The 141,500-nt window shown below is 35.7% G+C and overlaps 9 protein-coding genes, 1 long non-coding RNA gene and 1 pseudogene across 14 annotated transcripts in view; 7 read left to right on the top strand and 4 right to left on the bottom strand.

The window, feature by feature from the left end:
• The first annotated feature begins 9,677 nt into the window (after positions 1-9,677).
• LOC135843742 (uncharacterized) lies at positions 9,678-13,451 on the top strand. Of its 2 annotated transcripts, none has more exons than XM_065361722.1 (3): positions 9,678-9,958; positions 10,327-11,269; positions 11,363-13,451. In XM_065361722.1, the coding sequence occupies exons 2-3, from the start codon at positions 10,357-10,359 to the stop codon at positions 13,291-13,293; spliced, it is 2,844 nt and encodes a 947-aa protein (XP_065217794.1). In that variant the 5' UTR covers positions 9,678-9,958; positions 10,327-10,356; the 3' UTR covers positions 13,294-13,451. The 2 variants fall into 2 exon arrangements, with proteins under 2 accessions (XP_065217794.1, XP_065217793.1); XM_065361721.1 differs by having other exon boundaries at positions 10,324-11,269.
• A 5,403-nt stretch (positions 13,452-18,854) lies between these two features.
• LOC135843502 (immunoglobulin A1 protease autotransporter-like) lies at positions 18,855-21,264 on the top strand. The gene is made up of 4 exons (XM_065361419.1): positions 18,855-18,928; positions 19,922-20,057; positions 20,219-21,191; positions 21,233-21,264. The coding sequence occupies exons 1-4, from the start codon at positions 18,855-18,857 to the stop codon at positions 21,262-21,264; spliced, it is 1,215 nt and encodes a 404-aa protein (XP_065217491.1).
• Positions 21,210-30,226, top strand: LOC135843180 (uncharacterized). Its single transcript, XM_065360959.1, has 3 exons — positions 21,210-22,085; positions 22,427-24,106; positions 28,036-30,226. Exons 1-3 carry the CDS (start codon positions 21,287-21,289, stop codon positions 28,392-28,394), a joined length of 2,838 nt encoding a protein of 945 aa, XP_065217031.1. The 5' UTR covers positions 21,210-21,286; the 3' UTR covers positions 28,395-30,226.
• An 8,406-nt stretch (positions 30,227-38,632) lies between these two features.
• LOC135842478 (cystathionine gamma-lyase-like) lies at positions 38,633-44,623 on the top strand (annotated as a pseudogene).
• An 823-nt stretch (positions 44,624-45,446) lies between these two features.
• Positions 45,447-55,500, top strand: LOC135842477 (uncharacterized). 2 transcript variants are annotated; one of them, XM_065359958.1, is made up of 4 exons: positions 45,447-45,596; positions 45,783-45,845; positions 48,920-51,089; positions 55,094-55,500. In XM_065359958.1, the coding sequence occupies exons 2-4, from the start codon at positions 45,832-45,834 to the stop codon at positions 55,136-55,138; spliced, it is 2,229 nt and encodes a 742-aa protein (XP_065216030.1). In that variant the 5' UTR covers positions 45,447-45,596; positions 45,783-45,831; the 3' UTR covers positions 55,139-55,500. The 2 variants fall into 2 exon arrangements, with proteins under 2 accessions (XP_065216030.1, XP_065216031.1); XM_065359959.1 differs by lacking the exons at positions 45,447-45,596; positions 45,783-45,845 and having other exon boundaries at positions 49,487-49,607; positions 49,717-51,089.
• Positions 55,501-55,553: 53 nt separating this feature from the next.
• LOC135842479 (cystathionine gamma-lyase-like) lies at positions 55,554-58,218 on the top strand. Of its 2 annotated transcripts, XM_065359960.1 has the most exons (8): positions 55,554-56,258; positions 56,504-56,662; positions 56,727-56,877; positions 56,971-57,105; positions 57,196-57,331; positions 57,471-57,623; positions 57,742-57,916; positions 58,007-58,218. In XM_065359960.1, the coding sequence occupies exons 2-8, from the start codon at positions 56,565-56,567 to the stop codon at positions 58,164-58,166; spliced, it is 1,008 nt and encodes a 335-aa protein (XP_065216032.1). In that variant the 5' UTR covers positions 55,554-56,258; positions 56,504-56,564; the 3' UTR covers positions 58,167-58,218. The 2 variants fall into 2 exon arrangements, with proteins under 2 accessions (XP_065216032.1, XP_065216033.1); XM_065359961.1 differs by lacking the exon at positions 55,554-56,258 and having other exon boundaries at positions 56,296-56,662.
• Positions 58,219-58,403: 185 nt separating this feature from the next.
• LOC135842481 (uncharacterized) lies at positions 58,404-65,425 on the top strand. Its single transcript, XR_010558128.1, has 2 exons — positions 58,404-58,619; positions 63,389-65,425. It is a non-coding gene; the product is annotated as an uncharacterized LOC135842481 (long non-coding RNA).
• Positions 65,426-72,482: 7,057 nt separating this feature from the next.
• LOC135843668 (protein yellow-like) lies at positions 72,483-81,538 on the bottom strand. The gene is made up of 2 exons (XM_065361624.1): positions 80,935-81,538; positions 72,483-73,805 (listed from the first exon to the last, which is right to left on the bottom strand). Exons 1-2 carry the CDS (start codon positions 81,248-81,250, stop codon positions 72,841-72,843), a joined length of 1,281 nt encoding a protein of 426 aa, XP_065217696.1. The 5' UTR covers positions 81,251-81,538; the 3' UTR covers positions 72,483-72,840.
• Positions 81,539-90,008: 8,470 nt separating this feature from the next.
• LOC135843303 (protein yellow-like) lies at positions 90,009-97,828 on the bottom strand. Of its 2 annotated transcripts, XR_010558300.1 has the most exons (3): positions 97,239-97,828; positions 90,590-91,654; positions 90,009-90,319 (listed from the first exon to the last, which is right to left on the bottom strand). XR_010558300.1 is itself a non-coding variant. In XM_065361134.1 (2 exons), the coding sequence occupies exons 1-2, from the start codon at positions 97,552-97,554 to the stop codon at positions 90,690-90,692; spliced, it is 1,281 nt and encodes a 426-aa protein (XP_065217206.1). In that variant the 5' UTR covers positions 97,555-97,828; the 3' UTR covers positions 90,341-90,689. The 2 variants fall into 2 exon arrangements, 1 of the variants encoding a protein (XP_065217206.1); XM_065361134.1 differs by lacking the exon at positions 90,009-90,319 and having other exon boundaries at positions 90,341-91,654.
• Positions 97,829-106,918: 9,090 nt separating this feature from the next.
• Positions 106,919-125,821, bottom strand: LOC135845949 (protein yellow-like). The gene is made up of 5 exons (XM_065364845.1): positions 125,564-125,821; positions 116,994-117,322; positions 110,564-111,007; positions 109,964-110,477; positions 106,919-107,483 (listed from the first exon to the last, which is right to left on the bottom strand). The coding sequence occupies exons 2-5, from the start codon at positions 117,268-117,270 to the stop codon at positions 107,411-107,413; spliced, it is 1,308 nt and encodes a 435-aa protein (XP_065220917.1). The 5' UTR covers positions 117,271-117,322; positions 125,564-125,821; the 3' UTR covers positions 106,919-107,410.
• A 12,705-nt stretch (positions 125,822-138,526) lies between these two features.
• VhaSFD (V-type proton ATPase subunit VhaSFD) overlaps positions 138,527-141,500 on the bottom strand; it is a 3,800-nt gene continuing 826 nt past the window's right edge. The window contains exons 3-9 of the mRNA XM_065360596.1: positions 141,306-141,495; positions 141,010-141,228; positions 140,720-140,925; positions 140,565-140,649; positions 140,308-140,486; positions 140,013-140,240; positions 138,527-139,635 (exon numbers count right to left, since the gene is read on the bottom strand). Of these exons, the coding sequence (XP_065216668.1) occupies positions 139,446-139,635; positions 140,013-140,240; positions 140,308-140,486; positions 140,565-140,649; positions 140,720-140,925; positions 141,010-141,228; positions 141,306-141,495 (1,297 nt within the window). The 3' untranslated portion in view covers positions 138,527-139,445. The remainder of the gene's footprint in view (positions 139,636-140,012; positions 140,241-140,307; positions 140,487-140,564; positions 140,650-140,719; positions 140,926-141,009; positions 141,229-141,305; positions 141,496-141,500) is intronic.

The following is a 141,500-nucleotide window of genomic DNA, read 5'->3' as shown; positions in this document are numbered from 1 at the left end:
CGTGTATCTTGCTAAAATTTTCAAAGCCTCGCAAAATTGCTAAAAATTATCGTTTTTTTTTATTTTGCAAAATATTTTAAGAAATTAATTTTCACCCAAAAATTTTTCAGAAGTCTCGCTTTATTGTAAAAAATTGCCAGAAGCTCTTCCTTTTCAAAAAGTTTTGCTTTTTACTAACGTTTTTGAGGTCTTGCAATTTCTGATTTTCAAAAAAATTGCTAAAAAATTTACGTTTCTTTGCAAAAAAATTCCAAAAAGTTACTTTTTATGAAAAAATAGTTCAGATCAGAAGTAGTCTCGTTTTTTTTGTCAGAAATTGCCAAAAAGCTCTGCCTCTTGCAAAAATTATTAAAGGTCCCACTTTCTGCGAATAATCGTCAAAAATTTCCCTTTTTGTCAAGCTGTGTCGTTTCTAGTCAGAAATTGTCACTTTTTCGCGAAAAATCGTCTAATTGTTAGTTTATTTTTTTTTCAAGTTACCGAAAAATTTTTCTTTTTATCCAGAAATTAATTACTTATCAATAAATCTCGCTTTTTTACCAAAATGCCACAAAAGAGTCGTATTTTTTCGACAAAAATTATGGAAAACAGATACTTTTTTCTTTAAAATTGACTAAAATTCTCATTTTTTTCGCTAAAAACTTACTAAAACATTTTACATTTTCAACAACGTTTCTATAAAAATTGCCAAAAAAATTTCTAAAACTAATATTTAAGTTTTTTTTTGCGAAATTCAAGAAGTCTCACTTTTTGACAAAAATTGCAACAATAGTTCGACTTTCATTGTTGAATATTATTTGGAATATTTTGATTTTTTCCCACATTGACACGTTATGCTCACGTTTTGTAAGTTTTTTGGTTACTTTTTGACTGACTTTTTGGGTAACTTTTTCGAACTTTTTTGGTTACTTGAGCTAAGTTTGTTCAGCAGAAGGAACCAACGCAGTCGATTGTAGAGTCTTCCATAATGTATCTCGTATCAATTGCTCCGAACAATCGTTTAGATCTGCAGAAGGGTCCATTTCAAAGTGATTGCGATTGCGATTAATAGCTAGAGCGACTTGTGGTATCAGATGATATCGATTTTTCACATCGTGCATAACCCATTTCGAACATATGTCTACAACTTTGTGTGGATTATCACAGCTATGTGTCGATGACAGAAGTAAATCCTCCAGAACATCGAAAGAAACCAAATAGATCGGCAACGTGTTACCCATTTCAGGTTCGATTAACACCTTCGAATATATTTCTCCGATATTATCTCGAATCCTCGACGCGGAAATACATTCATCGATGATGAAAACTTGCGGACAGACTTCTTCAACATTCTCCTTCATCCACTGTACACATCTACCGAACAATTTTTCCATTCTTAAAATTTTGGAAGCTCTCCATATACGAGCTATAGTTTCACGCGTTAATTGCAATTCATCGAAGTAGACATATTTGAGGATCGTGTCGAATGTCGTTTGATCAATATCACGAAGCAAATACTCATTTTTATTCGATTGCTGGGTTGTTGCTTGAAAGTCGGACTGCTCAGTAGAAAAAATATCGGCGAAATATTCGGACTCTGGACAGAACAAGAATCGATGAAGATGGTACGATTTTTCTCCAACACGTACAACCATATCGTGGAAAAAATTATTTTCTAAAAGCTTTCTTCGTTTATTGTTTTCTCCAGAACTGCTTGAAATTCGTTTTTTCCCATCTTTCAACAATTTCCCGTGACCTGAAAACCGAATTCTTCGTTTGTTTTCTTCAGAACTGCACAAAACTTCTTTTTTTTCATCTTTCAGCAATTTCTCGTTAACTGAAAAAAGATACAAATTCGCAAACATTCATCAACCCTATCATGAGAAATACTAAACCACATATAGTCCGGCATATGGCAATAGGAGTAATTGCAACCCCCCCCTCGCCGATCCTCTCCGGGACAACTTTTTTCTTAAAGGGGACATCCTAAGGAACATTTTAAAGCAAACTTGCCAAAAAAAAAGTTGGCCTTACTTACAAAATGGCGGCCATTTTGATTGACAGGTCAGCCGAAATCGCAGATTTCGCGTTTTAACATAGGACTTGCACGATCTTTTTCAAACTTTACAAAGGTAGATCGAAAGATCATGCAATAATTCATCACCTGTCAAAATTTCAAGTGCTAAAGTGCGTTTTTCGATTTTTGGTGAATTCTTTAAAATCGAATTTAGGTCAAAAATTAGGGAAAAAATCAAAATTTCACCAAATTGACCAAGAAAGCTGAAATTTGGGATATATCCTATTTTCGACATGCCAAATCGATTGGAAACGGTTTCAACCCGTTTTGAGCAGTTCTGGAGCCTCCAGCAGATTTTTGAAACTCGAAATTCCCACAAAATTCCATAAAAATTGAGTTGTAAAGCTAAAATTTGTTCTAAAAATTAATTTTAATACGCTACGAAGTACTGCAGGTAAATTTCAAGTCGTTTTGGATCCTCCAGCGACTTTTTGAAAATTCCTGAAGCCTCCAGCAGATTTTTGAAACTTCAAATTTTCACAAAATTTCATCAAATGGAGATGGAAAGCTGAAATTTACTCTACACTCCAATTTTAACACCCTCTGAAACCGACTTCTGGTACATTTTAAGTCATTTTAGAGCCTCCAACGACTTTTTTTGAAAATTACTGGAGCCTCCAGTAGATTTTTGAAATGTTAAATTTCCCCAAAATTTTATCAAACCAAGATGGAGAGTCGAAATTCATTCTGCAAACTAATTTCAATACGCTACGAAGTTGACTGCTGGTGAATTTCAAGTCGTTTTGGAGCCTCCAGCAACTTTTTTAAAGGTTGTATGACGTTTTTTTGGAAAATTGAAATTTCCTAAAAGTGGCTGGAAGCTTCAAAACCATTTTATACCGCCATGTAGTCTGCGAAGTAAATTTCAACTTGCCAACTCCATTTGATAAATTAATGTTGGGAAAATTTCAGCTTTCAAAAATCTACTGGAGACTCCAGCAATTTTCAAAAAAGTCGCTGGAGGCCCTAAAATGACTTGAACCCACCTGAAGTCGTCTTCAGAGAGTGTTAAAATTTGAGTGTAGAGTAAATTTCAGCTTTCCATCTCCATTTGATGAAATTTTGTGAAAATTTTAAAGTTTCAAAAATCTGCTGGAGGCTTCAGGAATTTTCAAAAAGTCGCTGGAGGATCCAAAACGACTTGAAATTTACCTGCAGTACTTCGTAGCGTATTGAAATTAGTTTTTAGAATAAATTTTAGCTTTACAACTCCAATTTGATGGAATTTTGTGGGAATTTCGAGTTTCAAAAATCTGCTGGAGGCTCCAGAACTGCTCAAAACGGGTTGAAACCGTTTCCAATCGATTTGGCATGTCGAAAATAGGATATATCCCAAATTTCAGCTTTCTTGGTCAATTTGGTGAAATTTTGATTTTTTCCCTAATTTTTGACCTAAATTCGATTTTAAGAAATTCACCAAAAATCTAAAAACGTACTGTAGCACTTGAAATTTTGACCGGTGATAAATTTTTGCATGATCTTTCGATCAACCTTTGTAAAGTTTGAAAAAGATCGTGCAAGTCCTATGTTAAAACGCGAAATCTGCGATTTCGGCTGACCTGTCAATCAAAATGGCCGCCATTTTGTAAGTAAGGCCAACTTTTTTTTTGGCAAGTTTGCTTTAAAATGTTCCTTAGGATGTCCCCTTTAAGAAAAAAGTTGTCCCGGAGTGGATCGGCGAGGGGGGGGGGGGTTGCAATTACTCCTATTGCCATATGCCGGACTATATGTGGTTTAGTATTTCTCATGATAGGGTTGATGAATGTTTGCGAATTTGTATCTTTTTTCAGTTAACGAGAAATTGCTGAAAGATGAAAAAAAAGAAGTTTTGTGCAGTTCTGAAGAAAACAAACGAAGAATTCGGTTTTCAGGTCACGGGAAATTGTTGAAAGATGGGAAAAAACGAATTTCAAGCAGTTCTGGAGAAAACAATAAACGAAGAAAGCTTTTAGAAAATAATTTTTTCCACGATATGGTTGTACGTGTTGGAGAAAAATCGTACCATCTTCATCGATTCTTGTTCTGTCCAGAGTACGAATATTTCGCCGATATTTTTTCTACTGAGCAGTCCGACTTTCAAGCAACAACCCAGCAATCGAATAAAAATGAGTATTTGCTTCGTGATATTGATCAAACGACATTCGACACGATCCTCAAATATGTCTACTTCGATGAATTGCAATTAACGCGTGAAACTATAGCTCGTATATGGAGAGCTTCCAAAATTTTAAGAATGGAAAAATTGTTCGGTAGATGTGTACAGTGGATGAAGGAGAATGTTGAAGAAGTCTGTCCGCAAGTTTTCATCATCGATGAATGTATTTCTGCGTCGAGGATTCGAGATAATATCGGAGAAATATATTCGAAGGTGTTAATCGAACCTGAAATGGGTAACACGTTGCCGATCTGTTTGGTTTCTTTCAATGTTCTGGAGGATTTACTTCTGTCATCGACACATAGCTGTGATAATCCATACAAAATTGTAGACATATGTTCGAAATGGGTTATGCACGATGTGAAAAATCGATATCATCTGATACCACAAATCGCTCTAGCTATTAATCGCAATCGCAATCACTTTGAAATGGACCCTTCTGCAGATCTAAACGATTGTTCGGAGCAATTGATACGAGATACATTATGGAAGACTCTACAATCGACTGCGTTGGTTCCTTCTGCTGAAAAAATATCAGAGAGCGGTGAGAAAAATGTTGATGAGACGCCTGTGTTCGTCGCAATGACTGCAGCTGAAACATCGACAGTTCATGTTTTGAACGGTAACTTGGAACAAATCGCATCATTGAGTTATTCAAATTCAAACCTTATGAAAGATTTCCGCGGGCCTCGCTACTATTGCCTGGCGGCGACTTTGATAGATGACAACTTATTTATCATGTTTTCTTTGGATCCTGATTGCGAGTTGCTTGTGTTTTACGTATATAATTTACGTTTAAAACAATTCATCTCTTTGAATAACCGCCTAGATGAGAAAAATGCGAATTGGTTCGGTTTGAACAATCATTACTCGTTGTTGAATTGTCTTGGTCAAGTTTACTGTTGCTTTAGAAGCGGTTATGTATTCAGATATTCGATCGAATTGAACCGTTGGATGATATTTTCGAAGCAACCGGCACGTTCTGATGAAGGAAATTATACTCGAGGCGTGTGGTTCACAAGTGATGGAGATAGGTTGTACAGATTGTACGCTAATGGAATTACTCGTGTACCGATCAGATTGTACGCTAATAGAATTAGGTATTAATCGTGTACGGATTTCGCAGAATTTAGTGCATTACGTTATAGACGAATTCGATTTTCAACAAAATGCCTGGTTGTCTTTGTCGGATTTGTCATTCACCAGAAAGAACCATTGCGTTGAAAATCTAACCATCATTGATGATAAATTTACTGTGGTATTGGCGACAGGTTCACGTTGCATGTCATTTGACCAAAAGTTAACTACGTGGCGTGAGTTTTCGCTGACAAAACATCGTGATATTTTCAGAAGTAGTTTCGTCTTGGTGCAATGTGAAGACAGACTTCTGCACGTGTTTGGCTATAAACTGTACGAACAGTCTCGAAGATATCCATTTTGGAAGTTGATAAAAGAACTTCCAGCCGAACACTTGTCTCCTTGGGTAAATCGTGGTCCTTATGAGTGTATTAGTGCCATTCATAAGTCCGTAGTTCGTACTGATTAATTGTAATGCATTTTTTTTATCTTTGTTATTATATAAATAGTTAAACTCCTACCTAGGTATTCCTTTTTTGTCGTTTTAATACTAATGTAAGTAAGTAAGTTACATAATTATTTTGTTATCGTGAATAATCATTTATTAGATTTTGAAAATAAAAGTCTGTTTTGACCAATCTCAGTGAAGATCTTCATTTCGAGTTGAAAGTTGCCCTGAAAAAATTTTAGTTTTGGGTGGCCTCAAAGAAAGAGTCTGATTTTTCAATAAAATGGAAAATCGCAAAAAGGTTGATAATTTTTTCGCCAATAATTGCCAATAACGGAAGTTTTAGTCTCTTGGAGTCCTGCGAGTCCTGCAATCTCTGCTATCTCTGCTAAAATCTGTATTGTCAAAGTCATGATTTTTCAGCAGAAGTTGCCAAAAATCACCAAGAGTCTACTAGTCTAGTTTTCTTACCAATTGCAGAAAAATAGTCTTCTTACGAAAATTGTGCTATTCCCAGTTCCTAGAAAAATTGCTGAAGATCCCCCCCCCCAAAAAAAATTACGCGAAAGCCAAATATTGCTCACAAGGGAACCTCTTGAGATGTCCGCCTCCGATTTGAACGCGACCGCGATTTTTGGAAAGAGCATGTTCTAAAACTCCTAAATCCAAATTTTCAGCTGCCCAAGTTCATTTTTCGAATTTTTGCGAATTTTTGAAAATTCAAAATTGACTGTTTTTGGCGATGTATCCTTTTTGTTTTAAAAAAGTACATGCATGACCAATAAAAATGGTCAAAATAAGTCCCAAAACTAATATTAATTACCCAGATCCAAATTTCACCATTTCCAGCCATTTTGTAGGCCCCAGCGCGATTTTTCAATTTCTCCAGAATTTTGAATTTGCTTCAGAAGGCGTGAATATGAAGTTGAGCAGCTAAAAATCGAGCTGTATGTTACACTCGACCTGTTTAACGAGTTTTTCCACATTTGAGTTGCCCAGTTGCATATTCACGCCTTCTGGAGCAAATTAAAAATTCTGGAGAAATTTTAAAATCGCGCTGGAGGCTCCAGATCGGTGGGAAATGGCGGAATTCGGTCTCGGGAGGTTAGTTGTGGACGAAATACAGCGATTCGCCCACATTTCAAAAATTTCCACGCAAATGGAAAACTTTTGATTTTTTTGGATATTCTATTTGAAAAAAGCTGGTCAAAAAACCACTCTTGAGGTGTCCGCTCCAAATACCGACTCAAATGTGGATAAACTCGTTAAACAGATCGAGCATAACACACAACTCGATTTTTAGCTGCCCAATTGCATATTCACGCCTTCTGGAGCAAATTCAAAATTCTGGAGAAATTGAAAAATAGCGCTGGAGGCTCCAGAATGGCTGGAAATAGTGAAACTTGGATTTGGGAAATTAATATTAGTTTTGGGACTTATTTTGACCATTTAAGTACGTATTTTAAAAAAAAAAAGCATAAATCGCCAAAAACAGTCAATTTTGAATTTTCAAAAATTCGCCAAAATTCGAAAAAAGAACTTGGGCAGCTGAAAATTTGGATTTGGGGGTTTTAGAACATGCTCTTTTCAAAAATCGCGGTCCTGTTCAAATTGGAGGCGGACACCTCAAGAGGTTCCCTTGTCAGAAGTATCTATCACTTTTTTGGGGAATTTTTTTTAAAATCCTGCTTTTTGGTAAAATTTTCAATGTTTGCAAAATTGTTAAAAATTATCGTTTTTTTTTTTTTGCAAAAAATGCCAAGAAATTATTTTTATTTTTATAATTTTTCAGAAGTCAAGTTTTTTATCAAGAAATTGCCAAGAAGTCCTTTATTTTCTAAAAGTTCTGCATTTTGCTAAAAAAAAATTTTGAGTTGCTTAAAATCCAATTTTTTAGCCAGAAATGACCAAAAATTATTAAAAAGTCTCCCTTTTTTACCATAAAGTTGTAAAGGAGTCTTATTTTTTCAACAAAAGGTGCGATAAGGAAGCATTGTTCCCCTAACAAGATTTCACCAGTTTTCACTTTTTTTCCAAAATGTTCCGAAAGTGTCTTACTTTTTTGAAAAAATTGCGGCTTTGCCATTTTGCTAAAATTATCGAATCTTATTATCGTTTCTTGACAAAAATTGCTAAAAGTAGGTAGTCGTTTTTTCACGCAAAAAAATACAAGAAGCTCACTCATTTTTTCTCATTTCCAAACAGCCCATTATTTTCAAAATCTTGTGCTTTTTGCTCAAATTTTTCAGTGTTGCGATTTCTGCTTTTCAATGAATGAAAAATTTTGAAGCAAAAATATTCCCAAATAACGAATATGAGATTCATTCTGATTGCGTACAGATAAATCCCACCATCAACGCGAAATATGCAAAATGTGTTCAATATTATAGTTGGATACAGTTTGGGGGGCAAAACGCCATCATGCGGGGGTGGAAATGAAAAATGCCTGCGATTTTAGAGTTCAGCGCGAAATTTTATACCATTTTGATAGGTCGCATCGATATTATCGGATATATAATGCATTGTTGAATTCTGGTGGTGGGGGGTAGCTGACAAACCCATTAGTGCGCATAAAATCGCGTTGTGCAAGTATTTTTTCACCGTTTTTGCGTAGTTGGGCTTCAAATATCCTCATTTAACACACGTCCAAGAATCCGTTGGTTCCAGGCCATACTCTGGTCATAAGAGCCGTTCTATCGTTGAAATTGGCCAGAAATGCATAAAAACCGCATTCAAAGTGCCATAATATGCAGTTGTGCAGGGTGTCACGGAAAAAATCACATATTTGGTATCGAGAGAAGTCCCCCAACACAACCCCGTCGAGTTTTTGTGATTCCGACCATGTCCCCAAAATCACTTTTTTGAGGGTCCACCCCCCATTTGTGCAAGGGAAAAATTTCAAAATTGCACTTTTCTGAATGGGGCACATAGTACCTTCATTTTGGCAGCGCGTTTTTTTGGTTCCCGAAAAAAAAATACAAAATCAACTTCTAGAGCACTTTTTCGTGTATGGATTGTGGTCTATAAAAAAAAGAGCTCATTTGTCGACTTTTTTAGATATTGTATTACACATTTTTAAGAGCTTTCGCCCTCATTTCGCTTGGATTATTTGCTCTTCTTTTTCTGCATAGAAAACTTATTGTTCAAATTGAAGAAATGTTCAAGTTTGAATCAGAAAAATTAACGTTTTCCTCCATACAAGAAACTGTTTTTTTAAATTCTCAAAACATGAATTTTTGAAAGCGTTTGACCTTCCTTCACTCGGGCTTGTTTGCGTTTCTTTTTCCAGTTTGAAATTTTTTTTTTTAATAATCAAAATCATCATTCAAATTTTAAAATATTGAAGCAAAAATAATTAATTAACATTCCGCTAGAGCCAGTTTATTTCTCTTTTCCATAATTGAAAAATTCCAGACTTGAAAGAGAAATTAAAATTTTCGTACGTCGTATGAATATTAAGCAAAGGCAAAATTATACCTTTCAACTGACATAATTGTTATTCATCTCTTACTTTAGTTTACCTACTTTTAAAAATCGCCGTTTTATTTCGAAAAATTGAATGTTTTTTCCAAACTCACAAGTAGTTCAAATTTTTTATTAATTATTTATTTTAAATTTGTCATTTTGAAACAAGTTTTTTATTCGCCCAATTTCATCACATCAGCAAGATTCTGAAAGGGGAAAATAAGATTAAAAATTCAAAATTGAAATGATAAAATTGTATTTTCGACAATATATGCTTGCTCGACAAAAACCTTGGGATGTTTGAAGACGTTGGAGAAGTGAAAAATTTGAATGTAAAATTTCGATTCCCCCCTCACCCACCTTCACCTCTTCATAAACGTCCCAAGTGTTTAAAAAAATGTCCTGCAAAAAGTTCTGCTGAAGTCCTGCTTTTTTATTTTGATATTTTGTTAGACATCCGGTATGCATAAATGATGAAGTACATACCTTTACCTACTTAATACGAAACGCATTACACATCTACCTACTTGATGCATTCGAATTGCGTGCGATGCCATAATCCTCAGATAACACTTTTTGTGATCGTTTTTGATTGCTAGTAGATAAAAATAAAACGTGAACGCAATCTTTTCAGAATCGTGCGTGTATAGTGTGAAGTAAATGAGAACTTAGAAGTGATGATAGCCGGTTTGTACGTCTCATTCGTTAAGTTTATAGACATCATACAAAATTTAATTTGAAATTTTCATCGAAATAGGTAAGTGTTTCATATTTAATTTACCTACTGATGTCGATAATTTCATATGTATGACTAATTGAAGCATACGTTTCCAAAACGCACCAAGTCCATTTTCAAAAATTCTGAGTTTGCAAGGCCATCTAGCATAAAGTTGCGGCCTAAAATGGCTGATTTTTTGATATGTTGTGCTCAAGGGTCTTGACTACAACATATCAATTCCAAAATGTACTAAGTACCTACCTACCATGAATTTCTTATCAATATTTTTTTGGACTTCGTGCGTTTTGGAAACGTATAGGTATGCTTCAATTATTATAACTATGTACATAGAACTATCGAGTTCTAGCGAAATTGTCAACCTACTGAAACCTTGTATTTTTCAGCAGAATGCGGAAAGATTCCTGAAAAAAGGCAACATGAATTCCGAAGACAATCCAGAATTAACAGTCGCTCATCAAAAAGCAAAGAATTTGGTGAGAAGTGAGTATTACGATGTGAAGGTAAAAGTAGACGAAGATGTTTACCATTTAGATAAGTTACAACTCGCCTTGAAATCGGACTACTTTGAGAAATTATTCGTCGATTATTCTGACCAAGAAGAATGCAGTTTGATAGAGCTACCGGTAATGGATACGGATACATTCTCCACCATAGTTGACATAATGTATGAACAGGATCTGATGTCTGTCTTAAACCACGACAATTACGTTACTTTGTTAATGGCTATGGATTACCTACAAATGGAGATCGATCTGAAAACTTACGCTGATTTCATCGATGCGAAATCGGACCTAGATATGAAAATATTCGGACTGTACAACTTCGTTCGAGAGAATCCGAATTTGCAGTGTTTGTTACCGTCAGTATTAAAATATTTATCTGATCTTTTGGCGGATATGCAAAATATCGATGATTTATTATATTTGCCGTTGGACCACATCGTTCAGATAGTTTCGACCGAAAAAAGCGACCTATTCAGGAATGATGAGCGCAGAATGATATTCGCGAGCGAAGAAGATAGGAAGCTACTCAGAAAGGTGAAGGGTAGAAGAATTGCTTGGAGCGAAAAAAACGACTCATCCGGCAAAGATATGCGTAAAATTAGTTACATTTGCTCAAAATGGATTTGCTACGATTCGAAGAGCAGACTTCCTCATGCTGCGAAGCTAGTTAATGCAGCTAAACGAAGATTTCACTATCTGAATGAAATAAAGGATGAAGATTTCATTTTCAACTCGATGTTACCTGATATTCCCGTCCAAATTAATGCAGAAATGATGACGAAACTTTTCTACAAACATTTGTTGTGCGATGGAGCAGTAAATCCAGGTACCTACCTATTTGAAGATTATAATTTATAGTTTAGTACCTACCTATTTCTCATGTGTTACTAAACGTTTGAAAATTTGTTTCTTTTTTCAGTTCGCGAGAAATTACCGAATGATGAAAAAAAAGAAGTTACATGCGGTTCTGGAAAAAACAAACGAAGAATTCCTTCTTCAGGTCAAGAGAACTTGCTGAAAGATGAAAAACAACAAATTTCAAGCAGGTGTGGAGAAAACAAACGAAGAAAACTTTTAGAAAATGATTATTTCCACGATATCGTTGTACGTGTTGGAGAAAAAACTTACAATCTTCATCGATTCATGTTGAATTCAGAGTCCGGATATTTCGCTGAAATTTGTCCTACGGAGCAGTCCAAGTCCAACGTACAAACGCCAACACAGCAACCGAATAAAAACGAGTATTTACTCGGTGATATTGATCAAACGACATTCGACACGATCGTCAAATATATCTACTTCGATGAATTGCAATTAACTTGTGAAACTATAACTCGTGTATTGAAAGCTGCCAATATTTTAAAAATGGAAAAATTATTCGGTAGATGTGTACAGTGGATGAAGGCGAATATTCAAGAAGTCTGTGCGCAAGTTTTCATGATCGATGAATGTATTTCTGCGTCGTGGATTCGAGATGATATCGAAGAATTCTGTTCGAAAGTTTTAATCGAACCTGAAACGAGTGATACGTTGCCGATCTGTTTGGTTTCGTTCGATGTGTTGGAGGATTTACTTCTGTCGTCGTCGCATAGCTGTGATAATCCACACAAAATTGTAGACATATGTTCGAAATGGGTTATGCACGATGTGAAAAATCGATATCATCTGATTCCACAAATCGCCCTAGCTATTAATCGCAATCGCAATCACTATGAAATGGACGCTTCTGCAGATTTAAACGATTATTCGGAGCAATCGATTCGAGACGAAATATGGAAGATTCTACGTTCTACTGCTTTGGTTCCTTCTGCTGAGAAAATGCCCGAAAACGGTGAGAACAATGTTGACGAGATGCCTGTGTTCGTCGCAATGACTCTTGAAACATTGACAATTCATGTTTTGAACGCTAACTTGGAACAAATCGCGTCATTGTGTTTTTCAAATTTAAACGCTCCGTCAAATTCCACCGATGCCATTGGCTTTTGCCTAGCGGCAACTTTGGTAGATGATAATTTATTTATTATGTTATCTTTGTGGCATCTTGATTTGCCCTTTGGTCATCCTGATAAGATTTGCTTTGTGTTTTATGTATATAATTTATGTTTGAAAAAATTCATCTGTTTGAATAACTGTGTAGAAGGGGAAAATTTGAGTTGGTTCCACTTGTACCAAAATTATTCGTTGTTGAATTGTCGCGGTCAAGTTTACTGTTGCTTTAGAAGCGGTGATGTATTCAGATATTCGATCGAATTGAACCGTTGGATGATGTTTTCGAAGGAACCGGTACGTTCTGGTGAAGGACATTTTACTCGAAGCGTGTGGTTTACAAGCGATGGTGATCAGTTGTATAGGTTGTATGCTGAGGGGGTTTCTCGCGCACCGAACTCGTCGCATTTAACACAATTCGTCGTGGAAGAATTCAATTTTCAACAAAATGAGTGGTTGTCTTTGCCGGATTTATCATTCACAGCAGATAATCGCTGCTTAGAAAATCTAATTTTCATTGGTGATAGACTTACGGTGATATTTACGTCAGATTATTCAAGCTTCATGTCGTTTGACCTAGATTTTAGAACGTGGCGTAGGTTTTCGCTGCCAGACAATAGACTTATTGATACTATATCATCTTATAGATGTTTCGTCTTGGTGCAATGTGAAGACAGACTTCTACACGTGTTTGGCTACAAACTGTACGAACAGTCTCAAGGAAATCAAACTTGGGAGTTGATAAAAGAACTTCCATTAAGAATGGAACCCCCTTTGGAAATAGATTCATTCGCTCCTAGAAGAAATCCTGGTCCTTATGAGTGTATTAGTGCTATTCATAGGCCCATTGTTCGCACCCATTAATTGTTATGCATTTATATTTCTAATTAAGCTCCTAATACCTATTTGTTTTTTTGTTGTGAATTATTGTTGAAAGACTGATGTACCTAATTATTAATCATTTTGTATCGTGGGTAATTTCGTTTATCAGATTTTGGAAATAAAAGAAGATTGTGAATTGATTCCGTGAAGATCTTCATTTCGAGTTGAAAGTTGCTCTGAAAAAATGTTTATAGTTCTGGGAGTGCTATTGGAGAGAAGATGTGTCCTCAAAGAGGTGTTATTTTCAAAAAAATCTATGGTTTTTCGCTCAAGTCCCATACTCAACCTGTTTAGGAAAAAATAGTCCATATTTTAAACAAATAGTGTTTCAGATTCTGAGGAATCGAAAAATGTTGATAGGTGACTGATAATGTGAATAATTTACGAAAGTGAAGGTTTCAAAGCCCTGCCTTTTATGTCAAAATTGTCAAATTCTCGTTTTCTTCCAAAGATTGGAAAAAATAGTCTCGTTTCGTCTCTTTTTTATCAAAAATTCCAAAATCGAAAAAAATTGTCAAAAAATGATGGAAAGTCTCAATTTTAAGAAAAGGTGCGAAAAAATAGGTAGGTATCATTATTTTGACAATAGTCAACAGAAAGTCTTGCTCTTTAGCTAAAATTATATGTCCTGTTTTTTACCAAAAATTAACGAAAATTACCTAACGGTGTTTAAATGTCATAAAATCTCATTTCATGGCACAAAATTGTCGTTTTTTTGCAACTTTACTTGTTTTTAGAATTGACAAAAAAAATCTCGTGTAGGTACCTATTGTTAAAAAATTACGAAAAAATTTCACTTTCTCGAAGAAAAAAATCGCCAAATCAAAAGACTTATTTTGTGCTCATTAATTTACAGACCTCCATATTGCCATACCATGTAGGTAAGTTAAATTTTTTTTTACAAAAAATTTTAAATCTCAATTTTTGGTAGAAATTGCTAAAAAGTCCGGCTTTTTTTGCCGAAAAATTTCTAAAAAGCGATGCCCTTATAAAAGTATGAACAAAAACTTTCGTTTTCGTCAAAGTTGTCAAAAATTTCTTAAAATTTTCAACTAAAAATTTCACATTTTGTGCAATGGGCCAAAAATAATTGGGGTTTTCATGTTTTTTTTACAGAAATAGCTAGAATGCCTTATTATTTGAAAAAATTGTAAATGCTTTGCCTTTTGCCAAAAAAAAGATGAAAATTGCTAAAAATATTCATTTTTTAACCAAAAATTATTATAAAGCTCTGTATTTTGCTGAAATTATCAAAGACTTCATTTCAAATAATATTCTCTATACCTAGGTTTTGCTAAAAATTGCTTAAAATTTACGCTTATTTTGACAAAAAATTTCCAAAAAGTCCAACTTTTTCCTTGGAAGTTTTTCAGAAACTAAATATTTTTATCATTTTGCCCAAAAAATTTCTAAAATTTCGCGAAATAGCCTCTTTTTTTTGGCAAAAATTCCAATAAATTTCGCGTTTTCTTACCAAAAATTTATAAAAAAATCTTTAGCTAAAATTCTCTACGTCTCCCTTGCTACCTGTGCCAAAAATCAATAAGTCTTTCATTCTTCCAATATGTTGCCAAAGTCTTGCTTTTCTATCAAAAAGTCGCGAAATAATCAAACTTTTCATCTTTTTTTACGAATAATTTCCACAAAAAGTTCATCTTTTTGCTAAAATTAGCGGTCTCGATCATGTTTTTTTGCGATTTTTTCTGAATATTTGCTCATTGTAATTATAGGGGGTGTTCAGAAAGTCGTGACTTTTTTTTTCAAATCAAAAACAATATTAATTGGAGTGTTGTATTGGGTATTTTTTTTTAGATAGGTAAACTTAATCGAAATGCACTGTTATTTAGTGATTTTTTTTTTACATGTTACATAGTCCGGCGTATGACAATAGGAGTAATTGCACCCCCCCCCCCGCCGATCCACCGGGACAACTTTTTTCTTAAAGGGGACATCCTAAGGAACATTTTAAAGCAAACTTGCCCAAAAAAAACTTGGCCTTACTTACAAAATGGCGGCCATTTTGATTGACAGGTCAGTCGAAATCGCAGATTTTGCGTTTTAACATAGGACTTGCACGAACTTTTTCAAACTTTACAAAGGTAGATCGAAAGATCATGCAAAAATTTATCACCTGTCAAAATTTGAAGTGCTAAAGTGCGTTTTTCGATTTTTGGTGAATTTTTTGAAAATCCAATTTAGGCCATAAATGAGGGAAAAAATCAAAATTTTACCAAATTGACCAAAAAAGCTGAAACTTGGTATATACCTTATTTTTGACATGCCAAATCGATTGGAAACGGTTTCAAGCCGTTTTGAGCAGTTCTGGAGCCTCCAGCAGATTTTTGAAACTCGAAATTCCCACAAAATTCCATCAAATTGGAGTTGTAAAGCTAAAATTTACTCTACACTCCAATTTTAACACCCTCTGAAAACGACATCCGGCGGGTTCAAGTCATTTTAAAGCCTCCAGCGACTTTTTTGAAAATTACTGGAGCCTCCAGTAGATTTTTGAAACTTGAAATTTCCCCAACATTCATTTATCAAATGGAATTGGCAAGCTGAAATTTACTTCGCAGATTAGATGGTGGTTTCAAATGGTTTTGATGCTTCCAGCTACTTTTAGGAAATTTCAATTTTCTAAAAAAACGTCATACTACCTACAACCTTTCAAAAAGTCGCTGAAGGCTCCAAAACGACTTGAAATCCACCAGTAGTCAACTTCGTAGCGTATTGAAATTAGTTTGCAGAATGAATTTCGACTCTCCACCTCAGTTTGATGACATTTTGTGGGAATTTCGTGTTTAAAAAATCTGCTGGAAGCTCCAGTAATTTTCAAAAAGTCGCTGGAGGCTCCAAAACGACTTGAAATTCACTTGCAGTACTTCGTAGCGTATTAAAATTAGTTTTTAGACTAAATTTTAGCTTTACAACTCCAATTTGATGGAATTTTGTGGGAATTTCGAGTTTCAAAAATCTGCTGGAGGCTCCAGAACTGCTCAAAACGGGTTGAAACCGTTTCCAATCGATTTGACATGTGGGAAATAGGGTATATCCCAAGTTTCAGCTTTCTTGGTCAATTTGGTAAAATTTTGATTTTTTCCCTCATTTTTGGCCTAAATTCGATTTTCAAAAATTCACCAAAAATCGAAAAACGCACTTCAGCGCTTGAAATTTTGACAGGTGATGAATTTTTGCATGATCTTCCGATATACCTTTGTAAAGTTTGAAAAATTTCGTGCAAGTCCTATGTTGAAACGCAAAATCTGCGATTTCGGCTGATCTGTCAATCAAAATGACCGCCATTTTGTAAGTAAGGTAAACTTTTTTTTGGGCAAGTTTGCTTTAAAATGTTCCTTAGGATGTCCCCTTTAAGAAAAAAGTTGTCTCGTAGGATCGGAGGGGGGGGGTGCAATTACTCCGGCAAAAATTGCAAACCAAAAATTGTCAAAAAGATGTAGGGTCATGTATGGTCTCGCTTTTTCATTTGAATGATTCTGAAAAACAGTTCAACTTTTTAAATGTTAAAACCAGAACTTCCATTTTCGATGTTTTTTTTTGGATTGAAGGGAGGGGGGGGGGCTTCGGTCAATAATTTTGAGATGAGCGCGAGTGACACTCAATATGTACTTCAATCTATCGTCATTTGTTAAAATCTATCTATAGATATTCACAAATGACGATAGATGAAACACATTTGGTACATGTTATTATGTAATTATTCATTTATTATTTGACGCATTCGAATTGCGCGCGATGCCATGATCCTAAAGTAACTTTTGTAAACGTGTTTGATGATTGGTTAGTGGTTACCCAACTGATAAAACTGTTAGCAGAGAAAAAGCAAATAACGTTTTTACATCTTTATTGGTCAACTGACTTTATAGAACTAAACCATCATCTCGTCACATTCGCTTCTCTAACCTCTAACCTATACCTATTACCTACCTAGACAATATTCTTAGAAACTAAAATGGCAACCAACTGCCGGATGTTATACTGATACGATAATACATCTATCAGCTATGATTGCTGACTCAACAACACCTCCCCAATCATAGCATACTAGCCTAATTAAAAATAAAATAAAACTTGAGTATTAAAATACCCATAGAAAACTTTATACCTATCGTTTACAAAAACGGATAGGTACCTACATTAAATTTATATTTATTCTAAACCTAATCCATTACAATGCATTTTGAAAAATACACTACACAAGGGTTTCGTAAAAATATCTGCTATCTGTTTCTTAGTATCAATATGTTCAATACATACAGTTCCATCTAAAATAAACTGTTTAACGAAATGATATTTTACATCAATATGCTTACATCGTTTACTACTAGCATTTTTACTCATGTAGATAGCACCCATGTTATCTTCAAACAAAACGATCTTTTTATCCATCTCTATTCCCATCTCTGTCAGCAAATTTTTCAGATAGATTAAATCACTCATAGCCATTGCCATAGCCACATACTCCGCTTCTGTCGTTGATAACGTGACTAACGCCTGTTTCCTAGTAGCCCATAAAACAGTGTTATTAAAAACTCTCATACAGTAACCTGAAGTTGATTTACGATCTGATACATCGCGAGCAAAATCGGCATCTACATAGCCAGATAAAATTCTTTCTGTCTCGTCACTTCTTTTATATACCAACGACACATCTTTAGTGCCCTTCAAATACCTTAAAACACTCGTCAAATATTTCCAATGATTATCAGTAGGCATTTCCTGCACTCTGCTTAATAAATTTAGAGCTACACTCAAATCGGGCCTAGAAAACAACATAGCATACATAAGAGCACCTAACAACTCGCAAAAAGGATGTTTTGTTCTCAAACTCTCATCAAAATTTGGCACAATAATCGCACCCTTATCCATAGGCACCTCCTTAGGTGTAGCCTGAGTCATTCCAAAACGTTTCAAAACTCTATCAATATAAGCTGTCTGATTGATTTTAAGTACACCTTTTTCCCTATCATAATCAATGCTCATACCTAAAAACTGACCTAAAGAGCTACAATTCGACATCTCAAATTTTTCTCTCAACAAGGAAGTAACCTCTTTTAAAGCACTCACCTTATTAGAAACGACAATAATATCATCTACGTATATCAAAACGTAAATAATCACACCTCCGCACCTCTTCACATACACGCACCTATCACTCTCCAACCTAGTAAATCCAAGCTTTTTCATCTCCTCATGAAACCTTTCATTCCAGCATTTTGAAGACTCTTTTAACCCATAAATCGATTTTATCAACTTACACACCCTATTAGTGTTAGCCGCCAGGCTGCGCTCCTCAACACAGAGATACTCCGCCCGTGTAGCTACGAGCTACGTACGCTCGTGTAACTATTCGCACTTGCTGTTTTGTTATACTACGTGTTAGATGTGTTCTCCGTGTATCCGAGTATTTTGTTGTTTGATGAAGTATTGTTTTGTTTGATTAATATATTAATTTGTCAATTAATATTCACCGTGTCGACTCGTTATTTTCGTAATTATCAATTACTCAAGTTCTCGCCGATATCATGGTATGCAGAGCTGATGGTAACGAGAGCAGCCAGCACATGTTCGCCATGTTGCTGGATGCCTCGAAATCTCAGTATTTATTTCTATTTATTAGTAATTATGCTTATTATGCTTTTAAAAGTGGCTTAATTATGCGTTCAGAGTATCAAAGTACTCGAAATGGCGATTTTCAAACACACAGAGATTTTGGCTACAGAGATGGAAAGATGACGCAACACATGTGAAACCGGCGTCAGAGTATTAAAAAGAGTTCCAGTGGTGAATTTTTCCGAGAATTTAATAAGATGGGACGTGTATAATACGTATAAAAGAGTTCCGGAGATGATGTGAATTATGATTTATGAAAATTTTACGTAAAAAGAGATCTGTGAGTCCAAGATCCACACACGTGTTCGCGGGTAGTTATACGCCGTTATTAGAGATGAAATTCGAGCCAAATTAGTTCAGAGATTCAAAACAAAGTTTAAATTGTGTGTGTTGAAATAGCCATAGCGTGTACAGAGATGCTGAGTAGTTTTTGGATGCCTAAACAGAGAGATTTTTCCAAAATTCGTTACGACGTGCACACCTCTAGTATGATAGAAAACGGACGATTCTAAATGTATTTGGACCATTTTGAGTAACGGGCAGCATCACAGAGAAGTGTAGTTTATTTTTGTGTATTTGTACGTACGTTTACGTTAATTCGGTGATCGTAACGGTTAGAGCGCCCTAAGGTCACGCCCGATTTTTATTTGATCAGAGAAAACTTAGAGAATTTTTCAAAATTTTGGAAATTTGGAAAATTTTGGGCTTCAGAATCGTACGTTGTTGTTAGCTAGTAAGTTTAGGCTGAACGCTAACCTATCATACAGAGATATCAGGCGACACAGAGAAGTGAAATTCAGACGAGAAGTGTGATCCGGCTGGACAGAACGACTCTGTGTTGAATTGGAATTAATTAGGAGTGTGACTAATTAATTCAAAATTTGCTTCGCTGATGCTGTTTTTACGTGCTATTTTTCTTACGTCACGAAGTACCTGAGCCCTTCCTAGTATCGCTAATTTGAGTCAATTGTTCGTGCAGGCTGATAGACATCGTAGAGATGATGATGACCGTAGGAGTAGACGAGATGAAGACAGGTATCACCGGTCTAAAGCCCAGAAGCGGTCCAGGTCAGACTCCCGAAGCCGCCACCGACGTCATCGTTCCAGTGAGGAACGTGAGATAGATATAGAAGCTGAAACGCGACGAATGAACGAGATTCAAGCCAATATTGAACGTCAGCGCCAGAGAGACAGAGTAAGCACACGAACTAAGTTCAGAGTAATTTTGCATATTTAATTAGAGTAATTAGTATTGATATAAACAATGGGTAACTAGGAGAGGGAAGAAAACAACCGAAGAAAAGCCCATAAGTCTGAGTCGTCGAGATCAAATCGAGATGTAAGTACACAGAGTAATGTAGATTCGAGTAGACAGACGACTAAGTACAATGAAGGTGATATTGTCACCCAGTACAAAATTATTAGAAACAATAGCAATCAGGCTCCGAAGACAACCAGCACTGAGACACGCACAGAGAACGTAGTGAGTAATGAGAATACGATGAAAGATGGAGAAAAGAGAAAGAAAAAGAAAAAGAAGAAGTCTAAGTCACCGGAGAAACAGAGTGAACCGTTATCATTTAACCGAGATGTTGTGCCCGTAGCAATCCCGCTACCACCTAAGAATGATTGTCGTACGGTTGCAACGTTATCACAGCCTTCAACGTCATCTCAGAGTTCCGTACAGCATCCGAGCACGAATCAGGACCAGTTTACGAGCTCGCATGTACAGAGTGAAGGTGAAATTCAATTGTCGTTTTTGAATTGGGAACCAGGTGCGAAGCGTAGAGCAGCGATGGACCAAGCGATGAGTAAATTGCTTGCACTGAGAGCCGAAGATGAGATGGTTGAGAAAGCGTTGAAGAAGGAACGCAAACGTTCGAAGAGAGAGACAGAGACTGAGAAACCGATCTTAGTGAGAAGAGTGCCGGATGCTGTGCCAGCCACCGAGAACACCGTTCAAACCGAGAATGTACTGCGACCCGCGCCTGAACAGCAACGTCCAGTTGAACGACCTCGCGCCCCGACGCCGAAACCGACGGTATCTGACGCGTCGGAAAATGAAGCGAGCTCGTCGGACTCCGAATCGGACTCGGAAGAGTCGGATGATGATTCGTCTGATTCCAGCTCCGAAGAGGAAGAGGAGGAGAACGGAGATGATCATGGAACGGGAGGAGGCGCTACATCGAACAGTACCCAGAATCCACCGCCTCCCCCTCCACCAACGGGTGGTACTAGGGGTACACAGAGTGAGCCAGCGACTGAGACGAAACCAAAGAAATCGTCTAAGAAGTCGAAAGAGAAGAACACGCGTTCGAGTAAGAAAAATCGACTGACAGAGAATATGATGCGAAGTAATCATGAAACGCGTAAGGTATTGACGAAGGAGGTGAGAATCGAGACGTGGCATCAGATGCTACAGTTGGATGCTGAGATCTACAATATTAACCTCACGAAGCGGACCAAGAGGAAAGCTGAGGAGAAGCAGCTTCGTAATCTCGTTCTACACAGACTAGACGAATATTATTTTGCGAGAGTAGGGCACATTACGCCTGTACAGAAGATGATCGATGCCATTTTCGATTTACGGAGAGTAGAGAGGAACGTGAGTAGAGGTACGATCAAGTCCGAGTTCAACAAGCTGATGTTAGGGAGAGGGGAAACCCTCGACGCCTTCTTTGGGCGAATGGACGAACTCACCTACGATTTTAAGATGCAAACGAAAGGAGAAGAGATTCCCGAGCCAGAGATCTTCGATAGGATAGTAGAGGCGACAGAGTCTATCTATACAGAGCTTAGGGTTATTCTTAAGTCTAAGGGCGAATATCCTAAGACGAGTCTCGCTGACCTTAAGTTGTTGTTGTTACAGCTGGAATCCGAACGGAGAGGCGGGCCACAGCAGGCCAACTACGTCAGCCACCGGCCAGTAATTAGACGGAGCGACGGAAAACCTCAACCGAGACCGCCTCAGAACGCCGCTTCCTTACCGAGACCGCCCGATCACAATTGTTACAATTGTTCTGACCCAGATCATTACGACTACGAATGTTTGAAGTGGGAAGACGGACCGAGATGTTTTCGCTGTGCAGAGTGGGGTCACTTCGGAACTACGTGCAACAATCCCCGCGTCTTCTACAAACACGGTAAATGCAAACACAGAAATAATAACCGTAAACCGAGGTTCAATTACCATAAAAATCGAAATTCTTATCGCAGCCGTTCCAACTGGGGGAATAATTCGCGCCGCCCCAGGGGCCAGAATTACACTCCCAAGAGGAACAGGCAACCGTACCGAGGGAAACCTCGTTATCAGAGTAATTGGAAGAACAATCGGAAACCGTATACGCCTCGTTCGAATCGCGATCGTCAAAAGACTCCGCCCAAGAAGAAAATCGTTACTAACAAACCCCCACCCAAACCAGAGCCGAAGAAGTAGTTTCTGTGTAATGTTGAGACACTAACCAGAGTTGTATTTATTTTACAGAATTCGCAAAGTACCGAGATTGTTCCCGAGATAACCGAATCAGAGATACCATCAACGGAGCAGCCCAGTTAATCAGAGGTGAACGGCAGCCGGAAGATTTTATGGGTATACCGAGATTCGAACGTGATGCACGAAACGACATCGAAGAAAATCGTCGGAGACATCAATCGTCGAGCTGTTACCGATCCCCGAACCGCGACGAACAACATCGCAGCCGCTCATCCCCACCGAGGGAAACCGATAAGAGTAGCCGGAGCGCTTCAAACAGAGATGAATCACCGACAGAGAATCACCGACAGAGCCCATCGACGCGTTCGTCAGCCAGCGGTCCATCACCGCCCGGACGCGGTCGCTCTAGATCTCGACCGGAGGGAGCGCAACGCCTACGTAATTTCCCTGCGATGCTTGTTGATCCGCACGTAGAAGAGGAGTCGCCGTATACATCGTTTCTACTGATGGAATTACCAGACATCGACGTTAATTCACTTAACGGAACGCAGGCCGGTTTAATCTACAACCACATCGCAAAGTGGGAACAGATGTTAGCCTGGTTCCGACCGCGAGTAGAACTGAGAATCCACGTGATCAACGTCGAAGCGAGAAAACCAACAGAGATCGAGCCCGTATTTGATATAGGTGGCGTCGAGTACTCGTCGTTCTTGGACACTGTCGAACCTGCCATCATTGGCCAACCGATGGTACAACCGCCGCCTGGTTTTCCGCCGATACCACCAGTCCCGAAGCCGCTTTACCTGGAACATACGAAAGAACAGACGATGTTGCCGTTTTCCAACACACCGCAGCCAGGAACAAGCGCTTCGACGTCGAAAACAGAGAAACAGATCGAAATGAACCCAATCGGGTGTATTAAGGCGCCGGAAAATAAAACAGAGAAAGGATCAAGCCCGAACAAACCGCAAACGAAAGCCGCGAAGAAAGAAGGCACTTCAACGGACGAAATTTTCAAAAAGGTCCGTGAACAGAATCCGAACGCCGGTAAATCGCCTTTGAATCTTGGAAAGGTGTATAATCCACGCAGGGACGTGAGGACACCGAGAAAGACGGATACAAACAGAGAAGGCCCGGAACATCGAAAACCGACAAAACCGATCAAACTCGATCGTACAATTGCGGCACCGAAACCCCCAACCCCGCCACCGATGCCGGAAAAACCGCTGTGGGAAGTTAAGTCGACGAAAACGGTTGCCGAAGCCGAAATGGATACGACGGCCCAATCCGAGGCGAAAACCGACGACGAATGGAACAAGCCAGGCCCGAGTTCAGCACAGGGCAATGCAATAGAGAAGCCGCATTTAAACTCGTTAGGCCAAGATATGAATGCGCCGCGGCCACGCACGCCCGAAATAATCCGGCAAAACCTAATGATTCGGCCGGATATTCCAACCGAAGAAGTATGGGAAACCGACGACGGAGAAGTGATTGATCGACGGAGAGCGAATTATCGTTCCGTTAATTTCATGTACGTGAAACAAATCATGGAATTGAACTTCACGAAGGTCAACGAGAGGCTCACCGAGATTGAAACGCGCCTTCACCGAGAGCAGGTCCCTGACGAAGCAGACGAGGGAAGGCCGATGCCGGAAGCCGAGACGGCCCTGTTAACCAGGCAACAGGAGGAGTTAAACGACGCAGCGATGGCGATTACGCGCGTATTGGAAGGTAAGCATGTCACTTTCTTAGGTGATACGGGAGCCACATCCCATTTTATAAACAACCCAGAGTATTTGACCCAGTCCACAGAGTATGTACACCCTATTCAAGGTGCGAACGGAGATCCGAGTGCTTTACTGAGTTCGAATAAGAGAGGTATGATTTTAGGAATGAGTGAAGTGTGTAATTCGCAAGTTCATTTGACAGACGTTTTAGCTGTACCGAGGTTGACAGAGAATTTACTTTCGCTAAGGAAGTTTGTAGATCTTGGGTATGAGATTTTACTCACCAATAAACACGCGTCCATCATCGATCCAGTTTCGACGAAGGTTATCTTAGCCGGAGAATACAAGAGACCATATTGGGAATTCCGTATTCGAACCAGAGATCGTGAAATCGCGATGAATACGACGACAGAGAAGAAACCCAAAAAGAGACCTCATTCGCCGACGAGACCAAGTTGTAGCAGCGCCAATACGTCGAAAAGTATAAAGAGGAGAAAGGTTCAAACAGAGAATTTACCATCAACGTCGACGAATAATCACGAGACAGCCGAAACAGAGAATACACAAGAGATGGATGAACCAAAAGAAGTGAAACAGAGAACGAAATCAAAGAGGAAGGTGAAAAAGAAGTCGAAGGAGACAGGAGGAGACTCAGAAGTTCGGAGGGAGAGCTCTCCAGGTAGGAGGGAGCGATCTCAAGAACGGAGGGAGCAAAATCGTGAGATTATTTCACCTGTTTACCTATGCCCGGAATCGATTGATGACATCAAATTGAACAGAGAGATCTCAGACGAAGAACTGGGACAACCAATCAACATAGAGAGATTATCGACAGTGAAGAAGCCAATGAATTACGTCGATTTTAAAAACAGTCCAGCCATGAGATGGCATTACAGATTGGGACACTTGAGCTACGACTGTATGATGAAGTTAAAGAAAACGAGTCCAGCTTTAGCGAAGGTGAAAATAAGTCGTGAACAGATTCGTTCGTGTGAAGTTTGTATTTTAGCGAACATGAAGTTAAAACCATTCAAGGAAGTTCGCGATAAATCAAAGTTTATATTTGATCGAATCCATTCAGACGTTATGGGACCCTTGAAAACACCGACGCTTTATAAACGACACAGATGGATCGTAACCTTCATTGATGACGCGAGTAGATTCGCTATTGCATACACGATGCAGTATAAGTCAGATGTTCTCGAGTGTTTTCCAATGTTTCTTAACCTAGTTGAGAAATATACCAGAGGCAGATCGAGAGTATCAACACTGAGATGTGACAACGGAGGAGAATATACTGGAGCCGCATTCAAACAGTTATGTGATCACAGAGGAATCACGATTGAATACTCCGAGCCAAAAGCACCACAACATAATGGAACAGCCGAACGATTCAATCAGACGATTATGTCAAAGGTCAGAGTAATGCTTTTGGACTCCGGAGTTCCTCAATATCATTGGGATACAGCTTTAGCAACGGCAGTCCAAATCTACAACCGAGCACCTCATTCCAGTATTGGTTACAGAATTCCAATAAAACAGATTTTTCCGGATGTGACTTTACGAACAGAGTATATGAGAAGGTACGGATGTATTGCGTATGTACACCGAAATGATCCAACGTTACAGAAAGTTGACCAACGCGCTGTTCTTGGAGTTCTTGTTGGTTTTACCGCTACAGGTTATAAAGTCCTACTACCGCAGTCCAATAAGATCATCCGAGCCACGCACGTGAAATGTGTTGAATTTAAGAACTACAGAGACATAAACGGATTAACAGAGAAATACGTTCCTGAGATACCTGAAAGAGAATGGTTGAAAGAATTTGAGGAAATCTACCGGAAACCTGAAACCGAACCTCGAAGAGGACCGTTACCAACGATAATTGATAAATGGCTACGTACAGCCTCCAGAGAAGTTCAAACTGATCCGATAGATCTTGGAGCGAAACCGGAGATGAAATCGATCGAAACTCAAACAAATATAAAGTTATCGATCTTGTGTGATCCAGATGATAAGACAGAGAGTGATTCAGACACAGAATGGATTGAAGAGGAAGTTGATCTAGGAGCTCTTACCGTGAAGGAGATTGAGACAGATTTTTCGATAAAGGAACATTTTGACGCTGAAATTGAGAAATTGAAAAAGTACCATAAATTAACTGAAGATACGAAGGATTTAAATGCTTTCGCGCTTATTACGAATATTATTTCCGACCCAACGACGTATAAGCAAGCGATGAAATCAACAGAGAGACATTATTGGCAGGAAGCAGTTGATGCTGAGTTGAAATCGATGGAGGATAACGGAGTATGGAAAGTTGTACCGAGACCCAGAGACACCAGAGATAAGAGACACACGATTGTTGACTCTACAATGGTATTCAAGAGGAAGATCGATACCAAAGGAAACGTGAGATATAAAGCCAGATTAGTAGCCAGAGGCTTCAAAGATAAACAGAGTATGGCGATTTCAAAGATATACGCGCCAGTATCCAGATTGACCACCATCAGAGTAGTATTTTCCGTGATAAACAGATTGAAATTACATGCTAGACAGCTCGACGTAACGACAGCCTTTCTTAACGGAGATTTGGAAGAGGAAACGTACATGGAAATTCCTGACTGTGTTGACATGTCAGATGAAGAGAAAAAGGAGTTCATATTCAAGCTGGAAAAATCGCTATACGGTCTGAAACAGAGCCCCAAATGTTGGAATAGGAAATTCGCTGAAAAACTGAGAGAATTAGGATTCGAAGCCGATGTCAATGACCCGTGCCTATTTTGGATTCGGAAAGGCAAATTTCAAGGGATTCTAATTATCTACGTAGACGATATGATTTTCGCTGGAAACGACGCAAAGGTTTTAGAGAAGTACGTGGAAAAGTTGAAAAGTATTTTCAAAATGACAGACATGGGAGAACCAAAGAAATTCCTTGGACTACGTATACAGAGAGACAAAGTACAGAATATATTAACGTTAGATCAAGCTGAGTATTGCGACGAAATCTTGAAGAGGTTTAATATGGAGAATGCGTATTCGACAGAGATTCCAATGCAGCCGAAAAGCCAAAAGAATAAGACAGAGAAACTGAAAAAGAATAAACCGAATAAGCGAGAGAGACGACGTCAACAAAATCCGAAACCGAAAGCGAAGTTTGACGGAGCACCTTTTCCTTACAGAGAAGCGATTGGTAGCTTATTGTACCTGAGCAACGCTACGAGACCAGATATTGCTTTTGCAGTAAATTGGCTAAGTAGAAAGCAAGGAAATCCAACACAACAGGATTGGCAGGAAGTTAAGCAAGTTTTTCGATACCTACGAGGTACCCGCAACCTAGGGTTAGTATACACTGGAACCGGAAAAGGTATCGATGCCTATTGTGATGCAAGTTTCGGAGATTGCGACGATACGAAGAAATCTTCTGCCGGAATAGTAATTCGACTTAACGGAGATCTTGTCAAATGGTCCAGTAAACGGCAGGGCTTAGTAGCCAATTCGACGTGCGAAGCCGAATATATCGCGATTAATTCGTGTTTAGTTGACTGCGTAGGTGTAAACGCATCACTGACCAGAGCAACCGGAGAAGATTATCGACCATACGTCATCCACGGAGACAACATTCCAGCCATTACGTGTACAAACAAACCTGGAGCACCAACGTTGAAACACGTTACAGAGATTAAGATGCATTATATTTTGAATGCTGTAATCCAGAATCAAGTTGTTTTAGAATGGGTTAGATCAGCAGACCAAGACGCTGATATTTTGACGAAAGCTTTACCGAAAGAGACGTTTATAGAGCAGAGAGACAGATTACTGAGTGAAATTAAGTAGAGTTTTCATCCCCGAGCCCGTCCCGCCATGAATTCAGAGTAAACAGAGTAGTACAGACTAATACAGATATGCGTATGTGTTTATTAATTGTTTTAGACCCTGGTTCCATTGAAGACGCTATTGAAGGTCTGCATCAATTAATTGAGATGTCGCGTATTTACCATTTTGCGCTAGATGAACACCCGCAACGCGTATTGATGATGCTGCGAACAGAGAACCTGACTATTGACGAACGGAGACGCCAGAGAAATCGCGAACGGAGACACCGGAATCGAGCGCATCGCCGAAACGCCGATAACGTAGACGACGGCATTGACGTCGATTATATTTCCGATTCTGAAGATCGTGGTCCAGGCGATGCTGCGCCGAATTTTCAATTACTAGGCGAACGTTTACTTGACGAAGCTTATCAACGGAGAAATCAACACGATAACGACGACCAACCAATGGGATAAACAGAGAGAAAACAGAGAGAAACTTTTATTTGTAATGTGTTGTTGAATTGTTCCGAATATTCATGTGTTGAATCTGTGTTCCTGTTTATTTGAATTTTGTGATTTATTTGTTCCTGTTAATTATAAGCTGTAAATATGTTTTTGCGAAAGATGAGTCGCGCAGGGAGGGAGTGTTAGCCGCCAGGCTGCGCTCCTCAACACAGAGATACTCCGCCCGTGTAACGCGGCCCTGCCGCGCTACGAGCTACGTACGCTCGTGTAACTATTCGCACTTGCTGTTTTGTTATACTACGTGTTAGATGTGTTCTCCGTGTATCCGAGTATTTTGTTGTTTGATGAAGTATTGTTTTGTTTGATTAATATATTAATTTGTCAATTAATATTCACCGTGTCGACTCGTTATTTTCGTAATTATCAATTACTCAAGTTCTCGCCGATATCAATTAGTACCATCACTCATCCCCTCTGGTTGCTCCATATAAATAGGCTTTTCCAAATAACCATGCAAGAAAGCACTTTTCACATCCATCTGTACAGCATGATATTTCTTATGATTTGCAACACTCAACATAGTTCTAATCGTTGATCCTCTCGCCACTGGAGAAAATGTCTCAGTAAAATCCACCTCACCTTGAGCACAACCTTTTGCCACCAAACGAGCTTTATACCTTTTAACATTTCCTTTTACATCAAGTTTCTTGTCAAATACCCACTTATTTGGAATCACTTTTACATCCTTAGGCCTATCTACAAGTTCCCATGTTCCATTCTTTTCTAAACTTTTCAATTCTTCATTCATGGCCTCTTTCCATTTTTCACAATCATCGTCTGTTTCAACTTCCTTCACATTACTAGGTATCTCATCAGCACAAGTCAATGCCGCATACACTTGATAATCTTTAAAACGAGCAGGCATGGTGGTATTTCTCTTAGGTTTCGTTTCAGCTAGAGTCGGCTCTCTTTCTTCTTCAACATGCTCATTTTCATTATCGATTACATCATCAATTTCTAGCTCTTCATCACTACTATCGTTTTCCAATACATAAGGTATATTTTTAGTTTCGTTTTTATCAGCTGCTACATCCTTGATATTTTCTGACTCATTAAACGTCACATGCCTACCTAATATAACCTTCTTGTCACGAATGCTCCATAACCTATAGGCATTTTCCGAGTAGCCTATAAAAATACACTTTTTACTGGTATCATCGAATTTTTCTCTCTCATGCTTATTAATAAAATTATAAGCCACACAACCAAACATCTTAATTCTTTCAAAATCTGGTTTGTATCCAAACATCAACTCTATAGGCGTTTTTCCATGTATTGTTGGGCTCCTGTTCATAATATACACACCACTCCTCACAGCTTCTCCCCAAAACGATTTTGACAATTTTGATTCACACAGCAAAGCCCTACCTCTCTCAATTATCAACCTATTATAACGTTCTGCCTTTCCATTTTGCTGAGGACAAAAACCTGCAGTAAATTGCTGCCTAATACCATTCTCGAAACAATACTGTTTAAATTTATTTGACATAAACTCGCCTCCCCTATCTGATCTCAAAATTGCTATTTTTACACCACTAAACAGAGCTGTCATTCGTTTATGGAATCCAATAAAAATATCACACGCTTCACTCTTCTCTTTTAACAAATAAACCTCAGTATAATTAGTATAATCATCAATTAAAGTCATAAAATAATTGTACCCATCATAGGTAGCTGGTGTTATTTTACCACACAAATCAGTATGAATAATTTGAAGGGGGCGAGTGGCCTTCGGAGATGTACCTACAAAAGGGTTTTTCGTTTGCTTACTCAAAACACAATTTTCACAAAAATCTTTACGAAAAATCTCCGATTTTATTTTTCCAGTATTCTTTAACATACCTTTTTCAAATAATTCCTTCAAGGAATCAAAATTCAAATGAGCAAATTTCTTATGAATATCAATAGCAACAGCATCAGTAACATTAGCCTGAATAATATCTGGTAAATAAGTTTCAAAAATAAGTTCATACATACGACCCTTCCTTTCAGCAGTACAATAAATTTTATCAAATTTTTTAATAAGAGCTCTTTTGTTTGCAAACACAATAGTAAACCCATTATCCTCCAATCTTGACACAGATAATAAATTAATACGTAAACCAGGCACATATAAAACCTCATTAATATTACATGGTATATCATTATGCAATTTTATTCTAACTGTACCATACTTTGAAGCTGATAGCTGTTGTTTATCTTTTGCAACGTTGATATTAATTGGACTTTGAAGAACTGCCATTGATGAAAAATACTTGTCATCATTCACCATGTGCTCGGAACATCCAGAATCAAGATAGAATTTTATTTTGTTGCTTGATGACGAACTTGTTAAAGCCATAGGTTCCTCCACCTCCGTATTTGAATAAAACAAGACTTCCTCTCTTTTATTTTGGCTTTGATTTTGACTGGAACCACCTGCATTTGAATTTCTATCCAGGAAATAACACTCTGATTTCAGGTGACCGAATTTTTTACAATTGAAACACTGCTTATCTGATTTGCATTCAGCCTTGAAATGGACAAATTTCCCACACTTATGGCACTGGACACTTTGATTCTGACCTCTTCCACGAAAATTTGATCTTCCTCTTGAATTGAAATTATTCTGATTTCTGGGAAAATTATTTGAATTTTCAGCACCATTGGGAAAATTTGAATTTTCTGCACCATTGGAAAAATTACGATTTTGAAAATTATTTGATCCACGAACACCATGAAAAGAACGACCTCGACCTCGATTCTGACCTCGACTTTGATTGGACTGAGAATTGGTTAGAAAAACTGCACTATTTTCTCCGTTTTCTTCCTTTCCAGCATTTTTCTTCTCATTGAAATTTTTCAATTTACGAACGACATAATCATAAGTCATTTTACCAGTTTCACTTGCTCCTTCCAAGGACTCAATGTAGTTTTCATATTTATCAGGCAACGACATAAATAGGTAACAAATTTTATCATCTTCTTTAATTTCTTCTGAACCGGTTTGCATTGTTCGAATTAAATTTTCAAATTTCACCAAATGATTTTTCAAATTTTCATCTGGTTTCATTTTCATATTCAGCACTTGTTTCTTCAAGTAATATTTTCCAAACATACCCTTTTCTAGATACATTCCATCCAATTTTTCTATGATTTCTTTTGACGTTTTGGTACCTTGTATGATGCTCAACTGGTCATTACTCAACAACTGGATTATTATTGCTCTGGCTGTCTTTTCACACTTATCCCATGCTTTTTTCTTTTCGGCATCAGTTGGACATTCTTCTGTTAAAACATGTTCTACACTTTTGGCCTCCAAAATCGAATTCAATCTGAATTTCCAGGCATGGTAGTCCTTTCCTCTGAACACAACTTCATTATTTAAATTGAAAAAATTATCTTCTTTCGACATTTTTCAAAAAAATTTCTTTTCAAAAAATAACGAACTGAAACACGAATTTTAATACTCAATTTTTTTACAAATTACAAAATCTTTTACTTTACTTCGCGACACGTCTGCCTGGGCCCATAACCCTGTTAGCAGAGAAAAAGCAAATAACGTTTTTACATCTTTATTGGTCAACTGACTTTATATAACTAAACCATCATCTCGTCACATTCGCTTCTCTAACCTCTAACCTATACCTATTACCTACCTAGACAATATTCTTAGAAACTAAAATGGCAACCAACTGCCGGATGTTATACTGATACGATAATACATCTATCAGCTATGATTGCTGACTCAACAAAAACACACTCGCCAATTTTTTCAGAAACGTGCGTGTAAAAGTGTGGAACGTATGGGAACTGAGAAAAGTGATGATAAGGCGGTTTGTTGTTTGTACATCTCATACGAAAATTTAAACTAAATGGTTAATATCTAACTTACATCTGCGTCGTACGAAATTTAATTTGAAATTATCATCGAAATAGGTACGATAAGTGTTTCATTTTTACTTTTTTAGTTAAATGATGTCCATAATTTTACATATAAGTACATAAAGCTACATATGAACTAGAGTTCTAGTGAAATTGTCAACTGAAACCTTATACAATGTATTTTTCAGCAGAAAGAATCCTGAAAAAAAGCAACATGAATTCCGAAGACAATCCAGAATCAACTGCCGTTCAACAGCAACAAAAAGCAAAAAATTTGATGAGAAGTCGGTATCACAATGTCATGGTAAAAGTGGATGGAGATGTTTACCATTTGGATAAGTTACAACTCGCCTTGAAATCGGATTACTTTGAGAAATTATTCGTCGAGTATTCTGACCAAAAAGAATGCAGTTTGGTAGAGCTTTCGGTAATGGATACAGATACATTCTCCACCATAGTTGATATAATGTATGGAGATGGACATGGACAGACGTTGACGTCTGTCTTAAACCACGACAATTACGTTGCCTTGTTAATGGCTATGGATTACCTGCAAATGGAGATTGATCTGAAAACTTACGCCAATTTTATCTACGAAAAATCGGACCTAGATATAAAAATATTCGGACTGTACAACTTCGTTCGAGAGAATCCAAATTTGCATTGCTTGTTACCCTCAGTTTTGAAATATTTATCTGATCATCTGGCGGGTATGCAAGATATCGAAGATTTCTTATACTTACCGTTGGACCACATCGTTCAGATAGTTTTGGGCGAAAAAAGCGGCTTATTTAGGAAAAATAAGTTTGGAAAAATTGTTGTGAGCGAACAAAGCGATTCATCCGGCAAAGATATGCTTAAAATTAGTCACGTTTGCTCAAAATGGATTTGCTACGATCTGAAAAGCAGACTTCCTCACGCAGCGAAGCTGGTTAATGCGGCTAAACGAAGATTTCGCTATCTAAACGAAATAAAGGATGAAGATTTTAACTCGATGTTACCCGATATTCCCGTCCAAATTAATGTAGAAACGATGACGAAACTTTTCTACAAATTCTTGTTGGGCGATGGAGCAGTAAATCCAGGTATCTACACGTGAAAGATAGAATTTATACCTACAGTTCGGTATTTCTTATGATTGTGATGATAAACGTTTGAAAATTTGTATCTTTTTTCAGTTCATGAGAAATTGCTGGAAGATGAAAAAAAAGAAGTTTCATGCAGTTCTGGACAAAACAAACGAAGAATTTTTTTTTCCGGTCATGAGAAATTGCCGAAGGATGGAAAAGAGGGAGAAAACAAACGAAGAAAACTGTTGGAAAATAATTATTTCCACGATATCGTGGTACGTGTTGAAGAAAAAACTTACAATCTTCATCGATTCGTGCTGTGTCCAGAGTCCGGATATTTCGCTGACATTTTTTCTGCCCGGCAGTCCAGCGTTCGAGCATCAACTCAACAAACCCCGAATAAAAATGAGTATTCACTTCATGATATTGATCAAACGACCTTCGACACAATCGTCAAATATATTTACTTCGATGAATTGCAATTAACGTGTGAAACTATAACTCGTGTATTGAAAGCTGTCAAAATTTTAAGAATGGAAAAATTATTCGGTAGATGTGTACAGTGGATGAAGCAGAATATTCAAGAAGTCTGTGCGCAAGTTTTTATGATCGATGAATGTAGTTATTTCTGCGTCGTGGATTCGAGATAATATCGAAGAAATTTGTTCGAAAGTTTTAATCGAACGTGAAACGAGTAATACATTGCCGATCTGTTTGGTTTCTTTCGATGTATTGGAGGATTCACTTCTGTCATCGTCACATTCCTGCTTCGATCCGAATAAAATTGTAGACATATGTTCAAAATGGATTATGCACGATGTGAAGAATCGATATCATCTGATACCACAAATCGCTCTCGCTATTAATCGCAATCGCAATCACAATCACCTTGAAATGGACGCTTCTGCAGATTTAAACGATTGTTCGGAGAAAGTGATTCGAGATGCATTATGGAAGACTCTACAATCGACTGCGTTGGTTCCTTCTGCTGAGAAAATATCAAAGAGCGGCGAAAAGAATGTTGACGAGACGCCTGTGTTCGTTGCGATGACTGTTGAAACATTAACAATTCATATTTTGAACGCTGACTTGGAACAAATCGCGTCATTGTGTCTTTCAAATTTAAATCCCCGGACAGATCCCACCAGTGGCACTGCTTTCTTTTGCCTAGCGGCAACTTTGATAGATGATAATTTATTTATCATGTTATCTTTGGGTCGTGATCGGAGTTGCATTGTATTTTATGTATATAATTTACGTTTGAAAAAATTCATCTCCTTGAATAACCGTGTAGAAGGGACGGATGTGAGTTGGTTCCGATTGGGCCATCATTACTCGTTGTTGAATTGTCGCGGTCAAGTTTACTGTTGCTTTATGGGGGGCAATGTATTGAGATATTCGATCGAATTGAACCGTTGGATGATATTTTCGAAGGAACCGGTACGTTCTGATGCAGAAGGACATTTTACTCGAGGCGTGTGGTTTACAAGCGATGGAGATAAGTTGTATAGGTTGTATGCTGACGGTTTTTCTCACGCACCGCACTCATCGAATTTAATACAATTCGTCGTGGACGAATTTAATTTTCAACAAAATGCGTGGTTGTCTTTGCCGCATTTGTCATTCATAGGAGAGAATCGCTGCGTACAAGGGCTAACTATCATTGGTGATAAACTTACGGTGATATTGACGCCAGGTTCTCACTTCATGTCATTTGACCGAAATTTAACAACGTGGCGTGAGTTTTCGCTGACAAACAATAGACTTTTCGATATTTATAAAAGATGTTTCGTCTTGGTGCAATGTGAAGACAGACTTCTACATGTGTTTGGCTATAAATTGTACGAACAGTCTCGAGGTAATCGAACTTGGCAGTTGATAAAAGAACTTCCACTGAGAATGGAACCTCCTTTGGAAACAGTGACAATTCTTCCTAGAGAAAATCCTGGTCCTTATGAGTGTATTAGTGCTATTCATAAGCCCATTGTTCGCACCGATTAATGTAATGCATTTATCTTTATGATTAAGCTTCTACCTATTTCTTTTTTTGTTGTTAATTATTGTGGGAAGACTGACGTAATTATTGATTATTTTGTATTGTAGGTAATTTCAGTTATCAGATTTTGAAAATAAAAGATGTTGACGAAATTCAGTGAAGATTTTTATTTCGAGTTGAAAGTTGATCAGAAAAAATTTTAGTTCTGGGAGTGCTCCTGGAGAAAAGAAATCTATGAGTTTTTTCGTTCAAGCCCCAACTCAACCTGTTTGAGAGAAAATAACCCAATTCCAAAAAACAGTATTTGAGATTTTGAAGACTCGAAAAATGTTGATAGGTGATATGTGAATAATTTACAAAAATGAAGGCCCTGCCTTATGTCGAAATTGTCAAAGTCTCGCTTTCTTCCAAAAATTGGAAAAAATAGTCTCGTTTCGCCACTTTTTCATTAAAAATTCCAAAATCGAAAAAAAAATTTCAAAATATGCTTGAAAGTCTTAATTTTAATAAAAGTTTGAAAAAACTAAGTATGATTATTTTGGCAATAGTCTACAGAAAGTCTTGCTCTTTGCTAAAATTATCAGTCTTGTTTTTTACCAAAAATTGACGAAAATTATCCGCTTTTAAAAGTCATAAAATCTCATTTCATGCGGATGCCAAAAATTGCCTAAAATTGTCGTTTTTTCGCAACTTTACTTGTTTATCAAAAATTGAAAGTTTTTCTTTTTTCAAAAAATCTCGTGTTTTGCCAAAAAATTACGAAAAAATCTCACTTCATCGAAAAAAATTGCGAACCAATTGCCAAACAAACAGGCTTGCTTTGTGTTTATAAATTTGTACACCTGCTTATTGCCTTGAATTAAATTTTTTTAACAAAAAATTTCCCAACTTTACTTATTTGCTAAAAACTGCTAAAAAGTTTCGCTTTTTTTGCCTAAAATTTCTAAAAAGCGACGCTCTTACGAAAATACGAGCAAAAGCTATCGTTTTTCGTCAAAGTTGTCAACAATTTCTTGAACATTTTCACTAATTTTCTAAAAATCTCACATTTTGTGAAATTGATCAAAAACGTTGTGGTTTTTCATCGTTTTTTCACAGAAATTGTTGAAATTCCTCACCATTTGAAAAAATGTGAATATTTTGCTATTTGCAAAGAAAAAAAAAGGCTACTGTAAGGTACTTTTCAGCAATCAATAATTGCTTAAAATGTTCACTACTTCAAGCAAGATTCATCTTTTTGGTAAAAATTGCTGAAAAGATGAATTTTTCACCAAAAAAGCTCTGCATTTTGCTAAAAATTGCTAAAAATTTCTGGTTTTTAGCTAAAAATATCCAAAAAGTTCAACTTTTTTCTCGGAAATTCGCCAAAAGTCCTTACCTTCTGCTGAGGTAGTCATCTTGCTTTTTGTCAAAAATTGCCAAATATTTTCATTACTTTACCAAAAAGTCTTATTTTTTCGAGATTTTTGCGAAATAGCCTCAATTTTTCAATAAAAATTCTGACGAATTTCACTTTTTGTTACCAAAAATTTATAAAAGAAAAATCTGGCTGAAATTGTTGGTCTCGAACTCTCGATCGCGTTTTTTTGCAATTTTTTCTGAAATGTTTTGTAACTGTTTTAATTGGTTTTTGGTCAACTTCCTTTTTAATTACTTTTTCGATTACCAAAGGTACTTTTTTAATGCTTTTGCTAAATTCTGTATTGAATCGATTTTTGTAATAATGTATTATAGTGAGTGTTCAGAGAGTCATGAATTTTTTTATTATTTTTTTTTTTCAAATCAAAAACTGGTTTGTAAAAAAAGTTTGAAAAGTTCCCATTTCTGGTAAGTATGTTTTCTCTCTAAATGGCCTTTTTTTTTTTTTTTTTTTTTTTTTAAGAAAACCCCTCCTTGGGGTATTATTAGTTGCCCCCCCCCCCAGAAGATTCAGACTCATTGCTTGAGGGAACCAAGAGAAGTTTTTTCTCTTTCGTTTTGAGAGGTTTTTAGCAGAAATGAAATTTTTTGTTGAAAGGCAGCTCAAAGAAATGTTTGCACCAAAGTTGCGGGGGGGGGGGGACGCGTAACTTGCAAATTGAATGGCCTACAAACAGCTGCTTTCATTTTTTGATGCATAAACCATCTTTATTTTCAATAGTTGGAAATTATGTAATATCAACTTCAATTTTTCTGAAATTTTATTTGCCTTTCGGTTTCCAAGATAGGCAACACCTTCATCTTGTACGAGAATGATATTATCCCATTGACGTTATAACGTCAATGTATTATCCTAATGGTCGAGATGAATCGAAAAAGCTTGAAAAATACATCATTGGCTAAAATTTCAGATTGTGAAATGAATTTTTTGATTTTTGGTTAATTCATTTTTTTGAAAAGCAAGGGGCAAAAATTTGGGAAAAATCAAAATTTCGTCAAATTGATCTAGAAAGCTGAAATTTTGTATGTATGTAACCTGACCTATTTACGACTTCCCAGATTGATTGGAAACATGTTCCAAATGTTTTGAGCAGTTCTAGAGCCTCCAGCCATATTTTAAAAATTTCAAATTTTTGAAAAATTGGTGTTCAATCAGTCGTTGAGTGGAGGTTCACTAACATGTACTGAACACGTTTATATGTGCTGCTAAAGTTCATTTCGACAGATTTTATGGAATTTTTCAGGGGAACTGGAATTTCCTAAAAATTGCTAGATGTTCCACAACAGCCTAAAAATCATCTATAGTCGACTTGAAATCTCAAAAATTGAGCATAAACCTCGGTTAAACGGATCAATAACACGCATTAATCGTGTTTATTCGTGCTGAAGTTGATTTGGACAATTTTTTACGACATTTTTTGAAAATCTGGAATTTCCTAAATTCAGCTAGAGGCTCCTGAATACCGAAACCACCTCCAGTTGAGGCTAGCATGTTGGAAATTAGGGTGTGTGGTACTGTGTGCATTTCAGCTTAAAAGTCTGCTGGAGACTCTAGAACTGCTCAAAACGGTTCGAAATCATGTCTAGTCGTTCGAAATGCCAAAATTAAGGTACCTACCAAATTTCAGTTGGCTGGTGGTGTTTTATTTACACGAATGATGATTCATCTAAATGCTGGGGTTTGACATACAGTTCACGTACCAGACATTCAGTCCAATAACATGCGTACTTCATTCGATTGTTATTTACTATAGGTACCTACCTATCTAGTTATCTTCAAAATAAGGACGTGATTTGGTAGCTAGAAAATGATTATTGCCTCGTGATAGAATTTTGAAATTATCATCGCTTTCGTGATATTGATTATTTTTTGAATATATATACTCGTATAATGTGATTACCAGTTTTTCGCACGAGTTCATTTCTTCAAGTGAAGACTAACGTTCTACTAACTTTTTATGATATTGGATCCTTCAACATAGCCATATGCCTGTAAGTATATTTTTTCTTCTGAATACAAGTTTTGAATTTTTCTCAATTAATCTCTTCTGGTTTCCTCCATGGACAAATAAAAATAAAAATAAACTCATCCTATTCCACTTTTAGACCACTTCATCGACCAGCGGTTTCTTACCCGAAGACAGCAAGTTCTCCACCAAAGCTCTTCATGCCGGATATTCGCCAGACAAATGTTCCTCAAAGGCTGTCGTCACACCCATCACCCTCAGCAGTACCTTTATACAACCGGAACCCGATGAATATGGAGTAAATGCGACTTTTTCAGACAAATCTTGATTCAACATTGGCATCTTACCCCTCTCCCCCTTTTTTTAACAGGAGTATGTGTACGGTAGTATGGGAAACCCAACCAGAGACGTTTTGGAAGCACGTTTAGCTTCTTTGGACGGTGGCAAATATGGAGTAACTTTTTCCTCCGGAATCGGTGCCCTGAATTCGATCGTACAATTATTAAAATCCGGCGATCATATAATTTTATTTGTATGGAAGTCGTTTACGGAGGAAGTAGTCTTTATTTCGATGAAATAGCGAGTAGATTTCAAATCAGCGTATCATTCGTCGATTTATGCGACGTTAAGAATTTACAAAAAAGGATGAAACCTAATACCAAAGTAAGCGGAGGATATAAGAGTTGGATTAATTCGAGAGCTGTAAGTGTCTCAATTAAGTGTGGAAAATTTTTTCACAGTTGATCTGGATTGAGAGTCCGACTAATCCTACGATGAACGTTGTCGATATTAGCACCATCTCAACGTATGCCAAATCTCAAAATCCTGACGTCATTGTTGTCGTCGATAATACGTTTTTATCTTCGTATTTTCAAGTGGGTTATAAGATGATTTTGCTTGATTTTTTTCACTCTGTTTTTATGGTGAAGTTATTTTTCACATTTTTTTTTTTTTTCATTTTCTTTAGAAACCTTTGAGTTTAGGTGCAGATGTATCGATGTACTCGTTGACTAAGTACATGAATGGACATGGAGATGTTCTTATGGGTGCAGCTGTCACCAATAACAAAACTATATATTCTGGTTTAAAATTCATTCAATACGGTAATATCGACTGTGAAGTTGTTTAGTTAATTCGTCGAGGGAAAATGTAATCGAAATAAGCCTTTGATTTCGTTAATTATTCAATTACGTTTTATCATAAAATTATGATTGGGGCTGTCGTCTAAAATTTGGAAAATTGAGAAAGAGACCAGTTTGTTTTTATGGTATTTATTTTGAGACGCCAACTGTTCCTAAATTACGACTTTGAATAGTTTTCGAAGTGCCCTTAGATTGTGCATTCTCTGGAAAACCAGGAAAAGTTGGGAAATTTTGCACCTCTGGAACAAAAACTGCTGAAAAAATTCTCAGTTTTTGTATAAACTTTTTTTTTGCTAAAATTTCAAAAAATAAGATCAACGTTTTGCCAAAGTTGTCCAAAAAGTCCTAATTTTGTCAAAAGAAGTCGATTTTTTTCAAAATTGTGAAGTACGTTTTTCTTTTGCCTGAAATAAGTTCTTTTTTTAAAAACATTTTTAAGAAGCCCTGTTTTCTGCCAAAATTTCCAAAAAGTCAATTTTTTCCAAAATTATCAAAACGTCCTCATTTTTGAAAAAATTGTCAAAATTGCTGTTTTTTTTGTCGTCAAAAAAATTTAATAAAAGTCTTGTTTTTGTACCTTACATATAAAATATCAGAAAAAGTCTCGTTTTTCGGAGAAGTTCCGTTTCTTGCAAACACTTTTAAAAAGTCTTGTATTGGCCCATTACAAACTTGTTTTAAAAAAGTTCTAATTTTGTCCAAAATTGTAAAATAAGTCAAAATAAAGTATTTTGTCATTTATGCCAAAAAAATCTGTTCTTCTTTTTCAAAATTGCCAAAAGTCCGGTTTTCTGCCAAAATTGTCAAAAAGTCGCTTCATTTTTTGTAAGTAAACATTTCAATGTCCTGGTTTCTGTCAAAATTACCTACGTATCAAAAATTGCGTGTTTGGTCAAAATTTGTAAAAAAAAGTCACAATTTTTTCCAAAATTGTCACAAAAAGACCTCTTAAATTGTCAAAAATCCTTTATTTTACTCTTGTCAAAAATTCAAAAAAGTCCTGTTTTTTACCTAAATTTTCCCAAATTTTTGTAAAAGTTCCATTTTTTGCAAATATTTTCAAAAAATCTTGAATTGTGCCAAAATTGTAAAAAAAAAAAGGTGGATATTAATTCTGTCTAAAATTGTCATAAAAGTTTCAAAATGGTCGTTTTTGTTGATAAAAGTCTGTTTTTTTTTCAAAAGTGCCTAAAAGTAGAATTTTTGGCCAAGATTGTAAAAAAAAAAACGCTCTACTTACTTAATTCTTGTCAAAATTGTCTAAAATTTCAAAAAAGGAGCAATGTTCAGTTGAAAGTTTCAAAAAGCGTGTTTTTTTAAATTTTAACCAATATTGCCAAAAAATCTCAATTTATTAAAAAGTTGTTAGAAAGTCCTATTTCTTGTAAAAAATTTCACCCAAGTCGTGTTTCTCTCAAAAAAGTCCATTTTTGGTGAAAAAATTCAAAAATTATTCCTAATCTTTTAATTCAATTTATAACCTTTATTCGTAGTTACCGCATTTTTGTCCACAAAAGTCATGTTTTGCCAAAGTTGCCGAATAAAAATTCTGTTTTTGCTAAATTTGCCCGAAAAAATCCTGTTTTTTGACGTTTTGACCAAAATTTACAAAAAAATTCGTTTTTTTTTTGTAATTGCCAAAAATTATTTTTTTTTGCCCAAACTGCCATAAAAAGTTCTATTGTCTCTCTATGTGCCAATAAAGTGCTGTTTTTTGCCAAAATTGTCAGTTTTGCTTGTTTTTTTTTTACTTCCTCAATCAATCATTGTATAAGTATTTTTCATTTTTTTTCATTTTTTTCGTTTTTTTTTTTTTTTTTTTTGAAAATGGAAACATTTTGTTAGCAAAAATTCCGGTTTGATCGAATTCAAAGTCTCTCTCCATCAAATTGACTCGAGTGTAGTTGATATTTGAAGGATTATAAGGTTTGAAAAATTGGAAAAATCTGGATAAATCAAGAAAAATCATTTTTTAATAGAGTGCTCTCTGGTCCTGCAAAATTCAAACATGATCTAGTGCAGAAAAAATTACATGATTATTTCAAGACTTTTTCAATCCAAAGTGGAATTATTTTCATTTTTAAAATTCCATTTTCAGGTTCCGGCGCTGTTCCTTCTTCTTTCGACTGCTACTTGGTTGACAGGGGTTTGAAAACATTAAGCGTCAGGATGAAGCAACACATGGAAAATGGTCTTCGAGTAGCTAGATTCCTCGAAAATCATCCTATGGTTGTTAAAGTCCTGCATCCTGGTGAGTGCTGACTTCAAATGTCTTGTTTGATTTCTCTACACGATAAAAATGCCTAATGTATAATTATTTTATTTTACCTACTTTATGATGTGACACTATACCTTCTTCTTAGGTTTGGAATCTCATCCTGGTCATGAGATGGCAAAAAAACAATGGTCTGGATGTTCGGGAATGTTGTCGTTCTATATAAAAGGTGGCCTTGAAGAGGCGAAATCGTTTATTAAAAAATTGAAGTATTTCATTAACGCTGGAAGTTTAGGAGGATGCGAAAGTCTGATCGTTATTCCGTAAGTAGAGAAGTACCTTATTTGATGCGTTTTTTTTTTTTTTTTTAGTTTTGTCATTTTTTTAAAAAAGTTTTATTTTATTAATGTTATGTGTCTTCGTTGCAGGTCCTTTTCGTCACATCCGTCTGTTCCACCTTCGATTCGTGAAAAACTAGGCATATCTGATAACCTACTTCGTGTGTCAGTTGGTTTAGAATCAGTGGATGACCTTATTGAAGATCTCGATCAAGCTTTTCTTGCTGTTCAAATGGCTGAAAATAAAATATAAATCATTGTATTATTGCTTCATTGATATTTTTTCGTGTACCTATGGTTTTTAATGAAGTGATTTTCAAACAATACCTATACTCGTTACTCGGTTACTTTCAGTAATTTTTAAATCTCTGTTTCATTTCTCAATCCAATTTTTAGGTTTTCTTTTTCAATATTCTTAAATTTTTTGTACTATTTAAACGATTTTCAATGCATTTTAATCGATTCTTGAGAGAATGGACCCATTTTTCGCTACCTATACTAATTTTCATTCATGATTCAATGTTTTTCGATTTCCAGCAGTAATTTAAACTTGACTATTTTTTAATGGAAATTTTAAACATTGGTATACTTTGGAGTTCGGACATCCTTTAGTTTTTAAACCAACCACTAAATTCCTTGGACTTACTTTTGATAAAAAACTTACTTGGACGCCTCATTTTCTCAACATAAAAGCTCAACTTAACAAACGTCTAAATTTACTAAAAATTGTTAAAAATCCAAAGTATAACCCATCACGCCAACTATTACTTCACTTGTACAAAGCTCTGATACGTAGTAAAATTGAATATGGAAGTCCATGCTTTACAAACCTGTCAAATAAAACTACTAACATTCTCAAAACTGTTCAAAATTCCTCCTTGCGCATCTGCATAGGTGCTCTCTATTCGTCTCCAATTGATAGTATTTATTGTGAAGCTGCAGAGCTTCCTCCTGATTTTAGGAAAATTCTCACGACAAACAAATTCTTAACAACTGTTGCAAATAATCCATCTCACCCTCTTCAAAGGTCACTCAATGTCTACAGCTCTCAGCATTTCCTCCATACTTCAGGTCCAATCCCAGAATTTATCAAAAATATGAACAACCTACAAATTGACCTAAAAAACCTAATACATCAACCAATATCTTATCCCCCTTGGTCTCTCAAACCTATACAGATGGAATTCTACTTAAGAAACTACCCAAAACATGATCACTCCCCATTATTAATCAAGAGTCATTATTTAGAACTGTTATCAAACTATACTAAATATAACTTATGCTTCACAGATGGTTCAAAAATTACTAATATTCATACTGGTTATGCTTACTCAATTAATGACAAAGTTCTCAGTTTCAAAATTCACAACTGCGCCTCAATTTTTACTGCTGAACTCACTGCCATAAAACATTGCCTAATAGATATAATTTCCATTCAATCAGAAAATAAAAAATTCTTAATCCAAAGCGACTCACTAAGTTCACTGCTATCCATTCAAAACATTTTTTCTGACCACCCCATAGTCCAAGACATACATAAGTCCCTTTTTAACCTCCAATATTATGATTACTCAATTAGCTTCATATATGTTCCCAGCCACATAGGTATCACTGGAAACGAAACTGTTGATAGATTAGCAAAAACAGCCGCTACCCCCTCCCCTCTTACCACTCTCACTCCTGATGACATTAAATCTCTAATCACTCACAACACATTTACTAACTGGCAGAACTTTTGGTCACAACAAACTTCAAACAAACTCTTCCAACATAAAAAAACTACTCTCCCCTGGAAAAATCTAGGCCACCTGAACAGAAAAGAAGAAATCCTGATTACCAGACTAAGAATAGGCCACACAAAAATTACTCATAACCACTTATACCAAAAAGAACCAAAACCCTCATGCCAATTTTGCAGAAACGAACCCATATCCATCCAACACATACTTTTCAACTGTCCCCAACTAAAACAAAACAGACTTACACTACAGATAAAAGAAAACCCACCTACTATCCCTGACGATCCCTCAGAAATACAAAAATTCATCTCCCTAGTAGAAAACATCGGCCTCACAAACCAAATCTAGCCCCCCCCCCTTACGGGTGTAATAATCTTGTAATTATAAACACCCCAAAAAAAAAAAAAAAAAAAAAAAAAAAAATTATTCTTTTAGAAAAATCTTCAAAATCCAGAAATGTATGGTTAGGCAGTTCTACCCTTGAATTATATTTTCTAGGTCATATTTCAACTACTAACGCGTTTAGGTAGCCAAATTCCAACATGTGTTTTTGGAAGAAGTGCCATAAAAATGTCGAATTGTGTGGTTAACCTGCTAGAAATCTAGGAACTGCGGCAGGGGAGGAGGATCTTTGGGATCATCAATTTTTCGTTTGAGTTGCTGAAATTTTTCAAAGAACTGCTCTATAGATTCCCATGTGTTAATAAATCAATAGAAAATAGTTGTTATTTTATTGTGAAACAAGATTCGTTCGAGTTTCTAATGAATTCATTTTGTTTTTTGTTACAGGTGAGTCAAAAATTTATCCGGTTCGATAGAAAAATTCGAGTATTTAGGTGAGTGATTTTTGTGAAATTAAATTTTTTTTTTGGCTCATAAGTCATAATTTGCGGTTAAATTCCAACTGAAATTTGAGGCATAAGGCAATAAAAAATCAGAAATTCAATTTGCAAAAATATTGGAAATCTCTGCATGAAGTAAAATAAATACTTCATCATTCCTCTCCATTTTCCCGTTTTATGGTAGATAGGTAAGGTACCTATTCATTTTAATGATATGATAAATATTGCTAGCTAATTGAAAATTCGTATTGAACATTTTCATTAATTTTTTTCCTTCGATGTGCTGAAATATTAGAATCAATTTCATGATGAGTTTCTTCAGTTTATTAATCGTACTTTAATATCAACAGAGATGATTTGAAGAGATTATACCTCTACCTATCTAATCTTCAATGTATAATTTCAAGGATTTTTTTTTCACGTGTGCAATCAATTTCAGCTGTTTCGACTTTTTCAGTGATTCTGTTTTTTAATTTGAAACACTGTACCTACTCAGTCGTTTCAAATAAGTGGTAATGTACGTTCGTACCATGTTGGACTTTACTGTTTGAGTAAACAAGTAAGTAGATTTCTCATATCTACATACCTACCTAATGTTTCATTTCCAAAATTTAAATAGGTACTCGGATGAGAAAATGTTATATTCAAACTTCAGTTTTACTCATTTTTTTTTTCATTAAAAAAAACTTTGTTCATCAATTTCTGTTTTACTGTTTTTAAAAAGTTTGTTTTTGATCTATTTCAGTTGGTTCTGTTGGAAGGTTTCTAGCTTTTCTCCTTCGATCTGTTTCGTCATGATTGCTATTGAGTAAGTTGTATTTTTTTCTTGAAAACTCAGTGCTTTCAATTTTCATTCTCTCTCCTTCTCCCTGAAATTTTTTTTTTCATGTTTCTAAGTAGATCCTTAGTGAATTCACATTTAAATTTAAGGTAGTTTATCAACGACCCCATGAAATAATTTTTCTAATTGATGACGAATACAAAACAAATTGAGGCAGTTTTCAAATGAATCATTCGTGAACGAATTGATTCGGGTTTAGATAATCTTTTACGAAAGAATTGACTCACTTTTTGTGAAATTTTTGTCGCAAAAAATTGATAAAATCGTTCTTGAATGATTCACTAAAAATTTATCAATTCGTTCGTGAATGATTCATAATTCGTTCGCGAACAAGTCACTTATAATATGTAGATCAGTTCGTTCGCGAATGATTTACTAAAATTTGATCAATTCGTTCGTGAATGATTCACTAAAAATTGATCAATTCGTTCGTGAATGATTCATAATTCGTTCGCGAACGAGTAACTTATAATATTGTAGATCAGTTCGTTCGCGAATGATTTACTGAAATTTGATCAATTCGTTTCGTTTGCGAATGATTCGCCAAAAATTAATCAATTCAATTCGTTCGTGAATGATTCACTAAAAATCAATCAAGTGAATCAAATCATTCGCGAATGATTCACCAAAAATTAATTAATTTGTTCGCAAATGATTCACCAAAAAATTATTCAATTCGTTCTGGATGATTCACTAAAAATTGATCAATTCGTTCGTGAACGGTTCATTAAAAATTAATCAATTCGTTCGCGAATGATTTACTAAAACTTGATAAATTCGTTTCGTTCTGTCGTTTGCAAATAATGCATCAAAAATTAATGAATTCAATTCATTCGTGAATGAATCACCAAAAATCAATGAATTCGTTCGAGAATGATCCACCAAAAATTAATCAATTCGTTCGCAAATGATTCTCACCATAAATTAATCAATTCGTTCATGAATAATTCACCAAAAAATTATCCAATTCGTTCGTGGATGATTCACTAAAAGTAAAAATTAATCAATTCGTTCGTGAACGATTCATTAAAAATTAATCGATTCGTTCGCGAATGATTTACTAAAACTTGATAAATTCGTTTCGTTCCGTCGTTCGCGAATAATTCATCAAAATTCAAAAATTATTTTTAAATCAATCAATTCGATTCATTCGTGAATGATTCACTAAAAATCGATCAAGTGAATCAACTATTTCCGTCGTTCGCGAGTGATTCGCCAAAAATTATTCAATTTGTTTGTGATTGATTCGCCAAAAATTATTCAATTCGTTCGTGAATGATTCACTAAAAATTAATCAATTCGTTTGTGAATGATTCACTAAAAATCAATCGAGTAAATCAATTCGTTCGCGAATGATTCACCAAGAGTTGATCAATTACTTGGCGAATAATTCACCAAAAATTATTCAATTCGTTCGCAAATGATTCACTAAAAATCAATCAAGTGAATCAACTCTTTCCGTCGTTCGCGAATGATTCACCAGAAATCAATCAATTTGTTCGCGAATGATTCACCAAGAATCAATTAATTTGTTCGTGATTGATTCGCCAAAAATTAATCAATTCGTTCGTGAATGATTCGCCAAAAATTAATAAATCCGTTCGTGAACGATTCATTAAAAACCACCAAGTGAATCAACTCGTTCGCGAATGATTCACTAAAAATCAATCAAGTGAATCAATTTGTTCGCGAACGAGTAAATTATATGAATCAATTATCAATTCGTTCGCAATCGCGAATGATTCACCAAGAAACAATTAATTTGTTCGTGATTGATTCGCCAAAAATTAATAAACTCGTTTGCGAATGATTCACTAAAAATCAATCAATTTGTTCGCGAACGAGTTAATTATGGATATGAATCAATTCGTTCGCGATCGCGAATGATTCAATAAAAGTTGATTATTTCGTTTGCGAATGATTCACCAAAAAAAATTAATCAATTCGTTCGTGAATAATTTTCTAAAAATCAATCAAGTGAATCAATTCGTTCGCGAACGAGTAAATTATACGAGTCAATTCGTTCGCGAATGATTCACTAAAAGTTGATTAATTCGTTTGCGAATGATTCACCAAAAATTAATCAACTCGTTCGCGATTGATTCACCAAAAATTAATCAATTCGTTCGTGAATGATTTGCTAAAAATCAATCAAGTGAATCAATTCGTTCGCGAACGATTAAATTATACGAGTCAATTCGTTCGCGAATGATTCGCCAAAAATTAATCAACTCGTTCGCGAATGATTCACCAAAAATTAATCAATTCGTTCGTGAATGATTTGCTGAAAATCAATCAAGTGAATCAATTTGTTCGCGAACGAGTAAATTATACGAGTCAATTCGTTCGCGAATGATTCACTAAAAGTTGATCAATTCGTTCGCGAATGATTCACCAAAAATTAATCAATTCGTTCGTGAATAATTTGCTAAATATCAATCAAGTGAATCAATTCGTTCGCGAACGAATAAATTATACGAGTCAATTCGTTCGCGAACGAGTAAATTATACGAGTCAATTCGTTCGCGAATGATTCACTAAAAGTTGATCAATTCGTTCGCGAATGATTCACTAAAAATTAATCAATTCGTTCGTGTATGATTCACTAAAAATCAATCACATGAATCAATTCCTTCGCGAACGAGCAACTTCTAAATGAATCAATTTGTTCGCTAATGATTCACTAATACGTAGTTGAACAATCTGTTCGTGAATGATTCACTAAAAAGTAAAAATAATTTAATCAGTTCGCGATTGATTCCTCAAACAATCAACCAATAATTTGTTCAATCATCAGAAATTTGTTATACAGTAAGCTGTGAAACTGCATTATATGTTAGCAGTCCTGCAGACCATTCTGAATTCATCTCGAGCGCTCAAACACTCCAATTTTTTATATTTTCTCTAAATTCTGTAGTGATCCGTGGAGTGCTCGAACACCCTTATTATTGTTAAATCATGGTTACCTATACCTACTGCCTTGCTTTGCCTATTTGCCTAAATTATACATCAATTATCATCTAATTTTCATTTTGTTTTAGTTTATTCCGTGGTCTGTGTTTACAAGCAGTAATTGTTTCACATCTGATTGGATATTCCTGCACGGAGAACATCGCAAGTACTCGAATGTTGATGGTCAGCGATGACAATCATCATTTCAGAACTCAAGTTTTCAGAACGGGGCTATCTAGTCAACCTGAACTGAACGTTGTTAATGCGCATATCCATACCTTTCATGAACTTGTCTGCGGCAGCAAATCCTTCGTTGATACGTCCTTACTCATTCCATTCATAGCCGACAATAAAAGAGTTTTAGTGACTCTACCACGCGCGTTTGGGAAATCGATAAATTTGATGATGATCTACACCTTTTTTAAAATGGAAATTCGAAAAAGCACTTTGATACCGGTTCCACGTAATGAAACCAAAGCATTCCAAATGTTCGAATTAGGAAGAGCATTTTGCAATGGAAAATTTGAACCGCTGCAGGATAAATTCCTCGTGACTAATTACAAAGAAGAACGGTTCTATAGAGGAATGGGATCTACTCCGGTAGTGTACATTAATTTTGGATGCCCGCCGTATTTAAGTGATTTCGAAAGTGTGTGTCGATATTTAAAAGGTGTACTGAGACGTTCTTTATTAAGACACAATTACATACTACATGCAGCAGCATCATCCCAACGTGTTCAAAATTTTCAAGCACGCTTCAAAGAAATAAATGATCGGGTGAGTTTGAATTCTGAATTCGCAAATGAGGTAACTTTGATCCAAATAATTCCCCAATTAATCGATTTACTATATAAAATATTTGACAAGAATGTTCTTGTACTCGTAGATAAGTACGATTCTATCATGAATCATATTCATTTTACATCCGCCAACATCTCAGAACTTGACAAACAGCGAACCATGATGTTCCTCGCCTCATTCTTCGGACACTTCACTAAACACAACGAATACGTCAGCAACGTTTTCATGACCGGTATCATGAACTGGATGGGCGTACATTTTTTCACGGATATAGCCAGGTTGAGTATCCATTCTATTCGTGGTGGAGAAGCCACCCAGTTTTACGGTATGGAAGAAGATATCGTGAGGGAATTGTTAAATGATAGTGGACTATTGCATACGATGGACAAAGTAAGACTTTTTTACGATGGGTACAATTTCGGCGATTCGTCTGGACAAAAATTAATCAAAAAATATAATCCTTGCGCCATAGCTTGTTTCATTGAGGCAAAAGAAATTTCCAGAGATATGAACGAGTGGACGAAAACGACCTCGAAAATACTAAAACCGTTATTGAGGTACAAGAAGTTCCACGAGTACTTTTTGGCGCTGATTTCGTACGATGAATTCGCGTTTAAAGTGAACATTCTTCGGGGGGCGACGTTCAACATGCCCCAGATGGATATGCTGACAAGCGCCCTACAACAAGCAAACGTTGCTCCAAAAAGTGATTGGTATGCTCTTGAAAGTCCTCGTGGATTGGTTGATGTGGCATTATATTTATTTCTTGCGACCGGATATTTGACCAGATCTGAGCAACGAACAACTCCCTGTTCCAATAATACCGATTACTTTGGATCTAGATGTTACTACTCGTATTTTCCTGTCAAAATCACTAACCAGGAAATTCGGAACGCTCTAGTATCTGAGTACTTCATGTACATCAGTGAAACGTCGTGTCTTCCCGAGCAGGCTAAGATCATCGAATGGCGCACATCACTTACCAAATTGGCCCAAAAATTAAGCGATGTGTTGCAAGCTAGGCAGCCGGATTATGAAGAATTTGCCAAAGCTTTTGAACTTATGCTTGGCTGCTATACTAACATAACCTACGAGATGAGAAGAAGCGAACAAAAAGCGTACGCGAACGAAGCCCTGTACGAGTCTCTATTCACGAGTGTCATACATTATAACATGTTGAAGATTGGCATTAAACGCCAAGAAAATCAATACCGAATAGATGGGTTTAGACCGACTGTAGTTTGTGAAGCTGCTAACGGCACCCTTACCATATTTGAAGTGAAATATTTGCCAGGCGATTGTAATATGCAAGATGTTGTAGAAATGTTGGATAATGCAGGTCGTCAATCGATCGAATATGCCAAATGGTACTTGACTGGACCAGGTCACGTCAAAATTGTTCTTCTTCTTGTGAAAGAATCTGACCATGGTGTCGTATTGCGCACCTATACCCTCAAGGTGAGTTTAGTTTATGATGGTACATTAGGGTGGCCCTTATTTTCGAAGTTGGGATTTCCCCCCTTCCAACCCCTTAAAGTGGTGACCTCTGGTGAAAACATTATACCCTATTTTTCAAGTTCTACGGCCCCCAGCACCTCCCCAAAGGGGGTAACCGTCAAAAAAATTGTTGCTGACACGTGAAATATTATGTTTTCGATATCGCTGAACACGAATATAGCCTTAGTTTTTCAAATTGACCTCACCTATGGTCCCCAGAACCTCCCCCCAAAAGGTTAAAGATCCAAAAAATTGTTTCATTTGTGTTGAGGGTCTTGGATGGGGCCCAATCAAAAATCTGACGTCGAATTCGTGTTCAGCGTCACCAAAAACATACCTACTGTTTCATGTGCCGCACGAACAAAACACTTTTTTAAACTTTTACCCCATTTGGGGTGGTGCTGGGGGCCGTGGATGGGGTCCAATCAAAAATCTTACATCATATTCGTGTTCAGCGTCACCAAAAACATACAATTCGATGTATCACATGTCCCAGATTTTTTTTGAAAGTTTTGCCCAAATTTGGTGGAGGGAGTGGTTCCTTTTCATATTTTGAAGATCCGTCTAGAAAATTAAGTACTTATGTATTTCGAAAAAGCATCAAAGGTATGTACATCTAAGGAAATTTTTTCAGAATTTTAAATGGTAGCACCCACTTACAGCACCATTTCGAAACATGAACTTTCAATTTGGAAGTTCAACTTTCAACTTTTGAAAATTTCAAAATGCTTAAAAAATCAAAATGCAATGCTCTTTCGAACTGCGAAATCAGTTTTGATCAAAGTATCATAGCTTTGGAGGTATGCACTGCTGAAGTTCCTCGAGACAATGTGAAAATAATTGATACCCCCCCCCCCCTCCAAGGAGCTGGGACCAAACAACTTGACCAGTTCAGCTTTTCGCAAAATGGCGATTTCACCCTTACTGAGGAAGGGGTCAAGTTGTCAGTTTTATGAAAATTGTTTTGAAAAATTAAAATCCACAATTTAAAACGTGAACTTAATTTACGGTAGACTCGAAAATATTTTAACCAAAGTTGCACTCCGCAACTTGTCTGCTACCCCCCTTCCCCCCCCACAAGAGGTCATTACCCTTTGTCAATCTACGTTTTTCGGCTATATCGCCGAAATGAAGGGTCGGAGGGAAAAAAATGATTGAATTAAAATTATTCTACGTCAAATTTCCTATAAGCATGACCAGTTCACTCAAAATATATTTTTCGATTTTTTGTGAATTTTTGAAAATCAAATTTTAGGTCAAAACCGAAGGAAAAAATCAAAATTTTACCAAATTGAGCTTTAAAGCTGAAATTTGGGACATATCCGATTTTCGACCTGCCAAATCGAATGGAAACGATTTCAACCCGTTTTGAGCAGTTCTGGAACCTCCAGCACATTTTTGAAACTTGAAATTTCCACCAAATTTCATCAAAAGAGCGGAAATTAACTCTGTAAACTAATTTCAATAATACGCTAGGGAGTCGACTGCGAGTAGATTTCAAGTCGTTTTGGAGTCGTCAGCAAGCTTTTGGAAATTACTGGAGGCTTCCAGTAAATTGAAACTTGCAATTTCTACAAAATTTCATCAAATGGAGTTGGAAAACCGAAAGGTACTCCGGATAACTTTTGTGGCATTTTTTGAAGAAAAGAAGTTTCTAAAAATGTGCTGGAGACTCCAAAATGGATAGAAACTGCCTGCGATCCACCTCAGAATAATGTCAAAAAATGGGTTGTCTCTGTTTGGTAAAATTTTATGGAAATTTCGTGCACTGAAAAATCTGCTGGAGGCTCCGGTAATTTCCAAAAAGTCGCTGGAGGCTCCAAAATGGCTTGAAATATAGCGGTAGTCGACTTCATAGCGTATTGAAATTAGTTTATAGAGTAAATTTTAGCTTTTCAACTGCTTTTTATGAAATTTTAAGTTTCTAAAATTTGTTGAAGTCTCTAGGAATTTTTGAAAAGTCGCTGGAGACTCCAAAAAGACTTAAACCAACCTGCAGTCGACTTGATTATGTGTATTGAAATTGGAGTGCACAGTGAATTTTGGATTTCCTGATTCTGTTTGGTAAATTTTTATGGAAATTTCGAGCATTGAAATATCTGCTGGAGGCTTCATTAATTTCCAAAACGCCGCTGGAGGCTCCAAAACGACTTGAAATCTACTCGCAGTCGACTCCCTAGCGTATTGAAATTAGTTTACAGAGTTAATTTCCGCTTTCCAACGGCTTTTGATGCAATTTTGTGGAAATTTCTTCAAGTTTCAAAAATATGCTGGAGGCTCCAGAATTGCTCAAAACTGTTTGAAATCGTTTCCAATCGATTTGGCAGGTCGAAAATCGGATATGTCCCAAATTTCAGCTTTAAAGCTCAATTTAGTAAAATTTTGATTTTTTTCCTTCGGTTTTGACCTAAAATTTGATTTTCAAAAATTCACAAAAAATCGAAAAATATATTTTGAGTGAACTGGTTATGTTTATAGGAAATTTGACGTAGAATAATTTTAGTTCAATCATTTTTTTCCCTCCGACCCTTAATTTCGGCAATATAGCCGAAAAACGTAGATTGACAAAGGGTAATGACCTCTTGTGGAGGGGAAGGGGGGTAGCAGACAAGTTGCGGTGTGCAATTTTGGTTAAAATATTTTCGAGTCTACCGTGAATCAAGTTCACGTTTTAAATTGTGGATTTTATTACTTTTTTAGAACAATTTTCATAAAGTTGGACAACTTTACCCCTTCCTCAGTAAGGGTGAAATCGCTATTTTGGGAAAAGCTGAACTGGTCATGCTGATAGGAAATTTAGCGTAGAACAATTTTTGTTCAAACATTTTTCCTCTCGGACCCTTCATTTTGGTGATACAGCCAAAAAACGTGTATCGGCAAATGTTAATGACATCTTGCGGGGTGCAACTTTTGATGGGTTGTTTTAGAGACCAATCTGAACAAATAATGTAAAATTCTGCTTTCCCTCAATTTTTTCGAGGTTCGACTAAAAATTTTGCTAAAATGACTGGTTAATTTTCGAAAAGAAAGAGCTAAAATTTTCGAAAATTCGTATTTTGAGGAATGAAAAAACTAAAGACAATTTTTTAAGTGAGAAGTTTTTTCGGAAGGGCTTTGAAATTTTAGAATTTTGATCTTTTTTCCAGAAATTTCTTGGTCAAAAGCTTCCAAAATTTTGTGTTTTGAAAAAAAAAAGTTTTTTTATGAGAGGATATTGAAAGTTCAATTTTGAAAAAGAAAAGCAAGAAGGCCCGAACAAAGCGAGGGCTGAAGTTTTCGAAAATTTGATTTATTTATTTAAGAAAGTGAATTACCTATTACCTACTTCTTTTATAAAAATAGTTAGGTCATTTTTTCTGCCTTTGAAATTTTCGAAAGTTAAAACAGCTGATATGTTTGTGATCCAGAAATTCGAAATTAGACAACTATTTAGACCTGATTGAAGCGAGGGCAAAATATTTCAAAAATGCGTAGGTAATTCAAATAATTTTTAAATTTTTGGCATAATTACTTAATGCAAAATACCTGCGAAGAAGAAATTTTCAAATTTCGAATTTTTTCAAAAATGAGCAATTTGCAAATTTTTAACCCATCAGTGGAACGCTGAAAGTGGTCTTGAATTTTGACGCATGAATCTCAAATTATGCTTTATTTTGGGACTGAACCTTTTTTCCCGAAACAGGTTGGGTAGCAACAGGAGCGAAAAACTCGCAATTTTTAAAAAAATGTCCACTCTTAGGGTACCCATTTCGGCCATTTCTCCCCTCCTGGCTCCAGGGACACCTCCGGAGCTAAAAATCAACTCAAAATGAAGATCGAATTTGGTCAAAATTCGTCGTAATTTTTTTTGCGATTCACCCTAATGTACATACGAATATTTATAGGTACTTGGTACTTTCTTTCTACCTATACATAAAGTGACGTATGGAAGGTGCCTCAGAAAAATAATGTTTATTTCATTACAGAACAATGATATCAGATTGTGGACGTGGGTTCCTGCAACCTATTGACCACATTTGAGTAAAAATACAACTAAAGTTGACCATATTACCTTTGAAATCGGGTACCGATCCTGTGTCCATGGTCCAAAGTCGGTCGCAAGGGTCGATATTGACTCGGTACCAAGACTGAGACGATGTTACCTGAGGTTTGCTGTCTGGATGGAATGATGTCAACAAAGGCACGTTTTTGTTCGAATCTGCAACATGAAAAAAATTTATTCAAAGGCACACGAATCTCTTCATCTCAGAGTACTTTAATTGATCTACAGTTTAAAAATGTGTTATTATTGAATATTGATACCTACCATTGGAACATAAATTTCAATAAATCGAATTACAATGATAATACATACATACCTACTTAATGTAAATATGGTACTTTTTTCTAAAACGCATTTTCAGTGAAATTGATGATAAAATTCAACTTCTCGATGCACTTCTAGTTCCCAACATTGTGAAAAAAAAGTGTGAGTTTTGGCGTGTTGATTTATTCTAATTTTAGAGCATAAAATTCGAAAATTGATGAAATTTTTGAATATTAAGACCTCATTCTCAATTGACTCCCCTCTCTTCCCTCCTCCAAAAATTAATTTGGGTAATTTTTTCAAATGTTGGGTGGTAGAAGGGCACCGAGGGATCGTATCCCGATTGCACACAGAGGACATCTTGTATGGTTTACTTCACCAATTTTAAATGAATCTATTCGTATTTGTGAACAAATGTCTATATTGTTCGGAGTTGAATTCGTATTTTGTTTATCTTATACTCGTTGGTTTCAATTTTGACGTGAAACATTGATGGTACTATTTTGGTTTATCTAAATCCTGTGATTTGAGATTCAGTTCGAATACCAGACATACGGTACAATACTTTCAATTGTTATTATACCTAATTGTAGTTATCTTTAAAAATTATAAGTAGGTAGATATAGGTTGACGGCGATTTAATTTGTTAATAAAAATACAATCATTACATCGAACAATGGAAGTTTAGAATTTTACAGTTGTGAAATTGTTTTCGTGATATTATTTTTTGAATTATATTGATGTGATTCCGTTCATTTATTGAAGGAGTTATCCCAGCTTAACTAAATTATTTATAAAATCGCATTATTCATAGCAAGATGCCTGTAAGTATCTCTATTTACCTATTAGTATCATTTTTTCATGTTGAACTTGAATTTTTTTAATTCTGTAAGCTCATTTGTACGAAAATTGCTATGTGAGATGAGTTGGTTTTTGTATCAAGTTCAGAATTAATTTTGAACTTCTCGTCATTGCTTTTAGAAGTAATCAACTTCTCCCCTCGCCTCACCCATTGACCAAAAAAAGGGGAAAAAATGAAAATCAACTCATCCCACAATTCCACTTACAGACCACCTCATCGACTAGCGGTTTCTTACCCGAAGACAGCAAGTTCTCCACAAAAGCACTTCATGCCGCACATTCGCCGGATAAATGGTCCTCAAAGGCCATTGTCACACCTATCAGCCTTAGCAGCGCGTTTGAGCAATCTGAGCCCGATGCATTGGAAGTGAGGATGATTTTTCCAACTAATCTATGGTTCCCTTGAGTGATAAATCATTTTTTCCCTTCAGAAATACGTATCATATAATTTGTATGGATGTCGTCTACGGAGGAAGTAGTCTTTATTTAAATGAAATAGCCAGTCGATTTCAAATCAGCGTATCATTCGTCGATTTATGCGACGTCCAGAATTTACAAAAGAAAATGAAACCTAATACCAAAGTAAGCATGGAGGATAACGAATTGGATTGGTTCGAGTGTCGAAATCTGACTATAGCTGAGTCTCTTAATAAATTGTGGAAAAAATGTTGACAGTTGATCTGGATTGAGAGTCCGACCAATCCTACGATGAAAGTGGTCGATATAGGGATCATCTCCGGGTATGCCAAATCTCAAAATCCTGATGTAATCGTTGTCGTCGATAATACTTTTTTATCTTCTTATTTTCAAGTGAGTAGTGAGAGTATTTTTTTTTGATTTTTTTCCACCATGTTCTAATCGTAAAATAACGTTCATTTTTTATTTTTTTTATTTTTTCAGAAACCTTTGAGTTTAGGTGCAGATATATCCATGTACTCGTTGTCTAAGTATATGAATGGGCATGCAGATGTTGTTATGGGCGCTGTTGTCACCAATAGCGAGACCCTTTATGCTGATTTAAAGTTTATTCAACAGGGTAATTTTAATGTCGATTTAAGCTCCTTCTTTTTTCGTAATTGAACTCTTTTTAGGCACCCTTAATAAAGGCATGACTATCAAGATTGTCTGCCCTGCGAGAAAATTGTTTCTTAAAAAGAAATGAATATCATTTTCAGGTTCAGGTGCGATTCCTTCTCCTTTCGACTGTTACTTGGTTGACAGAAGTTTGAAAACATTAAGTGTCAGGATGAAACAACACATGGAAAATGGTCTTCGAGTTGCTAGATTCCTCGAAAGTCATCCTATGGTGATTAAAGTCCTTCATCCTGGTGAGTGTTAGCTATACATACTTTCGGATTTCTTGAGACCTACCTACCTAAACGATAAAACATCTAGTACATATTCATTTTATTTTGAGTAAAATTGTACCTTTTCACTTGTTTATAGGTCTGGAGTCTCATCCTGGTCATCAGATTGCAAAAAAACAATGGTCTGGATGTTCGGGTATGCTGTCGTTTTATATAAAAGGTGGTCTCGGGGAGGCGAAATTATTTGTCAAAAAATTAAAGTATTTTATTTACGCTGGAAGTTTGGGAGGTTGCGAAAGTTTGATTGTGATTCCGTAAGTATCGAACTTAATTTTTTTTGTTTTTATTTTCGGTTCAGCGTCCATTTAGTTATTTATTTTAATGATCATGTGTTTCCATTTCAGGTCCTTAATGTCACATTTGCCTGTTCCACCTTCAATTCGTGAAAAACTAGGAATATCGGATAACTTGATTCGTGTTTCAGTTGGTTTGGAATCAGTCGATGACCTGATTGAAGATCTTGATCAAGCTTTTCTTGCTGTTCAATTGGCTGAAAATAAATAAAATCGTTGCATTAATATTTCATCGTGTGTATTTGTTTTTTTACCCCTGTCTGTGATTCTCTTCCGCTGAACGCAGATTTCGGAATTGGGGTTGACGTTATTGATCAAATGTGTAATTTGTGAATTTTTACTGGTAGCATATTCTAGACATTTGAAGGTAGATTATCGTTCCTCCCGAATGATAAGGTTTTCTAATTTCTATAGAGATGATTTTTATATTATGTTCTTTCATCACGTATGAAGTGAGCTTCTGCTTATCAATGGGAATTCAATACTTATTAGCAGATTAATTAAAGAGATAGATGTAGGAATTTAATCTACACTATGATTGCCACTTTTTCATTAGGTACTTTTGATTATTAAATCAATTCAAGTTAAGTAAGTATTATTTCTACGTTCGCAATGATTTGTATTCCCCTGTAATGATAAGTTATACTTTTCTGTTTGAGTTGAAGTAAGTACATGTTTTATACATTTCACCATTATGATTCATTCAACATTTTTTCTGCTACGATGAAGTTTATAAATTCACGTGGGGGTAACGTTCTCTTCTACTGTAGATCTCGTGCCCTAAAAAAACGCCAAAAAAATCGAGAAATTTCGGCAAAATTGGGAAAAAATTGAGAAAAATTGCATGAAACTTTATTAAAATTGCTTGAAAATATCTAAAACCTGTAAAATCATCAACTTCTTACCTGCTTACCCAAAAGTCTGGCTTTTTAACCGACAATTTGTTTGAAAAATCCTCGCGTTTTCAAAATCTCATTTTAATTAGCAAAACTTCTGAAATTTGTAGTGTTTTTTTTTTTTTTTTTTTTAAATTTCCAAAAGTGTTACTTTTTACTAAAGATTGTTCAAAAGTCTTGCACTTTGTCATAAATTTCTAAAAATTCCAGTTTTTTTAGCAATTGAAAATTTCAGTCTTGCTTTTTTAGGTGAAATCGCCAAAATTTACTTGTCTCGCTTTTCAAAAAAAATTACATTTCGCCACTAGGTCCCAAAAATTGTTAGATTTTTGCTTTTTTACAAAAATTATCGCTTTTTGACAAAATTGTTGAAGATTTTTTAAAAAAAATTATCCAAAAATTTGGCTTTTTTCTTCCAGAAATTTCCAAAAAGTATAATTTAACTGTCAGTAACCCTCAAAATGTTCCTCTTTTTGCTAAAAATTGTGAAATACTTAATCTCGCTTTTTAAAAATAGACAAAAAGTCCGAATCTTCTAAACAAAAGCGCTAAAAATTCTCGTTTTTTTTTGCAAAATGAATTACAAAAGCATTATTTTTTTCTAGAATATTGTTCAAGTGTTGTTTTTTACCAAAATTCTTGTTTTAGTACATTGAAAAGTCTCGCTTTTTTTGCTAAAATTGTTAAAACTCGATAAAAATTTTAATTTTTTACGTAGAAAAAAATTTTAAAAAAATCTCACTTTTTGAGAAAAAAAACTTTCCAAAAAAATATAATTTTGTTGCCAATAGTTTTAAAAAAATTGCTTTTTTTGCTTTTATTATCATATTTTTGCTCGTTGATAAAATTACTAGCAAGTAATTTTCTTCCTTTTCCAAAAATTATGCCAAAGTTTTGCTTTTCTGCCATAAATTGCCAAAAAGTGTAATTATTTTGCCAATATAATCCTCAAGTTGTTTAATTCCTATGTCAAATTCTTGATTTCGTTTCTTCAAAAAATTAACAAAAATTCTGACCATTCTTGTGATAAAATTGCTAAAAATTGTGCTTTTTTGCAAAAATTGACAAAAATTCTTGTTTTGACAACTGCAGAGTTTCGCTTTTTTTGCTAAAATTGCCAAAAGTTGCGAAAAAATCGGTTTTTTTTTCAATATAAAAATTGCGAAAATGTCTCGTTTTTTGAAAAAAATGGCGAAAAAATGTCATTTTTTGCCAATAATTCTGAAAAATTGCGCCTTTTTCCAAAAATTATCCAAAAGTTTTGCTTTTTTGTCATGAATTCTCCAAAAGTATACCTAATTTTTTTGTCAATACTTTTCTAAAAGTCGTGCTTTTTGCCAAAAATTGTCAAATACTTGATCTCGTTTCTTAAAAAATTGATAAAAAGCTCGACTCTGGTAGCAAAAGTGCTAAAAATTGTGGTTTTTGTTGCAATGAATTCCAAAAATATTATTACATGTTTTCTAAAAATTGTCGAAATGTTTTGTTTTTCCCCCAAAATTCTTGTTGTTTCGCTTTTTTCCCCCCCAAAAATTATCCAAAAGTCTCCCTCTTCTGCAAATTTTTCGCCGTTTTTTTTTTCGCCAATAATTCCCAAAAAGTTCAGCTTTTTGCTAAAATTTACAAAGTCTTGCGTTTTAAGCAGAATTTGTCAAAAATACTCGCTTTTGTACAATTTGTTATGTTTATTTTACAGAAAAGTCTTTTTTCTAAACATTGTTCATGAATCTCGTTATTTATTTATACATAGAAAGGCTGTAGGTGGATAAGTATGGCGAATTTGCCCCGAGAGCTTCAGGGTTGATATTTGCATGGAAGGTGGGTACCCTTGAGCACCTTCTGTCACGAAAGTTTCAGACCACCAGGACCCCCCCCCCCGTTTTTGGGAAACCACCCTTTTATGAAAAATTACAATAGAAATTTTTTTCTCAGCCCCATGTGAACCGATTTTTTTCAATTTTTTGGTATGTTGTTAACATCCATAAGAGGTATCCCCACAAAAATATTCACCCCCCTCCCCCATATCCCCCCCAATGGCGTTTTTTAGCTTTGTTTGCCCGTTTTAGCAATGATCATGATCCTGCACAAAAATGGGAATAGCATTTTAAATGTGTTTTCGACCCCCAAAAAACAAATTTTTTTTTCAAAAAAATTTTTTTGGTGGGTCGTGGTCAAAAATTGAAAAAACTAACAGAAGGGGTAAAAATGAATTCTGGTGTAAATCATTGTTTTTGGTAAACGAGGTGTCGTTTCCATATGAATCGAACCCCCCGAACACGAATATGACGTCCAATTTAATGCTACCCTCAACCACACCCCTCCAGGGCCTCTGCCCCCACCTCAATTTTTACTATTATACTAAAAATTGAGCTATATAATAATATTGGTGTCGTTCTTATATGAATCAAACACCCCGAGCACAAATATGAAATCAAATTGTATGCTATCCGCATCCACACCCCTCAGGTGCCTCTGCCCCCAACTAAATTTTTACTATACTGAAAGTTGAGCTATTTTCATAATATTGGTGTCGTTTTCATATGAATCAAACACCCCGAACACGATAAGACGTCCAATTTAGCTCTACCTTCATCCACACCCCTCCAGTGCCTCTGCCCCCACTTCAATTTATACTATTTTAAAAGTTTTGATATTTTCATAATGTTGGTGTCGTTTCCATATGAATCAAACCCTCCGAACACGAATATGACATCCAATTTTACGCTACCCTCATTCACACCCCTACAGTGCCTCTGCCCCCACCTAAACAATAAATTTTTTAGCAAACTCCGATCAATCCTCAACCAATAATTACTTCAAATCAAATCAATCACTATTAAAGGTATGTTTCGCGAAAGTTGAAAACTCAACGACATCGCAAGGGGGTCAAACTTTAACTTTCTCGAGGAGCTTGCTGTAGCCTGGAAGGGGATAGATGAGAGTAGACCTAAATTGGACTTCATATTCATGTTAGGGGTGTTTGATTTATATGAAAACGACACCAATATTATTATATATGTAGCTCAATTTTTAATATAATAGTAAAAATTGAGGTGGGGGCGGAGGCACTGGAGGGGTGTGGTTGAGGGTAGCATTAAATGGGACGTCATACTCGTTTCGGGGTATTCGAGTCATATGAAAATAACACCAACATTATGAAAATAGCTCAACCTTTGATACAGTAAAAATTGAGGTGGGGGCAGAGGCACCGGAGGGGTGTGGATGAGGGTAGCAATAAATTGGACGTCATATTCGTGTTCGGGGTGTTTGATTCATATGAGAACGACACCAATATTATTATATAGCTCAATTTTTAGTAAAAGAGTAAAAATTGAGGTGGGGGCAGAGGCACTGGAGGGGTGTGGTTGAGGGTAGCAATAAATTGGACGTCATATTCGTGTTCGGGGGGTTCGATTCATATGGAAACGACATCTCGTTTACCAAAAACAATGATTTACACCAGAATTCATTTTTACCCCCTCTGTTAGTTTTTTCAATTTTTGACCACGACCAACCAAAAAAATTTTTTTGAAAAAAATATATGTTTTTTAGGGGTCGAAAACACATTTAAAGATGCTATTCCCATTTTTGTGCAGGATCATGATCATTGCTAAAACGGGCAAACAAAGCTAAAAAACGCCATTTTGGGGGGGAATATGGGGAGAGGGGGTGGAAATTTTTGTGGGGATACCTCTTATGGATGTTCACAACGTACTAAAAAATTGAAAAAATCGGTTCACATGGGGCTGAGAAAAAAATTTCTACTGTAATTTCATAAAAGGGGAGGGGGGTTCTCAAAAACGGAGGGGTCTGGGGTCTGAAACTTTCGTGACGGAAGGTGCTCAAGGGTACCCACCTTCCATGCAAATATCAACCCTGAAGCTCTCGGGGGCAAATTCGCCATACTTATCCAATATCCACCTATAGCCAATAGAAAGACCTTCCTTTGGTTAAAATTGTCTCAAAGTCTGGCTTTTTAGCAAAAATTTGTTTTTTTGTAAGAAATTATTGCTGAACTTTCTCACTTTGTCGCCAAAAAAAAAAAAAAAATTGAAAAAGTAGAAGAAGTTTCTGAAAAAGGCGGAACAAAAAATGAATCCTCGAAGTGTCTGAAAAACACGAATAAAATATACTAAAATCATTGCAAATCAACAAAAAAATACGTATGAAATTTCAGTGAGATTTATAGCTAATGATTTTTTAAAAGATAGGTACGAAAACACACACAAAAAAAGCATCAAGCCAATAAAAATCCTATGAAGGGGAGAAGAAAATCAGGGGTGATGTTCAGGCTCGCTGAAAAACTCTGTTGATGAAATAGAAATAGGTCAACTTGATAATACGATTCGAAGAGAGATGTAATGAAAAGTATTTCTTTTTGATAATTTTCTCAATTAACGAATTCTTCTGGTCGTTGGGCGATGAAAGGAGCCTCTGATTGCTTTAAATTTTCATCATCATCGCTAGATTATATTTTGTTGCTCGCTTAGTCTATTTGCCTTAATTACATACATGGTTTTATTTTTATTTGTTTTAGATTATTTCCTACCTCTGTTTTTATATTGCAACGATATCATGTAAGGTACTGCGTTTGTGGGACGTTCCTGTAATGAAAATAGTATTTCCAGTGATTCCTTTTCTAGATCTACAGTAGATAACCAAACTCATGATTTTGAAAGAGGGATGGTAGTATAAATGGAGGAATGTCGCATTAATCAAAGTCGATCTAAAGTGATTTAATGCAATCTCTTTGTCTGCGAGGAAGTCAATGTTGTAACCTGTTGACACCTATTTAGAAAACAGAAGATGAGCGTTCTAAGAAAAGCACCCAAGGCCGAAGCGTCTCAAATTTATATCTACAGTAAAAAGCAGTTCGATCTAATTTATCATGATATAGTCATCTGATGTGCAGAAGTCCTATCCATAATAATTCGGTACCGCCATGAAGATTACTTGAAGTCCTCAGATTTTGAAAAACCTTTTCAATAAAGATGATCTACTTGCTTGCCCCAACTTCGTGCCATTTCTTGGAAATGGCATGGCATAAAGATAATATGTATAGTTCGTATAACATCTCAATTAATCAGTCACCATATCGCCCAGAATATCTAAAATGAACGTTCTGATACGCAGTAATGAATAATAATGCGGCCATGAATTATATTCATTTTGCATTCATTAGTATAGGTATCTACATATGTTACAATTTGGCCTTTTGATGATGAAACAGAAGTCACCTATAGGATTCTGAGATTGGGAAACAGAAAGCAAAGCTCACTAGTCAATTGGTCTATGAACTGTAACGAGAATGGAGACCTAGGCATCTACAGTTAGTAGCGAAGGAGCAATACTGCCTTACAGAGTGGAAACTCATAAAAGGAATATACTTAAATGTATCTAAGAATATCCAAAAATGTCACGGCAGTTGTTTATGAAGTCCAATGAGAAATGTCACCTTCCTACGTACTAGGATTATTTACCTACTTGGTTCAGCGGAAGTAAAAAGACTGAAAACAAAGCATAAGTTATTCTTCGAAAAATTTCTCATCTTTTTTTGCATGGAAGAAGCAGAAACATGGCCACCGAACTATAATATCGAGAATATGAGACGTAAACGGTAAAAGCATCTACAGCAGTGAGTACAGCCAGGCGAAAAGCAGCCGTGAAACTGTTCGAAAATTGTTGAACTATAGAGAATTATCATGGCTGAGTTGGATTTTTTTTTTACTGGTACGACGGATACAACTTTGGGAATTCAACTGGCCGAAACTTCAACGAAATGTACAAATACTATTCATAATTTGTGCCATAGCGCGTTTCAACTATAGGAAAGGAATGAATACTCCATATGGTAATCAACGAGTGGACAAAAACCTCCAGCATAACGAAAATGTTGCAGCAGTTGTTGAAAGCCGTTAAACTGTTCGAAAATTGTTGAACTGAGATAGATTTTTTTTACTGGTACGACGGATACAACTTTGGGTATTCAACTGGCCGAAATTTCAACAAAAAGCACAAATACAATCCATAATTTATGCCATAGCGCGTTTCAACTATAGGAAAGGTTTAACTGCTAAACTGCCCAATAATGAATGAATGGACAAGAACCTCCAGCATAACGAAAATGTCGCAGCAGTTGTTGAAGGAAAAGTCTGTTTCTAAATAGGTTTCTTTGTTGACGATGAACGCGCCAAGATCAAAAAATGGAAATAGTGCACGCATTTCTTTTTTTTTTTTTCGTTTCAGAAATATGTACGTTCATTGTTTCAAGTTTTTTCTTCAATTGAAGAGTAAGTGATTTGCGTTTCCACGTGGAAAAAGGCAACAAGTTTGGGGATGTAATGCAAAATTACTGTATTACCTCCCTAGAGTGGAAACTTTTTGTTCATTTTTCTCGACATGGAAACACAAATTACTTAGAGGTCACGTTGGGAAATGAGCTCTTCAATATTATAATATTTATTTTATTCATTGTGAAACATGTTTAGGCGAAACAATACTGTAGTTGATAAAATACTTGCATACTTACTTACATATGTATGTAAATTGAACATAAATTTTATTTATACGAGTATTTGTGTAATTTGTATCGATTTGTGCACTTGTGCAGGTTGTGTGAAGTACCTAATTTGCAGAGGGAAATTTGATTTATCATGATTGCGGTGTTAAATCTTAAGATCAAATGTGCCAAAATTTATTCACCCACCATCATTGACTTCTGACGTCATTATCACACAAAATACACCAAATACATTTCAAGCTCGTTATTGAAAATAACTCAAAATTCCTCCCTTTTTTTTGTTACTTACAAAAACCAAAAAGGTACAAAAAGTCTCGCTTTTTCAAAAAAAAAAAAAAAAAATGTCCTGTTTACTAAAAAGTTTTTCTTTTTGTTAAAATTATAAAAGTCAATTTGCTTTCAGACAAAAATTCTTGCTTTTTAGTGAAATTGCTGACAAATCTCATTCTTCCCAAAACTTCAATTTTATGACAGAAATTTCAAAAAACCAAGGTATCACCTTATTGTTTGTCAATTATTCTCAAGAAGTCCTGTTTTTTGCTAAAATGGTTAAAATAATGTTTCTTATTGCAAGGAGTTGACAAGAATTCTCGCTTATTCGACAGAAATTGTGAAAAAGTATTATTTTTTTTTGCCTATGTTTTTTGTTAGGTAAGTACCAGAATGTTAAGGAGAAAAAAATTCAAAAAATCAAAATTTTCTGTTTGCTGAGAAATTTTTTTAAATGTGCAGGAATGGCTGTCTTGTCTAAAACCAACCACTTGGATCCAAATTTCACTCATTTTGGGCCATTTTAGAGCCTACAATTTGGTTATTGATTTCTTCTGAATTGTACCTACTTAGTACTTACTAATAAACTATTCCTAGAAGGTATGAAAATCAATTTGGGCTGCTAAAAAAACAAGTTTTAGCTTATTCTCAGTCTGTTTGGAAGGTTTATTCACATTTGAACCGATTTCCAGGAAGACAAGGTATATAGTGAATTGTGGTAGATCTAAACTGGTAACACGTTGTTCAACTTGGCAGTTACAATTACAAATTTAGCAATGTGATTTGTGCTTTATTTTGTCCGGATAAAGTTATAACATTTGAAGAGTGATATTCCAAAACTCGCTTTGTCCATTTTTATCAAAGTTGGGTTTTCAGTGGTACCTGGTAGATGAAGTATTAACTCACATTCCTACATCACCAACTTACCAAAATGAGGTGTTAAACTCACCTAAATAGCCAATTCAATAAAATTAAAAAAAAAAAATAATGTTCCAAAACGCGCTTTGTTCATTTTTATTGAAATTTTTTTCAGCAGTATTTAGTGGATGAAATGTATACCTACACTCCTACATCATAAATCCACCCAAATAAAGTGCTAAACTCGCCTAAAAAGCCAATTTACCCGTTTAAAGGGAAACTGTTTTTCCTCTCTCCTGAAAAGTTGTGAAAATGGACAAAGCGAGTTTTGGAATATCACTCTTCATTTGGTGATGAGGATTAAAATGTTTTAAAATTTTTTAGAGCTAAACGACATTCGCAAACACTCAGACACCAAAAAGACACTAGACAAAAAAATGACTCCTAGATGCAAAAACAAACAGCCAAAGACACCAACATTTGCAGCTTCATACCACTGATATAGACACTGCACCTGGGGGAAGACATCAAACTAGCCGCTATTTTGGCTGAATTGTGTGTGTCATTGTGTTTAAAAACATTTATTAACGGGTATTAAGCCAGATTACAACAATCAATTTTGCTAATATTTTGCTGGAATTAAATCTAGCTTCTTCAGAGCAGCGTTCACCACTGAGGGGTCTTCTTGATTGAGATCTAGTATAGGTCCAAGTTGGGTGTGGTCTCTCTCCTGATTGGTCCCAGCACTAAGGGTGTGGCCTGTCACATTGGTGTGGCTTCTTCCCTCATTGTGTTGGGTGTGGTCCTCTGAGTGAGAGTCTGGGGTGTTGTCCTGTCTTTGTCCCATTTCCTGGGTGTGTCCTTAATTGAGGCTTTCTTCCCAATTTTCAGCCTGGTGGCTTTTTGAGATTTGTCTGTTTTGGAGTATAGGCTTCCATGCTCTTTGTAGGGTAAACCCATCTTCTCTGTTGAAATTGTTGCCATGCTTGTAGATTTTGATGCTTTCTCTCACTATTCGGTCAGTCCACCTTATTTCTCTTGACAATACTTTGGCTTTGGTGAAGTCCACTGTCTTCTGGCATTCTGCTGAATGTTTGGCCACAGCTGACTTCTTCACACTTGCATGTCTTGTGTCACTTTCGTGTTCCTTTATCCTTGTTTTTATCTGTCTTCCAGTTTGCCCAACATAGTGTTTTCCACATCCACAGGTTATCTTATATACCTACTCCTTCTGTTTCCAAGTGGACTTTGTCCTTTGTTGAGGGGATTGTGTCTTTGATGGTTTTGAGAGGTTTGAACACTGGTTTTATGTTATGTTTCCTAAGCTGCTTTCCAATCCTGTCTGTGGTGTTTTGGACATATGGCATTATAACAATCTTTTCTTTTTCTTCAGGTTCCTCCTTAGGTACTCTTTCTTCCCCAGTTTGTCTGATTATCGATTTGATCAGCTGTTTGTTGTAAGGTGCACCGGGGGAAGTCAGAATTCGGGGTAAGTTAGAAAACTTGATCTAGCGCCTAGAGGTTTATATCTGGTGAAGTACCACTAAAGAAGACTTAAGGGTACTACCCCTACTTCATCACGGCATGAAAATTTTTGCGATTCAGTTTCATTTTAGATGTCTTTGGTTCAATTCATGTATTTTGTTGTTGTTTTGAAATTATTTTGAATTTGTTTTAAAATACAGACTTTCTATTTCTTAGTTTTTCGCATATAGCGGACAAACCGTGCGTCCTAGTGAAAATCTGATGTGAGTGATCTCAAAGAGAATCTAATTCTCTACAATTTTGTTTCTGTGCAATTTTTTTAGGACACTCCGTTTATGATCTACGCCTCTGCAAAGTTTAGCTTGTTCTGACTTCCCCCATCAGAACAGTTTATATTTTATTCCACTGAACGAAAGCTACTATGTCAATCACGCTCAAATTTTCACCACAGGTTAAGAACCCTTATGGGATCCTACATAATAAATTTGATCCATATTGGTTCATTGGAAGGGGAGTAACAGCTGGTCAAATGCGAAAAATCATTCTGACTTGCCCCAGTGCACCTTATCTGTTTTCTTGGAAAATGGTAGTAAGTTTCTCCAGTTCTTGTTTCAGGTTTTCTTCATGGCATACTATCCTGGCATGTTTGGCTAGAGTGTGGATTACTCCTTTCTTCTGTGCAGGATGGTGGTGGGAATCTGCCCTTATGCATTTGTTGGTGTGTGTGGGCTTCCTGTATATACTGTGCTGCAGTTTCTTCCCAGTTTCTCTGCGTAGTTTAACATCTAGGAAGGTAAGCTCATTGGTTTTCTCCTCTTCTACAGTGAATTTTATGGCTGGATGAATGCTGTTCAGGTGTTGTATGAGTTCTTGCAGTTTGTCTCTTCCATGTTGCCAAACAGCAAATACATCATCATCCACATATCTTAGCCAGATCTTTAGTTTCAAAGTTGCTGTTTCCAAGGCCTTTTCCTCAAACTTTTCTATGTAGAAATTTCCACTTTGGGGGAGAGAGGTGAGCCCATGGCTACTCAATCTTTTTGTTCGTAGAATGCTCCATTGTATAGGAAATAGCTCGCTTTCAGGCAGTGGTCGAAGAGTTTGGCCAAATCATTAGAGAGTGCTGGGACCAATCAAGAGAGACCACACCTAACTTGGACCTATAACTAGATCTCAATCAAGAAAGAACCCTCAGTGGTGAACACTGCTCTGAAGAAGCTAGATGTATAATTCCAGTGAAATATTAGCAAAATTTATTGTTGTAATCCGGCTTAATACCTGTTAATAAAGTTTTTAAACAAAACAATAAGTGGCCATATTAGTTTCAATTTCCAAAACTCATATGTTTGTGTCATGCCAATTTCTCCCACTGGGTGCTCTTGGCTGCGCTGTTGTCAAATTCTTAAACAAAATACAGTGAAACCAAGAGCACCCAGCATGAGAAATTGGCACTACACAAAATATCACAACCATCCCTTTTCCCCATTGCCTGCAGATTGAAGTACATTGCAGCCAAGAGCGCCCAGTGGGAGAAATTGGCATGATATAAAATATTACTACCGTCCTTTTTCCCCATTGCCTTTAGTTTGATGTCTTCCAGAAGGGCCCAGGTGCAGTGTCCATAATCACTGAGCACGTTTCTAGTCAAATACATTTAATACACAACAACAAATATCAAATTTTCTTTTTTCCTGAATTTTCTCCACAATTACTAATTAGAAGAGTGGAGATACTACATACAAACAAAGGTTTGAGCTTGAAATCAACTTGCACAGCTTGAATTACGAACTTGATGCAAAGTGAAATTTATTACTAAAAAGCATTGGTCTGGACCATTACCGCATGGTAAGTGATCATTTTGATGCAAAACTGGTGGTGCATTCAACTTATGATGAAATATGTAGTGCTCTTCCTTGACTCTTTATTACCACCCTATAACTGACTATCTGTCAGAGTGAGTAAAATTCTGCCAAACCACTAGAAAAAGGGTGTGATTTAATACCACGACCAAAAAGGGCGTCAGCACGACAAGCATAGGCACTTTCACGCCAGAAAAATCATTTCCACGACTAAATTGGAAATTCCCAACAATAAAGAGCTTACCCTGACATAAAAGGTACTACAACAACAAAATAATGAATCAAACGACGAATTAAAAAATTCACGACATTTTATTACTTTCCACTGCTATATAAGGCAATGCACGACAAAACTTTTCTATCAAAAACAGGCATTTCACCGACAGAAATAAACGTTTAAAAAATATTAAAATGATACCAAAAAAACGAAGTAGGTAAGTATGTAAAAAATTGCTGTTTATAGAAGTAATGTTTTGTGGGCTTTGATGGATGACCCCCCCCCCTTCGTTTTTTGACCTCAGGTACGAAGCGAAGGGGGGCTAAGGGGCAACAGTTTGCCCCCCTCCGGTTCCGCGAAAGTAGGAAAAACTTGGGAAATTGTGAGAAATTCAAGTAAGTAAGGAAAATACAAAAATTCCAACAAAATTATTTAGTTTCAGTTTTCAAAAATTCAAATTTTTTACAATCATGTATTTAATTTTCGTTCATTTGTCGACAAAATCGCCGATCTATCCTCAAAATTCTCATTTTTTTCTTAAGAGTTTGCCCTCGCTTTGCTTAGGGCAATTTGGTTTTTTTCTACTGAGTTACAATTTCACTCAAATGTTTTTGAAAGAAACCCTCAGTTGATTATTTGTTAAAATTTGTACAAAATATAAACGTAATTGAACTGATAATGTTCTGTCGTGTATGAAATTATTTTGTCGTGAATACTGCTTATCTTGTTATTAAATTGTAGTCGTTCATAAATACTTTATTGTCGGGCGTCATCTGGCGTGGAACTTCATCATTTTTCGTCGTTCATTCATCTTTTATGAACAAAAAAATGCTTGTCGTGATGACGCCCTTTTTCGTCGTGCAAAAAATATTTCCCCCTAGAAAAATATGTAAAATATCTCTCAATTCGTCAAATACCTATGTTCAAAAGCAGTGCCATGTAAATTCAGAATGACATTGGATGAAAGGTTGCAAGAAGCAAGATCAATTCCTGGTTAGCATAAACAACTTGTCAATGCTCAAAAAAATCATTGCCAAATATCCAGATCAACATGATACATTCAACGATGTTGTAAAAACAGCCAATCTACTCCAGTCAGCTCAACTACAATGCTCATCAATCATCACATCATAAGCTAAAACAGAAACATCAACTCTACACAAAGCACTCCTCTCCACACAGAACAATGCTGAATGCAGTGATAATAATTGACGCTTCAAAGTTCAAAGTATTGTATTCATTGTGGTTGTGAACATCACAAATTCAATGTAAAATGGTCAGCTGCCCAAAACACATGTCAAAACTGTGGTAAAAATGGTCATTATCAGCAGTGCTGCCTGAGCTCAAGTAAAGTTGAACTTGAAAACTTCAACTCAAAATGTGCAACACCATCAGTAAAATGCAATACTCGTATCAGTGGTAGACCATAGTAATGACACAGAGTATGCTACACTGTTTAAGTCAAGGCAGCTGGCACTGGCAGTCTTATATCAGACCAGTGGTAGATGTGAAGATGTCCTCGACATTTTTAAAAATCTTTTTTACATTAGTATGGGATATATGTAGCATATAGAGAATTGTGGTACTCACATCTAAGCTGGTAACATTGTTCAACATGGCAGTTACAATTAAACTTTAGCAACTTGATTTGTGCTTTATTATGTGCGGATAAAGTCATTACAACAACTCTGGTCAAAATATTCACACCTACTTAAGGAAAAATTCAAAAAATCAAAAATTTCCTATGTTTGAAGGAAAATTTTTGAAATTTGAACAAATGGCTGTATCGTGTCGAAAATCATCCCCTTCCCTTCGATTCAAATTTCACAATTTCGAGCCATCTTGGAGCCTCCAATGCGATTTTCAAATTCCCCGGAAGGTATGAGAATTGATTTCGATTTCACATATGTTTTTTGGAAATTTTGTGCCCCCTCACCCCAAAAAAAATCCTATTCATGTCAAAATTGCGCTTCAAATGCGGATATAATGATTTGTTTAAATCCAAAATCCTTCAGGACGGTAAATTTTTCATCAGGACAGCTAAAATTTTTTATGAAGCTTCTTTGTAAAATAAAATGAAAATTACAGAATTAAAATCAGTAACTGAATGACCGAGAGGTTCCTTTTACTGTGAAATGAGGCCAATAAAAATAGAGATGGGGTCAAATCTTGATGTAGACAGTACTTACTTGTAAACTTACCTTGAATTAAGATTTGTTCAACTAATAATGATTCATTTTGTTTCTTTGTTTCAGGTGAGTCGATAAATGCTTTCAATTTGATAGAAAAATATGAGTAGGTGAGTTTTCATGAAAGAAAAATCTACTTTTTTACTCTGATCCAACTCTTTCTTGAGTGAAGCTTCTGAAAAAAAAAATGGAATTCATAAAATTTGGACGTCTAATAAATTTGAAAGCGGGAAGAGTCGATTACCTTCTTATTTATTAAGAAACAATTTAAAAAATATTAAAATTAAAATAAATATCATGAATCACATTATTACTTTGAAAATATTATAGGATAATCGGTAATGATTACACCATCATTTATAACTTTGGTTGAACAAGAAACAGAAACTCATAAGAGTTTTAACGAACTTACGAACCAATACTCTTGAGCAACATTTATGACGCTTAATAATATCACAAATACAATTCTCGAAATATTTTACATCATGTCGAAGCATGATTTGAACTTTCAAAAAGGCAGCGTCATTCATATTGATGTAAATTATCCCTATGTTGGTCAAAACTGCCTTTTATTTCAATTAGGTAGGTACTTTACACCTTTCTGGACCAAAAAGACCTATTCACGTCGCAGTTGGTGTTCCTAATAGCTTGCCTGAGCGATCCGCTAAACACTCGGAAATTCGGTTGATCCGAATATAATCCAGACCCATAGATCACTTCGGGAACTCGATTACTCATAGCCCACAAATTATTATTGTCGATTTTCACATTGACAAAATACACCATGGTGCGATCATTGGAAACCACTATATCGCTATTCGCGGCAAAACTACCCTGTTTCCTGGTATTCCAACACCCGATAGCGTTCTTATTGACGAGCGAGTAAAAAAGTATACCGGATTTATCGTCGTAAGCTTGAGAAGCGGCTTGAAATGTGGCATTTCTGGTCGCAGCGATTGAGATCTGATTCGAAGTCAGGGTGGCATTCGGGTCTCTGAGGAAACGGGTATTCATGGTGAATTCGTTCAAACTGCACATCGGATGGAAGTACAGCCATTTGTCTCCTTGTTTGCTACGTTCGGTTAGACCTAAGCCGAATATGCCATCGGTCCAGCTGAAACTCAAGCCATTGACGCGGAATTCCATTTGGAAGGGGTCGGGACTAAAGTAAGGATGAAATTTACGCCAGGATGCGTCTTTTTGAAGGGAATACACGAGCAAGCCGTTGGAAGTAGGGTCGACAGCGTAGGCGTACGCATCTTCGCAAGAATCTCTGATATCTGGGAAGATATTGATGTAGATGGCGTTACAGGGTGAAGAGTCGAGTTGATGAGATTTTATGATTTGGTCGGTTTTCAAGTTGATGATCAACAGACGAGGTGATTGGATTCGTTGACCGTTGCCTTCGAAATCGGTTACCGATCCTGCATCCATGGCCCAAAGTCGGTCGCACGAGTCGATATTGACTCGGTAGATTGAGACGATGTTGCCTTCGGATGGGTGGTTCGAGGCCCAGTCTGGATATGGTGTCAGCAAAGGTGCGTTTTCGCTCGAATCTGCAATGTGGAAAAAATGTAAATTATATTATTTTAATGCCACAATCAGAATTTTTGGATTTGTTATTTCGAAGTTTCGTTATTTTGTTCTTTGACTTCCCCTCTCTCTCTCAGGAAATTTTGTGAATTTCCCATACACTAAGTCAAAAAAAGTTGTGTCAGGAGACCCATTGGCCTCCAAGTTGAAAATATGTAATGTGAAAAAAAACATACTTTATTCAAAAAGTTTCCCATTTCTGCGTCAAAATTCTCTATTAAAAAAATCCCTTTTTCTAAAAATTGAAATCCTCCCTTCCCTTCTGATCTCTCGAATTATTTTGATCCTCTTGTATGAACATGGAGCACTCTTAAGTTAGAAAAAATTGAGAAAAAAATGCAATTGAACAAAATCTGTTGAAATTTTTTTAAAGCAACTTCCATTTTCAAGAAAAAACCTTCCTGGCTCCCCAAGCAATATTTTTGATTTTTTCAAATTCATTTTTTCAATTTAAGGCTTCCTTTACAAGAAGACAAGTATTGTTTGAGAGGCTGAAAGAGAGTTTTTCTTGAAAATAGGGTTATTGAAAAGGCTTCTGACCAGAAATGACAAATTTTCAAAAAATGCCTACTGACTTCAATTTTTTATTCATTTTAGATTTTTTCAAAGTTTTAAGCGCTTTATGCAAGGAGACCAACATGATTTAGTGGCCGGGGAGGGGGGTTCTTGAAAAAGAGGATGATTTAGAATTAGGTACTTACTATGACAAGAAAATGGAGTTTCAAAAATTTTTTTACTGATTTTGATTTATTCTATTCCACAAATTCTAGGGCGTTTCTTTGAAAATTTGATCAATTAGAAGGATTTTGACCAAAAATGAAAAAATTTTCCAAAATCATTCACAAATTTCTATTTTTACTTTTTTCCCAATTTGTATGGGATGCTATTCAGGGGAGCAAACATTTTATGGAGCTTTTCCTTGAGGATATCAAATTGTAATTGATTAAAATTGGACATGATGCCATTAATGTCACCAATGTAATTATTAAAAAAAGCAGAGGTGAAAAAAGATGAATCTGGAGAAATTGTGAGTAAGAAATCATATAAGGTGGCATTACCACTCTTTAATGTATACCTTAGCTCAAAAGAAAACAACAAGACCATTTATGAAATGGGGTCCTTGTTACACACTCAAGTGAAGGTAGAACCTCCAGCAAAAAAGAGGGAGCTACCCCAATGTAAAAACTGCCAGTAATTTGGTCATACCAAAACATCTGTGCAAGGAAACCCAGATGTGTCAAGTGTGGATTAGACCATGAATGATGAAACAAAACAATGTAGGAAGAAGAAAGAAGACCCAGCTAAGTGTGCTAATGGTGATGGTGATCATACAGCTAACTGGAAGGGGTGTCCAGTATATCAAGCAAAAATTGTAGCTGTATCGATACCAAAGATGACAGTAACTGATCGTATCAAGCAAAGGACCACTCAAAGCCTGGAGCAGATAACAACTCAGAAACCTGAACAAGCCAAAATTGTCAAAAGAAACCTTCCAAACAGAGCTGTGGGACTGAAATGATTTTGAAATTGGATATCGGTTTCAGGATTGAAATTCTTTCATTTTGGGATTGGATTCGTTTCGGGATTCGTTCTCCTAAATTTTCATTTCGGTTTTGGGATTTGTTTTGGGATTGAAAAAATTGTTTTGGTTCCGGGTTGAATCGGTTTCAGTTTTGGGATTTCCATTTCAACCAATTTTAAGCCCAAATTGACTAATGAACCCTACAAGGGTTTAAATACATAAATAATGGGCGGTTTTAAAATGAAAAATCCAATGGAGTGATTAGTTAAACATTTTAAGTGCATATTTTGCTGAATTAGTCAAGTAATTTTTATTGTAATCTGAATGATTTACAATAAATGATGTAAAATAACCATTTTTTAAAATAAAATCGTGGAAAAAAGGCAAAAATTGAAATCTCAAAACCTAAATGATTTTGTTTCAGATCCAGGATTATTTCGGGTTCAAAATTATATCGGTTTCGGGATTTTTTCAGTTTCGGGGTCAAGAAAAATAATGATTTTGGTTTTGGGATTAGTTTTGGGATCAGGTTTGAATTGGGATTTAATCAGTTCTGGTTTTGCTGGTTTTGGGACATTTTTGGTCCCACAGCTCTGCTTCCAAAGAATAACACCGATGAATCAGATGAACCAATGGAACTAGAAGAGCAGCCAAGCTTACAAGACATAGTGGTGGGATATTATTGATGTGCGAGTGTACTGATATTTATCAACATGAAAAATCTGATATTGATATACACATCGGGAAATCTTTGAAAATTATGCAAAAATTCTGTAAATGAATAGACCGGTTCATGGTGAGATATTTGGTTTTAATAAGCGTACGGGTACAGCGTGAATTTAACTAATATTTCGTAGTCGAAGGGTTTTTTCTTTTGTTGTGTGAGGGTTCACCGGGTTAACCGGGACAACTTTTGCATAAGAAAAACAATGCTTAGACACCCACTATATTCACACAACACTCGTCCGCGAACAGGTCTATTGTGAGAGGTGTTTTTTTGCTCTTTTTGAGCATTTCCAGACTTCATTAGGGCAAAATATTGATTATTACAGCTATTGATGGAGCCATGGGCCATATTCTGTAGGATGGTGAAATGTTGACATTATATGTAGGTACGTCATCAATGTCATCATTCCTTTAAAGTGCTGAATATAGGTAGGTAGATACTGAAAAAGCAAAGAATAAGGAATAGAAGCAACTTCGAGTTGATTTAGTTTCTCTTTTCATGAAAAATCAGCTGTTTTATGAATGTGAAAAACTTTTGATATATGTGACGCGGCGACGCGGCACGACAAAATCGACCTTCGAACTGAAAATAAGTTTTTGAGTTATGGGGGGTTAAAGTTTTCAGTCCAGTTCTGCTCGTTTAGCGGAAGCGCTTGCGTTCTAATCACGTTCTCCGGCTAAACTGAGCTAAACATAGTCTTGGATAACGTTTCTTGCCTGTTTTGTATGAATATCACTGGGTAAAATGGTTATTTACATTGATACAGGGGGCTCAGTCATGATTGCGCTCATTTTTTCAATTTTTTTTTTATTTTTTCATTATTTTCAATTTTGAAATCGATCTGGAGGCGAAACAAAACGTTCTACGAGAAAAATACGTTGAGCAAAGTTGTAGAAAATTAAATTTCCAAAAACCTATAAGAGGTTTATTTTTCTCCAAAATGCATAGTTTTTCCGTTTTTCTCAAAAAACAGAAATTTTATGGTAATCATCATGAGGTTTTTGTTTTTTGAGAAAAACGGAAAAACTATGCATTTTGGAGAAAAATAAACCTCTTATAGGTTTTTGGAAATTTAATTCTCTACAACTTTGCTCGATGAATTTTTCTCGTAGAACGCTTTGTTTCGCCTCCAGGTCGATTTAAAAGTTGAAATAATGAAACAATTTTTAAAAAATCAAAAAAATCAAAAAAATGAGCACACTTCTGACTGGATTACCATGTATATGGAGCTATGCAAATCATAGGGACTTCTGGGTGGTTTTAAATGATTTTTGAATGTCCGAGGACCAAAAATCCGTCAAAAAGTGAAAAATAATTTTTTCAGTCGGAAGGTCGATTTTGTTGTGCCGCGTCACATATATTGATATGAGACCTTCAATATTTTGATGATATCGATATCCCAAAATGTTGAGAATATCCCATCACTACTTACAAGACATTTGCGAACTGCTTTTAAAAAATGGATAAAAGAATTTCTCAAGTTGAAAACTCACAAAACAAGCTCAAAGCGAAGAAACATCCATAATTTAAAACCTCACGACTTAGTCATAGATATTATAAAAAATAAATGGAGTACTCTCACTGGAGAGTTACTTCATAAAATAGCAGAGTATAATCTCACTGGAGAGAACCTGGCACATGTCATTTACCTAACAAACTTGTTTAAAGTCAGATATATTACTTATTTGAGGTCTCCTTAAGATTGTAATAAACCTTGTTAAATTTTTAAAAAATGAAAAAATTGAGGCGACCTTGTACAAGGAAAACAGTATTTTAGGTGAGGGGAGGGGGAGGGGGGGAATTAGAAAAGGTTTTTTTCAACTTACTACGTAGAAATGTTTTTAAGAATTTTGTACTATAATTTTGATTCGTTTCAAAATTTGTTTGATTTTTTTCAAATGAGGGGGAGGGGGAATGGAGCTTTATAAAACTGGGCCAAAAGCCAAAACACAGTGAGAAAATGGAGAAGGTTTTATTTAGAAGAATTGTGACGCAAAAATGAAATATTTTTAGGTAAATTGTTTTTTTCCTTTCATTTTTTTTTAGGATGCTTTCTGGTACTCCTACGACTTGATTTTAATTTGGACGGCCAAGTCACCCCCCCCCCTCCCCAATAAATTTCCATCATTTCCCGTGAATCTTGAATGAATCTGTGGTGATGAGCTTTTTTTGCCTTTAACATCTTTAAATTTTTTCCAAAGAGGTGAAAATAGCACCCCAAAGTGTAATTTTTTTTCAGATTACTTTTTCCATTTTTTTTTATTGAACTAGTTTTTGAGTTTTCAGCAAAACGTCCAGACAGTCTCGCATTTTAATCATAAATTTGAGTAAAGAATTCCAATTTCCAACAAATATCGCGAAAAAAAGGGTAATTTTTCACAATTAGATTTTCAGTATTGCTTTTTGCTAAATAAAGCTAAATTTTGAGAATTTTAGCAAAATGATGCTCCGCGAGGGCACAGGTTGTTGTCGCTAAAGGTAGTCTCTAGGTAGTAGCTCGGATCATCAAGAGGAGGCAGTTCCCCAGGACAGATGAGAAGGCGAAGACAACACCAGGGGTATTCTGCACGTCCACGTCGTGCGGAATGGTAACATGTTGCTGTTCGATGGACTCGGAATCGATAAACATGGCTAAAGCAGAATTCTCTAGTTGGTGGAACGACGGGGAGGAGTGGCAAGTCGAAGGCCAAGCCTCTACATAAATACGGATTACAATCAAGAATGCATAAGATCTGCAGAACACCAACAACTCACTCGTTCCAGCCCCAGGGAAGTGCAAGAGCTTCAGAGTGAGTAGGCGAATACCAGCGCCTAAAAACTGGCAAATTCGGCTAAGGGAGTAAACCTCAACAGAAAATCATGGTGGAAGGCAACGGGAAACCAACACCATTATATTTCCCTAGAATTATATGGACATCAATTTAGCAACGGCCCTAAGTCTCCGTCAGGCTGATCCTCATCCGCCAAGGCAGCCGGATAGGGTGCTAAGAATACGCGGAGTCAAAACAAGGCGGAACAACATCAACGTCGCAACCTGGAATGTGCGCACTTTGTATAAAATTGGACAACTTGCTAACGTAATTTAAGAAGCCAGGACGGTATTTTCATGCTAGCGGTACAGGGGAAAATCCAAGGAAGATCGACGAGAGGGAGGAAACAATCGGAGCTGTTAACAACAAACTCACCAGCCAACTCTCCCTGTAAGACCCTGAAAGAAACGATCAGATACGCTAGATACCGGCTAATATAGATGGACATATACGCTATCTCCTGTAAAGGAGCGCAACTACGACGACGACGACGAGCAAAATGATGGACTTTTTGACTATTTCTGGACTAAAAATGACGTTTTGAAAATTTTCGACATTTTTTGCACAAAAAGACAATTTTTATGGAAAAAAATTGACAATAATTGACAAAAAATTACAGTTTTTCAAAAAGTGAGACATTTTTGCATTTTTGAAAATTCTTGTTTTTTTTGCCAAAAATTTCAAAAAGCCTTACTTACTTTTTTCAAAACATTTTCCAATAGTCTTGCATTTTGCGAAAAAATCTAGCTTTTTAGCTGGTAAAAAGTCTCGCTGTTTCACAAAAATCACCAAAAAATGTCATTTTTTTACCAACAAAAATGCAAAAATGTCTCACTTTTTGAAGTTTGCTAAAATTCTCAAAACGTTGCTTTATTTTGCCAAAAATGATTTTTTTTATATGTTAGAAATTGCAAACATATTCATCTTGGATTAGGTACTAAAGTTGAGTACTTTTTTTTTAGAAAAAATGAGTATTTTTTTTTAGAAGGAATGAGTAATTTTTTTTAGAAAAATTGAGTAATTTTTTTTTAGAAAAATTGAGTAATTTTTTTAGAAAAATTGAGTATTTTTTTTTTTAGAAAAATCGAGTAACTTTTTTTAGAAAAATTGAGTACCTAATTTTTTTTAGAAAGAATGAGTAATTTTTTTTAGAAAAAATGAAGACGAATACTGTAATAACATGATGAAAGTTTTCTGGAAGATGAGATAGCTCGAAATTGAATAGGTTTCCTTTGCTGAAAAAAATATCTGAATGGTGAATTTTTGGATCCAAACTTTATAAAAATTGGTCAAAACTGTATATGAAGAGTGATATTCCAAAACTCGCTTTGTCCATTTTCGCAACTTTTCAGGAAAGAGGAAAAACAGTTCCCCTTTAAACGGGTAAATTGGCTTTTTAGGCAAGTTTAGCACTTTATTTGGGTGGATTTATGATGTAGGAGTGTAGGTAAACACTTCATCCACTAAATACTGCTGAAAAAAATTTCAATAAATATGGACAAAGCGCGTTTTGGAACATTATTTTTTTTTTAATTTGTAGTGAATTGGCTATTTAGGTGAGTTTAACACCTCATTTTGGTAGGTTGATGATGCAGGAATGTGAGTTAATACTTCATCTACCAGGTACTGCTGAAAACCCAACTTTGATAAAAATGGACAAAGCGAGTTCCCGTTTTGGGAAGAAATTCGAAATAGTAATCATTTTCAAGAACATCGCATGAAAATATCTGTTTCGAAATTTTCTAAAAATTTTACTAAAATGAACATTCTCTTCGTTTGATTGCTTCATGATCAAAATGATTGAATAGAATAAAATCTGATCACGAAGCAGATTTTGTGCACCCCTTCCCTTCACTTCTCTTTCCTTCCATATTCCTTTTTAGACGATATGAGCTACATATAACATGTAGCCTGAATTTTCTCTCCAACGAAGAAACAAACCAGTCCAAAAACTAGTATTATGAGAGTTCCTAACCTTGAATTCGATATTTTTAAACACTTAGGTTAATATATGTATTCACTGGCCCACTCACTTATATTGATGTAATTCAAAGTCGCCGGTACTCCCGGGTTTCTTCTGGGGATAGTAATGAACAGCTTTTCTTCCCATATCCCCACTCCAAAAGGTATCGTGTTATTTGGAATATACGAACGATTTTCCAAAGCGACTCGCCTCTCAGCTTCACTTCCAAAACTGAAGTCGATCCGGTTCCATCTGAATCTTTCCACTAGTTTGGACTCGGTTTGAGGCAGTCTGTATCTCTCTTCTGGTGTCTGCTGCGTCGTCGCAGGAGAAGTTAAAATACACAGACATACTGCTAAAAATTTCGGCACATTTGCCATCATCATTTTTTTTTCACACCGAAAAATTCGATAATCGCACTATTTATAACGTTTAATCACACGAATGGCTGTAAAGCATCAAAATCTGCGCACGAACGCCGATTAACGGTCAATTTATGTAGATAACGCGACAGCGAACCGCAGAGTTGGATGTTGCGATTAAGAAAATGTATAGGTAATATGAAATCGCTAATAACTGCGGAATCGAACTAATAGACTAATATGCAACTTCCACTTTCTCTATAGCTACGTTATGACCAGAAAGCCAGTATATGCCAATGAGGTAAACATCTCCATCTCCTTCCGAAAATGGAAAGAAGCCGAAGGACGATTGGCTATTCATTAGATAGGTACTTTTTTTCACACGAAATATTACGAAATGCACTGCGAGTGCGAATTATCTTTTATTATAATCTTCGAAGTCATGATGAATGTATTAGTTTCTCGTTTTATTACGCTACGCTATGTTGGATACCTAGGAAATTATTAGCTCATTCTGAATCTTAGCTGGGTATATATCTAGTAATCACTATAACCAGGTAGTGAGGTAATTGCTTGATAATAGGTTTAAAAAATCGAAATATTAGTCCATTTAGGTATAAATTTTGAGATTTTTTACGACCTTTTATTCCACGCCAAATCGGCGGATTTTTGCACGAGGGGTGTTTGATTTTTTTCAAAATCCAATCAGATCACGTACATACGAAAATGAGAGCAAAATAAATGCTGAAATTTTAAAATATTGTTAATTTAGAATTTCTAATCAACCGCTAAAAAGGTCCTTCGCCTCGAAAAGCGAAAAATTCTTCCTAAGGAATCATACGTTCCAATATGTATCTTACAAATAGGACAAGTATGAAGATAATTATTTTTCCCGTACAGGTACGGTAAAAATGAGCAGGATGTGAGGGCACATGTTAGACACAATAATATGCATACTAAATGCTGCCCGAGCGCCCACTGAGTCGTTACTTTGGTCACTACTTCATTACCACAATTCGTACAAGTCCATACGAATGGATCTTCACCTAAATAAAATTGAGGCAGACCTCTCACACCTACGTAGGGCGGATATTTTGCCACTTTGGAATCAGAAGGAGATTTTGGCGTATTAGGAACAGACGCAGCGGCGGGCTCAGCAGCGACTGGAGAGTTTGGTGCATTACGAGCGGACACAGGTGACCCAACGGGGGGCGAGATCATTTCCGATGTCCTGTTCAAACAATATACTGAGTAATTTTCACACTGAAAGCGATGCCGAAAACTGAACTATGTACTGATTTCATTACCTATCAATAGAAATGAATAACGTGATAATAAAAAATTATCTGATAAAAATACCTACCTATCTGCAATAATATCGTGAAAAAAATTAACAAAAATTTTAATCTATAGGTAGAGGTACATTGGTTTTAAAATAAATTAATTTTCAACTTGAATTTTCCATTACACAAAATAATCATTTTTACTGAACGTTGATTGTTGACAAATAGTTCATCCTGCATTTTGTGATAAGTATGTATTTTTGATAAGCGAGGATTGTTGAAGTTTAAACTTTGGAATTTGGCAGCCGTGTATTTAGTGTGCCTCTTGGGCCAGTCTTGATGTTTTCAAAATTTCCTGTTTGTTGATTCTCGGCCAACGTTTGTTCAACACAGCTTTCAGTCATTCGGTAAAATCAGCATGATTGAGCGAAATTCGAAAAAAAAATTGCTTTAAAAAATAGGTAAAAAGATAGATATTTTGGCCCCTTTTTTGGGGTACATAGGGACATTGTGGGGTGGGACCCAAAACATAAGTTCATACTTGATCTTGGCGACCTAAAAAACATGCATTTGATATATCGCTCGACTTTTTGATGATTTTTTGAAATTTTAGCCCCCTTGTTGGGGGGGGGGGGTGCGACCCAATAAATAAGTTCATATTCGTACTTGGCGACCTCGAAAACATACCATTCGATATATCACTCGACTTTTCATGGTTTTTCAAAATTTTGACCACCTTTTTGGGGCACAGAGGGGCTTTGAGGGGTTCGACCCAAAAAAGTTCATTTAGTCGCTTTTTTGCCTAACAAAAGTCGTGCTTTTTGCTAAAAATAGTCGAAAAGTCTTCCTTTTTCAAAAATTTTTGCGTTATGAAAAAATGGCCAAAAATTTCCAAAAATTGAGGATTTTTCAAAATTTCAAATTTTTTTCCTAAAATTTGCCAAAAAGTCTAAAACTTTATTGTCTTTTTACTTGAAATTTTTGGAAAAAAGTCTGGTTTTTTGACAAAGATTGCTTTTGCTAATGATTTGTTAAATTCCTTCTTTTCGTTGAAATTGTCTTGCTTTTAACGAAAAACTTCCTCTTTTTTTCAAGAATGGTCCAAAAATCTTGCTTTATAGTCCCTTTTTGCCAAAAATTGTCAACAGTTCTCATTTTTTCAGAAACTTTTACATATGTTTTATAAAAATGGCCAAAAGTTGTTGTTTTTTTTTCGCTGAAAATTCCAAGTCCCCCGTTTTTTCCACAAAATTGTCCAAACCAAAAGTCTCGCAAATTGCAAAAACTTATCATTTTTTGCTAAAAAATTGCCAAAAAGTCCTACTTTTTATTAACATTTTTCAAGTCTCGCTTTTTTTCAAAAAATTGATAAACTCTCGCTTTCTAAAATTCCAAAAAGTCTCTTAAAGCTGCTACTTGGGATCATAAATGCCAGAATAGAAAAGAAGATTGATGAGAACCTCAGTGAAACTCAATATGGCTTCGTAGTAAAGAAAGGAACCAGAAATGCAATAGCCCTACTGAAAGTGATCATTCAGAGATCACTGAATGCTAACAGGGAAATAATTGCATGTTTTATCTAGTAATGGGATATTATTGATATTTCCAACCATAGAAAAAGGAGAGGAGCTGATGGCACTGCTGGCTGATGGTAGGAGCAAGAAATGGATCGAACTCATGGAGGGGCTGGACCTGACCAAGGACAGCTCCAAGACCTGGAAACTCATCAAACGCCTCAATGGAGAAAAAACAAGCTGCCCATCCATTCCCAAAGTTACACCAAATGAAATAGCTAGCCAGCTGGTTGAAAATGGCAAACCTCCGATCAAATCCATAAGAGTAGGTGGAAGAGAACTGAAGGCGAAGAAAAGAACCACCTGAGTACCCCCTTCACCATCCAAGAAGTCACAGGTGTGATCAAGTCACTCAAACATGGCAAGGCAGCTGGCTTAGATGGCATACACAGTGAGTAGATCAAGAGAATTAGGCCAATAGGTGTCAAGTAGCTGACTGACCTTTCCAACTATGTGGCAAATACTGCATGGATGCCGAAGCTCTGGCAGAAGTCAAAGCTAGTAGCAATTCTTAAACCTGGGAAAGACCCTGATGATAGGAAAAGCTACAGACTCATCTCACTCCTGTGTCATTGCTATAAGCTATTTGAGTGACTGCTTCTTAATAGAGTACAGGACCCAATTGATGACAGATTTATCCCTCAACAAGCTGGTTTCCGCCAGGGGAAAAGCTGTATAAGCCAGGCCACCAACCTCATACAACACATTGAAGATGGTTTTGAGAAGAAGAAAGTCACAGGTGCAGTGTTTGTTGATCTAACTGCTGCATATGATACTGTGAACCATCACCTACCGTGCAAGAAAGTATATGCAGTCACCTAGGATCACAATTTCACCACCATCATTAAATCTATGCTCAGTAACAGGATGTTCTATGTAACCCATATGGGAAAGTCCAGTAGATGGAGAAGGCAAAAAAATGGACTGCCACAGGGGAGTGTTCTTGCCCCAATTCTGTTCAATACATACACAAATGACCAGCCAATCGGAGACCAGACCAGACACTTCCTGTATGCAGATGACCTAGCAGCAACAGCTCAGGGGGATACACACATAGAGGTACAAGAAAAAGTGATATCCGTTAGTAATCGGTATCGCCAAATAAAACCCGAACCTGTTAGTTGGTACAATCACTTTTCATAAAACGATTATTTCAGTATCATTTATGCATGGGCACAGAAATCCTTATCTGTTGCATGAATACATGAATGGTTGCGCACGCTTATATGAGCGAGGGGGTGTGTGAGTGTGTGAGTCAGTATTCAAAAGTGTTTGCGATAGCGATACCAAAAGCGATACTAACGACATCGCTTCAAATAAACCTGTTACTAACAGTATCGTTAACAGTTTTGAAGCAATGTCGTTGTAACGACTAACGACATTGTTCCAGGCTTTAATACCTACTATGTGAATGATGCCCTCAGACCAAATCCATTCAAAACTCAAGTGTGTAGCTTCCTCCTGAAGAATGTAAAGACGAAATGCACATTGAAGCTGGTGTGAGGAGGAGTGCAGCTGGAGAACTGTGAAAATCCCAAGTACCTAGGAATCACACTAGATCAAACCCTCACATATAAGGACACTGTGAGAACACATAATGAAGGTGGAAGCAAGAAACAACTTACTGTGGAAACTGGTATCAACTAGATGGGGAGCAAAGCCAAAGACACTGAGGACAACGGCCATGGCACTGTGCTACTCCCCAGCAGAGTATGGATGTGCTGCCTAGGGGTGATCAGCACATGTTAAGAAGATTGACGTTGCTCTCAACAACACCATGAGAATTGTGTCTGGCTGCCTAAGACCAACCAGTGTTAAACACCTACCAAGAATATGCGGCATTGCACCCCCGGGATAAGACAGTGTGTGTTGGCGGATGTAGACAGAACAAAAAAGAACAAGACCCCTCCCATGTTATGTTCAACCAGAAGGAGGTGACCCCAAAGCTGAAGTCCAGGAGGAGTTTTATGAAGGAGACCCATGTGATGAAAGTGGATCCAGTGGAGGAGAGAGAGAAAAGATGGTTGGATCTGGAAAAGGCCACATGTAACGAGAACCTGGCAAATGGACATGAACTGCCATGTGTAGAGCGGCTCACACTGAACCGGATCCAAGCCGGATGCGCCCAGACAGCAGTAAACCTTACTAGATGGGGCATTTAGGATGATGTGAAGTGCCCGGATTGTGGACAAAAACAGACTGACGATCACTTCCTCGTATGTGGCACTGGCACTGCATACACTAGAGCGGAGCTGTGAGGAGAAATGAACAATCGCACAGAAGGCCTGGTGCAGAGATGGAAGGGGAGAATTTAAAGAGATCCGAATGTCCCAGACATGAGAAGAAGAAGAAGAAGAGCTTAGATACCTTGGAGCGTGGATAAATAATGATGGTAGAGATCAATAGGAAATCAAATCAAGGATTGGAATAGCAAAAAGCGTGTTAAATAATCTCATCAATGTGCTTGGAAATTGAATGATGAATCTAAGTCTGAAGAAGAGAAATTATGCCATGGTATGTATGGACAATTCTGAAGTATTGTTGTGAAACATGGACCATGAGCGCGGAATGTGAAAATAAAAATTATAGGGTAAATGTGCCTAAGTTTGCGCACCTAATTTTCAAACAGTCACTACTTTTTATGAAAATGAGCTACAATATTGAAATTTGTACAGATGGTTCTTCAAACATTTGGCTATGATTTGCCCCAGAAATAAAATTTTTAATCGATTTAGTTTTTGATATTTTGACCAAAAACTAAAACAAGTCAAATGCGCAAGCTTAGACATATGCCTTCCTAAGATTGCGCATTCACCTGCCCAAGATTGTGCACCAGTGAAAAACATAGAAATTCGTCAATATTGTTTAATTTATGATGAAAGCAAACAAAATGTCTCACACGAACGTGCATTTGAAACTTCTGAGTGAACCACACTGGAAATGCGCTCATATCTGGTATTTCCAGCATTACACCCATTTCTCCCTAGCTTTTGACAAGGAGTAAGCTCGATATACGTCTATATAAGGTGTCATTTCATTAAAATAAATTGAATTCTTAATGAAAATTTCGAAAAGTATCATTATTAGTCTAGAAAAGTGCCAAAAGTAATCCCCAGACAATGACGAATCTAAAAATACCTTATTTAGATTTCTACTGCCATTTCCATAAAAAATATTGCATGCCACTTTTACTGAAAAAGTTATAAAAAAATTTGAAAAAAAATTTTTTTGCTTGTCAGTTGGCAACAATTGGTGCTACCATCACCAAAAATCGTTAAGTATGGTCATTTTGATTTTTCTTTTAAGTAAAGGCGGCATCAAATGTTGTAACTCTCAATGGTTCTGAGAAATCGTTACTGCGCAATCTTAGGAAGCGCGCAATCTTAGGCACATTTACCCTACATGCTTATCCGCTTTTGAGATGATGGGTGCACCAGAAGGCTACTGAAGATCTGATGGAAGGACTTCATCACCAACACAGATCTAACACTCCCTGCAAAACCCCAAAATAAACTATCAAATATGCTAGAAACCAGTTGATATAAGGGTCACTTCTTTGCCATTAATTTATCTATTGAATGTTCCTAATATTTTGCTAAAATTGTCAACGTCTTGTTTTTTTCGCCAAAAATTATCCACAGATTCTCGCTATCTCAAGAATGAAAAATAATTTTTTTTCTATTTTGTATAAAAAACATCTTTTTTTTCAAAAAATTGTCGCGTTTTCTGCAGTTTTGCTTTTTACCAAAAATTGTTTTTTTTTGGCAGAAATTGCAAAAATGTTTATTTTTTTCAAATTCTGAGATATTTGATCAATTTTTGGTCTCTTTCAATAGTTTTTATGCAGTTTTAATAAGTTTTAACCTAATTTTATTCAATTTTTTTGGCAGTTTTCATGCTGACTTTACAGCTTTTTAAAATGACAACACTGGTTCGTGTTTTTATGCAAGGCACTCTAAATACACGGCTGCCAAATTCTAAAATTTATTCTTCAATCCTCGCTTATCAAAAATATCACAAAATGCGGGAAATTTTTACGAGCGTCTAGATTCATTTCCGTGGCGGTGTGTAGTGGAATTTTTTTTTCTGGACTTGGACGTTTTTTCGTCTTGGGATAAACATGTTATCTTATCATAGGTATGCATACAATTATTCGTGTATAAAATGCAACTTTTTCGATTGTTCGCGGGTTCGGATGAACTTTCATGAGGTCTCGAATTAAAGACGATGAAATTCCCTATCGATTGGTGTTAAATTTTTATCATTTCGCGTAAAAATGACGATTTCATGAATACTTTTATTTCACTGATTTTTGCATACTACGTACGTCATCTTTAAACTGAAAATACTCGAAATTTTCATTAGACACATACGTATTTGAATACAGCAAAATGTTCGTAATGTTATCCTCTTTAAAATGAGCTATTACCGAAAGCTCTACATGCAACCGTTCAAAAGTTTTCGAAGTTTTAAGTTGCGAAAACAAGCTGCGGATGGTAAGTATTGATCTTTGAATTAATATTACTCGAAATTTTCAGTGGACACATAGGTATTTTAATCAGGGCTGTTAAATTACCGTAATTTATTCGCTGGTAAAATACGGCGGTAAAATACGGTAAAATACGGTATTTTACGGTATTTATGGTATTTTACTAATTTGGATATGAAGAGTTATTTTTTGTAGTTTGACTTTGAAATTCTGAACTTCTGACCTGCCTCTGAAGTAAATTTCCATCTGTTTTAGGTGTTATTAAAGATTATAGAAAATTTTCCATGGACATTTTTTGGAAATTTATGGGGAAAATTTTTGGTTACTTTCAAATCATAAATTTCCATGGAAATTTGGAAATTTATGAAGGAAAGATGGAAAAAAAGTGTTAATTTGGCTTTTTGGTAAATTATGGTAAAATACGGTAATAAACTTTTGGTAAAATACCGTAAAATACGGTAAAATACCGCCGTAATTTACCAACATAAATTACCTTACAGCCCTGATTTTAATACATCAAAATGTTCGTAATTTTATCCTCTTTAAAATGGTTGTTTACCGAAAGCTCTACCTTCAACCGTTCAAAAGTTTTTGAAGTTCAAAGTTGCGAAAAGTGGTTACTGATCAAAACTATAACTTACTGATAACACGATAACCATAATAACACAATTAGACCACTTTCCGCAACTTTGAACTTCAAAAACTTTTGAACGGTTTAAGGTAGAGCTTTCGGTAAACAACCATTTTAAAGAGGATAAAATTACGAACATTTTGATGCATTAAAATACCTATGTGTCCACTGAAAATTTCGAGTAATATTAATTCAAAGATCAATACTTACCATCCGCAGCTTGTTTTCGCAACTTAAAACTTCGAAAACTCTTGAACGGTTGCATGTAGAGCTTTCGGTAATAGCTCATTTTAAAGAGGATAACATTACGAACATTTTGCTGTATTCAAATACGTATGTGTCTAATGAAAATTTCGAGTATTTTCAGTTTAAAGATGACGTACGTAGTATGCAAAAATCAGTGAAATAAAAGTATTCATAAAATCGTCATTTTTACGCGTAATGATAAAAATTTAACACCAATCGATAGGGAATTTCATCGTCTTTAATTCGAGACCTCATGAAAGTTCATCCGAACCCGCGAACAATCGAAAAAGTTGCATTTTATACACGAATAATAATTGTATGCATACCTATGATAAGATAACATGTTTATCCCAAGACGAAAAAACGTCCAAGTCCAGAAAAAAAAATTCCACTACACACCGCCACGGAAATGAATCTAGACGCTCGTGAAATTTTTGCTGTCAACAAATTAACCTCAGTAAAAATGCTTATTTGAGTGATATAAAATTCGAGTTGAAAATTTAATTTGTTTAAAAACCAATTTTATTTATAAATCAACACTTTGTTCATTAGTGTATTTTTTATTAAATACGTAAGTTTGTCACCATCAGTACTCCGTAGTTTCCATGATATTACTGCAGATGGGTATTTTCGTGGGATAACTTTTTATCATCAACACGTTGTTCATTTCTGTTGATAGGTAATGAAATCAATAGTTCAGTTTTCGGCATAGCTTTCAGTGTGAAAATTACTTGGTTGATTATTCGAACAGCACGTCGAAAATGATCTCGCCCGCTGTTGGGTCACCAGTGTCCACTTATAATGCGCCAAAATCTCCGGTCGCTGCTGTGTCCGCTTTCTGCTTGTACAACTCTCTTATGATTGAAGCACCTGAAAAGAATCGATTACACCTTCTTATATAAGTTAGAAGAAACTTTATTTAAAAAATATTAGAATAAATAAATCATGAATCACATTATTACTTTGAAAATATTATAGGATAATCAGTATAATGTTTTTAAATAATTACATCTTCATATAGCTTTGGTTGAACAAGAAACAGAAACTCTTTACAGAGTTTTAATGAACTTACGAACCAATACTCTTGAGCAACTTATGAAGCTTAATAATATCACAAATACAATTCTCAAAATATTTTACCTCATGTCGAAGCATGATTTGAACTTTCAAAAAGGCAGCGTCATTGATGAAAATTATCACGATTTTAGTCAAAACTGCCATTTATTTCAATTACTTTTCATTACACCTTTCTGGACCAAAAAGACCTATTCACGTCGCAGTTGGTGTTCCTAATAGCTTGCCTGAGCGATCCGCTAAACACTCGGAAATTCGGTTGATCCGAATGTAATCCAGACCCATAGATCACTTCGGGAAGTCGATTACTCATAGCCCACAAATTATTATTGTCGATTTTCACATCGACGAAATACACCATGGTGCGATCATTGGAAACCACTATATCGCTATTCGCGGCAAAACTACCCTGTTTCCTGGTATTCCAACACCCGATAGCGTTCTTATTGACGAGCGAGTAAAAAAGTATGCCGGATTTATCGTCGTAAGCTTGAGCAGCGGCTTGAAATGTGGCATTTCTAGTCGCAGCGATTGAGATCTGATTCGAAGTCAGGGTGGCATTCGGGTCTCTGAGGAAACGGGTATTCACGGTGAACTCGTTCAAACTGCACATTGGATGGAAATAAATCCATTTATCTCCTTGTTTGCTTCGTTCGGTTAGACCTAAGCCAAATATGCCATCGCTCCAGCTGAAACTCAAGCCATTGACGCGTAATTCCATTTGGAAGGGATCGGGATTAAAGTAAGGATGAGATTTACGCCAGGATGAGTCTTTTTGAAGGGAATACACGAGCAAGCCGTTGGAAGAAGGGTCGACAGCGTAGGCGTAGGCATCTTCGCAAGAATCTCTGATATCTGGGAAGATATTGATGTAGGCGGAGTTACAGGGTGAAGAGTTGAGTTGATGAGATTTTATGATTTGGTCGGTTTTCAAGTTGATGATCAACAGACGAGGTGATTGGATTCGTTGACCGTTGCCTTCGAAATCAGTTACCGATCCTGCATCCATGGCCCAAAGTCGGTCGCACGAGTCGATATTGACTCGGTAGACGGAGACGATGTTGCCTGCGGTTGGCTGGTTCGAGGCCCAGTCTGGATATGGTGTCAGCAAAGGTGCGTTATCGCTGGAATCTGCAATGTGGACAAAATGTAAATTATATTTAATGCCACAGACAGAGTTTTTGGTTTGTTGTTTCGAAGTTTCGTTATTTTGCCCTTTGACTCCCCCCCCCCTCAGGCAATTTCGTGAGCTTCCCCAACTATAAATCCAAAAAAAAAAAACTTGTGTCAGGAACCATCCTTGGCCTTCAAGTTGAAAATAATGTGAATAAACATACATTTATCCAAGTTTCCCATTTTTGTGTCAGAATTTTTTATTAAAATAATCCCATTTTCTTAAAATAAAATCCCCTCCTTCCCCTTCTGATCCCTCGAAACGTTTTGATCCTCGTGTATGAACATGGAGCCCTTTCAGGTTAGAAAAAATGAAAAAAAAATGGAATTAATCAGTCTGTATAAACTTTTTAAAATTTTCATTCATGTTGAAATTTTTTTTAAGCAATCTCATTTTTGAGAAAAAGTTTATATTACTTCTCAAGCAATATTTTTGATTATTTCAAATTCATTTTTTCAATTAAAGGCTCCTTTTACATATTTACAAGGAGACAAGCATAGTTTGAGAGGCTAAAAGAGAGTTTTTCTTGAAAAAGGGCTATTGAGAAGGTTTCTGACCATAAATGAAACATCTTCAAAAAATACTTACCATATAGTCCGGCATATGACAATAGGAGTAATTGAACCCCCCCCCCCCCCAACCCTCCGGGACAACTTTTTTCTTGAAGGGGACATCCCAATGAACATTTTAAAGCAAAGTTGTCAAAAAAAAAGTTGGCCTTACTTACAAAATGGCGGCCATTTCGATTGACAGGTCAGCCGAAATCGCAGATTTTGCGTTTCAACATAGGACTTGCACGAAATTTTTCAAACTTTACAAAGGTAGATTGAAAGATCATGCAAAAATTTATCACCTGTCAAAATTTCAAGTGCTAAAGTGCGTTTTTCGATTTTTGGTGAATTTTTGAAAATCGAATTTAGGCCAAAAATGAGGGAAAAAATAAAAATTTTACCAAATTGACTTAGAAAGCAAAAATTTGGGATATACCCTATTTTCGACATGCTTAATCGATTGGAAACGGTTTCAACCCGTTTTGAGCAGTTCTGGAGCCTCCAGCAGATTTTTGAAACTCGAAATTCCCACAAAATTCCATCAAATTGGAGTTGTAAAGCTAAAATTTATTCTAACAACTAATTTCAATACGCTACGAAGTACTGCAGATGAATTTCAAGTCGTTTTGGAGCCTCCAGCGACTTTTCGAAAATTCCTGAAACCTCCAGCAGATTCTTGAAACTTTAAATTTTCACAAAATTTCATCAAATGGAGGTGGTAAGCTGAAATTTACTCTACAATCCAATTTTAACACCCTCTGAAGACGACTACAGGTGGGTTCAAGTCATTTTAGGGACTCCAGCGACTTTTTTGAAAATTACTGGAGCCTCCAGTAGATTTTTTAAACTTGAAATTTCCCGCAACATTAATTTATCAAATGGAATTGGCAAGCTGAAATTTACTTCGCAGACTACATGGTGGTTTCAAATGGTTTTGAAGCTTCCAGCTACTTTTAGGAAATTTCAATTTTGCAAAAAAACGTCATACAACCTTTCAAAAAGTTGCTGGAGGCTCCAAAACGACTTGAAATTCACCAGCAGTCAACTACCGTAGCGTATTGAAATTAGTTTGCAGAATGAATTTCGACTTTCCATCTTGGTTTGATAAAATTTTGGGGAAATTTCAAGTTTCAAAAATCTACTGGAGGCTCCAGTAATTTTCAAAAAAGTCGCTCGAGGCCCTAAAATGACTTGAAACCACCAGAAGTCGTTTTCAGAGTGTGTTAAAATTGGATTGTAGAGTAAATTTCAGCTTTCCATCTCCATTTGATGAAATTTTGTGAAAATTTAAAGTTTCAAATATCTGCTGGAGGCTTCAGGAATTTTCAAAAAGTCGCTGGAGGATACAAAACGAACTGAAATTCACCTACAGTATTTCGTAGCGTATTGAAATTAGTTTTTAGAATAAATTTCAGCTTTAGAACTCCAATTTGATGGAATTTTGTGGGAATTTCGAGTTTCAAAAATCTGCTGGAGGCTCCAGAACTGCTCAAAACGGGTTGAAACCGTTTCCAATCGATTAAGCATGTCGAAAATAGGGTATATCCCACATTTTAGTTTTCTAAGTCAATTTGTTAAATTTTGATTTTTTCCCTCATTTTTGGCCTAAATTCGATTTTCAAAAATTCACCAAAAATCGAAAAACGCACTTTAGCACTTGAAATTTTGACAGGTGATAAATGTTTGCATGATCTTTCGATCTACCTTTGTAAAGTTTGAAAAAGTTCGTGCAAGTCCTATGTTAAAACGCAAAATCTGCGATTTCGGCTGACCTGTCAATCAAAATTGCCGCCATTTTGTAAGTAGGGCCAACTTTTTTTTTGGCAACTTTGCTTTAAAATGTTCCTTAGGATGTCCCCTTTAAGAAAAAAGTTGTCCCTGAGGATCGGCGGGGGGGGGGGTGCAATTACTCCTATTGTCATTTGCCGGACTAATACTGACTTCGATTTTTTATTCATTTTTGATTTTTTCAAAATTTCAAGCGCTTTCTGCAAGGAGACCAACGTGATTTGGGGGCGGGGGGGTTCTTGAAAAAGAGGATGATTTAGAATTACTATGACAAGAAAATGGGATTTAAAGAATTTCTTACTGATTTTTTGATCCATTCTATTCTACAAGTTTGAGGTTTTTCCTTGAAAATTTGGCCAATTAGAAGGATTTTGACCAGAAATGGAAAATTTTCAAAAATAATTCACTAATTTTTCTGTTTTTACTTTTTAATTATTCCCGATTTTTAGGGGATGCTATTCAAAGGAGCAAACATATTAGGGAGTTTTTTTTTGTTTTTTGTTTTAACTGGAGTTTACATTATTTAGAATTTATTCTGATTTGGAATGTTTTCAAAAATTTCTTACTGATTTTGATTAATTCCAAATTTTTTCAATTTTCCTCCCAACTAAAAGTTTCAAAAATTGTCTGCAGATTTCTATTTTCATTTTTCCTTTATTTTTCCCAATTTTGAGGCGACCTAGTACAGAGGATTCAGTGGAACCAGTATTTTAGGGGAGGAGGGGGGAACAGAAGGCGTTTTTTTTGAACTAACTAGAAATGTTTTCAAGAATTTTGTACTAATGAATGAGTAAATGAATCAATTCGTTCGCGAATAAGTCACTCACACAAAACAATTTGTTCACGAATGATTCATCAAAAATTGAGTAAATGAATCGATTCGTTCGCGAATGAGTCACTTATACGAATCAATTAGTTCGCGAATGATTCATCAAAAATTCAGTAAATGAATCGATTTGTTTGCGATCGAGTCATTTATACGAATCAATTCATTCGCGAATGATTCATCAAAAATTCAGTAAATGAATCGATTCGTTCGCGAACGAGTCACTTTTACGAATCAGTTCGTTCGCGAACGAGTCACTTATACGAATCAATTCGTTCGCGAACGAGTCACTTATATGAATCAATTCGTTTGCGAACGAGTCACTTATACGAATCAATTCGTTCGCGAATGATTCATCAAAAATTCAGTAAATGAATCGATTCGTTCGCGAACGAGTCACTTATACGAATCAATTCGTTCGCGAATGATTCATCAAAAATTGAGTAAATGAATCAATTCGTTCGCGAACGATTCACTTATACGAATCAATTCGTTCGCGAACGATTCATCAAAGATTGAGTAGATGAATCGATTCGTTCGCGAACGATTCATCAAAAATTGAGTAAATGAATCGATTCGTTCGCGAACGAGTCACTTATACGAATGAATTCGTTTGCGAATGATTCAGTAACTAACTATTGATCAATTCGTTCGCGAATGATTCACCAAGAAATCAATCCCTTTATTTAATCGCCAATCGTTCGTAAATGATTCGATTCGGTTGTAAATAGATCAATTGCTGCACAAATATTTCAAAAATAGTGAATCATTTCATTCGTAAAAGATTTTTATTCGAAGAAAAATCGATTTTCTCACGCTAAATTGGTGAATGTTTTAAACCACGTATTTGAATAAAAAATTCGAATTTCCAATAAATATCGCATAAAATGATCATTTTTACCATTACCTAGTTACCGAAAAATTCTGCCTTTTGCAATTAAATTTGTAGTTTGCTTTTTGCCAAAAAATTGTCAAAAACTCTAGCTCTTTCAAAATTTTACAAAAAGTTCTTGTTTTTTGTATGCAAAAAATTTCAAAAAGCCTTACTTTTTCTCAAAAATTGTCCAACAGTCTTGCTTTTTGCAAAAAAATCTAGCTTTTTAGCAGTTAGAAAGTCTCGTTTTTTCACAAAAATCATCAAAAAGTGTTATTTTTTTACCTATTAAAATGTAAAAAAATGGCACTTTTTGAAAAAATGCATTTTTTTGTCAATTATTGTCAATTTTTGCTAAAATTGTTGAATTTTTGCTCTTTGAAAAAAATGCTCGATTTTTAACATGGAAGATTTTCAGTTTAAAAAAAAATTGCCCAGAAGCCCATTTTTCTGCCAATTATTCCCAGATATTCTCTCGTTTTGCTAAAACTGTCAAAATCTTATTTTTTTTACCTTTGTAAATTTTTTAGATTTTTGATAAAATTGCAAAAAAAAATTTGTTTGCAAAAAGAGACGAAAAGGTTCACTTTTTTTCAAAAATTTCACAGAAGCGTCGTTTTTTGGGCAGAAATGGCTGAAAATCACCTCCTTTTGTTGAAGTTGTCGAATTTTTGCTTTACCTTGCCAAGATTTGCCAAAAAAAGTCTCCCTTTTCTATCAAAAAGTTTCCAAATAATTCAACTTTTTATTCTAAAAAAACAAATCATTAATTTATTTTGTACCTAATCCTCTTTTTTTTGTGTGATATTTTTCTGCATTAGAATGATTTGTTCGCGTTTTATCTATTTTGTGGTTATTTATTGAGCTTTTTTGATTACTGAAATTGAGCACTTGTTTTTGGAAAAATTTAGTTCAATCACTGTAGCATAATAAAAACGTTTTCTGGAAGATGAGACAGCTCGAAATTGGATTTCGTACGCTGAAAAATTTATCTGAATGGTGATATTTTGGATCCAAACTTTTTATAAATTGGTCAAAACTATATTTTTAGCTGCTCCAGTCAAGTTCTGTGTCTTGGGAAGGAATTCGAAAATAATAATGGAAATAATCGAGCTATTTGCATTTCAAAAACATCGCATTTAGCTTTTTTAAAAAACGTCTTATTTCAAAATTTTTCAAAAATTTTCCAAAAATAAACATTCTCCTCGTTTATTTGCTTCATGATCAAAAATGGTTGAATGGAATATTCTGATCTTGAAGCAGATTTTGTGCACCCCTTCCCTTCCCATCCCTTCCCTTCCCTTCCCTTCCCTTCCTTTCCCTTCCCTTCCCTTCCCTATTCTTTTATCTAGACGATGAGCTATAACATGTAGGTAGCCTGAATTTTCTCTCCAACGAAGAAACAAACCAGTCCAAAAACTAGTATATGTATTATGAGATTTCCTAACCTTGAATTCGATATTTTTAAACACTTAGGTCAATATATTCACTGGCCCACTCACTCAAATTGATGTAATTCAAAGTCGCCGGTACTCCCGGGTTTCTTCTGGGGATAGTAATGAACAGCTTTTCTTCCCATATCCCCACTCCAAAAGGTATCGTGTTATTTGGAATATACGAACGATTTTCCAAAGCGACTCGCCTCTCAGCTTCACTTCCAAAACTGAAGTCGATCCGGTTCCATCTGAATCTTTCCACTAGTTTGGACTCGGTTTGAGGCAGTCTGTATCTCTCTTCTGGTGTCTGCTGCGTCGTCGCAGGAGAAGTTAAAATACACAGACATACTGCTAAAAATTTCGGCACATTTGCCATCATCATTTTTTTTTCACACCGAAAAATTCGATAATCGCACTATTTATAACGTTTAATCACACGAATGGCTGTAAAGCATCAAAATCTGCGCACGAACGCCGATTAACGGTCAATTTATGTAGATAACGCGACAGCGAACCGCAGAGTTGGATGTTGCGATTAAGAAAATGTATAGGTAATATGAAATCGCTAATAACTGCGGAATCAAACTAATAGACTAATATGCAACTTCCACTTTCTCTATACCTACGTTATGACCAGAAAGCCAGTATATGCCAATGAGGTAAACATCTCCATCTCCTTCCGAAAATGGAAAGAAGCTGAAGGACGATTGGCTATTCGTTGGATATTTTTTTCACACGAAATATAACGAAATGCACTGCGAGTGCGAATTATCTTTTATTATAATCTTCGAAGTCATGATGAATATATTAGTTTCTCGTTTTATTACGCTAGGTACGCTATGTTGGATACCTATAGGAAATTATTAGCTCATTCTGAATCTTAGCTGGGTATAATATAGTAATCAGGTAGTGAGGTAATTGCTTGATAATGGGTTGAAAAAATCGAAATGTATTAGTCCATTTAGGTATAAATGTTGAGATTTTTTACGAGCTTTTATTCCACGCCAAATCGGCGAATTTTCGCACAAGGGGTCTTTGATTTCATTTCAAAATCAGATCAGATTCATATACAATGAAAATGAGAGAAAAATAAATGCTGAAATTTTAATATATTGTTAATTTAGAATTTCTAATCAACCGCTAAAAAGGTCCTTCGCCTCGAGAAGTGAAAAAATTTTCCTAAGGAATCATACGTTCCAATATGTACCTTACAAATAGGACAAGAATGAAGATAATTATTTTTCCCGTACAGGTACGGTAAAAATGAGCACGATGTGAGGGCACAGGTTAGACACAATAATATGCATACTAAATGCTGCCCGAGCGCCCACTGAGTCGTTACTTTGGTCACTACTTCATTACCACAATTCGTACAAGTCCATAGGAATGGATCTTCACCTAAATAAAATTGAGGCAGACCTCTCACACCTACGTAGGGCGGATATTTTTCCACTTTGGAATCAGATCCAGGAGATTTTGGCGTATTAGGAACAGACGCAGCGGCGGGCCCAGCAGCGACTGGAGAGTTTGGTGCATTACGAGCGGACACAGGTGACCCAACGGCGGGCGAGATCATTTTCGATGTCCTGTTCAAACAATATACTGAGTAATTTTCACACTGAAAGCTATGCCGAAAACTGAACTATGTACTGATTTCATTACCTGACAATAGAAATGAATAACGTGATAATAAAAAGTTATCTGATAAAAATATCTAAGTATCTGCAGTAATATCGTGGAAACCACTGAACGTGAAAAACCTAACTGATTTAATAAAAAAATATGTACACTAGCAAGAATGAAGTAAAAAAATGTAGGTACCTAATTATACGATTTCTCTTAAAATTAACAAAAATTTTAATCTATAGGTAGAGGTACATTGGTTTTAAAACAAATTAATTTTCAACATTGAATTTTCCATACACAAAATAATCATTTTTACTGAACGTTGATTTGTTGACGAATAGTTCATCCTGCATTTTGTGATATGATAAGTATTTTTGATAAGCGAGGATTGAAGTTTTAAACTTTGGAATTTGGCAGCCGTGTATTTAGTGTGCCTCTTGGGCCAGTGTTGATGTTTTCAAAATTTCCTGCTGTTTATATTTATTCTCGGCAAACGTTTGTTCAACACAGCTTTCAGTCATTCGGTCAAATCAGCATGATTGAGGGAAATTCGGAAAAAATTGCTTTGAAAAATAGGTAAAAAGATAGATATTTTGGCCCCTTTTTTGGTGCACATAGGGACATTGTGGGGCGTGACCCAAAAAATAAGTTCATATTTGATCTTGGTGACCTAAAAAACATCCATTTGATATATCGCTCAACTTCTTGATGATTTTTTGAAATTTTGGCCCCCTTGCTGGGGCACAGAGGGACATTGGGGGCTGAGACCCAAAAAATAAGTTCATATTCGTACTTGGCGACCTCGAAAACATACCATTTGATATATCACTCGACTTTTCATGATTTTTCAAAATTTTGCCCCCTTTTTGTGGCACAGAGGGGCTTTGAGGGGTTGGCCCCAAAAAAGTTCATTTAGTCGCTTTTTGGCCCAAAGAAAGTTGTGCCTTTTGCTAAAAATAGTCAAAAAGTCTTCCTTTTTAAAAAATTTTTGCGTTATAGAAAAATAGCCAAAAATTTCTAAAAATTGAGGATTTTTCAAAATGTTAAATTTTTTTCCCTATTTGTCTAGTTGCTTTTGCTAATGATTTGTTAAATTCTTTCTTTTTTATGAAGTTGTCTTGCTTTTAACAAAAAACTTTCTCTTTTTTTCAAGAATGATCCAAAAATCTTGCTTTATAGTCCCTGTTTACCCAAAATTTGCCAAAAGTTTTGCTTTTTGCCAAAAATTGTCAAAAGTTCTCATTTTCTCAGAAACTTTTATGTTTTATAAAAATGGCCCAAAAGTTGTTGTTTTTTTGGCTGAAAATTTTGAGTCACCCGTTTTTTCCAAAATTGTTGTCCAAACCAAAAGTCTCGCTAATTGCGAAAACTAATCAGTTTTTGCTAAAAAATTGCCAAAAAGTTCTACTTTTTGTTAAAATTTTTCAAGTCTCACTTTTTTTCAAAAAATTGATAAACTTGCTTTCTAAAATTCCAAAAAGTCTCTTAAAGCTGTGACCTAGGATCTTAAATGCCAGAATAGAAAAGAAGATTGATGAGAACCTCAGTGAAACTGAATATGGCTTTGTAGTAAAGAAAGGAACCAGAAATGCAATAGCCCTACTAAAAGTGATCATTCAGAGATCACTGAATGCTAACAGCCAACAGGGAAATAATTGCATGTTTTATCTAGTAATGGGATATTATTGATATTTCCAACCATAGAAAAAGGAGAGGAGCTAATAGCACTGCTGGCTGATGGTAGGAGCAAGAAATGGATCGAACTCATGGAGGGGTTGGACCTGACCAAGGACAGCTCCAAGGCCTGGAAACTCATCAAGGAGAGAAAACAAGCTGCCCATCCATTCCCAAAGTTACACCAAATGAAATAGCTAGCCATCTGGTTGAAAATGGCAAACCTCCGATCAAAATCCAGAAGAGAAGGTGGAAGAGAACTGAAGGTGAAGAAAAGAACCACCTGAGCACCCCCTTCACCATCCAAGAAGTCACAGGTGTGATCAAGTCACTCAAAAATGGCAAGGCAGCTGGCTTAGATGGCACACACAGTGAGCAGATCAAGAGAATTGGGCTAATAGGTGTCAAGTAGCTGACTGACCTTTTCAATAATGTGGCAAAGACTGCAAGGATGCCGAAGCTCTGGCAGAAGTCAAAGGTAGTAGCAATTCTTAAACCTGGGAAAGACCCTGATGATAGGAAAAGCTACAGACCCATCTCACTCCTGTGCCATTGCTATATGCTATTTGAGCGACTGCTTCTTAATAGAGTACAGGACACAATTGATGACAGACTTATCCCTCAACAAGCTGGTTTCTGCGAGGGGAAAAGCTGTACAAGCCAGGCCACCAACCTCATACAACACATTGAAGATGGTTTTGAGAAGAAGAAAGTCACAGGTGCAGTGTTTGTTGATCTAACTGCTGCATATGATACTGTGAACCATGCCCTACTGTGCAAGAAAGTACATATATGCAGTCACCTAGGATCACAATTTCACCACCATCATTAAATCTATGCTCAGTAACAGGATGTTCGATGTAACCCACATGGGAAAGTCCAGTAGATGGAGAGGGCAAAAAAATGGACTGCCACAGGGGAGTGTTCTTGCCCCAATTCTGTTCAATATATAGACAAATGACCAGCCAATCGGAGACCAGACCAGACACTTCCTGTATGCAGATGACCTAGCAGTAACATCTCAGGGAGATACACACATAGAGGTACAAGAAATGTTGCAGGAAACAAGGAACAGACTACAGACTATGTGGATAATGCCCTCAGACCAAATCCATTCAAAACTCAAGTGTGTAGCTTCCACCTGAAGAATGCAAAGGCAAAATGCACATTGAAGCTGGAGTGGGGAGGAGTGCAACTGGAGAACTGTAAAAATCCCAAGTACCTAGGAATCACACTAGATCAAACCCTCACATATAAGAGACACTGTGAGAACACAAAAATCAAGGTGGAAGCAAGAAATAACTTACTGCGGAAACTGGTATCAACTGGATGGGGAGCAAAGCCAAAGACACTGAGGACAACAGCCGTGGCACTGTGCTACTCTACAGCAGAGTATGGATGTGCTGCCTGGGGGCAATCAGCACATGTTAAGAAGATTGATGCTGCTCTCAACAACACCATGAGAATTATGTCTGGTTGCCTAAGACCAACCAGTGTTAAACACCTACCAAGAATATGCGGTATTGCACCCCCTGGGATAAGACGGTGTGTGGCAGTGGATGTAGAGAAAACAAAAATGAACAAGACCCCTCCCATGTTATGTTCAACCAGAAGGAGTTGACCCCAAGGCTGAAGTCCAGGAGGAGTTTTATGAAGGAGACCCATGTGATGAAAGTGGATCCAGTGGAGGAGAGAGAGAAAAGATGGTTGGATCTGGAAAAGGCCACATGTAACGAGAACCTGGTAAATTGACACGAACTGCCATAATTATGTAGAATGGCTCACACTGAACCAGATCCGAGCCGGATGCGCCCAAACAGCAGTAAACCTTACTACATAGATGGGACATTCAGGACGATGTGAAGTTCCCAGATTGTGGACAAAAACAGACTGACGACCACTTCCTCTTATGTGGCACAGGCACTGCATACACTAGAGAGGAGTGGTGGGGAGAAATGAACAATCGCACAGAAGGCCCGGTGCAGAGATGGAAGGGGAGAATTTAAAGAGATCGGAATGTACCAGACATGAGAAGAAGAAGAGCTTAGATACCTTGGAGCGCGGATAACTAATGATGGTAGAGATCAATAGGAAATCAAATCAAGGATTGGAATAGCAAAAAGCGTGTTAAATAATCTCATCAATGTGCTTGGAAATTGAATGATGAATCTAAGTCTGAAGAAGAGAAATTATGCCATGGTATGTATGGACCATTCTGAAGTATTCTTCTGAAACATGGACCATGAGCGCGGAATGTGAAAATAAAAATAATACATACTTATCCGCTTTTGAGATGATGGGTGCACCAGTCACCAACACAGATCTAACACTCCCTGCAAAACCCTGAAATAAACTATCAAATATGCTAGAAACCAGTTGATATAAGGGTCACTTCTTTACCATTAATTTATCTATTGAATGTTCCTAATCTTTTGCTAAAATTGTCAACGTCTTGTTTTTTTTCGCCAAAAATTATCCACAGATTCTCGCTATCTCAAGAATGAAAAATAATTTTTTTTCTATTTTGTATAAAAAACATCTTTTTTTTCAAAAAATTGTCGCGTTTTCTGCAGTTTTGCTTTTTACCAAAAATTGTTTTTTTTTGGCAGAAATTGCAAAAATGTTTATTTTTTTCAAATTCTGAGATATTTGATCAATTTTTGGTCTCTTTCAATAGTTTTTATGCAGTTTTAATAAGTTTTAACCTAATTTTATTCAATTTTTTTGGCAGTTTTCATGCTGACTTTACAGCTTTTTAAAATGACAACACTGGTTCGTGTTTTTATGCAAGGCACTCTAAATACACGGCTGCCAAATTCTAAAATTTATTCTTCAATCCTCGCTTATCAAAAATATCACAAAATGCGGGAAATTTTTGCTGTCAACAAATCAACCTCAGTAAAAATGCTTATTTGAGTGATATAAAATTCGAGTTGAAAATTTAATTTGTTTAAAAACCAATTTTATTTATAAATCAACACTTTGTTCATTAGTGTATTTTTTATTAAATACGTAAGTTTGTCACCATCAGTACTCCGTAGTTTCCATGATATTACTGCAGATGGGTATTTTCGTGGGATAACTTTTTATCATCAACACGTTGTTCATTTCTGTTGATAGGTAATGAAATCAATAGTTCAGTTTTCGGCATAGCTTTCAGTGTGAAAATTACTTGGTTGATTATTCGAACAGCACGTCGAAAATGATCTCGCCCGCTGTTGGGTCACCTGTGTCCGCTCATAATGCGCCAAAATCTCCGGTCGCTGCTGTGTCCGCTGCTGCGTTTGCTCCTAATGCGCCAAAATCTTATAGTAATGCTCATTTACGTCAATACCCACAATCCCCAGCCTTCATGCGTTGTCCGAATTGTGATAATGAAATAATGACCGTGCTTACGGCGGAGTACTCAGTCGCTCAGCATGTAGCATGCATAATATTGTGTTTAAGCCTTCTCTGCACAATATGCTCGTGTTTACCATTCCTGTTCGGGAAAAATTATCGTCATACTTGTCCTATTTGTAACTTTCATTTGGGAACCTATGAGGGTTAATGAGGTAGGTAAAGGTATGATATCGCGTTGATACGAGAAACATATATACCTACTTATTAGTTCAGCGTAAAAATATATTGGCGTTTTCACGTGCGAATTTGTCGTTTTTATTTTCCAGCTGTTTTCAACACTTCTTGTCTCCCCTGCTTTGAGGATTTTTCCAACTCTTTAAAGACGATTTTCAAGTCTGGGACATTCTTGAAATTATTTTAGCAGAAGTAAAAATCAAGACTTGTAAATTTCTGGAAAAAACAAAATTATATTGCACTTCTGTAAAAAAAAAATCTGCATTTTTTTCGAATTTCTGATAAAACATCAGGACTTTTTTGCTATTGAAAAAAAAGAAAGAAAAACCACTATTTTGAATCTCTTACCAAAAAATCAAGAAGTTTTGATTTTTATGGAAAAAATCGAAACTTTTCGGAAATCTTGATCAAAATGGAGTGTTCTTTTTTAAATTTCTGACAAAAAAACAGGTCGGTCAAACTGGCAAACATTGGAACCTTTTTGAATTTTTGGACAAAAGTCGGAACTGTTTGAAAAAAATCAGAATGGTTTTCAAACTTCGATAAAAATTAGCTTAAGAATAACCCTATTTCTTTTTGTTTGATTTTGAAAAAAAAAACAGGTCAATTTCATGATCGAGACTTTTTTTTAATTTCTGTAAAAAAAAGTAGGAATTTTGAAAAATTTTTAGCAAACATTGAAACTGTTTGGAATTTTTAGAAAAAAAAAATCGAAGTTTTGAAAAAATGTCAGAAATTTTGGGGGAAAAATCAGACATTTTGGAAAAATAAGTCAAAATTTTCTTCAAACATTGATAAAAATTATAGCCTAGATCACGCCTATTTTTTCAAACTTCTTAAAAAAAATCACGTCGACATTTCAGAATTGAGACTGTTTATGAATTGGAAGAAAAAAATCAAAATTTTTGGAAATGAATCAAAATTTTTGGAAATAAATCAGAATTTTTGAAAAAAAGTCAGCATTTTTTAAAATGAATCAGAATTTTTGGAAAAGAATCAAAATTTTTGGAAATGAATCAGAATTTTTAGAGGGAAAATCAGGATTTTTGAAAGAAAGTCAGAATTTTTGGGAATGAATCAGAATTTTTGATAAAAAGGTCAAAATTTTCAGAAATCAATCAAAATTTTTGGAAATGGATCAACATTATATGATATAAATCAGAATTTTTGGAAATGAATCAGAATTTTTGGAAAAAGTCAGAATTTTAGGGAAAAGAATCAGAATTTTTGGGAAAAGTCAGAATTTTTGGAAATGAATCAGAGAAACTAATTTAGATTTTTGGAAATAAATTAAGTAGATATTTTTGAAAAAAAGTCAGAATTTTTAGAAAAAAATCAGAATTGTTCGGAAAAAGTCAGAATTTTTGGAAAAAAGTCAGAAGTTTTGGAAAAAATCAGCTTTTTTGGAAAAAAAGTCAGAAAGGAAAAAAGTCAAAAAATCAGGATTTTCTTGAATCATCAATAATGCTTATTTCACAGTTTTTTTGATGATATTTTATGTAGTTTTTGCAAAATTTTATTCAATCTTAGTAAGTAATACTATTTTGATGAATTTTTTATAATTTTCTGCAATTTGTTCGATATTTTGCGCAATTTCTGCGATTCTATGTCAATTTTTATTACATAAACATTACGTTTTTAAGCAATTTTTGCCGAACTTTGTTCAATTACCTTGTTTTGACCCAATAATGATTGAAAAAACTGAGTTGAAAAAGGTTGAAAAATGAAATACCAATCACCGAAAATCGAAAATCCTCATCGTCGTTTTTATGCAATATCATACGCTAAATAGATGGCTATCAAATTCTAAAATTTATGCTTTAATAATCAGCTCTCTTATCGCAATCTCAAAACTCAGGAAATGTTTGTTGTCAACAATCAACGTCAGTAAATTTGAGTACCTACCTAATGCAAAATTCAAGTTGAAAATTAATTTGTTTTAAAACCAACTTATAAATTAACATATTTTTTTCATTTCAAGACAAATCGCGGTTTAAAGGTACAATTTTTTACTTCATTCTTTCTAGTGTGTTTTTTTTTATCAAAGCAGTAGGTTTTTCACGTTCAGTAGTTTCCAGCACGATATTATTGCAGATAGGTATTTTTATCGGATAAATTTTTGTTCGAACAGGGTATCGAAAATGATCTCGCCCGCTGCTGGGTCACCTGTGTCCGCTCGTAGTGCGCCGAAATCTCCTGGATCTGATTCTGATGCGGGGAAAAAACCGGCCTACGCAGGGTTGCCTCCTTTAACTGAAACCCCAATGAAATTGATTTGTCCAAATTGTCGAAATGAAGTAGTGACCAGGGTGACGTCGGAGGTCTCAGCCGCACAGCATATAGGATGCTTTGTAATGTTTCTAAGCTGTATCTGCATGTGTTACTCGTGTATACCGTACTTTCTTAATTGGAATAATTATCGTCATACTTGCCCCATTTGTGGGACACATATTGGAACGTATAAGAGTTTTTAGTTGAATAAGGTGTGATATTACATCGCGTTGATACGAGAAATATACCTAATACGAGCTCAGTATAAAAATATACTTGACGTTTTCACGTGCGAATTTGTCGTTTTTATTTTCCAGCAGTTTTCAACCCTTCCCTCTCCGCTCATCTGAGAACTTTTCCAATTCTCTAAAGACAATTTTCAAATCTAGGCCATTTTTGAAATTTTGGCTGAAGTAAAAAAATCAAGACTTGAAAAATTTCTGGCAAAAATCAAGATTTTATTGCGCTTCTGTAAAAAAATCTACACTGAGCTCATACAAAATTTTTCAAAAAGTCATAAAAAATCAAAAAGTTGGCTGGAAACTGTTGAACGACTCAAAATTACCATCGATTTACTTCATAGAGATGGAAAAATGTGGTCAACGCATGCACACTTAAATTTATTTTTCATTTTTAAAAAAAGAGGACACATAACAATAAATGCTTCGTTAAAAATTACTCGTAATAAGTACTTAATTTGAGAATGATATCTTAAAAATATAGGCTGCAAGATCACAGAAAAGTCTAAAAATTAAATTCTCCAACATAGCGACACAAGAACGCAATTACACGACGGTAAAAATAGAAGAAAAAAAATCGTACTTAGTACATACATAATACCTATTATATATAGAAAATACGTAATAATATAGAAACAATAAAAGGTTGACGACTAAATTGTCAACTCCAAGGCTTAATGGTACATATATAACGGAGGAAGAAGAGGGGTTTTGATTCGCAAAACTTGTACACTTTACACACATATGGACGATGCGGCGAGGTAACATCCTGTTCGCATGTGACAGCTTCCTGGTCAAATAGGATACACTTTTTAAGTAGGTAATTTTTTTGGTAGAGGATTTTTTATGTACCTAGATGCTGACGAAAGTATGCACGAATCCAGCTACAACGAACACCAGCAAACTGACAGCTGCGAGTCTGGAACTTTATTTATGAAAAAAAAAGAAAAAAATTTAATACATGTGGCTGTGGATGGTTTAGAAGACCAAAAAAAGCTTGTGAAGTTAGTAGGTTTTAATGCGCAAAAAATGGAAGCCGGTGCAGCGAACGAACGGAAAGTGGGTTTAGTTGGCGATTTTTTCAATACGTTACACACATGACAACCGTGACTTTTCGCTATAATCATAACCTAAACCTTGGCTCGAGAGTTACTGGTTTCCGCTGGTGGACATATCGAGTCGTATAACCAATTACCTCGTTGATGTTTGCTGTGGTGGTTAAAATCTGAGGCGAATACTCGTAAAGCTAAATTAGAGAACTTAGGTTTTTAGGTTAGTTGTAAATTTGAAGCTGTTGACGCGAAATTGTTCCAGAAACGTGAGGTTTGGGCAGAAATGAATGATGGGGGTTTCCAGGGTTTGAGCGGCGAGGTGATTCAGTCGTTCGCGAACGATTCGTTTAGTTTGATCGAATCGTTCGCGAACGATGGTATCAGGCTCAGTATTTGATCTGTGAATTAATCTCGTGTTGTTCTTACGTAACTTCAAATTTGAAATCCGGTAAGTCGTTCGCGAACGATTCGTTCATTCGTTCATTCGTTCGCGAACGATTCGATCGAACATATGAATGAATCATTCGCGAACGACTTGATTATTTTGTACCTCGAATTGTTCCCAAACACTTCATTGCACAAGTTCAGAAAATTCTATTGTGTATGAAGCATGAACCCACCGTTCACTCATTCGAATCAATTCGTTCGCGAACGTTTTGATCGTATTTGTTCAAACTGTATGCTCACTTGCTCAGCAATCAACTTAGTTCGATCAAATCGATTGCAAATCACCGATAATTCACGAGTTTGTTCGCGAACGATTCAATCGAATCATACCGATGTGATTCATTCGCGAACGACTCACCTATACTTCGATAGAATCGTTCACCAACTGACGAGATCATGTTTGCCAAAAACGTTTGAGTGCAGATGATTCTCCTATGTCCTATTTGATTCAGACGTTCGCGAATGATTCATTCTCAATCGAATTATTTGAAATTTATTGATTCGTTCGCGATCGAACGATTCATTAACCTCGATCAAATGTGATTCATTCATTATATGACCGATTTGCTCGTTTTGTAATTCCAAAATGTTTGAGAATAATTGTACTTTTTAGCCACTTTGATCAAATCGTTCACGAATGTTGTGATCAGAATGTGATTCATTCGCGAACGTTTTGCCTGTTTTCGATTTTTGTGGTTCTCGTTAACTTTTGGCAAATATCATTTACTTGATTTCATACTAGATGCTGGACAACATCGTTCGTGAACGATTCACTCACTTCGATCGAATCATTCGCGAACGATTTACTTTTTTTGAGATCAAACTCCGCGTTCGTAAATTTCATTTCATTCACTTCATTTTATCTAAGATCTTGGATAATATCGTTCGCGAACGATTCACTCACTTTGATCAAATCGTTCGCGAATGATTCGGTCAATTTGGAGTGATTCATTTCATATTTTTTGCAGAAATATCACTCATCTTATCATCTGATTTCGTCCCAGACGTTGGATAACGTCGTTCGCGAACGATTCACTCTCTTCGATCAAATCGTTCGCGAATGATTCGATCAATTCGGTGTGATTCAATCGCGAACGACTTGCTCATGTTGTGATTTCATATTGTATGCAAAAATGTCGAATATTTGATCTTATTCCAGACATGAGATGATGTCGTTCGCGAACGATTCGCTCATATCGATCAAATCATTAGCGAATGGATCATACCAATTTGATCGAATCATTCACGATCGATTCGATTTCTGTGGTTCTCAACTTTTGCCAAATTTCATCCTGTGTGCTGGACAACATCGTTCGCGAACGATTCACTCATTTTGATCAAATCGTTCGCGAATGATTCGGTCAATTTGGCGTGATTCATTTCATTTTTTTTTTTTTTTGCAGAAATTTCACTTATTTCATCATCTGATTTTGTCTCAGACGTGGGATAACGTCGTTCGCGAACGATTCACTCATTTTGATCAAATCGTTCGCGAATGATTCGATCAATTCCGTATGATTGACTAGCGAACGACTTGCTCATGTTGTGATTTTCATCTTGCAGGCAGATTTTTTTGATCTGTATGTCCAAATATGCTTTTAAGAGCCTTCGCACCCCTCTACCGCCCACCACCTGTTTTTTTTTTGTTTACTTTACATTGCTAACTAACTAGAACGACGAGAGCGGACACGCATCACGGTTCTGGAACAATATCGCGGAAGTGGGTTTTACACACACGGTATTTATCTAATAATCAAATTATTAAGTACCTACATCGGATACACCTACGTATTTAGATTAGAGTAAGTACACTACAAGCAAACCGTAACACATTAATTTTAAGTACGTTTTAAGCGGTCTCTCTAAAACTACGTAGCGTAATACAAAAAATACATCGATATCTTACGAAGAGTTATCACAGACAGTTCCTTTGATCGCCTGTTCGGTCGACGCGCTAAATATTCTAAAGTTAACATCGTCGTAGTTCAACTTGGAGTACATGAAATTGGGCAATCGATCGGTCAGCACCCACAATGTACCATTTTTATCGACCTTTAAATCGTTAGGGAACGACATGGTGGTCGAGTCGCTGGCAATGATGGCGTTATTATCGGTCGTGTAGTTTTTCTTCGAATTCCAACAACCGACAGCGTCCTTTTGGACTAGAGTGTAGAAAAGTACTCCAGTTTTATCGTCGAATGATTCGGCAGACGATTCGGATTTCCTTCCACGACATCCGAGCAATTTGTACGAATGGTATTGGTCCGAGGCGACGGTTTTGTTTTGAATGACTTGAGTAGATACGGCGAACTCTTTGGTAGATGCCATCGGATGGAAGTAGAGTAACTTGGAGCCGTCGGCTTTGGGCGAAGATAGAGCCAGACCGAAAATACCATCGTGCCATTGGAAGTTAATTCCACCTAAATGTGCGAAAAAAATTAATTTGTTATACATATTATTTATGGTCACTTACATGTATATGTACATATGTAGCCTATGACCTTACCTATGTTATAGTTGGTGGACAACGGATCGAAATGGAAGTAGTAGTGGGATACTCTCCAAGCATCGTTGCTAGCCAAATGATAAACTACCAAAGAATAGGTCATAATGTCAGCCAAGTACACGTAGGCGTTGTTACAGTCTTCCTTTGAAACATCGACGATGATATTGGCGAAGAAACTTTCATCCTTGTACGCGGTCTTGGGCAAAGGATAATCCAAGATCAACTTATCGGTAGTCAGGTCGTAAGCTTGGATTTTTGGCGCGTGAATGACCTCGATTTTACCCAACAAATTGATCACTCCGGCGTCGACGAGCCATAGACGATCGCAAACGTCTACGTTGACGCGAAAAACATTGGCTATTTTGCTAACTCCGTTGTTTCGGCGGATTTGATTTGCTTCCCAGTTTGGATACGGTTTTAGCTTGGGTGATTGCTCGGTGGTGGCTGGAATCAACACAGACAGGTTTTTGTATTAATTTTACAATCGAGTCAAGTGCATCCTTTGGATGGTAGCCAAGAATGCGAATGTGAGAAGTTTATTGACTGGTTGGATGCGGAAGTATAGGGTGGTTCGAAGATGCGACTTGTGATGATGGGTCAAGATACATATCTGACGATGGAAACGAGCTGGTTGGGATTTGATGAGGTGGAGTACGATTCAAGCTGAACTGTCGAGAGCTCAAGTTGGATGTGGTCTGAAAAAAGGTCACTGACCCCTACCTCCTTAATTCAAAATTTACTCGCGAAAAACAGGTTTTGGAAATTGAGAATTGGCATTTTTCAATGAATTTTGAGAGTTCAACAAATGTACGATTGAACATGGAAGGCCAATTCATGAATCAAGGCGTTGGGAAAATTGCACCCCTCCTCCCCTCCCACGAAGGTGAAATGAATCCGATTCCAGTTTCTCAGTATTGTGTTCTCATCTCAAAAATTGTTAAAATATTTGAAAATTTAACGATGGTGTCAACTTCATTTTTTTTAAATAAAAGTTTCTATAACGTTTTGCGATGTTTTCGCTATATTTTCATTTGTTGGGTGGAAATTTCGAACAAATTTTCTCATGAAATGGCAATTTTTCTTCAAATTGATAACTTTGTGAAAATTTTTATCAATCCTTTTCATAATTTTGTTACAATTATCAATTTTTTTCTTCATTTTTAGAATGTTTATAAAATCTACGTACCTAGGCATTTTTAATTATTTTTTGAGATTTTTTTTTGCTTGAAAAATATTTTAGGCATTTTAGAATTTTTTTTGTGTTTCAAAAACCAATTTTAATTGATTTTTGACTTTTTTTTTTACATTTTCAAAGTGGTCGAATTTTGGGCAAGCTATGACTTTTTTTTGTACCTTGCCTGCTTGATTGTTTTGTATTAGATTTTTCAAGCCGATTTTGATTATTTTTCGAGAAACATTTTAGTGGACTTTTTTAAGATTGACTCGAATTGAAAATTAAGTTGGATTCGCGGATTTCTTCCATTTTTTCTTCATACAAAGGTCTCGTAAAATAACCACAATATTTTCGGTCCTAACTCTTTGAGGAGCGAGGTCTTTGAGGTTTATCACGAAACAGCTGAACTTCGATTTGTAAGATTCGGATTTTAAAAAATAATTCACGAACGATTTCATCAAATCGAAGTGAATCATTTGTGAACGATTTTACCTAAAAAATAATCGATCATAAACGACTTGAAAAGAAATCATCGATTTTACCTAAAAAATAATCGATCATAAACGACTTGAAAAGAAATCAAAATTTGCGAACTGTTAAACGATAATCGAATGATCGAGAACGATTTGACGAATAACTTGAGAAAGAATCATTGGGAAGATTTAGCTGTAAAAAAATCATTCGCGAACGATTCAGGTTGAAAATAACTGGCCAAGAACGGTTTGAAAATGTAATTTGAGAAAGAATCATTCACAGGATTTACGAGTATCTTTTGAAAAATCATTCGCGAACGATTCGATCAAAATGAACTGAATCTTTCGCGAACGATTTCACCGTGGAAAAGTAATCGATCAAGAACAATTTGTCGCATGAGAATGAATCAAAATTCGTATTAGATTCAACTTGGAAAAAAAATTTATCGATCACGATTTCGTCCAGTGGGAGCGAATCATTCGCGAACGATTTGAACTGAAACTCTGAATCATTTGCGAACGATTCAGTCTAAAAATAATCTACTAAGAACGATTTTCGGGGATCTATTAGAATGAATCAATAAATATTTGTGAACGATTACGCGGAGAGTGAATCATTCGCGAACGATTTGAACTGAAAATGTGAATCACTCGCGAACGATTCAGTCTAAAAATAATCTACTGAGAACGATTTTCGGGGACCTATAAAAATGAATCATTAAATATTTCTGAACGATTACACTGTGAATCATTCGCGAACGATTTGAACTGAAAATCTGAATCATTTGCGACGATTCAGTCTGAAAATTATCTACTGAGAACGATTTTCAGGGACCTATAAAAATGAATCAATAAATAGTTGTGAACGATTACGCGGTGAGTGAATCATTCGCGAACGATTTGAAATGAAAATGTGAATCACTCGCGAACGATTCAGTCTAAAAATAATCTACTGAGAACGATTTTCGGGGACCTATAAAAATGAATCATTAAATATTTCTGAACGATTACACTGTGAATCATTCGCGAACGATTTGAACTGAAAATCTGAATCATTTGCGACGATTCAGTCTGAAAATTATCTACTGAGAACGATTTTCAGGGACCTATAAAAATGAATCAATAAATAGTTGTGAACGATTACGCGGTGAGTGAATCATTCGCGAACGATTTGAAATGAAAATCTGAATCATTCGCGAACGATTCAGTCTAAAAATAATCTACTGAGAACGATTTTCAGGGACCTATAAAAATGAATCAATAAATATTTGTGAACGATTACGCGCTGAGTGAATCATTCGCGAACGATTTGAACTGAAAATGTGAATCATTCGCGAACGATTCTGTTTGAAAATAATGTACTGAGAAAGACTTTCGGGGACCTATAAAAATGAGTCAATAAATACTTGTGAACGATTACGCGGTCAGTGAATCATTCGCGAACGATTTGAACTAAAAATCTGAATCATTCGCGAACGATTTGAACTAAAAATCTGAATCATTCGCGAACGATTTGAACTAAAAATCTGAATCATTCGCGAACGATTTGAACTAAAAATCTGAATCATTCGCGAACGATTTAATCTGAAAATAATCTACTGAGAACGATTTTCAGGGACCCATAAAAATGAATCAATAAATATTTGTGAACGATCACGTGGTGAGTGAATCATTTGCGAACGATTTAAGCTAAAAATCTGAATCATTCGCGAACGACTTGAACCAAAAATCTGAATCATTCGCGAACGATTCACCCTAAAAATAATCTATTGAGAACGATTTTCAGGGGCCTATAAAAATGAATCAATAAATATTTGTGAACGATTACACGCTGAGTGAATCATTCGCGAACGATTCAGTCTGAAAATAATCTACTGAGAACGATTTTCGGGGACCTAAAAAAATGAATCAATCAATATTTGTGAACGATTATGTGGCGAGTGAATCATTTGCGAACGATTTGAGCTAAAAATGTGAATAATTCGCGAACGATTCAGTCTAAAAATAATCTACTGAGAACGATTTTCGGGGACCTAAAAACATGAATCAATAAATATTTGTGAACGATTACGTGATGAGTGGATCATTCGCGAACGATTTGAACTCAAAATCTGAATCATTCGCGAACGAGTCTGTTTGAAAATAATGTACTGAGAAAGACTTTCGGGGAACTATAAAAATGAGTCAATAAATACTTGTGAACGATTACGCGGTAAGTGAATCATTCGCGAACGATTTGAGCTAAAAATCTGAATCATTCGCGAACGATTCAGTCTAAAAATAATCTACTGAGAACTATCTTCGGGTACCTATAAGAATGAATCAATAAATATTTGTGAACGATTACGCGGTGAGTGAATCATTCGCGAACGATTTGAACTGAAAATCTGAATCATTTGCGAACGATTCAGTCTAAAAATAATCTACTAAGAACGATTTTCGGGGACCTATTAGAATGAATCTATAAATATTTGTGAACGATTACGCGGAGAGTGAATCATTCGCGAACGATTTGAACTGAAAATGTGAATCACTCGCGAACGATTTAGTCTGAAAATAATCTACTGAGAACGATTTTCGGGGACCTACATATTAGAATGAATCAATAAATATTTGCGAACGATTATGCGGTGAATCATTCGCGAACGATTCGATCAAGAGGTTGAAAAATTTCAGTGAATCGAAGCAGATTTCCATGCTATTTTCAGTCAATTTTGGCACGATTTAGCAAGATTTCAAGTGACCAGTTTTTGAATTCTAAAAATTATTTTATCATCATTTTGTGAACGATTTTTCACATTTCGAGTTGATTTCTCGAATTTTTTGAATGAATTTTCTAAAAAATTTTGTGATAATTTTAAATTTTAGCGAATTTTTTTTTTTTTTTGATGAGGTGTTTATAATTGCAGGATTACTGCACTTGGGAAGAAAAGGGTTTCGATTTGGTTTATTAGGTTGGTGTTTTTTAGTAGCTTATGGTTATGAATTTTTGGATTTCAGAAGGGTTGTATGGGATAAATTAAATTTTTGAGAAGGGCATTTCAAAATTTCAATATCTAATTCAAATTTCAACCATTTCAATTAATTTTTCAAATTTTGTAAATTAGAAAATTTTATTCGGATTTTTCTCAAAAAAAATGGAGATGATTCTTATTATTTTAATAACATTGAATTCTAATTCAAATTTAAGATCACTTACCCCCCCCCACTCTATCATCTCCTCTGTTTATTGTATGAATTTGACCCCTCGCCATACCCTTAGTTTTTATTTTTCAAGATTAATGAGTTAAGGGAGGCATCGAGAGGTTGCAATTGGTTCAATTTTCCATGACAAAAATTAATTTTATGCAAATAATGCGACGAGGAGACCAGATGAGCATGAAATCGTACAGAATCCAACGTTTCTGAGAATATATTTGCCTACTTGCAACATCTCAGGCACTAATACTAAAGCATCTTCTACTTATTGTGCCATTTGCTTGCATATTTTCTCGAAATCATGGTACGATATTAAGACACGATTGTTAGCAAATCCCCCATTAAATCTATTATTTACGAGGATTGGTTTTCGACGACGCGAAGATGACTTTAATGCGCAAAAATACCACAAAACTTGTTCGAGTGTAATGTTGTTACAAGATACTCGTTGTAGCTCCCCCGTGTTTATAAACGCTTCGGTTACCTATGTACTAAATTGTATCGGAATCATCGACGAATCAACCCATATAGGATTCGTTTCGAATTCAAATTACCTTGGCGATGAATAATGCGTGGATGGAATGGCTTAGAAGAAGTCGAACCATAAGAGTGTGTTCGGCATTAGCAAAATATTGGCGAAAAAAAAATTGGAGGGAAAATACAACAAGGCGAGAAATCATCCCATTATATCGAAATTATTAATAGCTCGTTCATTTTAGCGAGTAAACGAGCGATTGTTTGGTATATAGGATGATGATGATGAGGCGGCTCAGGCAGCAGCAAAGTACATCAGACGGTAGGCATCTAGTCGACCCTGAAGAGTATTAAAGTGGAGAGCACGATTTGAGTAAATTAATTGCTCCAGTAGGACGGACGCGGACGGCGCGACGCGTATATAAACATTGTCCATTTGTCTCAAGCTAACATGTACGAGTAGTAAAATATACCCGGAGCTGTCTTGTCTTGTCTGTTGTGGCGGAGGTAATTTAAAAATAATTCGCTTACACAGTCGACGTTAGTATAAGTAAAAGGCGCAAAGATGGGGGGCCGAAGAAGGGGGTGTATATAACCTCGCAGCTCTACGTTGGAATGGTGTAGCATAAAAATGTGATTTTCACATAACTCGAAGACCGGAGACGATAACACGAGCTACTTTCCGTTTCCTTTGGCTAAAGTTGAACTGCGAAAAGCCCGTGGTTCCCATAAATTTACATAACAATAGGCCTCACATACTACATGTCCAGTTTAGACGATTCAAGTCGAAGGTTATATACGACGAAGAACGGAAAAGGGAAAGATGATCGTGGAGCATGCTTATATACTCGTAATTAGCCTCGCTACTATAGTTTTACTGGAGCCCTTGCCCATGATTTAATAATCGTACTATAAGAGAGGATCACAGAGTAAATACGTCATTGGCGCCCTGAGCTAAACCCGATTACGCATACTGAGCATCGTCGACGACGACGATGTAGAATTTCCCAAGTGTGTGAGTCATGCTATAGGGGCACCTTTATATGTGCTCGTATCTAGTCTCGACTCGATGCGGTTAATCGAGAATAAATAAAATGTGCAGAATATTTACCATCTAAATCGATATAAGTTAACGTGGCCGCTGTTCCTGATTTCCATTGAGGAAGCGTGACGAATAACTTATTCCTCCAACGTTCCAAACCCAAAGGCAGGTTGTTCTCCGGGATGAATTCTCCATTTCGGATGGCTTCATTTCGAGCATCTTCGCTGGGGAACTCGAAATCGACGATTTTCCAGCTGAATCTCTCTTGCAGGCTATTGGTGGCTGCTGCGGTCAAGCAAACGAGACCCAATAAAACGACTAGAATGGCGAGATTTTGGGATTCCATTTCGTCTTTTTCTGATTCGTCTACTATACTATAGGTAAATCCTAATGCGCACCTGGAAAATACAAAAATCGATGTGTGTTGAATTGTTTGTTGAATCGAATTGATATTATGGGAATCGCGAGAAGAGAGATAATTATCTTAACGAGTCAACTTCGTGTTGCGAATTTCGCCTTAGAAGGCCGCGCCGCAATGGAAGGCTGATGAATTTGCAAGAATATGGTGTTGAGGGGGAGAGGGAAAAGGAGGGTACTGGTTCGTGACACCTTTATGTAGGTTTTAAATCACATGTGCTATTATTTGCGATGGTTTTGAAAGAGGTAAAAAGTGGTACATACAATGTAGGTAAGGTACGTGCTATTTGGAATATGATTATTATGAGTTTGGTATTGTTTCATTTGTAAGTTGAGTTATTTGATGGAAAAGTGACTTGGAAATTGAAATATTGGCGAGGAAGTTTAGTTTAAGTGGGAGATAGTATCCGGAAAATTGAAAAAAATTGAGCTTTCTTGTCATCCTTGGAGTTGGGCCAGAAGTACTTAACGTTTTGGGTAAATTTTAAAAAAAAATGTTTTTTTTGTCTATTTTGGGCACCCTTGGTTATGTGGCCCTACTCCCCTCTTAATCTTGAAAAAAATTGATTCTGGAGTTAATTTTTCCAAAATGGAATTTCGTAATGGCAGAAAAACCATGAAATTGATAAAAGATATTGTAATTTTCGACATTTGTGATTCATCCATCTTCATTCAAGTCGCTGATAAAGGCCTTAAAGTGGCATCGAATTTCACAGTCAATGGGTCAGTCAGAAACTGGAGGGTGTCCACAGCCCTGCAAGTCCTGATTTTTGGCGATGTGTCCTGCAAGTCCTGCAATTATCCTGCTTTTCAACAACTTTATCAAAAAGTTTTTTTTTTCTATTAGACTTTGAATTTTCAATTTATTTTATTTTTTTGTGGAATTTTGAAAAATTTTGTAAAATGTGTAGAAATGGTCTTTAGAAGATGGAAAAATTCAAAAATGAAGAAATTTGCTGCTGGAGCAAGCATCAACAAATTCTTTTGCTCTCTCTTATTTGTTGTAAATTAGTATTTTGGAAGACCAGGAATGTATTTTTTTCTATTTTTTTTTTTGTTGCACCGTATTCATCGAACCTGTCTTCAATCCATCAACGACTGCGGTTTTAGCCGCATTTCAACGTTTCCGAAATCACAGAGGTATACCTGCAATAATGTACTCTAATAACGCGACAAATTTCCTTGGTGCTAAAAATAACATTGAGAAGAATAATCCCAAACTCGCTATCAAATGGAAATTTATTTCCCCTAGAACACGGCATCAAGGCGGAGTCTGGGAAGCTGCAGTCAAAGCTGGAAAGAAACATCTGCTAGCTGCAACAAAAGGAGCTGTTCAAACTGAAGAAGAGTTCAAAACAGTTCTTACTACTGTTGAGGCAATCCTCAACTCTCACCCTTTATACGCCTCCCACAATTCAACCGATTTGGATGAAATCGATGTCCTCACGCCATCTCATTTTTTAATTGGCTCAAGCTTACTTGAAAAATACAATCCTAGCCCTTTCGACATTACATTGGGCAAAAGATTGACACTTCAACGTCAGATTATGGAATCTTTCTGGCATAATCTGAAATCGAGTTATCTTGCCAAACTTCAGACTCGCTTGAAATGGAAAAATCCAAACCCAATCTCTCAATCAGTGATATTGTCATCTTAAAGGAGAATTTGTCGCTGTGTTCATGGCCACTTGGAAGAATCATTGATGGCAAACCAGATACCAAAGGCCACTTATGAAAAGTCAGTGTGAAAGCCAAAGGATCGATTTTCAAAGTGTAAATTTTTGTTTTTTTTTACCCGCTCGATGTAAATAATCTTATGTAATCATATTTTTACTCATTGTGTAGCTTACTTTAATTACTACTCGATGTACATATGTGACGTGCTCTACGAGAATCGACCTTAGTGCAAAAAGTGTGTTTTGAGAAACACGCATATGAAGTTTTGAAGTGTGTTTGCCCCTTCTTTTCAGGTTGGTAGGCAACAGAAACGTCTCCAGTAGTTTCCTATAGGTCCTCTTTGGCTCTGTGACCGTTTCTGGAAATCAGTCATAACCGTGAAGTCCTAACACTGCCGGGCTAGCCGTGTGGCGCAGCTGAGGGACTGTCACGCGGAAGGTACGGAGTTCGATCCTATCCAGAGTCAACAATTTTTTTAAATTTTTTTCAATTGTATTATTTATTTTAATTTTTTTTAAGCAGATTTTTCACCAAAAATGTAATTTATTCTACTTTTTTTTTTTTTAAATTAATATCTAATGAATTGACAAGTTTTTTCAAAGTGAAATACACGAATGAGGTTTGAAAACTGTTTGTACGCAAATTAGGTTATTTTTTACTGCCAGAATCATGAAAAATTAAAAAAATGAATTTTGAGTTGATCTTGGCCCTAACCCACAACTTTGCGGTCGATTTCCGAGGAAAGTGAAGGAGATACGAAGTTGCGGTTTGCGCCATTGGAAAGAGCGTCTTTTTTTCTATATGGATCACTCAGTAACTTGAAACCCCCTTTTTTGCACTAAGGTCGATTCTCATAGAGCACGTCACATATACATATAATTTATATTTATCTTAAGACCCCTGGTTTTCCTGAGGGTGCTCTGTTTAGATATAAAACGCACTCTATCTTCTATCTAGTTACCAACTCTCATCTCTGTACATATTTTACCTGTTCTTGTAACAGTCCACTTTTATCCGTTGTACATTGTATACCTGTAAATAAAGCTAGTCAGCTTGTAATGAGTATTTTCTTTCTTTTTATGCGTATATTTGCGAAACAGGGTTTTTTTCTTTTATCGAATTAGACTACAAAAAATAATTTAAAAAGGTGTAAACTTTGTAAAATTTTTTTTCCATGTATTTTGATTTTTTAAATTTTTATTGAAAAATTGTGAGCGATTGAAGGAGGGGGGGGGGGTTCTAAAAGAAAGAAGTTCGCTTAGACGCCCCCTCTGAAAAAATGTGTAAATGTCCAAAGACATTTTGAAAAAACGAACAATAGACGTGAGAAATATTGACACCGCCTCCTCCCAGAAGTCGTCCAGTGTTTGAAAAATGTCGTGCTTTTTCTGTTAGACTTTTATGAAAGGTCTATCAGCTGAATACTCTGAATTGTGGCCCTTTTTCGGAAGGTGGGGGGGGGGGGGTCGAGGTGAGCAAGTGGGTATGAAAAATGAAATATTTGTTTTCATCTTTTTATTTACTTATGATCCTTTTCTTCTCATACACACGCCCAATCCTCCTTTTGTCCAAATTAGTGAGATGCTGAAATTATTCCTCATTTGTTCCTTTTTCTGTCTCTTTTTTTCTTTTTTTTTCTCTTGCACTCTCTTCTCACTTTATATGTACCTAAAATCGACGTTCTTATACGAATATTTAAATTAGTATTATCGACCAATCAAATGAGAAGAGTGGGATGAAATTAAATCGGATAAAGGAGTCGTGTGATAGCCAATACTTTCAGATCGACCTAACTTTTTCACAAATTTTGATCAAAATCCACGATGAATTTCAAATCTTGTAGGGTGTTGGTAGGGACCTCTCGTAACTCTGAATTAGTTTGTTGTATTGTGAAATAAGATTCATTCGACTAATAAATGATTTATTTTGTTTCTCTGTTTCAGGTGAGTCGCAATTTTTGTCAATGCCAAAAAAATTTTATACCGAGCAAAGATACATCAAAAATGCATGTTTAAATACATCATCAACCGAAATTTTGGATCTGAACTGCATTTTTTCGAGTTTTGCTGAATTTTTTTGAAGATCAAATTTTGGGCCATAATAAATAGGTATAGTTTTGTAGATCAATTTGTATAGAGTTCACCGCCAATGACATTTGGAAAAATTTGGCATCCCTTCCCCTCCTCCCCTTATTTTGTGTTTGTGTGATTGATGTTTAAAAAATCTGGAAAATTGGAGTAATTGATTAAGAAAAATCAGGGAAAATGGTTTTCCTGGAATTTTCCAAATTTGAAAAAATATACGAACTAACCGCCCCAGTCCCAACCACCCCCCCCCCCCCCATCTACGTCAAAAAATAAGGTTCTTCATTTTTTTTTCCTTCAAAACTCAGCATTAAGTAGTGATTTTTCGAAGAAGAAAGAATGTGTTTCACCAGAAATGGAAATATAATATTATGTACATATTTCAACTCAGACGTGATTTATACTCGACACTCGTGTGCATCTGTGCAATTAGATAGTATTCTCCATAGAAGGATAAATTTACAATGTATACCTACCTACCTGAGCAATATGAGAAATGGCAAAAATATATCATATGTACTTCTATAAAATGATCACTACGTTTATCGTTGGATTATGTTGTATAATCGTAATCATTCATTATGGTACTGATCATAAATTAGTGATTGTTTAATGTTCATGTAATAGCACCAAGCACTCCTCGTACCTGTAGGTAAATGCAACCTTGTTGCATTTTTCTTTCCAAGTGCACTGCACAAATACACGATGTACCTATGTAGTTATTATACAATTCAAACTTATGTATCTTTACCTACATATACGATGATGTAATTGAAAAGTATGTATCTAATCGTGGTTTATGTGCGAACTCGTTAACAGTACCCTTTCTATTTTTATAATATTTTGTGATTACCTATATGTACTATGTGCATTGACATTAGACATTCTGAATGGGCTGAGGAAGGGATTTTTGTACATAAGTCCAAACCATTTCGGCAAAATAGATGGGTCGTTCAAGGGTCAGAAAACAAGAATTTATTTTAAAATCGAACAATTTCTTATGATTTGTCAAAATATTGGGATAATTTCAGTAAAATTGACCTATTATGTGGTCAGATTTAGTTTATAATGTAATCTTTCGTGTGGGTGGGTAGGTGTGGGGGGGGGGTGAAATTAGGTACATAGCGAAATTCAGGTTTTCAAATCACACCTTTTCAGTCGTTTAAAATTCAAAAATACTTACTGAAAGGAGTTGACGTTTAAGATGTAACTTCACAAATTAGGGTACCTAGCTCATAATTTCATCAATATGGTCCCCCCTCCCCGTTGACGCACATGACTAAAATCTTGAAATCCCAACAAACATCAAACAATTTCTAGCTCTAGATCAAATCTCAAAACAATTTGAAATCTCGAGATCTCAAAAAATAAAATTCTCGAGATCTCAAAACCACAAAAATCTCACAATGTCAAGATCCATAAAACCAAAAAACTATCAAAACATCATGAGATTCAGAAATGTTGAAATTCAGAAAAAAATCAAGAGATTTTGAGATTAAAAAACGCTTTAACCCATAAAATATAACATTTTCACTCTCAAAATCAGAAAATTTCAAAATCTCAAGATCAAAAAAATTTTTTTAGATCTCAAAACCAAAAAATCTAACAATTTTAAGATCATAATAAAATCAGAACATCCTGAGATTCATAAATTTCAAAATCTAAAAAAATTTTTTCAAGATTTTGAGATCGAAAATGCTTTAAATCTGAAGATATAGAACATTTTGAATCTCAAAAATCAAAAAAATCTCAAAATTTCAACATCAGAAAATTTTGAGATCTCGAAACCAAAAATCTTAACAATTTTGAGATTAATATAATCAGTCTGAACATCCTGAGATTCAGAAATCTAGAAAAAAATCGCGAACATTCTGACTCTCAAAATCGAAATTTCAAAATCTCAAGATCAAAAAAATTCTCAAAATTTCAAAACAAAAATACTTATTTCAAAGTATCCAGATCAATGAAATCAGAACATCCTAAGATTCAAAAATCTCGATACCTAGAAAAAAAATCTAGAAATTTTAACATTATAAAATTTCAAAATTTCAAAACCGAAAAAAACTTGGAATTTACAGACAGAGAAATTTTGAAATCTCGAAATGAAAAAATCTAAATCTCGAGACAAGGATATTTTGAAACAAAAAAAAGTGTTCCATTCACAAGATGAGAAAAAGACTTGAAATTTTGAGACGAAAAAATCTTGACATCTGCAGACTAAGTGAAGATAGAACATTTTGACAATCAAAAAGTCTCGAAATTTCAACATCAGAAAATATCAAAAAATTCTCCAAATTACAATTTCTAAATCAAAAAGATCAATCTATAAAAAAATGACGAGATTTGAGATCAAAAAATTGCTTTAAATCAGAAAATAGAAAACTTTTATGAACACATTTTCACTCTCAAAATCGATCAAGATCAATAAAATCAGAACATCCTGAGAAATTCAGAAATCTTGAAATCCAGAATAAAATCACCAGATTTCTTGATCAAAAAACGGTTTAAATTTGAAGCCAGAAGAACATTTTGCATCTTGAAATTTCAACAACAGAAAATTTCAAAAATCTTGAGATCAAAAAAATTCTCGGAATCTCAAAACCAAAAAAGCTCACAATTTCTAGATATCAATAAATAATCAAAACATCCTAATATTCAAAAAAATTTCGAAGTCTGGAAAAAAAATAACGAGATTTCGAGATCAAAAAACGCTTTAGGTAAATCTGAAAATAACAAATTTTCAAACATTTCAAACATTTTGACTCTCACAAAGTCAAAAAATCTATAGAAATTCCAACATTGGAAAATTTCAAAATTTCGAGATCAAAAATACTCAAACTTTGAAGACAGAAATATTTTGAAATTTCGAGGTAAAAAAATTCTCGAAATTTCGAGACTGGGAAATTTCGAAACAAAAAAATATTGAATTCACAAGATGAGAACAAAACACTTGAAATTTTGGACGAAAAAATCTTGACATCTGCAGACAAAATGTAACATGTCATGAACTCTTGACGTCGAAAAGTCTCAAAATTGGTGTTTGAAAAGTCTTGAAATGTGAAGACCAAAAAATTTTGACATCTTGAAATAAAAAAAAAAGAATTGAATTTTCAAAATGAAATTTATTTTATGAGATAAATTGTACGAAACCCCTTTTTTTCTTGGCCTTACCCCTCCCTCTCCCCTTCCCGAGAAAATCACGCTCACAGCTCGAATTTCAATTAAAAAATCTTCAGAACTGAAATTTTTTTATTTCGTTAAGAAATCAGCTTTAAGATGTTGAAAAATTTTGAAATTTACCCCCCCCCCTCCCTCCCCTCTCCTCCCGCTCACAAAAGTCTCTTCTATATTTTGATTGACGTCAACTAAAAGATGAGTAGTTTTTTTTCTGTAAAAAAAATCATTCGGTAAGATTTGTATGCCAAAAAATACTTTCATGAGAATTTTTTTTTCGACATTGAATTACTTGTCGTTTCGCTTTGCCAAAAAAAATTAAACATTCCTAAAAATATACGATCTCGCAGATCAAATAGTTTCATGACACCAATTACATTTTCGCGTGATATTAATTTTGCCTCATTGACACAATTTTCAGTAGGTAGGTACAGTTTTCTTCGAATAAAATCGAATAAATGAATGAACTCTCTTTTCAAACAGAAATGATGAAATTATAGGGGACTTGGCAACGAAATTTTTAATGAAAAAAATGACAAATCTAAACTTATGTAAACTCGATAGAATAAAAGCACATTTCATATTCTTATCAATTTTCGTAATTTTTTTCTCTCTTTCAGCTGATGAAAAAATTCCACTCATTAGCTACGGATGGTTAATTTTTTCAATATGTTTTTAGTTTAATTTTTCTATATTATCGAAAAGTTTCAATGGAGAGAACAAAATTCTTGAAATTCACGTCAAGAGATTAAACAATATCACGTATTGTTATCGCGTATTTATTATTTTATTTACATGCTTGATTAGGAATGGGAATTCTTATTTTTTCAAATAATTGTGTAGGTCTTGTTTTGTAATGTATTTCACTCACTTTATCTGTTCTCGACTAATTTTTTGATTTTTTTCCCCCTTCAAAATGGCTCTATTTTAATAGCAAAAAAAATGCGAATTCACCAACCAGGAAAATCATCTTATCTAGATAATTTCCAAACGTTTGAAAATTTTCCAAATTACGTTTTCGAGCTCGACTAGCTACCTACCGAACTACTCATTTAGCTAACGATATAATAGGATCAAATTTCCTATATATTTAACGCTCAAATTAAATAATATAGACGTTAAAATTTGAAGAAAAAAAAATTACGCAAATAGGAAGCTACATTGTATGTACGTTTGAGGCCTACCGTTAATGATATCGACATCAATACGTTAAAAAATTATAATAATTTAGCTCATTAGAAAAATATATTAATAATATTCAGGAAGTTGGTAGAGAGAAACACTTACCTTGATCGAGATCACAAGTCTCTTCAGAAGGATAACCACAAACAAAATACTAGACTAGCCGCTGCCGAATTAGAATATTATAGAGAAGAAACTTAGCAGCTTCGAGTATACTACGATAGCTGTCCACTCACGTTCGAGTATCTACTCTCGCACACAAGCACACACTCGACACTGGAATTATTCGATATTTCGCGAACCGTCGACCGAACTCGAATGGTTTACTAAACGCCAATACACGATTTGATAGCGTGTATAAAAATCTGTATAGCTGCGGGCCCTATTCGGTAAGATGACCAAGGTCGTCTTTTAACCTGATATAAACTTCCTGCAATCATGATTATTCCCTTCTACCCCCCCTCGCTCACTCACCAGTCACCACCCTCGCGTCGCGATGCTGGACACGGTAGGCAATCGTAATAATATCATTGTCGATGCGTCTAACGATTCGGTCTTTTCCCCCTTATCACTTTTCTTTCGCTAATCTAATTAAATACGCTATTTTACGCTGACGAATACGAGATACGTCATGGGTAGGTAACGGGTTCTGCAATTTTTCCGGTGAGTTATTCGGCGTAGGAAATGGGGAAGGCGTCGGGGTGATGCCATCTTGGCCCAGTGTTTATCGAAGTGAGAATATCCGTCTACTAAGGATGAGATCATCAGTTATCAGTAATACAGCATCAGCTGATTGATGTTTTGGTATCCGGATCATTGAATGTGATTGGGGCGACAGCGAGTGGTTGAAAATGGTTGCTCGAGATACGGATAGGGTTAAGGGGAGAGGGAAGGGTTCAGTTGCAGGAAAATCTTCTTTTGTACATTTGGTGATGAAATAAGGTTTATGGAGAAGAATTTTTGTAATGTTTTATCAATTTTACATGATTTTTTTGGGGTTTTATTCATTAATCAACTGGTCTCTTCGATTCTGGCCGATTACGCAATTTTTTGTTTTTTTTGACAATATAATGTCGCTTTTTGAAAAATTTTTGTGACGTAAGTTTTTGTAACTTTTTGAGTCACTTTCATTTTTATCCAAATTTTTGCAAAAAATGGGGCTATTTGCGGTAGGTTAGACATGTTTACATATTATTTATAAGTTTCAGCACGCTGGTGATTTTTACATTTTATGATCTGGAGCCTGTTCTAATTGATCAAATAAAGTCAAACTTTGGAAATGGGATTTTCATGGAAGCTAGAATTGACCCCTGCAGCTGGAAGGGTCAAAGTTGAAAATTACAGAAAGGTCCTTTTTTTTTGGAGAAGCATAATTTGGCCCCAGATTGATGAAAAGAGTCCCAATTCATACCATCAGTGAGTATTGCCATTGTGAACAACATATCCAAATTTCAGCTTCCTAGGTCATCCCCACCCCATTTAAGGTGGAAAACCCCTAATTTCGACCTTATTTTTGACCCCACCTCACTCTTAAAACTGACCTAAGGAGCCTCAATGTCCAGCATACAATGGGATGGTGCCACTTGAGTGTATTTTGCGAGTTTCAACCTTCCAACCCTATTTGATCCCTCTCCAGAGTCAAAAAAGTGGATTTTTTGGCTATTTTACGTGTTTTTCGACCTTTAGGAAAACACCCCCAAATTGACCTAGAACGTCCAAATTTTCACAATACATTGGGAGGATGTACCCGAAGTGCCTTTTGCAGGTTTCAACTTTCTAACCCTATTTGATCCCTCTCCAGGGTTAAAAAAGTGGATTTCTTTGGCTGTTTTACATGTTTTTTGACTTTTAGGAAAGTCTACAGCCCCTCCAAGTTGACCTAGTTGGTTCAAATTTTCACATTAAATTGGGAGGATGTACCCGAAGTGCCTTTTGCAGGTTTCAACTTTGTAACCCTATTTGATCCCTCTCCAGGGTAAAAAAAAGTGGATTTTTTGGCTATTTTACATGTTTTTTGACCTTTAGGAAAGCCTACAGCCTCTGCAAATTGACCTAGTGGATCCAAATTCTCACAGTACATTGGGAGAATGTATCAGAAGTGTCTTTGGCTGGTTTCAACGTCAAGATTTTCTAGATCTTCTCACTTCTGTCAATTTTTATTATTTTTTTTTCGTGTTTTTTTACTTTTTTTTAGTAAATTTTTTGTACATTTTGACAAGTTTTCTCAATATTTTCGACTTTTATTTTTTTGAAAAATGTTTCATCAATTTTCAGGGTACTTTTCATTTTTTTTTTGAAAATCTATTTTTTTCTTATCGGGGGGGGGGGGTGTCTTCGAGTATTTTTGTGTGCTTTTAAACAATTTCAATGATTTTCTCATTATTTTTGGTGTCATTTGATGATTTGATGTTTTCTTCTGTAAATTCACTTTTTTTCTCGTACTTCACTGGAGGATTTTTTTTTCAGATTATGATCAGTTTTCACAACGTTCCACAAAAGTTGAGCAAAATTTCATCGATTTTAATTTTTAACATTATTTTGAACATTTTTCTGACATTGAACACATTTTTTTAGTCATTTTGAACCATTGAAAAAATTTATCTGCAATTTTAATAAGTAGATTTTCAGTCATTTAAATGCGATTTTCATTATTTTATTTGTGTTTTATTCATTTTAAGATCACTTTCAACAAATTTTGTCAATTTTACATTTTTTGATGATATTTTTTTAAAATTTCAATCCGATTTAAACAGTTTTCTGATATTAAATAATTTTTTATAAAAGTGATATTTTATAAATTTATTGTAACTAGCAAATTTATCAAATAATTTTCACTAAATTTTGTGCATTTTTCTGTCAATTGAACCTTTTTTTGGCCATTTTGAACCTTTGGCAACACTTTATTTTTATTTTAATCATTTTTCGTCAATTTTAACGCAATTTTTAGTAATTGAGTAATGTTTTATCAACTGTAAGGTCCCTTTCAGCGAATTTCATCAGCTTCACTCCCATTTTCAACAACTTGTACCAATTTTGAGATTATTGTTTATTTCTTTTGTTAGTTGGTTTTATTTATATCTAGTAGTCGCTATCAATTATGTATAAACAGACCTTTTTTGTCGCTATTCTTCTTTTTTTGGAGGGGTGGGAGGCACGCTATCTCTTGGAAGTTGTGCGTCGATGATCTTTTGTACCCTGTGCCCACCCAAAACATGCAAAAAGAATCAATTTTCACCTCATATGATAAAAAAGACCTCGTTTTGTTCTAAAATTTCTAAACAAAAGTCCTGGTTTTTTGCCTAACTTACTTATGAGGTTTTGGTGGTTTTTTTTGGTGAGGGGGGGGGTAAAATTTGTCCCAGTAAAAGGTGTCGATTTTTGAAATAGTTGTCGAAAAATGTCAAAAAGCAACAATTTTTTGGCAAAACAGTCAAGAAGTGACGATTTTTGGCACAATAATTGTTCAATTACTTAAATGTCTATTCTCGGTGAATTTGTTCAAACAGTTCTGTTCTTGCCAATGATTGTCCAAAAAAGCGTGTTCTTGCAAGAATTGCAAAAAAATTCAGCTTTTCAGTCAAAATTGTCAGAGAGTGTCCATTTTTGAGATGTTGATAAAAATTTGCAATGTTTTAATTTTTGCCAAATTGTTCAGAAATTTATGTTTTTTTTTTGTTTTTTTTGCCAAAACATCCAAAAAGCGTTGATTTTTGCCTCATGTGATAAAAAGACCTCTTTCTGTTCCAAAATTTCCAAACAAAATTCCAGTTTTTTGAAAAACTTAAGTATAAAGTTTTTTTTGTTTTTTTTTTTTGTCAAATTTGTCCAAGTTGAAAAGTCTTAATTTTTGGAATGGCTGTCAGAAAATTTCAATTTTTGGGGTTAAAACGTATATTTTGGTGGAGGGGGGATGTCAAAAAGCAACCATTTTTGGCAACATAGTCGAGAAGTGTCGATTTTTGGCACAATAATTGTTAAAACTGACAGTGCATTTTTGGTAAAATTATTAAAAAGGGCAAATTTTCACCAGTGTTCATGCAAATGATTTCCAAAAAAAATCCCGTTTTGCCAAAATTGTCAAAAAATGTCTATATTTTTAAAAAATTGTCAGAGAGTCTCAATTTTGGGCTGTTGACGAAAAGTTGTAATCTTTTTTCGTCAAAATTCTCAAGGAGTAATTTTTTGATAAAATACCTAGTCAAATAGTCGAAATTTGTTCTAAAATTAATCAGAAATTATAGCTTTTTTACTAAAACGTCCAAAAAGCGTTGATTTTTGCCTTACCTGCCTAAAAAGTCTTCTTTTTGGTTCAAAGTTTGCCAAACAAAAGTCCTGGTTTTTGGCAAACTCGTTTATAACGTTTTTTTTTTTTTTTTTTGTCAATTTGTCCAAGTCAAGGAGTGTCAATTTTTGGAATGGTTGTCAGAAAATTTCAGTGTTTGGGGATAAAACGTTAATTTTGGAAGGAAGGGGGGAGGGAATGTCAAAAATCAACAATTTTTGAAAAAATAGTCGAGAAAGTGTCGATTTTTGACACAATAATTGTCAAAAGTGACAACTTAGTAAAATTATCAAAAAATGGTCAATTTTTGCCAAAATTGTCAAGCATCCTTGTTCTTGTCAATGATTGCCAAAAAAATTCTGTATTTGCCAGAATTGTCAAAAAATTCATTTTTTTTTAAATTGTCAGAGGGTGTCAATTTTTGAAATGTTGACGAAAAGTTGTAATCTTTTTTCGTCAAAATTCTCTGGGAAGTAATTTTTTGATAAAATGGATACTTAGTCAAAATGATCGAAATTTTTGCCAAAACGTCCAAAAAACATTGATTTTTGCCTTGTCTGCCTAAAAAGTCCTTTTTATGTTACAAAGTTTGCCAAACAAAAGTACTTTTTTTTATTGCTTAAAAATCTTCTTCGTTTTGTCAAATTTCATTCCCCCCTCCAGCAAATTCTTTCATTTTTTTCAGTTTTTATAGCAATTTTTCGATATTTTTAAAACTTTTTATATGGATTCTTTTTTCTAGGAACCCTCCAAAAATGTTGGCTTTTTAAATAAGAGACCTTTTGAAGTTGAACAGGGTGTCCACACTTCTGGAAAACCTTTTCCGAGCAATTTCCCCTGATAAAAGTCAGGGAATTTTCATTTTCCTCCTTGGAACCAAACGTATTGAAAACCGTAATTTTTTTTAATGCACAGGAGGGGCGATTTTAAAAATACGGTGTTTTTATTTTGAAAAAAAAGTTCTGTAAAAATGGAAAAATTGGTCTGGAAAATCTGGAAAAGTTATGGCAAATTTAGTGTACACCCTGTTGAAAGAAAATCAAAAAAATTCAACAAATTAGAATTTAAAAAGAAATTAATCTCTCAGATTTCTTTTTAACAGACTTTTCTTCCAGAAAAACACGTTTTACTTGTTTGAAGATGAACCAAAATCGAGGATTAAATTTTGAAAAAAATAAACATGAAAATATTCATTTTTTTTCACTTTTTGAGACTTTTTCATCGTATAGAGGGGTGAAAAATATTCCACATTATTTCTTATGAAAATTGACCCAATTTAAGGATCAGAAGGTAAGAAAAAACGTGAAAATTTCAATTGTTCGGATTTCTTATGTATTTTGAGAACGAGGGGGGGGGGAGGAGGGCTTCCTGGTACGACTCATTTTTACCTACATGGTTTGAGACATTTTTCTCATAAAACCTGGGAATTTTAGGACATAAAAAAATATTTTTTTCACGAGTAGTTATAAATTACGTAATAAAAGCTCTCCCCTCTAATCCGCAAATCAGTGCTGGGTGGAGATAGGGGGACTGAAATTGGTATATAAAGTTGATTTTACTCAAGTATGGACTTGACTGAGGTGTTGCTGGAGCTATAGAAAGTTAATAATTTTAAAATTTTTCTCTGATATTTCGATTTTTTCATATTTTGTAAGGGGGGGGGGCTCACCGACACCTCTTATTTTTCACTTATGGGACTGAAAATTTCATGACGTGATTTTCTTACCCGAGGTAACAACTTTAGGAGGTGAGAGTGAAAAAAAAAATTCCATCATTCATAAATAAGGTACCTACACCCTACCTACCTACCTACTTACTTATTAACAATCAATAATCTACTATTGGTAATCTACTCTGAGCTGAAAATTTCAACACGTTGCGGATGTTTTCCTATACCATAGGTAATTTAAATACGTGAAAAACCCGTACTTATCAAGGACCTTTGCTTTCCTCTTGATAGAAATAGTTTACTAAACACACATTAACCGAATTCAGGAATTTTTATTTACAGTTACGATGTTAATCATTATACTAACAGCAAAGCAAAGCAACAGTTTCAAAAGCGGTGAATGCTAAAACATCCAAAGAAAGTACCAAACACCAACAAGATGAGACAAAAAAAAAAAAGACGATAGAATCATCGATAAATATAATTTCATTATCATATAGGTGAATACAGGAATTTCCCTGAGAGTGAGACAAACGTGTATGTGAGTCTGTGAGGTCACATTCATCTCGTTTTTTATTCTTTTTTCCCGCCAAGTAACTGTTCATTCGTCGTTCAGTCGTATATATTTTCACGTCAACTTGAAACTGGATATGATTCTTCGGCGAGTAATTTTTTTAATTGGATATAGTTATAAATGTACGTACGATGTTATACTAAAGGTAAAAAATCGGGTGAAGGATTTTGTTGTCATTTCGAAGCTACGAGTATTTTCTTCTTTTCGTTTTGTTTCATTTTTTTTTTAACGAGTGGAATTTAATCTTATGCCGACGTATACCTATCGCGAAAATGATAAAAGATTTAATGAAGACAAGTTGAAAAATTAATGACGCCATTTTATTTATTCAATTTTTTCTCGTTTTTTAAAAAAGAAAAAGTAATACGAGGCTAAGCCTGGTGTATCTAACCTGCGCATTTATTCACGTGTTGGGTACCTATGCGGACATTGCCTCTGTGAGAAGATTACCTACAACGCTCTCATGAGTACGAATTTACTATACGATATTAGGTATATTACGTAATTTATAATACGAAAAAATGCACACGATATAAATACTTAATCGGCGCCCGGATTGTATCAGCTGACGACCATCATTGGACTAGTTTTTTTTTTTTTCGGTGGAGTAATGTACTCGATTGGATTTTAATTGATGTCGCAAGTACCTCTCTACCTATACTACATAGGTAGTTGGATACCTACTCGTACTACGATGAATACTCTTGCCATGCCATGCCACCGTATACTCTGTTTACTGTTTACACGATTCATTTTTTATCATAAGCCAAGGTTATGTAGTACGATACGACTTCATTCAATGACTTTCACTTTCGACACACAGCAGTGAATTATTCTTCGCGATGTGTATGACACCGTTGATACGCTTCGATTCACTACCGATTCAGTGTTCTACTCCAATGGAAATGTATTGAGATTCAATGCAAATCAATTTGATATCTGGATCCTTTGAATCGTCGAATAGATATAGCTAAGGTAGACTGCACAAAATATAGAATGCTTCCAGTCCTGAAATCCCACGAGGGAGGTTCAAGGGGGAGGAGGTGGTAGTTCAGCTTCATGCTTATCTGACTTTTCTTGAAAAAAAACTGTTCAAAATCGTGATTAAAATTGATCAAAACTTGATCAAAATGATGTTGGAATTGATGAAATACTCTCGAAATGTTGATAAAATACCTCGAAATTGGCCAAAAATTGCGTAAAATCGAGAAACCATTTTTCAAGTCGACAAAAAAATCATCAAAACTTGCTTTCAAATGAGTAAAAAAACGTTGAAAATGTGATAAATTTTGCAAAATTCACGTCAAAATGACAAAAAAATGTGTCAAGTTTTCAGAAATTTATTCAAAAAGTTACAATTGATCAAACTTGTGGAAAATTGCGTTAAAATTGATGGAACACAATTCAAATGCTGAAAAAATATCACAAAATCTTTTAAAAATTGGCTTATGTCGAGAAACATTATACTTGAGTCGATGTAAAAATCATTAAAAATGGTAAGTATCAAATTTTCTGAAAAATTGTTAAAATCGCAAAAAATGTTGAAAAATGTAAAAGAGTCCCCCCCCCCTTCCCAAAAAAACGTAAGTTTACTGAAAAATGTTCAAAATGATGTTGAAATTAATGAAATTGTTTAATTATCAAAAAATTTGTTGAATCGGAGAAATGTAACTTGAATTACGGTAAATTTTGTAACATTTTTACTTCAAATGCCCAAAAAACGTTTTGAATCTAAGTCCTACTGCCAATACCAGAAAATTATGAACTCTTCAATGAAATTGTTAAGAAAGCCTCAAAAGAGTATGTTAAAAAATTCAATGAAAATCCCTTCAGTGAGGAAACCATTGAACTGGGAAATCAATTGGCAAGTGATATAGCGGAATCCAGACATAAAAAATGGCAGGAATTAGTAGAAAATCTGGATTTCAGCAAAGATAGCCGAAGAGCCTGGCAACTGTTGAAGAGACTTGATAGAGGCAAAACTCAACAGAGTAATTTCACACAGGTTACAGCTAACCAAGTAGCCCATCAACTACTCCTGAATGGCAAGACTGACAGCAAAAGCGCCCAAACAAAACTAAAAGTGGTAAGATGCATGGATGGGGAAGTGAATAACTTTGCCACACCAATTACTAACAAAGAAGTGAAGTCCGCAATTAAATCATCCAAAAATAGGAAGGCTGCTGGTGTGGAAAACATGTACACTGAACAGATCAAACACTTTGGACCAAAGGCAATAAATTGGATCCAAAAAATGTTTAATGCCTGTATAGAAACCTCAAAAATGCCAAGACTATGGCGACAGGCACATGTTATTGCATTACAGAAGCCAGGCAAAGATGCAAATGACCCAAAGAGTTACAGGCCTATCTCCCTGTTGTGTCATCTATACAAGATTTTTGAAAGAGTCATTTTAAATCGCATGGCTGACTCCATAGATGAGGGGCTAATCAGACAGCAGGCTGGACTTAGACCTGGAAAATCGTGCACTGGCCAGATATTACACTTAACACAGCACATTGAAGATGGCTTTGAAAAGAAGAAAGTCACTGGAGTAGTGTTTGTCGACCTCACAGCAGCTTTTGACACAGTGTGCCACCAACTACTCCAGTATAAGGTGTATCAACTTACAAAGGATTTTAAATTTACACAGATAGTCACTATGTTGATGAAAGATAGAAGATTCTATGTGACACTCAATGGTAAAAACAGCACCTGGAGGTGGCAAAAGAAGGGATTGCCTCAGGGCAGTGTTTTGTCACCAATTCTCTTCAACATTTACACCAATGACCAACCAATTGGACCAGATACTAACCACTTTCTATATGCAGATCATCTTGCACTAACTGCCCAACATGATACGTTTGCGGAGGTGGAGGACACACTAAACCAGGTTATAGAAGAACTAGACACATACTACATATAAAGATAACCACCTAAAACCAAATCCAACAAAGACAGAGACATGCTCTTTTCATCTCAGAAATCATGAAGCAAAGCGACAATTGAATATTCAATGGGGTGGAACAGATCTGAAGCATGCAGATAACCACAAATACCTGGGTGTAACCCTAGATAGGTCCTTAACCTACAAAAGGCACTGTGAGGCAACTAAAATGAAAGTTGCAGCCAGAACAAATATAATTCGCAAACTAGCAGGCAGCAGTTGGGGAGCTAAGCCCCAAGTTATGAGAGCATCTGCACTGGCACTGTGCTATTCAGTGGGAGAGTATGAGAGTATGCCTGCCCTGTTTGGAGTCATTCAGCACATGCAAGCAAAGTTGATATACCCTTAAACGAAGCTTATAGTTATAGATTGGTGACAGGGTGCTTACACCCAACACCATCGAATAACCTATATGAGTTGAGTGGAATTGCCCCACCAGCAGTCAGACGTGAAGTTGCATCCATGGTAGAGAAGACAAAGATGCTAAAGAATCCACTGCATCCTATGTATGGATATGAAGAACTGACAGAAACCCGCCTCAGATCTAGACACAGTTTCATGAAAACAGTTGAAGAACTAAAAGATACTCCTAGCACAGATAGATGTCGCATATGGAATGCAGATGGCCAGGGAAGAACTAGGCAGGAAGCCATACCAAGCGGAGAATACTTGAAAAATGGACTGTGGAAAACACTGAACAGACTGAGGTGTGGAGTCACAAGGTCTAAGTACAACCTTCATAGATGGCAGTTGGCTGATGATGATCTGTGTGAATGCGGCAATATTCAGACTGACAGACACTTATTTGAGTGTGAATTATCAGGAAAAATCGATCCTGAAAAATTAAATGGGACACTTGATGATGAAGCAGTTAGATTCCTGAAGTACTGGCAGGAGAAGGGTATATAGATTTAGATGTAGATTAAGATTTAGATTGAGTTTTTCATGTTAATTTAAGGCATGACGACCAGATACGAGAAAAAAAAATCAAAACTGATTTCACAGTTCGAAAGGGTATTGAATTTTAAACTTTTTAAGCATTTTGAAATTTCAAAATGACGCTGTAAGTGGGAGCTATCATTTAAAATTCTGAAAAAATTTCCATAGATGTACCTTTTGATGCTTTTTCGAAATATTCAATTTTCAAGAAGAGATCTTTCAATGGTGGGGAGCACCCCCTCCCCCAATTTTGGGCAAAACTTTCGAAAAAGAATCTGGGGCGTGTGATACATCGAATTGTATGTTTTTGGTAACGTTGAACGCGAATATGACGTTAGATTTTTCATTGGACCCCATCCACGGCCCCCAGCACCTCCCCAAATGGGGTAAAAGTTCAAAATAGGGTTTTTTTCGTGCGACACATCAAATAGTATGTTTTTGGTGACGCTGAACACGAATATGACGTCAAATTTTTTTTATTGGACTCATCCACGGCCCCCAGCACCCCCCCACAAGGGGGGTAACCTAAAAAAAAAATGGTTTCAATGGTGTGACACATGAAATAGTATGTTTTCGATATCGTTGAACACGAGTATATAGCCATAGTTTTTCAAATTGATCTCACCCATAGCTCCCAGAACCTCTCCCAATTGGTAAAAGTCAAAAAATTGGTTGGAGGCCATAAAAGATGGGGTCCAACCAAAAACCTAACGTCATATTCGTGTTCATGCGTTACCAAAAACATAGAATTCGATGTATCACATGCCCCAGATCTTTTTTCGAAAGTTTTGCCCCAAATTGGGTGTGGGGGTGCTCCCCTTCCATTAGGAGATCCCATCTCGAAACTTGAATATTTCGAAAAAGCATCAAAAGGTTAATTTATGGACATTTTTTCAGAATTTTAAATGGTAGCTTCCACTTACAGCGCCATTTTGAAATTTAAACTTTCAATTTGAAAGTTCAACTTTCAAATTTTGAAAATTTCAAAATGCTTAAAAAGTTCAAAATTCAATACCCTTTCGAACTGTGAAATCAGTTTTGATCAAAGTATCATAGTTTTGGAGGAATGCGCGGCTGAAATTGAGTACCTCGAGACAATGTGAAAATAATGGAAGCAGGACTTATCTTTGGAAATTTTGGAACAAAAAGAGACCTTTTTATCATACGAAGCGAAAATCAATTCCATTTGGAATGTTTGGGGAGGGGAGGAGTGCAAAAAATTATAGACTTACAACTACCGAGAATTAGCATGCTCACAACCCCCCCCCCTTCCCAAAAAAATGGGGTGACAAAAACATCGTTTGGTGGACCAAGAGAGGTTTTTTTTTTGAAAATGTGCTTGTTTAGAAAGATTCTCTCATTTAAAAGATTTTCATAACATTTCTACAGACATCAATTTTCTTTTTTTTTTATTTCTCCAAATTTGGAGGGCTCCAAACAAGAGAGTCAACATCATTTGGGGGTCCTCGAACCATAGATAACTTTATTTAGTGGGCTCAATTTAAATAAAAGTAGATATCAATATACTACTTTCATAAATTTTTTTAAAAATTTCAGAAGAGTGAGGAGGGGACAGGTGTATGGTATCGAAAAAATAAATGGATATTTGAAAACAGGTACCCCAACCAATAAGTGCTGCAGAGAGCCAATGTGGACCTAGGGCAAAAAATGAGGACCTTTTTGAAAAATTGTCCTCGAGTTTTTCGCAATAAAGAAGCAACCCCCCCCCCCCCCAACCAAATGATAATTTTGTTTTCAAAGAAATGATTGGACTTTCTAAAAAAAAAAAAAAAATCAAAAAGATTTTTTCAATAGCAAAATGTAATAGCTTTTTTTCCATAGAATTTCCGTTTTGCCTTAAAACATAAATTTGTGAGTTTTTCTTCAAAAATTAAGATTGTGTGCATTTTCTGTTCAAAAATGAAGTTTTCATTTTTTTTTCTTTGAAAATGAAAGATTCTTTTTAAAATGACGTTTTCGTTTTCTCTCCAAAAATAAAGTTTTAATTTAAATCCAGAAATGACATTTGCTTTTCTCTTCTGAGTTCACGAATTTTTTTTCAAAACGTTAATCTGTCAGCTCAAAATTTTCATGAATTATTCAAATTTTCCTCAAAAAGGAAGCGGAGAAAAAAATGCATTGATTGAAGGATCGTATTCAAAAAAAAAAAAAAAATTGTTAGAGGGGGGGGGTCAGATCGAAGAAATGAGCATTGATTCACGTTTAATTTTCCTCATTTCGAGTGAATTAAAAAATTAATAAATAAAAATGGATGATCAGGTTTGGCCACGTGGGTTTTTTAGGGTGGGGGGGGGGCAATACCGTCAACAGGTTTTCATACAGAAATGTACGTGCAATTTTCAAGTGCTCAAAATTCAACTTTCGAGGTTCAATTATTTTTAAAAAGTCTCGAGTGTCTGAACATCTCTGACGTGAGGAGAGGTGGGGAAGGGGACGAAGACCAAGGGCCTACAGTTTCGATCAAAATCCAAAAAAAAAAAATATATCGATTGATATGCCAATTGGAAGGGGCTTGAATCAGCTCAATTCTTCGATCCGACCCCCTTTCCCTCTTTCGAATTTTAATCCTATAGATAAGATACAGTTAGGTCATTATCATTACAAAAACACCTTAGACACTAAAATAAAATACACAATTAATAACATAAAACTTGTATTTATTTAATAATAAATGAATATAATACACAAACGCGTTTGGCGAAATAGGTACATTTATAATAACATAATAATATAAATAATTTACATGATAAAATCTACTTGAAAAAAAAAAAACGTGTAGTATTGCTAAACCGTTACACGAATTACAACATGAATAATGTACGCGAAGGTACAAAGTATATAATTTCTAAAAAAAAAAGTTGAAATATGTAATTAAAATAACTAAAAACAGAAAAAAGGAGGAGAGGGATGGTAAAAATAAACACGTTAAAATTTCTCGTTAATTAATTACCTATTTTTCCATTTAGGAATCAAAAATCTCGAAAATTCAAACCAATTCATCGCGATAATAGCCTAATATTTTTTGCATTACAATACAACCTTGTAATACTGTGGAATGTTGTGACCGTAGGTTAGAAAATTATTCATACAATTTGGTAGAGCTCGTATTCGCGTTCCTCTTCAAGTACCTATCTACTCGTATATATATATTTATAAGATGAAAATGAGTTACCTCCGTTAATAAATTACAAGTAACAAATAAACGCTAGTTCTCTAAAGATAGGTTTGTTAATTTTCAGGCAATAATTGCGCCCGGAGCGATGAAATATATGGGTGAAAATCACGATGGATGATTGAAGAAGATGAGGCCGAGCAGAGAGGAGGAGAAACAAATACATGGCAATACACAAAGAAGAAAACAAAAAAAAAACGAACCGACGAATGAATGAATTCACAAAGGACGAAAAAAATTTCAATATAATCAAGCTAAATTACGAAATAACAAGGTAACGAATAATGATACATGATTTTTTTTTTCTCTTAATCTTTCTTACTGATTCTGGAATCGGTGTACGATTTTTCAACTACGTAACTCAACTAGCGGTTATTAATGGTTCACGCTTTGGCTCCGGCCTGTTTCGTGGTGCTCGTGGTGCTTTGCTCTTTTTCTAACTGTCTTCCTAAGTATTCCCAATTATGTACCATTAATTTTTGAACAGCCAAGAGTGCTTCGTAACGGACGTTCGGGTCTTCGTGCGATAAATGCTGCATTACCAGTTGCTTGCCGCCTAGTTGCTCGATCACACTGAAACAGGGGATAGGGATTGATTAGAGGGGAGGTGTTGATTTAGTGTAATCAGGTACGGTTTTCGAGCTCCTTCTTCAATACTATCTTAGTGATAATTTTAGTAATCAAATTAGAAGTTAGTTGGAAGTTGAACGTGATTTAGAATGGTTTGAAATTGAATAGGAACGATTTAGGAACGAATCTCTCGGTTTTATTCGATCTTTCGAGTTCGGTTTCGATTCACGAATACTCGAGTGAGTTGAATTTACGAGCATGCTACGCTCAAACAGTTCAAATAATCGAAGTAAACGATCCCAGATCGAAATGAAAACCTCAAGAATTCAATAATCGATATTTTAAACTCGTGTTTACGTAATTTATTACGATCTACGTACTGTTTTCCTCTGGGATAATGACGAACGTATTCGCCAATATCGTAACTAGCAACGCTGAGCACTTCCGGATCTTGACTGGTTTCCAACAAATGGACCAGCATCCGGAGCAATTCGTAATTCTTTTCGTTAAGTCTGCTCGCGTTTTCACGCCAAAATTGAGCCGAACGATGCACCGGACTCCATTCTAAACGACCGGATTTCACTTCGGTGGCGTATTCATCGAACGAGCTAAAATAGTAAACGATTCAGTACAACGAACTACGAACGTAATCTTCGTAAAAGGTAGATGGGTTACCTTAGATCTTGAACGGAAGCTTCGAGTTTCTCTTTCAAGAATTGCACATCTTCGACGATGTCTTCGTCGTCGAATTTACGCTGTTCGAGGATATTCAGCTGCTTCAATACTTTAACTTGCACCATCGCTATGCAGTGCTCTTTGGCAACGCTGCTGTCTTCTGGTTTTTCGATCAAGTTCTACACAGATGGGAAAATGATCGTGGATGAAAAAGATGGAGTGAGTAATACGAGCTGATGGGAACGAGTATAACTTACTCTAAATACAGCCAAGATAATTCTGGTAACTTTTTCTTTAACTGAATCACTAAGTATATCGGCCAACATCGGGATAACACCGAATCTACGAAGAGATAACCGTATTAATTGAACTGATGACGTAGGCGAATCGTAGAAATAGAATTTTAACTTACTTATTCATTCGTTCGGCCAAACGAGGGTTGAATGTGAGAACCCAGATACAGAATATGAGCTGGTATTGTATTTGGAAATTAACTCTGCCTTCGAGCACTTGCAAAAGAGTAGATAATCCGTCTACGTTGATGAACTCCAGCCTGTAATTGTCGATACGCAGCATCATTTGTAAACAACGAGCTACCGATTGCATGTACTCGTTATTCTGTCAACATTACACATAAAAAAATAGAGGTTAGAAACAGATGAGATTTGAATCACTGTGTGTGGAAAATGATCGATCTCGTACCTTGGATAAGAGCTGATCTTTCAACCAAGTCAGATAGAAATGTAGATCGGTTCTGTCTATCGATTCCGGTGACCAGCACGCGATCTTGGCGATTATTCGGGACGACATGTTGATAATAAATCCATCCGAACCGTTGAGTAAGTTAATGAATTGTCCGCATACTGGTTCTTTTTTCTTGACGGCGTAATCGCGGAATATTTCAACTCTCGAACGATCTTCCTGCAACAAAATGAGCGAAGAAATCGATGAAAATGTTGTTCTAAAATAGTACTTCGAAGCTAGTGTATTTAACTTACTTGTAACATATCGTCGATCAAAACCAAAACGTATTGAACTGTTTGATCTTTAGAAACATGCTCGAGTAAACTGAGAAACGTTTTAGCAGCCTGTTGACGTTTCTCGTTCAGAATACCAGCTCTTCCGGCAGCATCTGTATTATCGTACGATGTAATGAAATCGAAATCATCTTTCGTTATCATCTGCGACCTGCG

This window comes from Planococcus citri, chromosome 4, assembly GCF_950023065.1.
Source record: "Planococcus citri chromosome 4, ihPlaCitr1.1, whole genome shotgun sequence".
Classification (NCBI taxonomy): Eukaryota; Metazoa; Arthropoda; class Insecta; order Hemiptera; family Pseudococcidae; genus Planococcus; species Planococcus citri.
This window is presented reverse-complemented; position numbering and strand designations above follow the sequence as displayed.

Coding starts and splice junctions, on each gene's coding strand:
- LOC135843742 (XM_065361722.1), top strand. CDS start 10,357: ATGAATTCCGAAGACAATCCAGAATTAACAGTCGCTCATCAAAAAGCA. Junction 11,270..11,362: donor CGATGGAGCAGTAAATCCAG/GTACCTACCTAT, acceptor TTCTTTTTTCAG/TTCGCGAGAAATTACCGAAT.
- LOC135843502 (XM_065361419.1), top strand. CDS start 18,855: ATGGTATGCAGAGCTGATGGTAACGAGAGCAGCCAGCACATGTTCGCC. Junction 20,058..20,218: donor TCATCGTTCCAGTGAGGAAC/GTGAGATAGATA, acceptor ATGGGTAACTAG/GAGAGGGAAGAAAACAACCG. Junction 21,192..21,232: donor TGGTACTAGGGGTACACAGA/GTGAGCCAGCGA, acceptor AAATCGTCTAAG/AAGTCGAAAGAGAAGAACAC.
- LOC135843180 (XM_065360959.1), top strand. CDS start 21,287: ATGATGCGAAGTAATCATGAAACGCGTAAGGTATTGACGAAGGAGGTG. Junction 22,086..22,426: donor CCGCGTCTTCTACAAACACG/GTAAATGCAAAC, acceptor TTTATTTTACAG/AATTCGCAAAGTACCGAGAT. Junction 24,107..28,035: donor GATTACGCGCGTATTGGAAG/GTAAGCATGTCA, acceptor TAATTGTTTTAG/ACCCTGGTTCCATTGAAGAC.
- LOC135842477 (XM_065359958.1), top strand. Junction 51,090..55,093: donor TGCGCACCTATACCCTCAAG/GTGAGTTTAGTT, acceptor ATTTCATTACAG/AACAATGATATCAGATTGTG.
- LOC135842479 (XM_065359961.1), top strand. CDS start 56,469: ATGAAAATCAACTCATCCCACAATTCCACTTACAGACCACCTCATCGA. Junction 57,106..57,195: donor TTTTATCTTCTTATTTTCAA/GTGAGTAGTGAG, acceptor TTATTTTTTCAG/AAACCTTTGAGTTTAGGTGC. Junction 57,624..57,741: donor GATTAAAGTCCTTCATCCTG/GTGAGTGTTAGC, acceptor ACTTGTTTATAG/GTCTGGAGTCTCATCCTGGT.
- LOC135843668 (XM_065361624.1), bottom strand. CDS start 81,250: ATGATGATGGCAAATGTGCCGAAATTTTTAGCAGTATGTCTGTGTATT. Junction 73,806..80,934: donor TTTGAATTACATCAATATAA/GTGAGTGGGCCA, acceptor TCCACATTGCAG/ATTCGAGCGAAAACGCACCT.
- LOC135843303 (XM_065361134.1), bottom strand. CDS start 97,554: ATGATGATGGCAAATGTGCCGAAATTTTTAGCAGTATGTCTGTGTATT. Junction 91,655..97,238: donor TTTGAATTACATCAATTTGA/GTGAGTGGGCCA, acceptor TCCACATTGCAG/ATTCCAGCGATAACGCACCT.
- LOC135845949 (XM_065364845.1), bottom strand. CDS start 117,270: ATGGAATCCCAAAATCTCGCCATTCTAGTCGTTTTATTGGGTCTCGTT. Junction 111,008..116,993: donor AACTTATATCGATTTAGATG/GTAAATATTCTG, acceptor TGTTGATTCCAG/CCACCACCGAGCAATCACCC. Junction 107,484..109,963: donor ACTGTCTGTGATAACTCTTC/GTAAGATATCGA, acceptor TCATAAATAAAG/TTCCAGACTCGCAGCTGTCA.